Source organism: Anser brachyrhynchus (assembly GCF_964034855.1).
Source record: "Anser brachyrhynchus genome assembly, chromosome: 3".
NCBI classification, from domain to species: Eukaryota; Metazoa; Chordata; class Aves; order Anseriformes; family Anatidae; genus Anser; species Anser brachyrhynchus.
Genome location: NC_137696.1, coordinates 107,167,670 through 107,302,970, shown reverse-complemented (window position 1 = coordinate 107,302,970; position 135,301 = coordinate 107,167,670). Strand labels below are relative to the sequence as shown.

General features: G+C 38.8%; 1 long non-coding RNA gene across 1 annotated transcript; it reads left to right on the top strand.

The window, feature by feature from the left end:
* Window positions 1-14,288: 14,288 nt before the first annotated feature.
* On the top strand, window positions 14,289-112,959 carry LOC308193274. The gene is made up of 11 exons (XR_013949507.1): window positions 14,289-37,379; window positions 42,135-42,267; window positions 44,142-44,277; window positions 44,810-44,916; window positions 68,583-68,751; window positions 86,594-86,739; window positions 87,664-87,754; window positions 91,522-91,763; window positions 92,587-92,722; window positions 100,421-100,562; window positions 107,531-112,959. It is a non-coding gene; the product is annotated as an uncharacterized lncRNA (long non-coding RNA).
* Window positions 112,960-135,301: the final 22,342 nt, after the last annotated feature.

The window sequence follows — 135,301 nt, the reverse complement described above, 5'->3', positions numbered from 1 at the left end:
GGGAGGTTTTACTAATACTGTAGTTAGTGTCACAGACTGCACGCTTAACATGAATGAAACAAGAGGGCATGGTCTGATCTTCAACAAAGCCTGAGTTTAACACGACTCTTCTCTTGTCCTTGTTCAAACTGATTGATGTGTTATTCTGGTTGGACAAAGTTTAAAATGACACCTATTTTGTGGTGTTTTTTTTTCTTCTCTTTGGAATGCTTTGGGGCCTGTTAATCATGGTATTCTGCATATAGAATCTGTTTTGTCTTCCACAACTGCAGTGTCTGTACACGTAATATGATTAATTTTATTTGCATAATATTCAACTGTAACAAAGAAAAAGCAGGATAAGTTGGTTTAAGTGATTTTCTCAGTTAAATCAAACTGTGGATGTTTCTGAAGAGATACCCCAAGGGTTTGAGGATTCTGCTCAGTTGCTAGGTCATCCTTTTTACCACTATAGAAACATTACATCCTGCTGCTACTTACTAATAGCATGATGATTCAGGGGAAACACCTGTTGGTATACTTTATGTTATATCAATTTATACCTGGAAGAGAAGAGTTAGATGGCACTGTTAATTTTAAACGTCTCAGACAGTTTGGCATCCAAGATCATGTCAGCAAGAAGATCCTACCCAGAGCAAGCAGGTCTAGTTAATCGTTGGACATTAGTGCAAGAGAAAGCAGAGGTGGAAGCAAGCACTGAAGCTGTCTTGTGTGCACCATAGCTGGTTGTAGAGCTGACTGCCATGCTCTGAATACGACCACGGTCGCATCAGTTTTTCTTTCACCCTTGGGGAATCACGACGATCAACTAAAATGAACAGAAGAGCTGTGTGTTGTGAGAATAAAGCCTCTGCACTGTAATTCAGAACTAAATAGCCTTCCATGATCTGCTCCTGCAATATATGGTCAGTTACTGCTCTGCTGTGATGACATGTGATCTTAAGTGTTTGGAAGGGAGTTTAATTAAAAAGAAAAAATACTTCAGTGCATCTGGCAATGGAAAAAAAAATTAATTTTGTTTAATTTTTAATCAGACAGCCTGAGACAACCACTGAGCACTACTTGACAATTAGAATACTAATGAACTACACACTGGGTTAGCCTGTTTTTAAAGGACAGCAAGCAGTGCGCTCAGAGGTGAGGGATTCAATTTTGTTCCAGTCAAGTCTTCATGTGTTTACCTTCTCACTTGGTAAGAATTCAGGAAATGTTTGTCTTTTTTTTTTTAAATCCCATCCCACAACTAATTATTTTTCAAATGCAAAAAGCACAGTGTGTGGTAAGTGGCTTTCTTGAAAGCATTCTTGAAAGAGATATAAACAACATAAAACATTAATCTTCACTGTTTAGGGCACCATCAGTGTCTTAAGCATTTTCTTTTTGTTTGTTTGTTTTCATTCTTCTGCTAGCATATTTTCAACACTCTACCATTCTGCAACAGTTTGAAGTCTTCGGTTTTCATGCTTTCTGGAAATTAGATACTGCACTTGTTACTCTAGAACACAGTTTCACAAAAATTAGGCAGGGTGAAGAAAGAAATAAATTGCCCATGCCTAAAGTGTTTATTTCTTATAACATTTATAAGCAGCTATCTATAGCAAGGCTGAATATAGCAAGGAATGCTTAATGAATTCCGATGAGTTCTGAAACATAAATTAAGTAGCCTAACCATCCATAGTGGCCATGTCATACTGGCCTCCCTGTGAAATGGATATTTTATTGCCCCCTCTATGTCACATTGTCAAATGGAGTGATATAATTACACCCTAGCTGATAGGAAGGATTTCCGCTAGCACTTATTACATGCTCTCTTCCGGCCTTAAACATTAGCAGAGGCTGTAGCTGCCTGTACTCAGCCTCAATCCTTTCATTTGCTGTCACAGCAAGTGGCTACTGAATTCTGAGCTCTGGCACTTTAGAGCAGCCCGGACCCAAGGCCTGGCGCGGGCAGACGTGGTTGAGAGGCAGCTGTCTGCTGAGGGTGGCAAAACAGCTTAGGGCTGCTGGCACCTTTGTGTAGTCCCGGGCCCCCAAAAGCCAGGCCTGCTTCACTTCTTCGTGGAGTAGAAGCTGGGTTGGGGCAAGGCCATTTTCACTAAGAGGAGGGAGGCAGATGTTATCAAAAGTGGAGACGTTGCCTGTACCCTTCGCATCTGTCCAGCATCCAGAGCAACAAGCCTGACCCAAGGGCCCTCTGTCTCTTTTCAATTAGCTCCTCATTTTCCCACCTCTCCTCACAGCAATAACCAGCACCTCGGACTTGGGAGTCAAAATTCAGTTCTTTCTACACTGCTAAACTCTGCAGATTCCTGATGTACTCTGACCATGTGCCTACTGCCCTGCATGTGCAATATCAGCTTGGTCCCACTTGAGCCCAGTCTCCTCCAGCTCTGAAGGTGTTGCTGTGGGATGCAGAGCTGTACCTACAGCTGGGAACACCATTTCCCCAGCTGATTAAAAAGGACACCAGTTAGGGATGGAAACAAAACAAGCTGACATGTCTCACCTTACAAAAGTTTACAGCTTTTAAGAAAAAAGGCATGCCTGAAGTTTCAACAATGTGAGTAAACTTTGCTTCCAACACCTAGCAAACAAAAGGAACCCCAAAGAATCCAGATCAAAGTGGGATATACCAAGCCACTGTCAGCCTTTAAGGAGATGTTTGCCCACCGGTTGTGAATGTGCTTATGATTCCATGGATAGGGAAGTTTTCTTTTTTGTTTGTTTTAAATACTTAAAATTGATTCCTTTTGCAAGATTGTTTCATTCTTGTCTGAACTTTGCAAAAAGAGAATGTCAGAAAAATCTGACCCATATCACCATTTGGACATTTTTTCCGTTATACAGTGCTGAACCAAAAAAAAAAAAAAAGCTAACTACACAGGAGAGACAGAATATTATCTAAATATAATGAGCAGTCTTTCAACATATAGAATCATTTGACGATATATTGTAAATCAAACTCTGCCCCACTTTTACTGCCAGCACCAGCAAATGAAGACCAGTGTTCTAAGAAGTATTTAGTATGTAGTTCTAGGGAGCTATGATGTCTGAGTGAGAAATATTTGACTCCATCAAGAAAGATGTTTTCCTAATGGTTACCACATTTTCTTTTAAGTGCAAGAGTTTCTAGATTTGGTTTGGTTTTAATATGATAAACTGAGCACAAGGAATTAAATCATCCATAAAGATGGTGACTATTGGTATTTAATATTTGCAATGTATTTCATTCAGCTGCTATAGACATCATTAATTGTTGACAAATAATCATAGATGTTATACAGAAGTCTATATTATAGCGTGCTTTGTAAAATTGAAGCCATGTTGTTGATCAGCAATAATATGGTTTAAACCTTTTGAAGATCTTGCCTGGGATGTGAACAATCCAGTGGTGAAGGTAGGAGGTGAGGAATAAAGAAGTAGTAGTTCTGGAGAATATCTAGTACTCCAAAGAAGGTGTGGGAATTCGTGGACAATTGTAGAGGTTTCATTCAACTAAATAATAAAAGCTTATAAACGCAAACTCACTGAGATAAGAACTTCACTGTTCTCTTCAGTACCTTGGTTTTGTTCCTGCAAAAGTCAATATGTGTAAAAGCCAGTATGTGACAAAGATGGAACCAGTGCATAAAAGGTGGAAAAGGAAGAGGTGTGGTGTCATGTAGGAGCTAATTTCTCACATAAAGGCCATGTCCTATTAGAAAGTGCATCAATTCTGTGTAGCAGTTCTGGATGATCTTCCTTAGTGCTACCGGTCTAAGCAGGCACTCTGGCTTCATTTATTTTTAATGAAGGTGTTATAGCATATTGAGATACAGTGCTGGAAAAGCAAGACAAAAGAAGTAACACTTCTTTGTTTAGCAAGCCAAGTCGGTCTCCACATTGGTAATAGAGTCTTTCCCTCTCTTCCTCCCTCCAATCTCTGCTTCCTTGGCCATCAAAAGTTACAGTGAAAATAACTATGTGTTTGTTACTGATCTGAGCACTGATCTGCTGCTCTAAAATGTATTTGTACAGTTCTACCATTGTAATCTATTTTTCAGCGTTGGTTCACTATATGTATAGGAAAGGATGATACTGATCAGTGTTAGCAATTCTTTGTTCATGTACTCAAATCTTTTAGCAACACATTTGGCTAAATACTATAGTTTTTAATAGCAATGTGTGTATCTGCTGTGCTCATCAGAAGACATTAAGTAGAGAACTTTTTATGTCTTAAAAATTCTTAATCAGGATGGAATAAGATACTGTTTTTGTGCTCAGCATTTTGTGCTAATGGCAAATAGCATTAATCAAAGGTCAAATTCAGTTGCCCAGCTGTAGTTATGAGACAGTCCTCTGAATGTGATTCCCTTTCTTGGAAAAAAGGGATTTTAGTGCCTTGTATGCTATTAGTTTCAGGCTGGTGCTTAACAGAAATCTGCAGTATTCACAAAAAAAACAAACCCACAACATTAGAAGAGTTTACTCAAAGTTCTGTCCTACTTTGAAGGTGATCACCATTGTTAAATGTCTCCAATTCTACTGTCTTCTACATAACATGACTATGATGTGTTACATTAGCCTCCGGAAATGCTTGTGGCAATCCATCAGAAAAGAATGCAGTAAATACAGTAGTGGAAAGTTTTCATACATGTACTGATGTACAAAATTTACTTGTGTTTAAGTTACTACTTATTTCGTGTAAGTGATACTTTGCTTCTTTGGGGTTCTTAAATTAGCGTGTAAAGTAGTTCTATCCCCTCCGGAAGGGTTACCTGTTATTGGTGCAAATATATAAAAATTGGCCTATGATGAAATGCTTAATGTCAGTTGGAATACAGTTCTTTCAAGTAAATAATATGTTGCAAGATGTTAACAGCAGAAAAAATCCAGTATCTTTAGTCAAAATTGAACAGGCTTCTTTTGCTTAGCAAATTTAATTGTGTTTATAATGACAAGCTTAACTAAAGCAAATTTATATGTAGAAGTAAAGGTTTCTCAAGAAGTCTGAACAGACCTTGACTGGAATATGACTGATTTCCTCATTTTGTTCATTTTCATTTGGATAAAGGGGGGCATTCTTATAACCATGCCTCATAACATTGAGGCATCAATAAGTTTATTTTCTAAGCTAAACAAACTTGCCCTACTGAGCAGCAGAATACACTCAAAAGTTCGTTCAAATATGTTAAACTAACAAAGTTACATAGTATGATAAGTCATATAAATACGTACATAAGATCACATCTCCTAATCACACAGTAGCTTGAAGACTGAGCCAGCATTCTTTTGATATTGTGCTGGTTTAAGTTACTTGGCTTATTCCACTGATATATTTTAACATGCAGATTAGGAGTGACTATTTTAGGAGAATGTTGAATGTGTATAAATAACTAACATCTGGAAAATGCACTTAAATGCCCATGTCATGAGCCCATAAAAATAATGGGCTAGATGTAAAGGACCTGATGAGCAAATTCAAAACATTCACCAGCTTCTTTTGAGAAAAGTTCTGTGATGTTATTGGTAAATAAGAGAGGGTGATTCTTCATTGTTCAGAAAAATGAGCCAAGTCTGTTGAGCAAGAAGAGTGAAACTGCAAGTTTCAGGTAAGTCGAGCACGTTTTCAGTGCAATCAGGTCTTGCATCCACAGATCCGTGCACAGAAATATAGCTGTTATCTTTACTGTGACCGAGGCAGCAATGTTAGTAGCTTCCAAGCACAGACAAGCACTATCTTTAAAAAAAAAAAAAAAAAAAAGGCACAGTAATTGGTAACAATTAGGAAGATGTACACAGAATACAAACTGGGTTGAATAGTTGGTCTGGTTGTGCTGTTTGATCAGTTTAATATTGTTTGTGACACTTGGAGAGAGAGAAGAAAGCCCAGCAAAATCCCTCCGTCTGAGCCGCCTGGGAGCTAGAACCATGTTGGCTGACATCTGTATTTTACTGTCTCCTGACCCTAAATGTGGTGGAATATCGGAGGGAGTAAACATGGGGAGATTTTCAAGCTGGCTCCTCTCCTGTTATCCTGCTTGTGAATATATAACATTTTTCCCTCTTGGCCCCGTTTGACATAGGACATAGCTTGGCTGGGAACTGAGGTTACCTCTGTTCTATGATCAGAATCCAGTTAATCAACTGAACTTTAAAATAAGATGTCCATTTCTTGGTCTCAGAGGGAAGCTCAGAGAAGACCTGTGTTGATTTCAGTTTTAGGAATTTCCATTGACAGCATCTAAGCCCAAAACTAAATTTAAATAGGAGATGGGGCACATAGAAAAATCTCTAGTTCTGTAAATAAGCATTCTTAATGAACAAAAGCTGTTATGGGAAGGTTGTATATATTTTGGGATTACTCAGCATTTCAAAGTACACTTCTTGTTCAAAAAGGTACCATACTGCACCATTTCTAGACTTGTTCTTCTTGTTCTTTGTGTGTTTAGGCTTACTCTTGTTTAGCTTAATAGCTAATGTTTTCACCATTTTCAGTTGCTCTAGGTTAATATGGCAGTGGGAAAGTGCTGGACTCTTTCTAGTGTATATTTCTGTTTCCTTACAGTCCTGGTAGCAGCTAAATGGCAATTTTACTCTGGAAAATGGCTATGAGAAACGGTTTTCTGGTAATTTATTAACAGCTTTATAAACCAGTCTATGATCACATCATCTTTGTTGTTCCTAATGCATCTGTATCAAACGCTAATTTCCAGCTTACTTTGTGGGGCTAGGGATAATTGAGGAAAAAAAGAACTTGTAGTGTGATAACATAGCCTGCTGGATGAGGAAGTAATGAATTTAGGATGTCTGTGATGCAATTTTTTGCATTTATTCTCTAGAGTGGAATTGTATCTTAAGAGTCTTTGGGATTTTCAGTGATACAAAACATTTACTGAAGTTGACAGTGATTGAGAATGAAAGCTTTTTTGGGACCAAAGATGGATTATAACCACTTCTCTATTTAAGTAAGTTCAATAAGAGTCTTTTTTTAGTGATGGCTTTTGCCGTGTATGAAAACCCAGTTGTCCTCTTTTTAAAGATAATAAAACAACAGAATTCATTCATCAGAAGCAAAACATAAAGCAAAAAAAAATGTGCTTATTGAATACAATTTTTGGAAGGCAGCTTGCCGCTCAGACCAGAGGTGGCAGCTAAAAATAGCATGGGAATATCAGTGCTTTTGCAGCAGAGCATGTTCTGGTCTGATACTTAAGAAAAATGTCGAGTAGCGATTCTTTTACCTTAGGACTCCTGTGCTCTTGAGCAGGCGCATTTGAAGATGGGTGAATGATAGAATGTAATTATTTTGGGAGTCTCTGGAGGTTAGATCCTGCCTGTCATGTCTTCTGTGTAACTCATTTTTCCCTACCTTTCTACTTTTATCTCACAATATTTTGAGAGATATAGAATACTGCTTGCTTGTGATGTACTCTTTGGTTGCTGCAATACAAAATAGCGTGCCAGACCTCCATCGAATTAATCAAATTGGACATCTACCATGAACTTTGGGGAAAGAAGTCTTGAGGCTTAATAAGGAATAGTATTGTACCTCCCTGATTCTTGGAAATGATTTCAGAACAATTTTAATGAAATAAGGAAGCTTTGCTGAAGCATCTGTCTCTGTCTAGAAACTCCATTGGCTTTGGTACATTCCAAGGGTTGAAGTTAAGAGTTTCTGTATTGTCTGGTCAGGTCTTAGTTTGTATTTTTGCTTGTATTTATAAGCTAAGCTACCATGGCTTTGAGCAAACAGTGCAGTTAATTAAAACATTGGGCAGAGCAGGTTTATTTGACTCCAATTCATCAGCACCCAGAGGTTGTGAACCTCAGCCTATTAGGTGCGCATTAATGATGTGAGTAATGGCACTTACTCTTGCCAGTTTTGCTCTGGAGGTTGACTTCCACAGCAACAGGTCATCATCAGGGAAAATTCTAGGGTAAAGTCTGTTAATGATTCCTGTTTCAAAACTAGAAATTCTGAGTCATGCAGAGATTCACCAGAACCAGACTAGAAAACACATTATTAGAAAGGGAAAAATAGATGGGGCATAAGTTTCATTAATCTAAAAGAGCAAAACTCAAATGTATGTCTTTTCTCTGTATATGTTTGTTTGTTTGTTGTTTTTCCTACTTTTGTTTTCAAAGATGCAAAAAGTGTTTGCTGGTGTTTGGGACTACCACATCCCTAAACCCACTCTTTTAGAACCAAAATTGTTGAATCTGTGTCCAATCTACAACAGGCAGATGGGAAGAGGAAATTTTTCAGAGGAAGTGTACATAGGTGGCATGATGACCTTATAACAGGAGACAGTAGTTTATTGTCTTGGAAAACTGTCTTGAGAGAGACATGGAGAAGCCATCCTTGTGCCAAAAGTAGGATTGATCAGAATGACATTTCTGTTTTATAGAACTGTGCTGGACCTATATCCTCCCTTGACAATCTATTCAAGCATTTCATCATTTTTCTCAATGTAATGTTTTTCCTAAAGTTTATCCGGTATCTTTCTGGCTGTTGTTTGAACCCATTATTACTCATTCTGTCCATCACTGATGTGCAGAAGAGATTATTTTCATCTTTTTTTTTCTTTTTGTATTTTGTGGCTTAGGTTTTCAAGCTGTTTGATGAGTCTAGTAAGGGGTCAGTACCGAAAGGGGACCTACAGGAAAGCTGGGGAGGGATTCCTTGTGAGGGAATGCAGTGATGGGACAAGAAGTAATGGTTTTAAACTAAAAAAAAAATGTAGATTTAGATTAGATATAAGGAAGAAAATCTTTACTCTGGTGGTGGTGAACAACTGGCACAGGTTGCCCAGAGAAGCTGTGAATGCCCCATCCCTGGAAGTGCCAAGGCCAGGTTGGATGGGGCTTTGAGCAACCTGGTCTGGTGGGAGGTGCCCCTGCCCATGGCAGGGGGGAGGGTGAGGGGTGTGTGTATTAAATGGTCTTTAAGGTCCCTTCCAACTCAAAACCATTCTGTGATTCTATGTTCCAAAATGATTGTGCTGTGTCAAGCATGTCATTCATAGATTAGCAATAGCCCTCATTTAACCCTTCCCCAACTCCCCTCCTTGTTTTTTTTCTTTTTTTTTTATAGAACCATTCCTAACTAGCTCCTCCTTATCTTATATTTATAAATGAGAAATCACTGTTTCCCCACCTTGTCAAAACCTGTTGGAATCCTTCTCCAGTGCTCCAACGCATTTCAAATCCAAATTACTGTCAGGAATATTTTCTTCTATCTTTCATACAGGTTGTTAAGAGGGACTCTGAAAAGGATTGGACCCTCAACAGACCCTTTGAAACACCACTCAATACATCTTTGTATTTGACAGTAAAACATTGGCTCTTGGGTACAATTATCTTATTTCTGTTTTCAAATTTCGTCATGATTTACTGAAGTCGAGTTGTATTACAACTACTCTTCTACTAATAAGGCTTATTAGCCGTACATAGGAAGAAATTGGATTGTTGTGTTAGTTTATTCTCAGCAAATCTATATTGATTGCTGCTTACATCTATGTTATTGTATAGCTGTTTGCTGTAGTATTGCTTTTTCCAGAATTTTTCTCAAATACAAAGTTTGGCTTAAGTTGTCTGATTTCTCAGCTTCTTTTTCCTCCTGTTCCAAGCAGGGACAATACATTTGTCCTTTCACCCATCTGCCATAAGATATCAGTGAAGCACTATCAATTCTATTATTTCAACTGTTTTTCTTTATATAACTTCGTTGATATTTGTCAGGCCAACTAAATTTGAAAAATGTAATTAATAATCCCTATTCTCAGTTGAGCTCTGACTACTGTTGGTGGTACTAAATTTGCTTGACACCAATAAATTTCCTTCATGAAGACTGCACAAAAGTCATTAAATACTTTTAGTTTTCTTTGTATCCATCTATATTCCCTCTGAATGGTTTGTTAATGTCTTCCTTCTAGTTGTAAAAGCTGATATCTTCTTTATTTATTTGTTTGCATCTTATTGCATAGATACTTTGTTCTGTTTAATAGCTTGTATGAGTCCCTTTTTCTGGCTTCTTGTATTTAGAATCATACGGAAATCTCTGGGGAGGGAGATTGCTGTTTCCCGAGTGCATAATCGAGAGGACACATTTCTGGAAGGTAGACTGTAGCAGCGAGGTTTTGAAATAGCGCAAACATGGAGACAGAGACTTACAAGACAGGAAGGGAACAGGCAGACAGCAAGGTCTCAGAGGTAACAGGGGCCAGGAGGAGGCTGTGTTATTCAGCCAACTAGAAAGGCCGTAATGGCTGCTGGATTAGAACACAACTGAAGAGGAAAAACCTACTCTGTATGGACATGGTAGGAAGAAAGGAGCTTTATTTTCAAAGCTTTTTATTTCTTTCTTACTTGACCAATCTGAGACTTTGCTCTACTTCATGTTTAGAGATTGCAAGCACTTTGTTGTTCTGGAGTGTTTGCTTTAAGGGCAAGTTATGGGCAATTGCACTTCGTAAGTGTGTCTGACCTGGTCTCATGCTCAGCAATGATCATAGGGTTCCTTTGTTTCTTATGGTCATGTTTTCTGTCTTGACCTTTCCTCTTGTGCTGCAGCTGCTTGTGCCTTTCTTTTATGTTCCTCTTTAGTGACCTGACCTAGTTGGTAAGCTTTTTTCCTGTGTTTGAGGTCAATGAGGAACTCATTATTAAGCGAGGCTAGTCTCTTAAAACACTTCTGTCCTTTTACATAGAGATGAATAGAATTTGTCCTTAGTATTACTTCTCTGCTATGCTATTTTTTTCTTCTTTTCTCCACATTGACAACAGCAGCTATGCCTGATTTCAAGGATGAAGAGTCAGATGCTTCCATAGCGTTCAATCCCAGCCTTCTCTAGGGTACTTGCTGTTGATCTCCTGGCATCTGGTTGTAATATTATGTGGCCTTCAGATGATCCTAGCAACCAGGTTGTTCCCTGTGCAATTGCCAGGTTATTCTTTACTACTGGCGGCAGCTCCCCCCAGGCCCCCTGCTCCTGCGTGGGCTCCTCTCCACGGGCTGCAGCTCCGGCCCGGGGCCTGCTCCTGCGGGGGCTCTCCATGGGCCGCAGCCTCCTCCAGGCCACATCCACCTGCTCCACCGGGGGCTCCTCCACGGGCTGCAGCGTGGAGATCTGCTCCATGTGGGACCCGTGGGCTGCAGGGGGACAGCCTGCTCCACCAGGGGCCTCTCCACAGGCCGCAGGGGAACTTGTGCTGCGTGCCTGGAGCACCTCCTGCCCTCCTTCTGCACTGACCTTGGGGGCTGCAGGGCTGGTTCTCTTACATTTCTCACTCCTCTCTCCCAGCTGCAGTGGCTGTTGTTGTGCTGTTGTTATTGTTTTTTTTTTTTTTTTTTTTTTTGGGGGGGGGGGTGTTGTTTTTTGTTTGTTTGTTTGTTTTGCCCTTCTTCAATTTGCTCTCCCATAGGCCCCCCCAGCACCACTCCCTGGCTCGGCTCTGGCCAGCAGCGGGTCCCTTTTGTACTCAGCTGGAGCTGGCTCTGATCTGACATGGGGCAGCTGCTGGGCTCTGCTCACAGAGGACACCCCTGCAGCCCCCCTGCTACCAAAACCTTGCCACATAAACCTGATACATGGCCTTTGTATCCTGTTATCACCATGAGCACGGATCTCTCTCTGATCTTATCTTTTTAGCTCTCATTCTGTCTTCCAAAAAGACTATACCAGCAGGCATCATTGAATCGGACATCTTCACTGGAAGACAAATGTAGGTGTTTCTTCTTTCAAGTACAGTTCAAGGCTATGCCAAGGTATTCAGATTCCTAACTGGGCAAGGCTCACAGCTGCAGGTAGACATAGAACAAATGGCTATGGTGGTACTGTATGTCCTCATTGATTTTTTGTATATTATAACCTTTATTGACTGTTCTTTGTATCCCCTGAGGAATTTCTTCTGTTTGTTGTTCAAATGAATCAGGATATGGAAAGTAGTAGTAAGTCTGTGTTGCAAACTAGTGAAATTTCCCATTTTTTCCACCTCCAAGTATTTTGAACATACAGTCCTTTTATACTGAGTCCTAGCTGTTTGTATTCTCAAAAAGAAACTGGGATAGAAGATAAGATCCAACTGTATCAGTGAAGAAGGACGTAGAAGAGAAGGCTCCTACTTAAAGCAATCTATAATTAGACTATTAAGTTTTGAATCTGTATGTATAATCTTGAAAGAGAGCTGCCAACCACAGAAGAACATATTTAGACCTAGAAATGGATTATGTGATAAGGAACTTCAGCTCAATTATATATACAAGAGACTCAAATAATACTTAAAAGGCTTTTACTGTGCAAATTTTTTGTATTGAAAACAGTTTGACTTCACTGTGATGAAGTACAAGATTGTCTGGTACCTTACCAAAGATTTTAAGAGTACTCTTGATAAACTGAGGCAAAATTTGAAAAATGAGATTAAAGCAGCACAGCAGTAGAATCTTTTAAGAAATATAGTGTGTTAGCAGTAGAGCTCATTCCAGGAAGACATTACAGCAGAGGTCAAAAGAGAATTACACTTGTAGGAATAATGGGAATGTTGACATTGGATAAATCCTTTTCTTGTGTCAGGACACAATGATTGAATGAATTTAGGAAAAAGCATCTGTACAATCTATGGTTTTGTGTCCTCCTCTGAATATCTGATACCAGCTGATGTCCAAGACAGAATATTTAGTTAGATGAACCTTGGTTGATATCTGGAATTACAATCTGTATTAGATATATATTTGATATTTCCACAAATTCACTGAGGAATTGGAAACTACATGTTTTGTCCCAGTGTAAAATTTTGCACAAATTTTAGTTTTCTGTTTTTTTTTTTTTTTTCCTTTCATAAAAGATAGCTGTTCATATAAAATCTAAAGAAAGAAATCAGCAGGAGTGAACATAAGTTGGCAAAGCTGAACATTTCCATGGTAAATTTTCATGTGGCTATGAAAATGATGGATTTCATGGATTATTTTCTTTAGTGTAAGAACTGTACTAATTGTAGCTTGCCATCAGTGTTAAACTAGGATTTTGAATTTAGCCTGTGGCAGTATAACAGGAATTTATGCCAACTTGTAGTGCTGTGCAGCTGCTGAAAATCTCCACTCTAGCAAGAACCTTGAAAATGCATGAATTCAGAGCTTCAGCTCTGTCGATCTTTTTTGAAAAACATCGGAGCATATTCTGCTCCAATGTATGCCAATATAAACCTAGAATTGCTTCAGTGGTGACTGTGGGACAGTTTTCATCAATGCAAGTGAAATAGTGTTTTTGTTCATTCCAACAGGCATGGATTTATGGGGAAGGAAAGGACTAAGAAAGCTAAACTGTCCAATTTGCATCAGGCAGCCTGGCACATCCCCTTTAAATTGTGTCTGCATCTGTCCCTGAGTGACAGTGACCAGTGCAGTAAAACTGAAGATTATAAAAAGATTATAAAGCAGAGATTATAACTATACCAAAATAAGCTCTTTCACTGAGGATGGTAGATGGAGACATTTGAGCAGTACACCCACGTTGCCTTTGTCCAAGTAGATGACATCAGTCAGCATTCCATTGTCAACTGATGCATTCACTCCATCATAGAAGTGACTGCATCAGTTGACAAGGGAAGACCTACTGATGTCATCTACTTGGACTTCTGTAAGGCTTTTGACACGGTCCCACACAACATCCTAATCTCTAAATTGGAAAGATATGGATTTGAAGGGTGGACCACTCAGTGAATAAGGAATTGGCTTGATAGCTGCACCCAGAGAGTAGTGGTCAGTGGCTCTGTGTACAGGTGGAGGTGGGTGATGAGTGGTGTCCCTCAGGGGTCTGTCTTGGGACCGGTGCTTTTCAATATATTCATCAATGACATAGACAATGGGATCAAGTACACCCTGAACAAGTTTGCAGATGACACCAAGCTGAGCAGTGCGGTTGGTACAACAGAAGGAAGAGATGGCATTCAAAGGGACCTGGACAGGCTGGAGAAGCAGGCCCATCTGAACATAATGAGCTTCAACAAGTCCAAGTGCAAGGTGCTGCACCTGGGCCTGGGCAATCCCAGATGGGAGTACAGACTGGGAGAACTCACTGAGAGCAACCCTGCAGAGAAGGACTTGGGAGTTCTGGTAGACGAAAGGCTCAACATGAGCCAGCAGGGAGCTTGGACAACCTGATCTAGTGGGTAGCATCCCTGTCTATGGCAGAGGCATTGGAACTAGATGATCTTTAAAGTCTCTTCCAACCCAAGCCATTCTATGACTCTGCGATTTTTCAAAAGCATCAAGTTAAATTAAAAAACAAGTCTAAGGTGTTTTGTTTTGTTTTAGTGGAACTTCGGCCTATAAATTGCATTAGGAGAGTTTTTGAAGTCCATTCTAAGTTACTGTAATTCAGTTTTCCATTAATTCATTAAGATAAATTTCAGTAGTAAAATAGTTCATAAGCATAATGCACCAAAAGTATCCCTGGCTGTATTTCCATGGAGGAAAACTTAATGAAGAACAACAACTAATAGTCTTAGGAGATTTTAAGCATGCATTCGGGGTTGCCTCTGCTTGTACCATTGGTGAATTTAACCCTGAAAATTATTTTCAGGGCACACAAGGAAGATGTATATATTATAGTTATGAACAGTTTGGCCATATAATGAACTCATTTTTAACACTTCAAGAATTATACCCACCACAACCATGTTTATTCCTTATGAGTAACAAAGAAGCTAGATATGGCTCTTAAGTGGGTCTTATGTTTTACTGCCACCTTTAGAGTTGTGTAAATGGGATGGCTAGAGAACCTTATTCTAGTGAAGAGTTTCTAGTTCCTCCCTTGTCAGTACCAAGTGGGATTTCTGTCATCGAATTGAATCTTTCTAAAAAAAGAGATTTCTAGACTGAAGTAGCCATTTCTACCTTCTGTAGATCAGATTGCAAGGGAAAAAGTCATCACATCTGCCTTAGGATGTTGATGAATTGCCCTGTGAAAGTACTTGTTTCTCTCCAGTGATACTAGAGGAAATTTAAGCAACTATCTATTAAAAAATAGAAATGTTAATTTAAAATGGATGTAAAGAATCTTTTTGTATTGGGAAGCTGTTAGGAATCAAGAAATTAGTGTCTGACTTATATGCAGGAGTGCACTGATTCTGGTATTTCTATGCTTATTTCTTTTATCCTTATTCAAAAGGATGTGTATTTCCAGACGTAAAAGTAATGCTTTTTATGTATTATTGTAACTAGAAAAACTTCTTTGTTTTGAGACCTCAGTATTTGGTGCCTGTTTTGAAGATATGCTCCCCAGAAGGGATTTCCAGAGGTCGTCCAGCCTAACCTCCTGCCCCAAGCAGGACTGGCTTCAAAGTTAGATGGGGTTGCTCAGGCTTTCAGTTGAGTTCTGAACATCTTTGAAATGACCCAGAAAAGTTGCCATCTGTGGGGGATGTTGAAGTCAGTGATCCCAGTCTTCACTTTTTCTCATCCTTTTCTTTCAATTCTGCGACAGTAAATCAGCTTCTGTGGATTTCCCATTTTGGAATTACTCTGAGGTGAGTGCAAATTCCCAAAGGATACAATTCTAGTAGTCTAATCAGGCACACTTTTGGGACATCACATTTAAAGGCTGCCATCCACTGACACTGCAATCCAAGCACATTTTTCTTTCTTGGGAAACACTGCTTTTCATTATGTGTTTTCATTCTATTTTCAGTTTAAACATGTCTGTAAAATATGTGAAGGTACAGATCTGTAGATTTTCTGTGTTTAGTTTCTGTTTCCAAGCAAGGTGGCTATCTTGGAGGCTCATGACAGACACTTGAAGAAGGCCAAAAGCAATACTTCAAGTTTGTCCATAAGACACATGTCAATAGCACAGAACTTAGATTTGTAGTATATTCCTTCAACCTATTATATCTTAGTCTTTAAAAAGTAATACTGCAGTTTCAGATACTCAACTAAATCTGAGGAGACATATACTGTACTTCCTCTGCAAAGCTGACAAAATACACATTCTGGGAACATTTTTTTTGGTCATTTCCAGATGAGGGAGAAAGGTTATTTACTGATATGCAGTCTTATGATTTGCAGGTACTACCAGAAGTACAAAATTGGCATTCTGTGATTTGGCTTGTAATTTCAGCAATTTGATTCATGGAGACTTTGTTGTCTGAGCTTTATATATTGGTTTCAGACCCGAAGTTTAGATTTTTCGATAGTAGCAGAATTCAGCCTGTTTTTGAGAACTGCTGCTTCTCAGGCATTTTGACAGATTTTGCTGAGGGTCCTACTCTGCATTTCTCAGGATCAAATTTTGCAAAGGTGTCTGCTGTGATTTTTCCTTGATATTAAGGTTACCCTATTCTGCCTGTGCTGCTGCACATTATAAATTTCTTTCATATAACCTGTGTTCCTACTGTGAGGTACAGATACTTTGGATCCAGGAACAGCTCTGTGGAGATGAAGCTTTCCTAAGAATTTTTATTTCTATTAAAGCTTACAATGTTAATATTTTTAGTAAGGCCTTTCATCTTATGTTACAGAAGGTATGCTTTCCTGAGTAGATGAGGCATGTTATCTCTCTGTGGGAATCCGTTTCGTGTCATAGCCAAAAATGGGAGTTTTAAATCTTCTATTTGGACTTCATTACGTTAGGCAGAACCTTGCAGTGCAAAAAGCCAGATGTTTTAAAGCATAAAAAATACACTCTGTTGCGTACACCTAGCCAAATTAATTGTTTAGTAAAATGTTTGTGGTGAAGCAGCAGTTAATAGAAGAGTGGCAGATGTCATACACAGAAGTGTCCATTTCACTGTGTTGCTTTATGGTCTGTTGTGACAGCTAAATGAAGCAGCTCAACAGCTGTCAGCATGTTAATGTTTTGGATTAAAAAAACACACTTGGAAGAACTTTTCTCCGATTTTTAAGATGTAATGGCTTTGCAAGCACCCTCATTTATTTGCAGATTGTTTAAAGCATCTTGTAAATGATGCACAGATGAAATAGGGGTTGACATTGGACTGTATGATAGACCAGCATGTTTTAGTTTTTTCAGAGCCATGCAACTCTGATCCTTAATTGGCCTTAGAAATTCTTATTCAGTTTAAACACCAGAAACAGGGTAGACTTAGTCGTTGTAGTAAGATAGATATTCTTTCTTCATTTTATAGTCTTTAATAAGCACAGGTCTAAGAAAAGTGTAAGACAGCCTGCTCAGCCTCAGTGATTTGCACGACATTGAAAAATCAGCTGGAGTTAATGGTAAAGATACATTAGCAAGAAATTTACTAATCTAACACTGAGGGACATCACTACAATTTCTAAAAGGAATTCAGTGCATGTTATCTTTCTCAGTTATATTAAGAATAGAGTCAGATCAACACAGGATACTTTGACAGAATAGTCAGATAACAAGTGGTGTGGTATTTATTTATTTATTAGCAAGTTTAGACACTCAGAGCCATAAGTGAAGGTAAAATATGTGGAGTACTGCAACATCTAAAAATCAGGTCCTTATTATGTTGTCTGAATTTGTCAAGGCTTCCGAACCATTTTTGATGCCACAATAGTGGCATGTACGACGAGTACATGGCTTTAGTTACCTTTCGCCTTGGAAATAGCTATGACCACAGTAATTTTTCACTAGCTTCTCTTTCATGCTCTTCCTTAATTTCCAGTTAAAGCAAGAGCCTGGCATGTGGATATTTTAACGTATATTTTTGAAACCTCCAAAAATCTGTTACTTTCAGCTTTTTTTTTTTTGATGCAGTAAGCAGGTTTCCCCTGGCAAATATTTTCTCTCACCCTTACTTTTCAGTCAAATGACAAATAAATGAGCTTTAATTACTGTTTTTGCAGGGATTGTGTCTTTCAGGTTTTGATTTCTAATTTTAAATATGGTAAATAAAATAAATGTGATGTCTATGTCAATATAAGGCAAAGGAAGATTAGAAAGTAAGGATCTACTTTTATAGCTTTGCAACAGTAGAATAAAAAGTGGAATAATGAACTGTAAATGCATCTAATTACATAAATAATGCATTTGTGTAATTGTCTAGTAGGGGTGTGCTAATGAATCAATTATTTTTAATTGTAGCATGCTTGATTGTTTCAGAAATATAATTGATTGTAATCAAGAATCAATTAAATGTTGGTAGTAATTGTATTTATCAAATTTAATATATTATTATAGTTTAGAAAGGTGCTTAGAAAAGGAAGTATCAAAGGGCTAAACTAGTGTTACGTGTGCATACCACTGGGCTGATGGAGATGGCAGTTAGTGTAAGATAAAAAAAAAAAAAAGAAACATTTGTTTTCTTCTGGTCTTAGTTTCCAATCTCATCAGATCTGTGAGGATAAATAAGGCTTTAGCCCTACTCAATATTCATAACTCTTAGCTAGCTGTATGAAACAAGGTCTGATAAAAAAATTAAATTAAAAAAAAAAATACTCCCATGTGAGACCCTTTCAAAGGGGTGAAACTTGCAGTGAAAACAGTACACCTTGCAGCAGGATAGTGGTCTAAGAAGAATTCATACCAGTTTCAGTTCATCTGCCTTCCCCAAATTCCCTGGCAAATAGTTAGCCACTTACACAGTTTATATTCTAAACTATTTTTTGCAGTAGTGTGCCATGTGGAACTGTTAGCTTTTGCCCCCAAACTAGTTATTGTTCTTCTTGCAAATAAAACTTTAATAAGTTTAATTCTAAGGAACTTTGTGTATGAGATGTACAAAAGCCATAAGGTTAGAGGGCTCTGTATGATGAAAACTTTCAAATGTTGACAAACTTCTGCTATAGGAAAATGGACACCTGTCTCACTGTAATATTTCCACAAGCGTTAAAAGCAAATTTCACATACTTAATAAAGATTAATAAATGTAACGAGAATTTGGCTTACAGAAAAGGAGTTCAGTCTGCCTTACATGACTGTCCTGGCCATACAAATGTGAAGGACAAGCACTTAAATGAAACTGATACTGTTCAAAGTGGATAGTGCATTGACCTGGTAAGTGAAAAGAATTTTGGTATCACATGCAGATATTTTGTCAATGCTGAAAACTTTGTTGGCCTTTGTAGAAAGGACAAATTTAGATGCTTATTATATAGTGGGTAGGAGAATGGATTATCTACTAATTGCATAAAGTACAAACCATATGTACAGTTCATGTTTCCATAGGCTTATGTGCTCTGATCAACATATTTGACCAGCTTGGGTACCCAGGGAAAACAGAAATCTGCACTAAGCAGTAGGCAAAACACAGAGCTTCTCACTACGAGATGCTATTTAAGGACATGGAATCTACTACGGTAGTTCCATAAAAAGAAGTATTTTTTCTCATAAGTGTGTAAAATATGTACATAGTAAATATAAAGAGTGCCATCTACTGACATGTAAGGGGAGAATATATATGTAGCATTGTCCACAAATGTGCCGACTCAATAAAGTTGTTGTTATCCTCCAAATGGCTTCAGGTGCCAGCCTGAGTCTAGACTAGCCAGGGCTTGCCTTTTCACGGCAGTGCTGTAGGGAGAGCAGAAAAGATACCTGAATTTGTGTAAAATAAAGCACCAGACTGATGTATTGAATTTCAACGGAAAGGGTTTTTTTATTATTATTATTATTATTATTATTATTATTATTTGGAAGCATCTGAAGTGTTTATTTTTTTCTGAAGCTTTTTAGTCTGGTGTCACTGGAAACCTGGTATAACCTGTGCCATACCTCTAGGTCTTCTCCTAGATGGGTCTTTTCCTTCTCCATGGGAGAAGTGTTACCTGCCCCCTTTTTGTCCTCAGGAAATTGAGTGTTGAATTCTCATTTTACTACAGAAAAGTGCTCTATCAGAATGTATCTGACTATTGCTATGAATTGTTTTCCACTTTCACAAAGAGAAATGATCAGTTCTGTGGTGGCTAATCATTTGACTAGTAAGTTTATGAACTTGAGGATGAAGAGAGTAATTGACTGCCTTCTGGAAATAAAGGTGTATATGGAAAAGAAATTACAGGAAAGACAGAAAAAATTTCAGGCTTAAAATCTTTTTTTTTTTTTCCTTTTTCTTTTGAAAACATCAGCTTACTGCTTGGAAAAGGTTAAAAAGACAAACGAAATGTTAAGAAATATTAAGCTAGGAGTGAAGAGCAAAACAAAAAACTCATTAATCCACTCTAGCACAATGTGTCTGGAATGCTGCATGCAATTTTAGTCTCCCTGCTTCAAAAAAAGATGTTACACAAAGGAAAGAAAGGTAACAAAGATGATCAGAAGCTAAGGCGCTGCTACTGTACTTGAGAGGATCCTACAAAAAACACAGAAGGAAGGAAATGGTTGTTTACCACAACTTACAGTAGAAGAATTGGTAGGCAAACAAATTAAAAAAAAAAAAAAGTTAAGGTGTACAGATGAAATGGTGGAACTTGATGCCATAGGATGATCTGGGAGCCAAAATAACGGTCTCCAAAACAGACTAAAAAAATGTGAAGAATACTTTGCCTGTCAAATTTACCATATCACAACCTTTGACTCAGAAAGCCCTTTCCTTTCTAACTTGGGGCATCCAACTGTGTGGGTCCAGGAAAGGTTGCTTTATTCTTATTCCATTTCTTTTATTTTCCTCTAGTTATGGCCTACTGGAGCTAACAGGAAACAGATTATTCAACTAGGCGAACTTTTAGTCTAACCCAAAGCAGAAGGAACCAGAAGATGTGGCCTTGCCTCTTACCCTGTGTCTGAGACTCATGCTGTTTTCTCTCTCTGCTCTGTTTGTAGCCGAGAGCTGAATAATTTATTTATTTATTTATTTATTTATTGTTACCTCAGCACAGCTGCCACTGGGTGCCATTTGGGATTTCTACCCACAGACTCTGCTTAGGGTATCCCTCAGGAAGAAGGGAGGTGTGCCCAGAACAAGATCCATGGCTCCAATTTGTTGCACAGGTACCTAAAATAACTAGGGATTATAGGGCCAGTCTTTCAGGTTCCTAAAACATTTATTGGATCTATCCCTCAATTATGACCCAAAGACAATATTTGGCAGTTCAGCTGTAAATTTCTCTTGAGGCTATTTGTTAAGTTTGAAAACCCAGAGGAAATTCTCTTAAGTGAGGTATTTTGCTTGTAAGATAATATAACACAAATATCATTGTTCGTTTGACTATATTTCTATGCAAATATGTTACATTATTTCTATTAGATATTTGAAGTAGAAAATTATGTACAAAAATTGCAGACTTTTGCAATTAGAGCTCCTCTAGCTGTCCTCACTTTCCTCCTGGGTACCTGTCTACCTTTCAAACATGGTATGCCAGCTCCTGCATTTCTATAAAAGCTTTGGTCGTCAAAGTAATTTTCCTTGTTTATAATTTTTGCTATATAATTTGCCTCCCATTAAATGTCACCATTGGCCCATGTCAACAAATAGCCTTCAAAGCACTAAGTAGCTCTTTCCATCTCCACTGTTTCTTTCTTCAGTAATTCTTTACTATTTAGGATGTACTGAAGGACCCTGATTGAGGAACAATGTATATGTGCAGTCTTCAAGCATAGAAAAAAAAAAGCCAAACAAAAATAGAAAAAGGTCTTTTTTCCAGTCAGTCAACAAAGCTAGCAACATGCCAGTTTCCTAAATTGCTTGCCAGTTATGTACTACAATCTTTTTGCTTCCTATAATATAAATATGTTTGTCCCTAACCTTGTTAGTAGGGTTCCTCCTGTGTTCTATAACCTGAGTTTGATTTCTGGAACTTTTTTTTTTTAATCCTGCTTGCATACATGCTAGTGTCACAATATCAATTGAGGATGGCTTAACTGAATGACACTGTCTGGAAAGCTATTAATGTCCTGATGCAGCTGAGTCTTGTGCAATTGCACCTGGAGATGAGAAGCAAGCAACATGGGAATGCTGCCCTGATATCCCCCCTTTCTTTTTTCTTCTCATTAAGTGGTGGCGCATGTCTAGTGTGAAGAAATGTTCTTAAGCAATGTTAATTCTATGAGAATGAAATCATTTGCTTGAGAAGAGCAGCTGAATGAGAAATATCAGTCCTTGCAGTGCCACAGTGCTACGCCACTAGACTGGCAGGTCACACTTTGGCAAACACAGAGCTCATGCATTTCTCTCAGTGATAATACTGTCAACTCCAATTTAGAGCAGCCTGTTTTAATGCAGGGTTTACCAATAATTTGTAGTGATCAGAAGATCAATAAGATTCAGCGTTCACATTCAGAATGAACAAGTAAGGTGGCCTCCTGGGGGCTCCTTTCTCTTCTTTGGCTGCGACAGCTCTGAGTCCTCAAAGTTGAATTGATGTAATTTTAATTTTAGGATGTAAAAATCTGAGCACTTGCTGTTTTTAAAGTCAGCAACTCATGAAAGTAAAATCAGGGTGCTGTGTCAGTGATTGAATTTTATCTCCTTGTTTTTCAGCCTTACAAATGCAAGCAAACCCTGGCTAATGGTTCCAACTGGTAGCAGTGGCATGCTCTGCCCTGCCACAGCAGGGCAGCTGTGTAGCAGTTTCTCCAGAGCTTGGTTTCCCCTGTGGGGTGACCTCTTTCCTATCTCACTGAGATAAATTCTCCAGGATTCTTGACCTGATCTGATGGAGGTGGCAACCAGGCTGCAGTTTTTAAATCAGTAGTCTCCACACGAGCACACCGTCTAGCACTTATTGTGCCTTTAAAAATGAAATAAACCACACCCCTGAAATCCAGCCGTGGCTTTGGTCTCTTCTGGCATAGTGGCATTTCATGCAACCTGTTGAATTAAAGAGATTTTTTTTCCCTCACCTTATCTAATTTTTATGTATACAACACTCAACTTGTCCATAAATACACTCTCAAAGAAGCAAGGTATTAAGAATAAATTGCTGAGAGCTCCAGTGAGAAGTGTGTCGTGTGAAATCATGGAGGAAAAAGAGTCAGCAGCTGTTGCCGTGTTACTAGGAGAAAAACCCTTTCACACTGAAACATAAAGATAACAAAGAGGAAAACACATTTTAGCCCTCCCAATCTCTAGAATTCCTTATTTATTTATTTTAAATGAATAAACCATGTCTGCTTCTCTTAGGTTGTCATTCTTTGGTCTATTGCATCCCTCCTAAAAAGAAAGCATTGAGATGAGATCCACACTTGATACAAAGCTAGTACTGATTTAAAGAAAATGATAATAAATGGTATTAGAGAGAAAATAAGTTTGCCTGACAAGACATGTTAATTACTTGTAATAGTTGTCACTAATTTTAGTCCCATAGACTGGTTGGTGTATATAAGATTCCTCCAGTAAATCACAAAGTCACTCAGGTTTTTGGTGTATTTGCAAATATTTATGATGTTTATCTTTCATGCACATGAAATACACGTATGTAAATATATGTGTGTTTAAAAGAAATAACACACCAACTGCAGCTTGTGGTGTATCAGTGATACAAAGACATTCTTAAACTTTTGTACTTCTGGATAGTCAAGGAAGCCAAAATAACTTCACATTAGCAATTTTCTAAGACCTAGGCATTTGTGAACAATTTGGAAGATTATTTTTGCCTTACGTGAATGATAGTAGGTACAGATTGTGGTAAATTTGGTGTGTTACTGCTGAGATTCCAGTGTTTCATAAACCCTAATGCATACAGACTCTGGATATGTGAATTTTATTAATATTCCTCAATTGACTCCTATAGGCATGAATTATTTGAGGTGGCATTGCAAATTTTCCCTAGCTACTTAATAGCTGCTCAGGAAAAACTATTCAGATTCTGCTCTTGCCGAGGGAGGAAGCAGACACATTAATCCACTTTGCTTACTTTGCAGTTATTTAAACTTATTATTTTGGAGATGATTTTTTCAGAACTTTGGCCTCGAATTGCTAAAAGTGCACTTCTGGAGGAGCTTTTATCATTGTTTCAGATGTACAGGAAATGATATTACAAAGAATTCTGTTGCTTGCACATCTCAGTTTTTAAGATTCAGGTAAAAGCCTGCCTGAGCAGAGCAGGATTGACTCAATGTGGCCAGAATACATAGCTTGCCTATTGAGGGCTCTCTGTGTTCAATATTTCTGAGTCTTTTCCTGTCCCTGCCATTTGTTGTGCTGACTGTTTTCAAGTGCATAACTGCTCCCAGTAGCCTGTAATTGCAAGGTCAGTTTAAGGTGAAGCTGTGCCTTGTTTAGGAAAAGACATGAACAGTCTGTTTAGGCCATATGTTGTTGCCTTGTCCTTTTCTTGAAACCTTTGGGTATCTCAGCATGTTACGTACAATGATTAGGAGCACCAAAATCTTTCAGAGTACATGATTGAGGCCAGCTTAGCTTCAGTGTAATTGGCAGCTTCGTGGTGTCTGTTCCAGCTTGAGTCTTAGGTGGCATAGTAAGAAAGTAATTGTGATCTGGTATTTGATTTTGAAGGTGAACTCCTCCACATTCCCTCATTTTTTTCTTGCTACCTTGTGCACTTTTATTGCAGAGAATAAAACCCACCAGGTATTTATTTTTCTGTTTATTTACGAAAGCATCACTTTTTCCATAGCTGTGGACTTGGCTTCACTACATCAGCCAACAGCTAGTGTCTGAAGGATATTTTTTTCTTTAAGAATCAAGGCTTTCTTTGTCATGAATGCAAAAACCAGGAAAGGGCCAAGCTATGTAAGGATCCTGCTTTGACAACCAGGTTGCTTACAGTCTTCCAGTGATGTTCAGTCTAGACGTTCCCTCTAACTATTAATTTGGTTAGAAACACTTAGGGACAGGGATCTATTATTTCCTTGCTGAAAAAAAATCACAAGCTAAAGCTTTGTTTTAAAACCGATTAGGGTTGCTAAGTAACAGTCTTCCCTAAATTGAGTGTCTTCCTCAACAACTAATTCCAAAGTCTTAAAAAGTGAGAAATTAAAAGCAAGATAAATCTTCCTCTGTCCATGTGATTAACAGATATTTGGCGTTAAACTTTGGTCCCACTGTTGTCAATGGAAAAAATTCCACTGGCTCAATGACATGAGTAGTTCTCCACTGATTCTCATTCAGTGTAGAGAAATGTGTAACATAACTTACCTATTTGGCAAATTCTGTTCTTTTCAATGAACTAATTATTAGAATTTCACAGGTTTCTTCTGAATTCTTATTTCTGTGGTGATTTTGTTTGTTTGTTTTTGTTTTCTTTGTTTGCAGAGAGATCTTGACAAATGAGAGGTCTGGGCAGTCGCTATCATATGAAATGTAACAGGAGCAGGTGTTGGATACTGCCCCTGGGAAGGGGCGTCCCTTGGCTATATGTACAAACTGGGGGCCGAGAGGCTGGAGAATAGATAGATGTGGTAGGGACCCCACGTGGAGCAGGGGCAGAGAGTGACTGTGAAGGAGCGGTGGAGATGAAGCATTAGGGACTGACCGCAGCCCCTATTCCTCTGTGCTGCTTGGTGTGGTGGTTTTACTCAGGTGGGCAGCCAAGCTACACCACAGCCACGCTCTCACTCCCCCTCCTCCAAGGGGAAAGGGGAGAAAATATGATGCAGAGGGCTCAAGGGTTGAGATAAGGATGGGGAGGTCGCTCAACAATTATCGGGACGGGCAAAACAGACTCAGGGTAGGGAGAGAGTAAAATTTATTGCCTATTACTAACAAGCTAGGGAAGTGAGAAACAAAGGAAAGAAACAGAAAATGCCTTTCCCCCATCCACCCTCTTCCACCTTTTCCTCCTGAGCGGCGCAGGGGAATGGGGGCTGTGGTCAGTCCCTGACGGTTCGTCTCCGCCACTCCTTCACGGTCACTCTCTGCCCCTGCTCCACGTGGGGTCCCTCCCACGGGATGCCGTCCTTCCCGAACTGATCTTGCAGGGGCTGCCCGTAGGCAGCAGCTCTTCAAGAACTGCTCCCACATGGCTCCAAACCATGGGGTCCATCCGTCAGGAGCAAACTGCTCCAGCACGGGTCCCCCACGGGCGGCAGCTCCCCCCAGACCCCCTGCTCCTGCGTGGGCTCCTCTCCACGGGCTGCAGCTCCGGCCCGGGGCCTGCTCCTGCGGGGGCTCTCCATGGGCCGCAGCCTCCTCCAGGCCACATCCACCTGCTCCACCGGGGGCTCCTCCACGGGCTGCAGCGTGGAGATCTGCTCCGTGTGGGACCCATGGGCTGCAGGGGGACAGCCTGCTCCACCAGGGGCCTCTCCACAGGCCGCAGGGGAACTTGTGCTGCGTGCCTGGAGCACCTCCTGCCCTCCTGCTGCATTGACCCTGGGGGCTGCAGGGCTGCTTCTCTTGCATTTCTCACTCCTCTCTCACAGCTGCTGTGTAGCAGGGTTTTTTTTGTTTGTTTTTTTTTTTTTTTTTTTCTTCCCTATCTTAAATATGCTCTCATAGAGGCACAAACAACATCACTTTTTGGCCCAGCTCTGGCCAGCAACAGTGCCCTTATCTAACATGGGGTAGCTTCTGGATTCTTCTCGCAGAAGCCACCCCTATAGCCCCCTGCTACCAAAACCTTGCCACATAAACCCACTACACTCAGGGAAGGGGGTGGGAAGGAGATAGAAAAGGGTGGATGGGGGGAGGGTGGTTTTAGTTTGATTTTAGTTTTTTACTGTTCTGGTCTGTTAGTAATAGGCAATAAATTACATTAATCTCCCTATGCTGACTCAGTTTTGCCTGTGACAATAATTGTTGAGTTACAGTCCTTATCTCAACCCTTGAACCCCTTTCCATCATATTTTTCCCCTTTACTTTGAGGAGGGGGAGTGAGAGAGCAGTTATGGTGGAGTTCAGCTACGCATAAGGGTGAAACCTCCACACTCATTCAACTGCATTGTGACGCAGAAGTTGTTAAATTATCATTTTCTCCCTTCAGATTTAAGTCACTGAATGTTGTTTCATCTCTAAATGTAAATTCCGTATAGGCAGCTCATTTTTAAAATGAGGCAAAAAAAGCACTGTAAATCTAGATCCTCTGTCTTCTGCTCAGTAAAAGTAGCAAACTGAGAGAAACCTCTCTTGTGAGTGCAAACTGTATTGTTGCTTCATAGAGGTATTTTTTGTGTTAGGATCTATTAGACGCGTTTTCTAATGTTACGGCCGTTTATCCGAGTGATTCAGATTGTATCAGTAACCAGCTCCCTCATTACTCACTGTTCCATGAATCTTTGTCAACTAAAACACTTAACCACTAAGGATTTTCTGTTCTCATTCATCAGAAATATCCCCAGATCATCAATTAAAAATATTGATGAGAATTAGACCAAAAATGATCTTTGAGGAACCTCACTACTTAGTTGCCTAATTAATTAATGTTTTCCCAGTCACTTGTTTTTCAGATGTGCAGGTAAAGTAGTTTTGAATATTTATAGTGTGTGTTGATGCTTCTGTGTACTGCCATTTTTAAAACAGTAAGATTACCAAATCAAGATGTCATAGTACCAAGTCAGATTTATTTACTTATTTATTTTAAAATCCAAGTACTTCATCAAAAGAAATGTTTTTAATATCCAAACTCATATACTGTCAAAAAATGCTAATAGTTCATTTTACAAGATCTGGCTAATGTGGAACTTGTTGACAAAAGTTGTTCTAATTTTTAGCATCTATTTCTTAGTTGATGGTCTCTATTGTTGAATGATCTATTTAGATATTTTAGGAGCCATATCAAAGAAGTTAGACTCTAAGTACTTATCAATGACACTTTTTTTTTCTTTTTTTTTCTTTTATATTTGTGCAATCTCAACTGTGGATCCAAATTTACATTTCTGTAATTGGGTAGAAATCATCTAGTTTTTCAAATTATGTATTAATAATTTCCAAATTATTTGAGAAAGTCATGTCTACAACATTCTCTGTTGTGGGGCACCTAGTAATTTATATGTGACTTGTTATCAGTTTTCACTAATACTTCTCTAATTTTTGTATTCCCAATATACACTTATTGTAATAACTGCTTAAATTTTTCAAAAACTGGCTCACTGAAACGTTCTTATCACATTCTTTATTGTTTGGTGCGCCATATACTGGTCAAGCAACATAAAGAATCATAGAATCATAGAATATCCCGAGTTGGAAGGGACCCATAAGGATCATCAAGTCCAACTCCTGGCACCGCACAGGTCTGCCCAAAAGTTTAGACCGTGTGACTAAGTGCACAGTCCAATCTCTTCTTAAATTCAGACAGGCTTGGTGCAGTGACTGCTTCACTGGGGAGCCTGTTCCAGTGTGCGACCACCCTCTTGGTGAAGAACCTCTTCCTGATGTCCAGCCTAAACTTCCCCTGCCTCAGCTTAACACCGTTCCCGCGGGTCCTGTCACTGGTGATAACAGAGAATAGGTCACCTGCCTCCCCACTCCCCCTCGCGAGGAAGTTGTAGACTGCGATGAGGTCCCCCCTCAGCCTCCTCTTCTCCAGGCTGAACAGGCCCAGTGACCTCAGCCGCTCCTCATACGTCTTCCCCTCTAGGCCCTTCACCATCTTCGTCGCGCTCCTCTGGACACTCTCCAACAGTTTAATGTCCTTTTTGTACTGTGGTGCCCAGAACTGCACGCAGTACTGGAGGTGAGGCCGCACCAGCGCAGAGTAGAGCGGGACAATCACTTCCCTCGACCGACTAGCAATGCCGTGCTTGATGCATCCCAGGATACGGTTGGCCCTCCTGGCTGCCAGGGCACACTGCTGGCTCATATGCAACTTGCTGTCAACCACAACCCCCAGATCCCTCTCTGCGGGGCTGCTCTCCAGCGTCTCATTGCCCAGTCTGTATGTATAGCCAGGGTTGCCCCGTCCCAGGTGCAGGACCCAGCACTTGCTCTTGTTAAACTTCATGTGGTTGGTGATCGCCCAGCTCTCCAATCTGTCCAGATCTCTCTGCAAGACCTTTCCACCCTCATCCGAGTCCACAAACTCCTCCAAGTTTGGTGTCGTTGGCAAATTTGCTCAAAACACCTTCTAGTCCTACATCCAAATCATTTATAAAGACATTGAAGAGGACTTGCCCTAAAATGGAGCCCTGAGGGACCCCATTAGTGACCATCAGCCAGCCAGGTGTGGCCCCATTTACCACAACCTTTGAGCCCTGCCCGTCAGCCAATTGCTCACTCATCGTATGTTGTTTTTGTTTAGCTGTATGCTGGACATTTTGTCCAGTAGGATCCTATGAGAAACCGTGTCAAAAGCTTTGCTGAAGTCCAAAAAGATCACATCAGCTGGTTTCCCTTGATCAACTAGATGGGTGATTTATCATAAAAGGAAATCAAATTTGTTAGGCAGGACCTACCCCTCATGAACCCATGTTGGCTGGAACCAATGACTGCATTGTCCCCCAGGTGCGCTTCAATAACTTCAAGGATCATCTTCTCCATAATTTTACCAGGCACTGACGTGAGACTGACAGGTCTGTAGTTGCTAGGGTCTTCTTTCTTACCCTTCTTGAAAATTGGCACGACATTTGCCAGCTTCCAGTTGAATGGGACCTCACCAGATTCCCAAGGTCTTTGAAAAATAATTGAGAGAGGTCCCACAATGACGTCAGCCAGCTCTTTAAGCACCCTGGGATGAATCCCATCCGGACCCATGGACTTGTATGGATCAAGGTGGAGCAGCAAATCCCGCACACGTTCAGGGTCAGTTGGGAGTTTGTCATTCCCACCGTCATGGTCCTCCAGCTCAGGGTACCCTGGGTCCCGAAGCCCATCATCAGCATTGAAGACAGAGGCGAAGAAGGCATTAAACGTCTCTGCTTTGCCTATGTCATTGTCTGTGAGGAGACCCTCCCCATCTAGTAGCGGACCTATGTTTTCCTTGGTTCTCCATAAATGCAATGTAATACCTCTTTTTTCAAGTCAGACGCTACAGTTAAAAGACAGTGATTAACTCTTCTTTGGTGTGTGAGGCTCAGGATTGAGTTACCTCTTTTGGATGCTGAGCATGCTCACTAAAGAAATTATTGTGTACTATTTTTGAAAGCTATAAATATTGAATGTTTTCCAGATTGTTGTTAGGTATACAAGTGCATTTTTTGACGCTCTTGCACATCGTTGACAGCTATTAAAGGAAATTTTTGCCTGTTTTCTAGTGATAGTTTCTATTTGGAAGAAGTGGAGTGGATGTCCTCCCCTATCCCATCTTTGGTTTTGTGAGTCAAACTTCTCATATTCTAAATTATCTGCTGAAAAGTTAATGTAGACACAGTGATGTACCATGTCACCGATAATCTTCAATTTGATTGAGCTTCAAAAGATTCAATTATGATCCATTCCACTGGGCTTCAGTAGTGTTTCCCATACTTTATTTATTTTTTCTCTGTACATGAATAATTTCAATTCCTCTGGCCCATTATGTAGGTAGATAGTGTTAATGGATGGGCATTTTTTTTTTAATTTTTATTTTTTAAAGTATGTTCCTTCATAGGTTCAGTATGACTGGTTTTATGTTGTTTGAGACCAACGTAACACAGTGTTTATGCCATAACTATTCTACTGAATGAACAACCTTCTGGTTACCTGACCATGTTTATTCCCTCAGAGAGTGAGGTTTTACAAAGACAGAGGACAACTGAAGCAAAACCTACCTCTTGGTACCCCACCAACATTTTAGCTCAACCACAGATTGCCTTACAGATTTAGCAAATTCCTTCCTTTTGAGGGAAAAGGAGCATATATGATATGACTTTCCAGATAATAATTTCCTTAAATAACCCTAAGTTCTTCCAGGATCAGTGAAATGCAGGTTGATAGGACATTAGAGGTGCCGACAGAGGCTCATTGCCAGAGGAATTGCTCTTTCTCACCTTTACACTTTCATTTCTGGAAGGCAGAAAACTCTCCTGCTTGTTCATTAGCACAGTGAACATTATCTCCACAAGAATACTTTCATAATCTCATTGTGTGTCTGTGCAATTTGAACTGGCCAGTAGATGAGTTCTTTCCTCCAGCTGCTTGTTGCTTCTCTTCAGATGCCTCATTCAGCACATTATTGCTTAGGTCCATCTGTGAAGACATACTTTCAGTCCTCCTCCTTGGTGTATTAATGACAACTTGCAAATTGACATTGTGATTGGGTACATTAATGAAATAAATAACTTTAAGATGCATCTTCAGTCTTTTGCAAACTACAAGTGCAATACATTGTCACCAACAATATGATCATTAGAACACCTTGACCTATTTCAAAATTGTGGAAATAAGAAATACGTTCATTATTTTTCCAAACACATTTCTGACAAATGAATGATTTGTCTGGAGAAATTAAATTGCACTTATTTCTGCATGATTTCCAGAATTACTCTGTGAACATATAATTTCTTAAGATATACAAGAAGTAAAAACTTTACAAGAAATAAATCATCCATCAGATATCAATTATACGGTATTTTATTATCTAGATAATAGCAAGTCTAAGGTGTCTTGTGAATTTAAAACAAACTATTAAGTAATTTCAGTAGGGGCTTCCCCATTATTTTCTCAGATTTGTGCTTTCTCTTGTACTAGCACTGACCTTTAAACATCCACTTTTTATGTTTTGACCAAAACCAAAAAGATCATTGCTTTTATACGAAAAGAACTTGTAAAACATGAATCTCTCTTCTCTTATTATGATGTGTTTATTTGTGATCTACTGTAGTAATTTACAAGTGTGCTTATGAGAGGACCTGCACTCACGGGCATAAAACTAGCTAGGCAGAAAATCCTGGTAATGTGAGAAAAGAACTTTCTTCCACTTAATTTAAATGCAATGTTGAAATGAAACATTAGTACAAAGAGATTTAAAAGTATCGTATTTTCGAGATTGAGTTATTGTCATATTGTGGTAATAATACACCGTTTTCATAGGTCATCAAACTCATAATGAAAAGGATTGATTAATTTTGGGAACCTATACAGAAAATTAAGGCTATTTAAAGTATTCATGACACAGACCCCTGAAATAACAAGTGCCTTATTAAGAAGAAGTTCTGTTGCTAGGAGACAGTAACCACAGTGTCAGAATAACATGTTTTTATTTCATATAAGAAATGCTTTTTAATGCACATAGTTAGATAATGAGCAAGGAGAGCTATGTGATATAAAAGATTGGGCGAGCGCTTAATTTGTGAGATGGAAAGCCAATAAAAAGTGCAAGTCTTTATACCTGAATAGTGTCGTGCGCCACAAGAGCAGACTGGTGTAGATCTGTTTGAAGTTTGACTAGGAGTAGGTAGACAGCCTGCTCCAGAGTACTCAGCTGAAGTAATTCCAGTTCATAAATCAAATAGGAATAAATAAAGATAATACACAACTTTAAAGGATGAGGTGTTTATACAGCTGTTTAATCTTGCTGATACATAATCAAGTTAAGCATTGGAAAGAACGGTGTGAGTCATTATGCCATGTAATAAACTGTCTAAAAACAAAGTCTGTGAAAACAGAGAGACAAGAAGGATCATCACTAGAAGGAATATGATACTGCATTATAGGAGATACATAGAAAGCTTTGGGATGACCACAACTAAAGAAATACCAAAATAACAGGTGCTTTGTAGAAACAATGTCTTGACTAATATCCACAAGTTGCCTTAACTAGAGAATTCTGGGAAAAATAAATAAATAAAAATCTAAATACATGGATTGAAAGAATTTGACACAGAAAGTGTGATCCACCTCTCTAATGTATAGTCATAAAAGTGTGGCAGAGGTGCTGGCTTGTTGAACTGTGCCATGGCAGCATCCTAAATCTCACCCCATGCTTTGATTGTGTACATATTCTCCATGGTGGTCCAACTTCCCCAGTTTTGCTAGTTTTTGGGACTCCTAAAAGCAATGCTGACAGCTCTCAGCTGTATGCCAAGCAGACACGGACTTGTGCCTTTAATTCTGGTACAGGTGGTAAGTACACAGGCTTTGGTATATGAGTTGTTCATACAGGAGGAGATATTTTTTAACAGAAGCATCTTGTCACTCTCCCAAACCTGTGTTCTATATCTTTCCATTGAAAGCAGCCTGTAAGCTGGATGGGCACAGAACTGGCTAGATAGCAACCCCCAGGTTGTTGGTTCAGGCACACTGAACTGCTCTTTAGTGGTTCTTTCTTAAATTCATTCAAATTTTATACTGATTAAAACAAAATATTTATTTTAAAAAGTGAATCTACATTTTGAGAAGTATGCCCTTGCTAAGTCATTACTTTAATTATTTAACTAGTGCTGATTGCATATTGTATCAAAACTTCCCAAGATTTTTGTGACAAGCTGTGCTTGGCTGCTATCAGTAGCTGACACAATGGGGCTCTGCCCTCTTACCAATAAGAGAGTGTGGGTGAATAGCATAAAAATGATTTAAAATATTTACTTCTGTTCCAAGTTTGTATATTGTCCCCACCACCACCATCTACTTTGTACATCTTCCTTTTTGCAAAAGGCTTTACTGATAGAATTTTTTGTAGAAAGACCAAATGTTAAACACATGTAAGTCAGAATTTCAGCTCTTACAAATGTAAAAGTGTTCTATTAAGGTTAACCTTTCAAGCAACAGAAAAAGAAATACAGCCTGATATTTGCAGCCAATGAAAAGTAATAAAAGTGCACATTTTGTATGTAAACACTTTTTTTTTTTTTTTTTTTTTACTTCCCCAGGATAAAACTATATAGGCTAAAGGCTGATTTATAGAAATTGCTCAGTGAATAATGAATACATTTGTGATTTATATGAAATCATAAAAACTGTACGCTGCTTCTGGTTAATTCACAAAGGGCAGAAACCAACAAAATACAAAGCATAATTAATTTGAATAATTTATTCCTCTGTAAAGTCAGCCATTCAAGTTGAAACACATTTCCATCCCACTCCCAGAGGCTTTATGCCCAAATTAAGGAGCAGCCAGAGGGGACGTGCATTTTGCACATGATCAGAACATCACTTGAAAATAGACTTGGGACAAATTCTAGTTGGACTGGATTCCCAGCTAAGGGCCATGCTGAAAATATCCTGCACTTTTTCTCTGCCGGTGCTAATGGCAAAAACTGAGGAACTCCCCTATTCATTGTTCAGTGAAGCCTTTGGAAACCTTTCTGTTTGATTCAGATGATGCCTGAGAATGGATTCCTGCTACCGGATCATATATTTTGTTTAGATTTATCTGCCTTTGGTCTAAGCTCAGGTACTTTCTAGAGCTGTTTATAGGCTCACCATTAGCAGATAACTGTTAGTGGGTAAGAAGAATGCCCTTCACTATTTAACATGTTTCTACAGAAGCTGTTGTCCATCCAGAAGCCAATCACAAAATTCCCAATCCTTCATCAAATTCCGATATAATATATATAAACTAATACCAAAGCAAGGAAATAATTACAAGTTGTAAATTCAGGTGTTTTACATTGATCTGAAATCATGCTGCAATACTATTGCCTTGTCCTGTTCCCATTAAGAGCAGCAATGATTGTACAAAGTTAGCTGTGTCTTTTCAGTCCAGTTTACAATGAATACATGGAATTTCCTGAGCAGAGCAGGAAATAAATAAATAAATAAACAAACAAACAAATAAATAAATAATCCTATTTCAGAAAAGTCGAGTCATCTTTGCTTCCAGTCCTGAGCTCATGGGCATTCTTCTTTTCTGATGCCCCCTGGTAAATCTCCACGTTTGCTGCTTCCATGCTCAAACTGCTGCAACCTGCTCTCCATTTGCAGGCTGTTTTCATGGTCACATAGCATAGCTTCTGCTCAGACCTCGCCGTGCTTGTCTGTACCCAAACCATCGGTTCGTGTTCATGTTCATCTCTGGCTTGTCATGAAAAACTAAGTGGGAAGATTTGTTCTCTCCAAAGTTTCAACTATCACTGCATATGAGGGAGTGTGGTTGCTACCCCTCGCTGATACTCTTGATGACTGAATTCAGTCAGGTGTGTTTCAGAAATGTCCATTAACATCGTTAGCATCAGGACAGGAATTGCACGGAAGCCTCTATTCTCTAACACGTAGGTGGGACTTTCAATCAGGATTCAGATTATGCTGTACTGAAAGAGCAGCTGTACTTGGCAAATAATTTAAGTCAGGTTTGGGAAATAAGCCCTCTGAGGGCTCATAAGAACAGCATGTTTTTATTTCACAGTTTTTTTATTTTTTATTTTTTATTTTTTTTAATCAAAATGTCTATGTCTATAATGCAGAACTGAAAATGAATGAATTAGCAGAGCAGAAACATTATATCTATGTAGAATAGATAAGCGACGGAAGGGTATTTTGAAAAGAAACAACTCACTGAGCAAGTCATGTAGGTGCTGCTGTTTTTAAAAAATGGTTTCTTTATTATAAATAATTTGTATTATTTTTTGTAGTCAGTGTTACTTCATTTAGGCATATAGCTATGAAAAGCAAAAAATAAAATTAAAAAAAAGTGTCCTAAATATGTTGCCTTATGTTTCTCTTTTCTGCTGAGGTCAAGTTCATTATTGAAGCTTGGTGACTGTTTTTTCATAGTGCCACTGCCAAATGACATTAAAATTACAAATACAGAGCTAGATTAAAAGAACATGATTAAGATTGCAAAGTCAGGAAAAATCATAATTAAGGTTGCCTGTGCAATTTTAACTCAGTTCCTGTGTGCATATCCATCCTGATAAGAGTGTTTAATTACATAGCCATGGTCATTTTTTTTTTCCATGGGGCGCTTTCCCAGTCAGTGAGCAGCACCAGTCCTGAAGGAAAGTAGCTATTCAGAACTGATTTTTCTCCCTGTTTTAGTTGTTATATATCTCCAGGCCTCTCTCACTGCTGGCTAGTCAAGTCTTGTTAAGGAGAAGGAATTACTAACTTCATTGGGTCTCTTCAGCAGTGTTTATCACTGTTGTATTTCATGAGTCTTTCAAACAAGAATGTATTCATTTTCACATGTGAGAAGCTGGTGTTATTACGTTTTTATAAAGGGGAATAGAGATACATTTTTGTGATTGAAGTTTTTTGCTATTTTTTATTCAATTTGAGGTATTTACAACTTGGTATTTGGGTCAAATGTGATGCTACTAAAACTTAGTGACTTCTGTGCATCTCTTCCATCACATAGCTTCTCCTGGATGTCTGGGGTTAGTAATGAGGATGCAGAGTCAAGGTCGCTGCTTTCTGACCTGGACTTGAGATGTCCCATACTGGCCCAGAACTGTGAGTACTGGGGAAACCTAAGGCCAAAATAGATATTTGAAACTCTGAGTCTTGAATTCTCTCCTGAAAGTGTAGGTAGTGTAGAAGCTTTCAGAAGTTGATGGTCAGAAGGTGATGGATACCATCTTTCAAACAGGAGAGGAATAGCTGTATCTTTTCTGTCTAGTATGCTATCAGTCACTTCTCACCTAGACTGACATATGGGCTCCTATTTCTCTTCTTCCTGGGGGTATGCAAACCTCTTTGATACCATAAGGAAGTGCTCTATCAGAAGATTATGTTGCAGACAGAACATCTTACTGACTCTTCTTAAAACGGTTACAATTTTATGCATAAGATTTTTTTTACTTATTGTTGTCCTGGGTTAGAGGACAAAATAGAGGAAGTAATAAGATTATTTCACGTAAAGATCAGGATTATTCCTATTTCACTGTATTGTAACTGCCGTATAAAAGAAGTTCCTTAACTGTAACAAAATACCTGACTAATGCTTTTGACTGAACTACCCTTGTTCCGTCTCCCCCAGCCCCTCAGAAGAACTCAAATTCAAGACCAAATACCCAAGTATGGGCAAATAAATGCAGCCTGAGGCAGAAATATAAATGAAATGGTTTTACTAAAGCCACAAACTCTTGAAAATACAAATTTCTGATGGAAATTTTTAGCAATAGTTTGGTTGTCTCTTGTTTCAGCCTAGCCTTTTTTTTTAAACAGCTACAGTAGAATTGAAAATAAAGTTTCTGAATATTTGTTTTCCTTACTGGAATTATTTAAATTACTTCATTATAAGAACGGTGACATTTTTAGTGTTGCTTTTCTTTGTGTATTATGAGTTGGGTCCCACTCATTTTTCCTTCCTTATACAAGAAATCTTTGCAGAAGTTCACAAAAGATGGTAACAAGTTTACATATAAGGAATTGATTTTATTTTAAATATAGTATTTTTTGGAAAATAGCTGCTTGATTCTATTTTTTTTTTATTTTGCAAAATTAAGAAATTATAATTTAAATTGATTGTGAGAACTGTAATAACAGATAAAATTAGAAAGGACTTAACCAGAAAGAAAGGAAAATAGAAAATACATTTATCTTCTGTCCTGTTGGGATTGGGTTGGTACCAGCTTGGTATTCACCAGTTATAATTTTTGTAAATCTTTCATTGACCTTACTGACAAGAACGTTTTGAAGTTCAGTGAAGACAACTGTGAACTTTCCTGTACCTGGAAAGGAAGAACACCTTGAAACAGCACAGGCTGCGGACTGCTGGCTGGGGAACAGCTCCAGTAAAAGAGACCTGAGGGTCTTGGTGGGCCACAAGCTGAACAAATAAGGTCAGTGGCATCCTGGTCTGTATTAACAGGACCATAGCCATTAGGATAGACAGAAGTGATTAACTTTCTTTACTTGGCACTCATTAGATCACATCTAGAATATTGTATCCAGCTTTTGTGCCCCCAGAACAGTAAAATAAGGATGAAATAGATTTAGTTTAACACAGCACCCATGTAGTTAGGGAGCTACGGGACGGGTATGCTTGTCCTGTAAGGACAGGATGAGGGAAGTGGACTTGTGTAGCCCAGAGAAAGGAAAGGCTTGAGGATACCTGATAGCAGCCTTCCAATATCTTTGAGATTCCAAGAAGTAGGAGCCAAGTTCTTCATCATGGTGCATGGCAGGAGCATGACATACAGTGGTGTGATGGATGCACACATGCATGTACCACGTACACCCCATTTCGTGCTAGCAGTAGTCTGCTTCAGGCATTGCTGGTAATCAGGCCTAATTGGAGACACGGATATTGTAAACTGTATTGCCTAAGGACATGAGTCGCTGTGCAGAACTGGTATATTTGGGACACTAGTGATAAGAGAAAGAGAGAAAAACAGCACTTTCTGCATGACTATAAAAGGAAATTTGACTACAAGTCAACAACTTTATGCTGTAAATACTTGAAGCCACCAGAGCCCTTTGAGCTCTCCTGTATGGCATTGGGCTGCAATGCAGCGATCTCCCCTTGAGCAGGGACACCTCTCAAGGTTAATCCTGCAGGTTGAGAGATCCCTTACCCAGCATCTGATGTTCACAGCAAGGTAAGTCACATTTCTATTTGCATGCAGCATTTCTTTATATTGAGCTTAAGTGACATTTTATATACATTGAGCTAGCTTAATTATTAGCATGTAGTAAGTAGTAGAGGGTTTGACTGATGTTTAACTATAACAGAGTGCTTGACTGCCATCTCTGCTTAATCATTGATTCAGTTCAATAAATTTATTTTGGTTAACTTCATGATGAGAACTTGTTTATCCCACTCACCTGCAACAAATGGGCATGTGTTAAAAAAAGTAGTATATGACTGGGAGTAAGACAAAATGTTTTTCCCCATGAGGACAGTTCAGCACTGGAACAGGTTGTCCAGAGAGACTGGTAGAGACAGAGTCTCTGTCTGGAGATATTCAGCACTGGGAGAACCTAGCATGATCTTATAGATGACCCTGCTTTGAGCAGTACATTGGAGAGACCCCTGAGGTCCCTTCCAACTAGAATTAGTCTATCATTCTATCACCTTGAATGAAAGTATAGTTGCAGTGTTCATTCCCTTGGCATTGCTGTACCAGTAAAAGTTTAACACACCTGTATATCTGGCAGGATATATGACTTAAAGGTCCCGTAGTGAAAGAAACATGCGAAGAAAGTCCTAGTGGATGACCACTTTTGGAAAACATGGCCTACAAGCTTTGTATAAAGCCTTCTGCAGCTTTGGTGATTGAAACTTTAGCCTGGACTTACATACAGTTCTCTGAACTGACAAAAGAACAGATTCCTGTCGGATAGCCAGAATGTTTGATCATGTTTTTTCAGGTATCACGTCTTAGAGCATGTCTTTTGAAATGAAGCAGTTTTCAGACTGTTGAACTCTTAAAATGTCTGAATCAGAAGAATTGTCAGTAAAAATATTTCAGAGTGAGAATTCAGTTCTAGGGTTTTGTGTAGGTTAAATCAGTATCTGGCTGTCATGTCCTGATAAAATAGTAACTGAGTATTTAATTTCTCTAGCCTTGCTCAGTCATGTTGGTTTTATTCTTGGAAATGATATTTTGGAAGAAACTACCACTGAAAAAGGGAAGGTTTCTACAAAAGATTTTCTGGTCTTAGTATAATGTGGTACTGACTGTTAGCCTGACATTTTCTGTATCGTGCTGGTTTGTATGGGGCCAGGAAGTTGCATGTACAAGGGCTGTTTCTAGTAGTCTATATCTATCTGCAGAGCTGTACCTGCAATTACCATATCTGACAAAGAATAAGCTGTCATTATAATAAAACTGACATAGGAGGTCTTAATATAAGCTTTCTTCTTGGTAATTGGCAGGAGAAGCTGAATGACTTTAGCATAGTGCACCAAAATGTATTTCTGAATTGGTTTCACCTTTATTTCAGAGAAACCAGAAGGAAAATCATTTAATAATTTCATAAAAGTGTTATCAAGATCTAGAGAAGAATGTGGTTCATTTGTATTTGGAAGCGAATCCAAGTGACTGCTTTGCATCGCTAAACTTCAGAGTGCTCTAGTAATTCGTCATGCTCGACAGCAAGAAAACCAAGTTGAGGGAAGTGCATGTGTAGTGCTCTTAGAACAGTTTTGGATTTAGCTGAACTTTACTCTTCAGTTCACTGACTTGTGTGACATTAAGAACACAAGAAAGGTCAGTCAAATGGCAACATCAAAAAGTTTTTTAAATTATAAGATGGCTCTTGCCTCTTGACTGTGGCCAGTCTGGTGAATCCTTAGCTAATTATCATGGTATAACCAACAGACATGCACTCTGCTCTAGATGTAAAAATATGTTCTATCAAAAACCAAATTATATGCAATGGTAGAGCAACTTTCCCAAATTTCCACCACAATCAAATGGAAAATATGTTCTGAAAACGTGTTACTTAACACTTTCAATAGGTTCAAAAAGATGGAGACAAAGGCTTTGATTTGTGTAAAACTGTTTATGGTACTATTTAAGATTTGACCTCTACCTTGGTGCTATAATTAATATTTCTTCCTGGCAATAGGGTCAGAATGTCGGTGGTCGCTCAGGGAAGTAAAATGCTATATAGAGCTCCCATGCAAAGTAGAAGCTCTAGTATTTGAGATTCTGCTTGTACCAAGTGGGGTTACAGATTGGTGGATAAGAGAGCTGTAATCAACAACTTGAAAGTGCAGAAACAAACGACCCTTTTTTTTTTTTTTTTTTTAACACAATGGATCTCCTGCACAGATTGTAGCCAGTTAGGCATACATTTATTCTCTACACCCAATTCTTCATCATGTGAATGGTGTTGAAAATTCTAGCGAGGCTGGCAAAATTCCAGGGTTAGCAAAATGATGTAGAAGCACCTTCACTTGTTGAAGAGCAAACAGTAAAGAATAAATGAATTTTTCTCAAATGTCCACTGATGGAAATTAACCCTGATCATTTATGGATGGTTGTTAGCAGAATAGTGGCATAAATTAAAAATACCAATAAAATACCATTCAAGTGATTTAATCAAAGGTATCAAGGCCAACTAGTTCAAGAACGAAAATGAAAAGGAATAATTCTATAGATGACTGCTGATTTAACCTGTTGCAATTAATACACTTCAGTGCCCTTGACATGCCTCCAGTTGATGAATGCAGTGGTAATGACTACTGAATCCATCAAAAATAAACAAATTGTGGCTGGCTTTTGAATTTAGAACAAACCTTACCAGAAAGTTAAACCATTGGACTAATTTAAGGCATCTCGCCACTGCAGTAGATAGTGTTTTCATTTCTTGCATAATGTACACTTGTATGCAGTTAGCAAAAGGAAGTTGAACTGAATGGAGAAGACCTAAAGAGATTATGATAAAAACCAGCACTTAACAGAGTATTTTCCCCAAGTCCCTAAAAGATACTTATGCATCAGTTCATTTTATACACTAAACTCATTGAAGATGGATTTTGCAAGTGTAAGTCTATCATGTGACCGCTGAGATAGACTTTTCTGTGCATTGATATGGATTGATTGATTCTAAACAGTGCACCACAAGAATTACATTTGTTCTCCCAAGATAAAAAACAAACAAACAAAACAACAACAAAATCCAAACCCCAAAACAAGTTACTACTTGGAACTACTTTTTGGATTCTGTTAAGCAGCAGTTTCCTCTGCATTGTAGCAATTTAAACAGGTGAGAAGCTGAATGGACAGATCGCGACAAAACTGGTTAGTGCTTTTTCGTTTTTTTTTGTGTGAATGCTAGGCTTCATTTTTGTCATGCAGTATAACCTTCAATGTCTGGAAATCAGCCATGAATAAATGCTATAGCGGAAGCAAACTGTATCTTAAAGCTGACATTCCAGTACTCCAGGTACTGAACCAATAGCAGCTTTATCACTGACATCAACTGCGATATAAATACATAATGATAATAAGAGTATTAAAACAACTGTTATGATGAAAATGAAAAAAAAAAAAAAAAGGAAAGAAGCTTGATATTCAATACAGAAGTCCATAGGAATCTCTTATAGGTAATTGCTCCAAAGAATTGAATCCTAATAATGTAGTTCCATTTTCTAAAAAAAGACTCTATAAAATATAATTTTTTAACTATTTCACTGTTGTCAGTAGTTAAAACAGAGTCACTGGTTTTTATTTGCTGTGAAGGATATTTATGTGTTTATTTTTTATTTTTGGGGGGTGAGGGGGTGGGACTCCCCTTTTTGTCGATGTCAATCAAACCATCTTAATTTTAAGTTATAATGGACAAATTCCCAGCTTTCTGGTATTCTCTCTTAGAAGCCATTCCCAAGCCTGTCATTGTGATGGTAAGGAACAGAGTCTTTGGAGAGCCAGCATCTCATTTGCAGTGAATTCCTGGATGGCTTTTCTTAAATTGGCTCTTCCCCAGGAGTAGCTTAAATGTGGTTATTCATTTAAATAGTTTACTACTGGGAAAACAAAGCTCTATAAAGTACAAGATCTCATTTGCAAAGGGGGTCCTGGGGACTGAAAGTGGATATACATGTGTCATGTGTTGTAGTCTCCATCTTCTGCTTTTCCTGTTAGGAAATAATTTGAAAATTACCTAAAATAGGAACAGTAGACTCAATGGCTGAACAAAAGGCTCAGATCTGTCTCCACAGCAGAACCCAGAGTGCTGGCCTTCAACGGTAGTTCCTGTAGTCCTGAGAAGAGAAGGGTGAGTTATTGAGAGGAACAGCACAGCTTTCTACCAGGAGAGATGTCACAGACCCAAGGGAGATCTTGGCTGTGGTGTGCGGGAACCTCTGGCCACGTGTCTGGTAGGAAAATGGACATGCCTGGAACTGCTCTTTGGTGCTGTGAGCATCAGGCTTATCATATCTCACACGTCTATGTCCATGTTGATTAAAAAAAAAAAAAAAGGAAGAAAGAAAGAAAAAAAGAAAAGCTCTCATGCTCAGAAACAGAGGCTGCTTCAAAAATGTCTTTGGAAATTTTCTTAGCTGATCCTAAGTCTTAAGTCATGCCTCTGCACAAAGCATGTCAAGGATCAGTCTAACAGTTTAGCAATTGACTTCCAGTGCAAATTTTCTTTTAGAGATCCCTTGGAATTATACAATGAAAGATTGTCCTCACCTAATTTATGGACGGAATAAACTAAATCCTTGGGTCATTCATACTTATCAAAAAGCCCAAAGTATGGGTGATAAAACCTCTATGAAAACTTTTTTTTTTCGTGTGTAACGTTTCTTTACTTGGAGTGATTTTGTGGATGATAGTATAGAGAACATCTTTCAGAAAACACACGTAAAATAGTTCACAACAATAATTAATTGCCCTGAAAATATTACCCACTTTACTAATAACACTTCAACACCATCCGTTTTCATCTAATGCTTGCTTGAAACATTATAAAAACACGTTAAACAGTATCAGAAAGTCGCATGCTGTGATTATGTTTGTAGGAACAGAACCCAATATCATCCCTAAACCAAGTATTGTTGTCCAACAAAATTAAAAATAAAGAAGTCTCAGAAATGCTTTTTTTTTTTTTGCCAGTTTTACCTAAAGCTCTCAGTCAGGCCCTTGTTTGGTTGAATTCTCTTTGGAGAGTCTAAAAGACTTCAGAGGCACTTCTAAAAGTGTTTAGGTTAATTACAGAGTGTAGAAAAGAAAAAGGGGTATCTTTGATTTTGATTCTTTTTTGATCTGTACTGTAAAATCAATAGATTGGAAACTGGCTTTAACAGTTAATGGTAAATGGTTTTCTCAGCATACTATTACAGTAAAAATTTAATATTTAAATATAATAATTTTAATATCATATAAGGGATCATCTGTGCTACTATACATTAATGAAGAAGACAAAATTCCTTTTCAGGTAAAATACATAACTTCAAAATATGCATATTTCTTAAATACATTCCTCATATTGTCTGCCATCTATTTTATCATAAATACAGAAATTAGTTACTGTCCCCAAAGTAAGGAATTAAATTTGAGAATGCAGAGAACACTCATAGGTTCCTGATATTCTATGAAAAACTGTAATTTAGATTTTCTAAATGGAATCACAGTTATTATATTCAAGACATGATTTTTATTTATTTTAAGGTGGTAACTAGGAGAGGTGAGCTGAAGTTTCATGTTCTTTATAAAAACAGTATTTTATCATGTTGATATTTGTCTTCTCTGAAAAACAGTTTCTATTAGTGTCTTGTACAATTATGTTTTATTATTAATGGTTTCATAAAGTATTGTTTTTACCTTATTTTCTATTTTGTTGTTCGTTCTGTCTGAGAAGGAGATTTCTCCCTGAAAAGGCAAAGAGCCCAGTTGCCTGAATGTAATTGTATTCTCAGTTTACCATAAGCAGAGATTTTGTTGGTTGAAGGATTTTTTCCTTTCTGTAATCCAAGTGAATAGAAGCTGGGCTTTCCCATTTTTTCCCTGACTTCATTACTTAATTGTTACTTCCCGTTACAAAGTATATATCATTATTATTATTGTTGTGATTATTATTATGATTTTGCATCAGGCTGCCTTTCTCTTACACTTGTTCTAATGGTAATAAAACCCTTAATGCCACAGTGACCAATGGAAAATCATAGTGTCTGACACCAGGAGAGAGAAGAAGCAGGAGGGATCTGTGAAAAATGCCAGCAAGAAACGAAGCACGGTGTGGATGGAGATAATTCACGTCTCTGCAGTGATTCTTTAGTAAAAGGTAGCAGAGCAGAACCAAAGACCGTTTTCACTCATCTTGAATTCATTTCGCCTGATCTCTAAAGTATTTCCTTGCTACTCACTGGAGCTTTGAAATGAGCTGCATGTCCGAGTACAGCATTTTATTTTTTTTTTAATTCCAAAAAAAGTGAGAGTAAAAAAGGCAGCTAACAGAGGGAGAAGCTGCAGGCAAGTAATACAGAAAAGGAACCCATTTGGCCATCTGTCCATCCATCCATTTAAACTTTCACAGATTTTTTTGTGAACTGATTTAGATTAAAAAGTTTGTCAAAAGCACATAATGATCTTAAGATCCTGAATCACTTACATGCTTTTGAAAATGTTGCTAGACACTGATGCATCCATATTTGAACAAAGAAACAAGTCTTAACAAAGCTACTGGTAATCTTCTGTCTATTTCTATGTCTATTTTATTTGCTTTCTTGAAAAAAATGAACTTTTTTTTGGTCTTCTGCAAGTATTTCAATGATTGTTTGATTTAGTAACTTAGGGCTATCTTACTTCTCTTCAAGTCTGTGAAAATCTGCTGGTGGCTTTCAATGGAGAAGAATCAAACCTGTTGGCCTTCATCTTGGAAAGCTGTATGCACTTGCTTTTGCAATCCGCTCACAGACTCAAGGTAAGTAAGCCTGCACAGATAAAAATGGCTGAGATACATGGCACAGATAAAAATGGCTGCACAGATAAAAATTGGGCTGAGAGAGGCCTTCTGGATTGTCATGTTCCCTTCTTGTACAACCAACCATGACTGTCTTATGAGTTCGTTTTCCTTTGTTTTAAACCAGTGATGTGTCTTGCCTTGTTAGAATTTCTGAAAAGATGCTCTAAATTTTCCTGCCCTTGTGGTTGAAACCTTTTCTGGCATTCCAACTATGCCTGCAGGAGAAGAGAGTTGGGATCCACATCCAGTTGCTTTCTGATTGTTGACTTTTTTTCAGCTTGAGCTGAAGTCAAAGGTTTTGCCACTATTGAGGTATTGAACCAGGATCCCTCACAATTTAAGTTTAATTTTCATGTCATTGGGGAGTAGATTACCTTGTTAAATTCTGTGGCAAAAGCAAATGCATTTTTTCTAGCTGCTGAAGCTCCATAGGTGTTACCTGGAGTATAACAGCAGACTTTCAATAGTTCAGCCAGGCCTCTTCTGTTCTTTATGGGAGCTGTTTGTTGCTGCTCACTTTCATGACTGAATTTTAGACCTTTCTAGAAAATGAATTCTTATAAAACTTCTAGCCATGTAATGCCATTGTTACCACGTAACTTTTATTATATGATTTAGGATAAGTACGCTGTTGAAAGCTTAAAAGGGAGCCGCTAGGGCCAGTGGATCTGAAGCTTTGCTAAAGAAGCGGTAATTTACTACCCTAAAAGTGACAGACAATTAGGGCTGGCAATTGTAATGCCATAGGAAAGTAATGAATGGCCCATTTCTTGTTGTACAAATAGGACATAATCTTTTTATGCTAACTACTCGGCTTGCGGACACATACAAGAGCCCCTGTACTTGCATGTTAGAAGAATAAACCTACATATGTAACACTTATTATGCTCCTTGATGCTATGTATTGTAAGGTCTTTACTGTAGAACTGTTTTTGCCTTGCCAGGGTTAGACAAATACCACGTTAACCTTTTTTGTTTTGCTACCACTGATCTTCCAGCTCTGAGTAGCTAATAAAGTAGTTAGTACAAGCTGTGCGCTCCCCTAGTGAGGCTGGTGTGGTGAGGGGGTTTTGTATACCCATCCCAGGTCCACCTGGCAGCTGCAGATGTCCTTGCCCCCAGGCAGCCCCTTGCAGTCTTCCCTTTGCAGAGTCTGCCTCTCTCATCATAGGCCTGCTGCCAAGCTGCTGGTTTAATTGCTTCCAAAACCACCTCTGCCAAAATGAGCCAAATCACCTTAAGAAGTGGAAATAATAAATACCTGCTAACTTGGTTCATTCTGACTCAGAAGCAGTTAGACAAGCTGTTTTGCCAGCAGACTGGCATAGCAGGTACAGAGGGACATAGAGGTGGGGCTGGGATCAGTAACCCACACCACCAGCACAGCTGCCTCTGGAAGGGGATCTGCAGATGGTGACTAATCTTCTGATGGCTCCAAACCCATTCCCAAAGCTAAATCAGGGTAAAAAGTCACACAAATAGCCTTACTCATCATCCTTTTTTGTTGTTATGGCTGTCAACTATTAACTAATGGTTCTGGCTTAACTATTAAGACGAAACCTTGGTCCCATTACAAGAGTAACTAAATAAACTTTGCCTTCTGTGAAATCAGAGGTTACGTCTTAAATTGTGGGTGAGTTTATAACTCTTCGATCTAAAACAGTGCAGAAATGCTCAGTGAATATAAACGTTTGTTCTGGATCAGCCCAATGAACACTAACACCTGACCAAAGAGCATGGGATGGGTTGTAGGAACTTCTGTCCGCTGCCAGACCTGCAGCCAGGATGTAGGTGCCAGACCTGGGTATAAAAGGGCTGCACACCCAGTAATTTTGACAAGCACTGAACTCACTGGTAAATATTTAAATGGAGAGGATGCAAGAGAGCTAGAGGATTTCTTTTGACATAAGCAATGTTTCTCAGGTTGTAGTGTTGCCCTGCTAAATCTCATGTGGTAGTCATGGGATAAGCTCAGGTTTCAGGAGCGGGTACCAGCCCACGGAGGAACAGGTGTGGCCCCAAGGTTTTCATTTCTGGAGCCACTTTCTCAGCATGGGCAGTGGGTAATAGCAGTGCAACGGAAGTTGTCACCTTTTGGCCCCTGCACCTCTAAACTTCAAATAATGACCCAAGTGTGAAGTCATTCAAATTAAAAGTTTTACATCTGTCAGGCTATAAATACATAAAAGAGCAGGTCTGTTATGTTATACAGTCTTGTTAAAAAGAATCTGAAGAGCCTCTGAATTGGAGCATGGTTGCCGTTAGATAAGAATACGTTTTTAAAGAGCATACCCTTATTTTACTAAAATACCCACTTTAATCTTCGTTTTAGCCTGTCTCTTATTATTCAAAGAGCAGCAGATGCTAATTCCACTAAAACCAACCCACTCTTACAATGCTGTGTTACACAAACCTGTCTCTTCAGATCTGATCACATGTAGACAAGCTAGTTGCGTCTAATGATCTGCTTTATCACCTGGATCCCATATTTCAGGGTTTAATTTTATTTATGTATTTATTGACACTAACTAACAATGTGAGCATGAAATGTTTCCTTTTGGGCATCTCTTCTCTGTGACGGCCTTGGGCTGCAGCTGACCCATCTTCAGAGGTGTAGGGGGTGAGGGCAGCTGTGTGGGGTTGCACAGAGCTGCCTGTATTTCTACGAGGAGCATCAATCCAAACCAGAATGGTGCTGTTGAGCTAATGAGTCCTGCAAAGAGCCATGTACCTCTGTGGTGTCAAATACCCCATATAGGTCCAAAAAAGTGAACTAGGGTATTTCTGCACAGCATTTTATTCATGCAGTGGGAACAATTCATGGAGTATTTGTTTGAATTGAAACTGTTGTCCTCTGAATGAATTACTTGGGATAGGTTCAGCAACCCCACCCCTCCTCAGGCAACTAGTTAACTTTCAAAATTTTGTGTAAAGGCTTGGACAGACACAGCTATTCTGGTTGCAGCAGGATCCAAAAGTTACTATCCCTTGCCTGCCCTTTGCTGCTCATTTCTTCTCCTGATACCAAAGGTAATGGTCACGGCTCTGTGGGCTTTACTGTTTGTTTGAGTGGTTTCCAAGCAGGGTGAGAGATGATCCTACTTTAAAAACCCTTAAGCTAGGGATTGTGGACAGAAGCCGGGAAAGGAGCAGAATCTGAGTTATAGCAGGAGCTGATGATTCTCTCAAGATGAGCATTTGCCAAAATTTGAAGATGTTGTTGTGTCAATGTACTTTCTGAAGAAGTGTTGTAGGACAATACCATCTGTCCAGGATATGTGAAGTTCTTTATTGATTTATTAAAGTCAGCATTATTAAGGTTTTATTTTTGAGTATTTATAGTTATTTAATAATGTATCTACTTGTGAGTGTTCACAATGTTGTATGTTTGTTTATTTCTGTTTACTATGACTAGATAAAAGTGTGGACCAACACTTACCCAAGCTGATATATAGCATAGTGTTATTTTAGCACAAATGCTTATTGTTCAGCACCTGCATAAAATCAGCCATGACAGCTGATGGTTTAAAATTTATGATGCTTCACGTTGCCAATATGATTTCAGCTCCAGAAACGTACAAGCTCTACAAGCTTTTAGTCTCCTTGTCTTTGCACATATAATTTTAAGTAAACCGAGAAGAACTTTAGGCTCATCTGACAACTTTATATCTTATTGCATCATACAATGTGGATTATATACAGCAGAGACAGTTGAAAAGTACAGTTTCCCTGCAGACTCTACCCTGACAGATTTGTAATCTGCTGAATCCTGCAGAGAATAGAGGATATGCATTACAATGCATTGTCTCCTGCAGGATGCCATGAACTTTCAAGTTGTTTTCACTATGTAATTGCTACGGTTTTTAAAGTCATGTAATAGCAGTGAAAGACTAAGTGATATGTACAAAAAATTCAATTTATGAGCAGTGTTTTCACATTTAGAGTGATACACACAATAAATCAGATCATTGTCTAGTTTGCTAATACATGGCACATTGCACTGTGGTGTAAAACTAGAGCAGAGCACTTACCACATCTGGAGTGCTATTACTTAATTGAATGCATATCACAAGCCAAAAAAAAAAAAAAAAAAAGAAAAAAAGAAAGGCAGACATAATATATATAAGGACAAAAGTGGAACAGGATGACGTTATGGAGAAAAGCACAGTGCTTTTCACTTTGACATCAGATGATGAAGTGGCCACAACCAATATATTTCAGCTCTTGTCATTCACCTTTTTCATGCCAGTAATGGTATTTATTAATTTATCTTCAGCGTTAAAAAGATTAATATTATAAATTACAAATGATATAGCCATATACAAGGTTATATATTCAAAATCAGAGGTGGGTTTATCACAACACTCTACTAAAGAAATTATGGCCTTGAGGTTTAAAACCAAAATTAGTAGTGAAGTAAAGAAATTGTTAGTTGGTGTGCTGGTGTTGGATTTGTCAGGAGAAAGCCAAGCATTTTTCTAACTGTAACCCCTCCCACACTAACATTACCTAGGTTAACAGCTAGTAATTTGATATTGGCTATTTAATGAGCTAGGGTTTAAGCAAATATGAGGTTTGCCACAGACATTTATTTCCATGTTTATTATCAGTATATTGTAAACTGATGTATTATGCAAATGATACCATCTTTGGTAAGCCCACCAGTTTCCTTCATCTACACTGATTGTCTGTTCATTCCCATGTTAATACCTTCATTTTCAACATCTCTCTAATCCTTTATTTATTGTTTTATAGCTTTCTCATCAAGAAAACACTTCCTTTGAGCTTCTTTCTTTTCTGTTTGGAGCAAGATGTTGGTAAAAAGCAGCCCCTTCCTGAGGCATCTCCAGACTTGCTGGGGCTCACAGTTGGCTCCGCATATGAGCAAAGGACTCGCTCTTGCTCACCTTCTCAAAAAACTCTGTGCTATGAAAGAAAATCAGGTTTTAAATAAACTCACTTTGATTTGAATTTCAGCCAAACCATCCCTGTCACATGGAGTGACAAAGCTAAGCAAATTTCCATATGATGTAAAACAACAAGTGTGGTAAAGGGACAAAAGTGCTAGTGATGACTAGAGCATGCTCCTGGAAAATGAAAACATCTAAACAAAATATGAGGAAGCAAGAGCATTTGAGACCCCTTCAAAATTGCATGGTGTGATTGCTGTAAGCCAATAGCTTGACTTCCCACCTGCCAACCCTCACTGTTTTTTTTCATACTGTTGTATGAAATCTGGGCAAGAGCTTTTCATTTGTATATCTCTTTATAAAAGCTCTAACACAATTTTAGGAAATGGGAAAAATAATACAGTAATAGTAAGATAGTATAAATGCTAGTGCTTGTATCACTCTTTCTTCAGAAGCAGGCACTGCTTATGCTTATTTTCTTATCTGAAAAAGAGAATATAATAATAGAAAAGTAAAAAGTCAGAGCTTCTTCCTGAGCGGTCCTCACTCAGAAAGCTTCTGGAAAGCAAATGCAAATGTCCATTAAACACATACACAACAGAGAGGGTGGGCCTAAATTATTAATCTGTTGTGATCAGTGGGAGGGGGATAAGCAAAGCATAGCCAGTGGTTCCTGATGGTGCTGAGCTTGTCACGCTGGCCCTGGTGTGAAGAAATAACACTTGGAGGGGTTGCAGGCAAGCCTGTGCATGAGGGTCGAGGACGATGTATTTACTGTGAATGTTTATAATTTCTCTGATAATAGATTGTCATGTTCAGTGCAGAGAACAAAGAGAAACTCTCACCTCTCCTTCCCTTGAATATCAAGTCACCTCATCCTGTGATGTACAGGGCAAAGTAATTGCATCTCAACTGTGTGGTGCGTTTTTGTTTAGAAGGTTAGTGCAAAATTGATTTATGAAACAATTTTCCCTGTTTATGTCAGAGAGGCCATTTTCTGGTAAATAATTAGATGTGGGTTTCTCCTCTGTGGTGACATATGCTTCTGTGAAGCTAGGTGCAGTTGCTGCTTTTCATTACATAAAACTCAAAGGAAATCCTCTGTAGTTCTGCACGAGATTTTTTTTTCCTCTGACATCATTTTAAAGATTAATTCTATTTGATTTTTCAACAGTAATTTTTTGAATTGTGTTTACACGTGCTTACTGTGAAGTGCAGTAAACAAGGATCTTGTGCTGTTCTGGAGGTTGCTTCCCCTTTTTCATCTCAAAATCAATTGTTCATCTGAGATCAGTGCATTTGAGGACACCTGTACTGCACTTGACATGGAAAAAATTAGTCTTTCTGGTCCTCAAACTGCCACCTGGGCTTTCAGTTTGGTAGTGGACAGCTCGGGGCAAAGAATTTCTTCTGACCTAGTGCCTTTATTTTATCACAGTCATCTATCAGAAATAGCCAAAGTTGATGCATGCCATTTGTTTTTTATTGTTGTTGTTTTTCTCCCTTCTTTTACGTAGACCTTTAGGTAATTTTTCAGACTTTGGTAGTTAAACTTATGTGCATAAATTATTACTAATTTTGGTCTAGGTATCCATTTTAATCTTGTACATACTGGATTAGATTCAGATGTCCAGTTGATTTAATCTCCTAAATTTGAAATGTTGCTCTGCTTTTTATTAGACTTAGACTTAAACAGATATTTTTTAGGAAAGTTATTAGGTTTTCAGTGAATTTCCTTAAAGCATAATTCAAATCTCCTCAAGTTTACACAAGAAAAGCTGAACATTAAATGAACATTTTTTTATAGGCGTATATTTATTTTGGTAATACAGCAGACAAAAACTTCTAGAATATATTTGGTATGTTATTGAAATATCAACTCTGGTTTTTTAGAAGTATATTTATGAATTTATTATTAGACGAACTGGATCTCTTTTAGATGCGCTACGTTGAAAGGGAGCTGCAATTCATTGAATAAGATGATACTGGGAGAAGTCAGACAAATTTTTTAAGGAGCTGTGGTGTTTAAACAAATCGAGAATCATTGTTTCAAAGATGTTTAATTTTATCTTCTTACATTTCTTTAACTTTACTTTCCCTTTCCATGCTTTGGATGAAAAATGAGCATTTTTTTCAGGGAAAATGATACTCCATTCCTGACTCAATTTGAACTCTGATTTCAGAATTATTGGAAATATTATTATTATTTCATATTATTGGAAGTAATTTTGGCAGTACTTTAACAGAACTGAAACTCATTTTATCTATGATGATTTATTTACTAGTTGTTGGAACAACAATGAAAACACTTTTTTCTTCCTACTTAGAAGTTCTAGAAGTTCTAGAAGAAAACTTCTCAATTGCCACCTATTAGGCAAAAACGTATACTGGAATTATGAAAAATGTAGGGTTTTTTTGAAAGTATAGAGAGGATGGAAATATGTCAAATATGTATATGCTATATGTATATGAGTATGTATACTCAGTATATGCTGAGTATTCAGAGAATATCAACAAAAATTTCCACCACCAAACATGAGGGTTTCTGTAAATCCAGAACACACCTGGAATAATGCAGTTCTCTAACAGGATAAGCAGACAGTCTAAAACTCCTCAGGCAGATGATTTCTGACAAGGTGGTCCAGAATTTAAACTGCCGCGACCTTCTCCCAAACCTTAGATAACAAAGGCAGATTAGAAATAGTACTAACGGTAGTCATAAAAATCATTCACCCAGACTGAAATCTTCCTTAAAATAGAAGTTACAGCCTTCCTGGGAGGATCATTCCTAAAGATTAACAGAGCATTCACTACTTGCGGGGAAAAAAATGGGCCTAAAATTGGAAGGCATCATTTTATAAAGCAGACATGCCCGGACAGAGACAGTGAGTCATGAAGGATGGAAGCAAGGCCACCCTCAGCATCTCAGAGGAAGTAATTAAGAGGAACTTAGTGTGGGGGAAAAAATCACCCTCTTGACATCAACATTACTAAGAGACCAGCAGGTCCCCATGCTGGCTGGCTCTGGCGAGTGGAGGCTAGACAGGAGCACAAATCTGATTGTATTGATCTGGGTAATAAAAAATTTAAAAAGAGTAAGAAAAAGATCTTTTTTGAAAGAGCAGAAATGAGCTAGAAAACTGATTGCACCATAGACTGGTAACTTATTGATCACTGTTCAGGGCAGCTGGAAATGGTACAAAAGATATAGGCAGGGGAAGGCCAGCAGCCACCCTGCAAACAAATAGATGAGCTCTGGGTAGCATATGGGAGAACTGGAATCCAGATGAATACCCTCCTGATCTACTATGTGGCAGAAATTTACATGAGAAGCAGAGATGAGTAAATAGAAGAGACTTACTGCTTTGTGAAGCTTGTAGTTGTGCACATTCCAGGATGGTCTTTCATTACGAGTTTTTTCTCACTCTCTAAAGTGGTTGGCCAGCCATTATCAACCACAGTTTTTTAAACACATGTTGACATGGAAAACTATGTTGGTAAGTAGATGGTTAAGATTAATATGTTTGTGGTGCTATTAACAGGCACATATTATAGCATACAAAGGATTATTCAAAAACAGAGTAGTTCCCAATTGACCAGATGTTTTATAGCCTACATGAAAAATAGGCTCAGCAAGATCAAAATATAAATGTTCTAACTCACGTGTGATGGTTTTGAGACAGGAGTATATATAAGTTATAAGGAAGTTATATATATAACTTCCTCATGTATTTGTTTATTAAAAAGTAAATTTCTATAATAAAAGAAATATCAGCAATGATGTGCTGTCCTCAGTTTAGGTGTTATTAATAAACTGGTAGGCATAGCAGCAGATTGACTTTAGTTGGCTGTGCTCTAGAGGATGTTTTAGATGCTTTTGTGTCCTGATTTACTCTGCTAGAGGATCTAAGTATGTAGTCCACTCCATTACACAACTTGCCACTACCAAGTATGTGTTTCTGATATTTCTTAGAAACTTGTGTTGAAAATGTAACAATTTGATAACGTACTAACCTGCAGTATTGCTCACACGCCAGGAATATCTTACATGTTACTTAGCTAAATTGCTGCTTCTACCATTTTGTTCCTAAATAATAGCAGCACAGTGAATGGCAACTTCTACAACCAATGCAGAAGTGACTTGATTTAATATTCCCAAAATGTAATACCACTTCACATATGATTTAAAATATAGAGAAAAGATTGCTATCTTTTCATATACAAGAAAACAAATCTCAGCTTTGCAAGTACTCCGAGCTTGCTATAGAACCACTGTAATAAAAGAGGTGACCACCTCTTAATGATTTTAGACTGGTGGTGACATACAATACTCCAAAATAAGAGTAATCCATCTTTTAAGAATCTAAGAAAGTATGAATTATTTCCAGTTGTCTGTAACTATATAAATATATGAGAAAAATCTTGACATATTAAATGTTAGTGATGAATAATAATCTGTCTTTATCTGTAATGCAGTAGCTTTAGTGGTATCAGCTCTTTATGCCTTCTATGAAGCACATGGTTCAACACTGGCTCAACTTGTATTTTCAGTCCCTCTATTCTAGTTTCAACCTGTCTAGTTTAATTTTTGTACAAGTGTTTGGACCAAGATATATTCAAACTCATTACAAATGTGTTGCCGCATCCATTTGCCCATCTTCATAGGGTTCTGCTACACCCTTAATGAAAGAAAGATGCTAAAATCTTACTAACAGATTTTTCCCAACACTATTTGCCATATTGACTTAATATACTACAGATTTTTTTGAGGACTATAAGGAGATTTAGAAGAAATTTCAGAAGTCTTCCATGTCCTTCTACTGAAAGATAAACAAATCATAGAGGAGGAATAAGTTCTGGAGTTGTGATTTTAAGTTCTGCGTTTCATCCTCGGTCATATCCAAGGGCTGTTGGGACATTGTCCTAGGCAACTGTCTCTCTGTGTCCCTTCATTGGTTGGTCCAGATGACCTCCAGATGTCCCTTCCAAACACAAGCAGTCTATGACTCTGTGACTGATGAAAGAAATTAAGATGTTTATGGATATGTATCTCACAAGAACACTGTCTTATTTTCACTCATCAAGTACAGTTATTTGAGATTTTCATCACTGGGTACAATCAGCCAGAGAAACATGGATTTTCTTCTAACATGCATACCAGGCTTAACTTTGTACTTTTTCTGAGCTTTCAGCTATAGCCACATATTGAAAGTGTATGTTTTATTAGAGCTGACGTTCTTATGGATTTCTGTACTCACAGGATACCATTTTTTGACCTCTTTTTCTACAGCTTGACTTGTTGGATATCTCACATGTCACTCCATCCTTGACAAAAATAAATAAATAAATATATATATATATGTATTTCAGAACTCAGTTCAGTTGTTGTTGCCTTCCTTATAGCTTCCATCTTAGTTTCAGCCATCTGCAGCCTTGAATATTGAAATGTTTGTGACCCTTTCTTGTCATGCTTTGCGAGTGGTATTTGAATTCCTTGAAGGGAGGCAAGTTTAGCCACAGATTTCCATAGGACTGGCTTTTTGCTTCCTCTCCCAATACTACTCAATTGCTCTAATGTTATCTGTGAATTCAATATACTAATAACACAGAAGAATTGTTCTTAATTCTGCAAAGCAAGAGTAATACTTTAAAGAATCCAGTTCAAAAATCTTTTACTCATTGTCATCTTCAAGGTTTTCAGGGATAAATGTGTAAAATCAAAATATGAAAAGCCCAGAGTGTCTACGAACTTTTCATAGGTTTCCATACCTAAGTTCTAGTTTTTGATTAAAACAGTAATATCATGCATGACTTATTACAACCCCGTTCTGTCCCCCCCCAATTTGCTCAAAAATATTGTATCTGCAAGGAACACCTAAAATTTCTGTATTTAGAAAATAAATATTTTCCTATTTGTCTGAGCCTAGAAACAGCATTCTTTGGTTAACCTGCTGCTTGTTTCCCCTTACACATTCAGTTGGACCACAGTTACCCCTAGTGCTAGACCATAGCAAAGAAAGTTAACTATATACCCCTGTGAGTTTATGGCTTGAGTTAAGAGTTTTTCTTTTTTTTTTTTTCTTTTTTTTTTTTCTTTTTTTTTTCCTTTTTTTTTTTTTCTTGTTCTTTCAGGGAATAGAACTCTTAACATATGTCAGAGTACAGTTTACAAAAGCTTTTGTACAAAGTTTCATATATGAAACAGTGAGTGAAGGAAAGCACTTTTTTTTTCTCCAATCTTCATACTTAAATCTAGACTTATCTGCATAGAAATATATATAACATTTTCTATAATTGCTTTCCTAACACAGGAGATGAGTTGTCAGCAGATATTAATATACTTAGCACTTAAATAATTCTTTCTTGCATACTATTAGAAAGCATTTTACAAATACAGTCCCAATAATCACCACTATGCATATAGAGAAAGAACAGGAATATTAATTGATTGGTTAAGAGGCAAGCAATGGATAAAAGCATGATCAAACACAGAACCCTAGGATGAAATTCTAATGTCCTTTATGCCAACAGGTAGATGTTCATTTTCATGGAGCAAGGATTTTAACCCAGAAAGTCTCTTTCTTACTTATCTGTTTGATAGCATAGACTATCTATTTTAAGAGGTAACTCTTAAAATAATACCTTGATTTGAATTTTTGTCCTAGTGTGGACTACTGTGCTCGTAGTTGGGATCCCTCTCACTTCGACCATTTGCAATTAGGCATTTAGTCTTTAGCTAGTTTTCTGAGCTTCCTTTGTTGTCAGTGAAGAAAAGAAATGCAACTCCAGTATACGTTCTCCACCTATCTGAAGACAAAGATAAATCATCAGTTTAAGCTGGCCCTGCTTAAGAAGAAGCAGTCCTGGAGGCTTCCCCCTTCTCCTGTTCATCACAAGGTGTGAAGTGCACTGAGTGGTTGAGTGGATATCAGTTAAAACTAACTTGGAGAAAAATGACTAGTTTTCAGCCAGATCAGTTCACAGAAACAACTTACCATATAGTTGTGCAAATGTTGGTATCAATGCAAGGTACAGATCTGAGCAGGATATGAATAAAATACAGTGAGTAACAGCAGCATAGGACTGCTTTCTTTTCCTGGTAACACTGGGTTAAAGTAGCTATTAACTCTAGCCTTAGCCACCTACCATGTGAAGCAAGATTAAACTCACCTAGAGTTTATGTGCCATTAATGCTATCTGTCATTAACCTTATCAACTGAAGTTTAGTGTGATATCAGTACAGCAAGGAGGCTTTCTTAAGCTCCACGTCCATGTGGGAATCTGACAAGATTAAATAACAGTTAGAGAAATGTTGTTATTGGAAGTTGGAATGCTGAATTCTCTGTTTGTAATATGCTAAGGGGTTTTTCACTTCCAGACACGAATTATTAAAATTTCAAGAAATACAAAATTTAAAAACACTGAACAAGTGCACCCCATCCTCTGATTTTATATTTGATCTGGTTAAAATTCTTTTAGATATTTATTTTAGTGAGACAGCAAACCCAAAAGGATTAAACCTTGTCTGCAGCTTTGTTTTTGTGCAAAAGTCAATTATGGCTGTCTAAATATCCCTGAGGTAAACATGTGTGAGGTTGATAATGTGGTTAGAATAGCAACGGCAGTTGTAAAGGAGACACTGGTGTTCATGGAGTTAACACATTCCATATTGCTATCATGCAAAAAACTACAGGCACTTCCAGTCAGGGACCATCAATCAATTTTTGTTAACTTTCAGGATTTTTTTTTTTCTGATGGAGCTAATATTACATCTAAATATTATGTGTACTGCATCTGTAAATTTCATTCCATTTGCTTAAGGAATCCTTCTATATGAAAGATGTGATTTAGAAAACTATGTTATTTACATGGTGCAGCTGGATTGATTGTAGGATGGGTCAAATTCTACTGTCCTTAATGAGGAAAATATTGACTAATGGCTTAAGTAAATATTATCTGAATTCGATGAATGTTTAAGTTGTATTAAGCATACAAGGCAGCAGAAACTGGTTCACAGCTCTTCCTCCTATGAGCGCACTTAACCATTCATGCTCACCCTTACTATATCATTCTATATTTTACCAGTCAAAATGATGCAGCTTCAACAGTGCTACATGCATCACACATTATGACATTCTGCATCTTTTTCATTAAGAAATTCACCTGGAACTGCAAGTTCCTCACAACTAAAGAAAGGAACTAAAAGTATGTTTGCACAGGCTAGCTGCATGCTTTATCCACTGATATTGGACAAAGGGAGGCAGGATCTGCAGTACAAATGTCTTCCAACTGTATTTTGGGAAAAAGGCTGAGCTAACCCCAGGAGAAGGTCAAGAGAGAGAAAAAAATAAATAGCATTCCTTCATTCCTAGAGAGATGGGGCTCAGCACACCTCTTTAGCATTAGCTAGCTCGAACTAACTCCTGACTAAGTTGTTTACCCTCCAAATCCCAAAGTGGGATTGCAGACACTTTCCATGCATTGTTTAGGAGACTAATGCGTAACCTTGGTCTATGACTTTCCATGAACGGTAGGGTACCTGATGCCTTTGCTCCTCTAGTGTGTCAGTGTGTTTTGGTGCCTGGTCTGTAAAATAGAAATGGTTTTATGTGTTGGGATGTTGAGAATAGCAGACTGAAAGACACAATCCTTGTGTCCATGCCCACGGCAGGGGGGTTGGAACTAGATGATCTTTAAGGTCCCTTCCAACCCAGACCATTCTGTGATTCTATGTGAGCCATGAACAAAATAACCAAACATTGACACATAGCAAAAAGGTGAAGAAGAAACTTGAGTTTTAGAATATTCTTGGGTGTAGTATACACAATTTTGTTGAGATGGACAGCCAGAAAAGTGTCCAGAAAAATTGAAATGGATGGATATTTTTTACATTTACTATTTTTATCTCTTTGCGATCTATGAAATGCCACTCTTCAAGAAAGAAACTGATTGCTACAAAGGATGAGAAGATTCAATCCCTTTGTGTTCTTAACATATTGTATTTATTGTATTTGTATTTATTTACCAAACTTTTTTTTTTTTGTGTCGTCAGTGGCATCTTTCCTTCTCTTTCTGCTTAGTTTTCTCCTCCTCTGCCCTTCCAAAAAGATTATGGTAATCAAAAACAAAATTTGTGACTGATACAAAAAGGTATTTGGCCACAGATTTTGATCCCAGTGCATAAGGCAAATAGTGTGTTCACCCTCAAATGTGCTCATAATGTCTACCAGTCTGCATCACTGGTCATTCAAAAACAAAATGCAAAATAGGAAAAAAAAAAAGTAAGCACAGATCTTTAAGATATTTTAAGTTGTTAAAACCCACTGATTTCAATGAGAAGTAGGTACTAACATGGTTTTGAGGATCTAGGCTTTACAGTTTAATTTTCTACTAAATTACTCTATTGTACTTCTATTGGCATTCATATATTTTACCTTTTTAATGGAGTATAAAAGCCCAGTTTATCAATTTTTCTCTGGGTTTGCATTATTTGTATTATGAAGAAATGTATTTACACATATTGATTCAAAGCTCTTTCTTTTCCATGACCAAAACATGATGAGCCCAGCATAAAGAATATTAAAGTAATCTCAACTCATTTTGAGATGTACAGCATAAAGACTTCCTGTGAAGAGCTGAAATCCCCATCAGTGGACGAAAGTTGATTGTGTTGGACTATCAATGCAATTATAATGGTGGAATAAAAACAATGATATAACATGATGAAAGATTACATTTGGATAACTTCAAGGCTGCAAAAATCAAGAATACAAATGTTGGGAAATGTTAGTAGGTTTGTCTTTGCAATCTTAATATGGCCACTTTCAGTGTATGTAATGTGAAATGTTTTAATTTACAAGATCTCATATAACTTTTTTCACAGTCCCTGCCTAATTTAATACTCTGAATGGCTAGTACCTGCAAAATGAGTAGTGATCTGATGTTTACTTTACTTTTCTTTAGTTGAGACTGGGCTCTCTCATTTGTTTCTTTTGCAAAACTCAAACCTAATCCTGAATGTAGAAATACTACTGTTGTCATTATCTTTTCTATGGTACTCTTGCCATCTGTTATAGATGTTTATTAATTTAACTTCAGTATATCCCTATGTTAGAAAATGTCATTATATCTGTTTTGCAGATTGAAGAACTAAAGTAACAGATTAACTATTGTCGTCCCAAACAGTGCTTAAGTCAAGGTATTTTGAGGTGTTTTTAGTGTTTAGTGAGTGTTTTAGTTTTAGTGAGTGTGATGTGTGTAGTATACTAAAAAGATCATACCTTGATTGTTTCATTTAAGTACTCTAAATATGAATCTCTAAATGAAAAGGTCATCAAAATGGAAAGAATTCCAATATCTTGTCTTTTCCTTTTTTTACTCTAATTATGTTGATTATGAAATTGAACCTCTTTTGTAAGAACCTTTTCTTGTTAGTGAAAAAAATGCACCTTTTCCATTTTGGCAAATGTTTGTTAAGGCTGTACAGAATGATCTGTGCATAGTTTAACCCCTTTTAAGGACATTATTTGAATGGCTATAAAAACATCTTGCATCCTCTGCCCTATTATGTTAGAAGAAACGATAACAGCTGATAAATATGCAGTTATTAAACCTTTAATGGAATTAAAACATTTCTGTTAGAAGCACAAAGGAAAGACTTGTATTTTTCATGCAAGTAAATATAATAAGGATGTCTTTTTTTTTCCATCCCCAAATGTCTGTGCCTTTGACATGCCATAAGGGATGAACTGCTGTTTTAACGACCTAGGGGGTTGCTTCTAGAAGCGTTTGCCCTTGGTGAAGAATATATTTGCAAAGGATCTGAATGACCTTGTACTTTTGAGCCAGACGGGTGCTATTAGTATGTGATTTTGCTGAAAAACTCCTGAAGAGGCAGTTGTATTGTCTGTCACTGCAAGTACAACAGCACTATAGGAATATCAAAAGATGGACATTGCATAAAAATAATGCAAGTGTTCTTTGCAATATTATTGCATCAAACATGCAGAGATTGACATTTTATTGATATCATAAAGTTTCAAACACACAAGCATTTTTATCTTTTTTTAAATCTCTCTCATTTGAAATCGGAGCACATGTGTGAATGCTGAGCTACACTCATAACAGGTGTTCCAGATCTCCTTGAAAACACAAAGAACTGGTGTCCCTCCTTTTTCAGCTTGTGATTGTCTTAAATCCCTGGCCTTTTATCTATATGATTTAAGCTAAAGCTTAAGAAGTAGGACGTCCAACTCAGTTTTCAGAAAAAAAAAATAGTGGATGAATGTCATGAATGAATGTCATCTCTGAAATGTGGAACATTTCTTGAGATCCTGAAGTTTCTTGAGATCCTGAAGATTTCTTGAGATCCTGAACAAGCAGTTAAAAAACAGGATCACCCCAGCAGCAGGGAAGAGAAACCTCCAGGCTTTTTTTTTTTTTTTTTTCTGCCAAGGGGCAGCAAATGTCATTTTTCACCCACACATACTAATGGTAGGTTCATGATCAGTCATTACTTGTCAGGCATTAGAAGCTGCAGTGACCTAAAGACTGAAGGCTTTCAGAAAATAAGAGAGCTTGGGTAATGCACTTCTCAGACAGGAGTTTTAGGCACAATGGAGCTGGAGCTAGAGTTTTATTTTTACTTGCTTCCACATTAAAAAGGAAAGTGATAAAACCACCAAATCCTAAATAACTACAAAGATTTGAATATGATAGTTGTAAATTTTGTTAAGGACAGGCTGTGAAAGACATATGAAATCTTATTCTGTAAAATAAAAATTTGGAATTGTCCTTCTTTCTGCAACACATCCGATACTGAGAGGAGCAGGAGCCCTGAGTAGAGGTGACTATTTTCTGATCAAATAGGAAAACTATGTAATGCTTCAAGCAGCCATTGGCATTTTAAGGCAGTGATACCAGACACTGGACTTGTTGATCATTGTGGGTCCCTTCCAACTCACGATATTCTATATTCTAATTTGTGTATATCACATTAAATAAAAATAATAATAATAAAAAGTACTAAAAATCCATACATCTAAGTTAAACAAATAGGCATTCATTCTGCCTATTCTCAGGGAAGAGCTCTCATGATGGCTGAATTCCTGCTGTAGTTAACTTTGATGTGTACCTGCATAGCTGGTCAACCTTGTACCCATCCAAACAATATTTGAATGCCCTTCTGAGATTGCAGTAGGAATTTCTTCTTTCTTCTTATCAAATGCATCTTGGGATTCCAGGACTTCTGCATTATCAAAGCCTACGAAACATGATCCTACAGGGTGCTGCTACTTTAGTCTTGATCTACCGATGCACTTAAGCATATTGGTGGGATCTGTTCACATACTTATATACCAATGCACTACGCTTTCTGTGATTATGAGCTGTAATTGACTGGGAAACAAAGCAATCTGAACAAGCAGTTAAAAAACAGGATCACCCCAGCAGCAGGGAAGAGAAACCTCCTTTTTTTTTTTTTTTTTTTTTTTTCAACCTGAGGGTTGTTTTGAAGGTTGCACTACAATGCAATACAATAACTGAAATGATGAGGAATAGGACTAGTGAAGGAAAATAAATATTTAAGTGGAATTTACCTGTTTTTCAGTGTTACTGGCTTTCAATGTTCAATTTCAATTGTAGACTGCTTTTCTGAGTTGGATCAAGTGCTTTACAAAGGAAGGTATTGTCCTTATTTTACATAGTCACGAAAAACTTCGGTGACTTGACCAATCTCATTTAACAGATCACAGCATAGCCAAGCTTTGAATTCTAAAGAAGGCAAATGAATAACAGTTCTTGTGTGACAAACATCCTATAAAAGAAAAGCGTGTTTGGTGATGAGTGTTACAGAGTACTCAAACTAATGAGGGTTTGTCAAATGACACTGCCGATAGAGTTCTTGAACAGAACATAGGTACCTGGGTAAACTTAATGTTTTAAGAGACGTATGTGTTATAGAATCATTTAGGTTGGAAAAGACCTCTAAGATCATCTAGTCCAACCTTTATCCTAGTACTGAAGTCCACCACTAAACCATGTTACTAAGTCCTACATCTACATGTTTCTGAAGAGCCCCAGGGATGGTGACCCAACTACTTCCCCGGGCAGTCTATTCCAATGCTGCACAATCCTTTCAGTAAAAAAAAATCTCCTAATATCCAACCTAAACCTCCCCTGGTGCAACTTGAGGCCATTTCCCTTCGTGTTATCACTTGGTGCTTGGGAGAGGAGCTCAATCCCCACTTCACTGGCCTCCTTTAAGGTAATTGTAGAGAGTAATAAGGTCTCCCCTGAGTCTTCTCTTCTTTAGGCTAAACAACCCCAGCTCCCTCAGCCGCTCCTTATAAGACATGTTTTCTAGACCCTTCACCAGCTTGGCCTTCTCTGGACACACTCCAGGGCCTTGATGTCCTTCTTGTAGTGAGGGGCCCAAAACTGAACACAGTATTGGATGTGGAGCTTCACCAGAGCCGAGTACAGAGGGACAATCACTTCCCTAGTTCTGCTGACCACACTATTTCTGATACAAGTCAGGATGCTGTTGGCCTTCTTGGCCACCTGAGCACGCTGCAGGCTCTTATTCAGCCAGCTATTGACCAATATCCCCAGGTCCCTTTCTGCCAAGCAGCTTTCCAGCCACCCTTCCCTCAGCCTGTAGCACTGCATGGGGTTGTTGTGCCCCAGGTGCAGGACCCGGTACTTGGCCTTGTTGAACTCCATACAGTTGGCCTCAGCCCGTAAGTCCAGCCTATCCAGATCCCTCTGTGGAACCCTTTTACTCCCGAGCAGATCAACACACTCCTATCTTGGTGTTGTCTGGAAACGTACTGAGGACACACTCTATCCCCTTGTCCAGATTAATGTTAAAGATATTGAAGAGAAGTGGCCCCAGTACTGAGCCCTGAGGGACTCCACTAGTGACCAGCCTCCCAGTGGATTTATCTCTATTTACCATGACTCTTTGGGCCCGGCCACCCAGACAGCTTTTAATCCAATGAAGCATATACCTGTCCAGGCCTTGAGTAGGCAGCTTCTTCAGGAGAATGCTGTGGGAAACGGTGTCAAAAGCCTTACTGAAGTCAAGGTAGACCACATCCACAGCCTTTCCCTCATCCACTGAGTGTGTCACTGTCATAAAAGGAGATTGGGTTTGTCAAGCAGGACCTGCCTTTGATAACCCATGATGACTGGGCCTGATCTCCTGGTTGTTCTGTATGTGCTGTGTGATGGCACTCAATATAATCTGCTCCATGAGCTTCCCTGGCACCGAGGTCAGACTGACAGGCCTGTAGTTTCCTGGATCCTCTTTCCAGTCCTTCTTGTAGATGGGCATCACATTTGTTAGTTCCCAGTTGACTGGGACCTCCACTGACAGCCAGGACTGTTGACAAAGGTGGAAAGTGGCTTGGTGAGCACTTCTGCCAGATCCCTCAGTACCCTCGGGTGGATCTCACCTGGCCTCATGGACTTGTGTACATCTAAGTGGAGTAGCAGGTTGCTAAACGTTTCCTCATGGATTATGAGAGCTTCAATCTGCTCCCTGTCCCCATCTACCAGCTGAGGGGTCTGAGTACATGGAGAACAACTGGTCTTGCTGCTGAAGACTGAGACAAAGAAAGCATTAAGGACCTCAGCCTTTTCCTCGTCTCCTGTCATTATGTCCCCCCATATCCAATAAAGGATGGAGATTCTCCTTAGTCCTCCTTTTTTTGTTTATGTATTTATAATAACATTTTTATTGCCTTTAACAGCAATAGCCAGATGGAGCTCCATTTGGGCTTTGGCCTTTCTAATTTTGTCCCTGCATAGCCTCATGATATCTTCGTAGTCCTCCTGAGTGGCCTGCCCCTTCTTCCAAAGATCATGTACCCTCTTTTTGTTCCTGAGCTCAAGCCACAGCTCTCTGTTCAGCCAGGCCGGTCTTCTTCTACACTGCCTCATTTTTTGGCATGGGGGGATGGCCTGCTTCTGTGCCTTTAGGATTTCTTTCTTGAAGAGTCCCCAGCCTTCCTGGACTACTTTGCCCTTCAGGACTGCCTCCCAAGGGACTCCACCAACCAGTCTCCTAAACAGGATAAAATCTGCCCTCTGTAAGTCCTGCTAACCCCCCTCCTTTCTTTTTCCAATAATCAAAAACTGCATTTTTGGAGTTTTCGTGATCGCTGTGCCCAAGACAGCCTCCAACCTTCACATCACCAACAAGTCCTTCTCTATTTACAAGCAAAAGCTCCAGTGGGGCACTCTCCCTAGTTGGCTCACTCAACAAATGTTACAAATATAGATACTTATATATTACTATACCTAGTGATAGTGATATATATATATATAACAATACTATATATATAATAATTCAGACTTAATTAAGTCTGAGTTAATTAAGTATGCTAGAAAAGTTTACCAACTACCAGTAAAACAATCATTTAAATTTAGCTAAATACTTCTGATATCAAAAATGATACAATATTGTTTGGAAACTGTTTGACACTTTATAATTGGCAGGTATACTTAATTCTCCAATTACAGCATCCAGTCCCAGAGGATTTTCAGGGCAAAAAAAAACATTGGGAGAAAGAGAGGAGAAGTAAAAATGGCACCACAAAAAGGAAGGCAACTGTTAACTTCAGTGTGAGACAAAGCAAAACAGCATGAACAGTGAGGCAAAGATGGCAGAGGAATATTATAGAACTTTATTGAAGGATGAGATTTTTTCTGCCTCATCAGTGCACTGTGGTCCTCTATGTCTTCCTCCTCGCTTTTTTGTTATATGTTTATTTCCTTTTACATTTTCATTATGATGTGGCAACTAGAGAAAAATCTTTCTATACTAGTTTACTTGCTTTGCACCTTTAGCACAAGAAAAGCTCCTATATCTTCTCCCAGTTAACTTGGTACATCAATTAGTACTTGTTCAAAGGTTCTCAAGTCCATGCTTGTTGATTTGTGGTTATGTGCTCTCAGACCCTAACATCTAACAAGAAGCAAGGACAGGGACTGAAGCAACTTTATTTTTGATTTACCTGTCATTTGTGGATTCAACTCTTAGCATTTATGTTCCACTAGTATTGTAGTTTCTGGACGGAATGAATATGAAATCTAATCTGTCCTCTCCAGAGAAATCACTGTAACACTTGAACATGTTACTGTTGAAGGGATTTGGGTCAAATATTGATTTTTCTGGTATGCCAGTATCAATCAGTGTATTTTAATTTAATTCAAAATACAAGGAGCTGAGAGTTCATAGAAACTAGAGTTATACTGAGATAGACTTCGTTTTCTCAGGTCTGCTATCTCTGAGTTTACTGACAGTGAATAACAGAGATAATTCGGTATTTTAAGAAACAGCAAGGCTGCTGGATTGAGATAGTTCATATTTATACCCATTCTGATAAAACCGAGAAGCAATCTGTTAACTGAAGATGTTCCAGAGGAGCCTGAGCAAGTAAGCCTTCATTGAGTAGTGTTGCAACCAGAGGGACTGGGTGGGTGTGGAAGAACTAATGGAGGGAAACTGATTTAGTAATTTAGCATTGTGGTTCATAGTAAAAAAAGGGCATATGTCTGAGATGTCTAATCTAGAATATCTCTAGTAGTGAACCTTAGAAAATAGACTGACCATGGCAAACTGTAGTTTTAAGAGGCAATGAAAACAAACAGTGTTGCTGGATGTTATACCCAGACATTTCATACTCAAGTGGAACTACTAGGTTCACAGAAGTGATGGACTGCTCTGGACATAAAGTAGAATTCCAGATGATTTTTGCATATTTACCATTGACATTTCTGGATAGTACAAGGAGAATGTTAGAGAGATGTGAGAGTGGATTTCATTGATTAGTTTATTGGGAAGACATTAGGAAATATGTCCCAAAACTGTAGATACCCAACTCCGAAAGTTTTGAGCCATTATCTAGGATATGATGGTTTGGTCTGAGAGAGGTGAAAGAAACCTCTGTGTTGGTTCACAGACCTCCTGTGAACCTGCATATATATACTTCCTGTAGCAGATTTTCTAGGGTCTAATGTTGTGCTGTATCCTCACCATGGGGATTTTAATAACTTTGGCAGTAGATTGATTTTGAGTAAGTAGAATTCAGATTATGAAATCTGTTCTCTCTCTAACAAACACCTGTTCTTGCAGACAGGTTCATTGAGACTAGTGGAATGACTTGAGAGAGTGCTGACTAATTTCAGTGAGACCTTCAGTCTTGATCCACTTTGGGAAGCTGGATTTAATTGTGTGTGAAAAGGAATGGAGCCAAAACAGAGTATGGAGGGAAGAAATCTCAGTGGTTTTTGTGGATATGCCTTCATAGTAGGTGAAATCCACATTCTTATCTGAGGTTTACCTCAAATCCCCCCCGGATATTCACATCCCCTTAAATCCTAGCATGCCTGCCCATTGAATAGTGATGTATTTGCTCAGATGGAGCTATAGGATATAGTCTGTGTTGTGCTTAAAGAACAATTTGAGCTTATCTACTTTGCAGTGAGCACACAAGTAAAATTCACCTTGTTTCCCCAGTTCTATTCTATATATGAAATTTTCTGACCTTTTTCCTTCCTTGTGCACCAGCAACTACATGTGTATATGACTCTGCATGCTTGCCACTTAAATCCTCATTTCAGATCCACTACCTCATATCTGTCCTGCTTTACTCAGCTCAGAAATACCAAAAAATACCTGTTTGATGTTGGTGCTTACTGACCAGAGCACTGTTAAGTCAGACATGGTGATACTCATAAACAGAGAATGTGAATGAGTACTAGACTTTATGCACCTCTACAAGAAAGACAAAAATCCGTCCCTGCCCTAGGCACACACAAGCTCATCTTGGAGTATTTTATCTGTACCATCTAATTTAGAAATATGAATTTGAAACCTCAGTTAAAAGAACATCCAGAAGGAAATGTACAGAAAATCGTCTGGGGTGGGGATGGAGGGTGGGATGAAAGGTAGGAGGACAGTAGGAAAAAACTTCAAGAGTAAAGGTAATTGTGGCCATTTATTCCCACAAAGTATTCCATACAGAAGTATTCTGAGTTGTCCTCTGGAGTCTTCCCTGACTCTGTAGAGGAGGTCAAAATTCCTAATTTAGGCGATATAGGGACTCTGGCAGAATTTGCTGGTGTGCATCTCTCAAGACATCTCTGAAGTGGCCAGCACACTTTTTAGTAGCAAACCCTTATCTGTTGAGTCATGACCCTGACATGCTTCTTGCAGCACAAATTAATCTGCCACTCCAGTGAAAGGACAAACAGCTTTCAATCTCCAGCTCAGAAGAAGAGCCATATAACACGCGTCTCTTTCCTCCCTACCTACTTCCTACTGGTCACTGACTCTCATGGTCTGCTGTCTTCTAATAGTATAAACTAGAGAAAAATGCCCTTTCAGTCAGTGCGTGCACTCAGCTCTGGAGTAATTGCATGATTCACTGCAACTGCATATACAACTGTCTTTCTTCCTTTTCCTGGCATCTTTGCTTTATCCATTTGTACTCTTAATGTAAAGCCTAGTGTCAATGCACTATTTAGTGCAAGCATGCAAGTGTATGTGGGTTGTAAATGAGCTTTGGTTTATTTCAGGACAAAAGAAATCTGGATTGGCGTAAAAGTCTGAGAACCACATCAGTGGGCAAGTCTGGCAAATGACTGTGTAATCTGTCCTGTTCATGTACCCTTATCCACAAAATTTGGGGTTGCCCTCTCTTTCAGATGAAGATTTAGGGCCAATATTGGCAAGCCCCATAGCAGGAGGAGGAAGGAAGAAGGAACAGACCTGACATGAGCTACTGAGCTGGAAGCTATGCTAGACCAGACACTAAGGATCTGCTGGTGATGAATCTATGTGTCTAAGAAGCAGCAGAGTCAAAGTCATAGACTGGTAAATACCTGCCACTATCTTTCTATCTGTTACTGAAGAGATGACATCAATTATGGGAACATGTCCCAGATAGCAGTCAACATAATAAATGCTATAAAAACTATTGCACTGTAATATTGTGGCTCACCTTTGGTGGAATTGTTGGGAGATGCTAGGGACCTTTCCTTTGACTTCCATTCTTCCTCTGTGTTCTATGATCCCAGACAGATTTACATGTGTGAAAGATTTGAGTGTGGAAGTAACATTTTACTCCAGCTACATCTGAACTGATTGTGAAGCTTATGATCTCTTTCCCTTGCATTTTTCTGTTCATAAGTGTTTATGCTTTTATGCTGGCATTACCATTACAGCTCTGTCCAAGACAACGCCCAGATCCCAAATACTGTACTGCAATATGGCTGAGAGAGGGAGATTTATTCTCTTGCTTGCAATTTCTCTTCTGTAATTCAGCACCCTGTTAATCTATGTGCAATTTTTGGCTATTGGTGCTTGATACTATGTTATTTTATTTTATTTAGAAGGAACTGAAAACAAACAAGGCCTTAGCTGAAAGAAGTTTCCAGCCATGGAAACTACCAGTCTTGCTCATTTGGTGGCAAGCTGCCAAGTCAGCAAATCATGAAATCTCTCTCCCACATAGATAACTAGTTTTCTAATGGGTGTTTGTAAAAATCACCCTTAATTCAGACCTTATTTGATTTTTTTCCTGCTGCGCCATCTTTTTCTCTGCCTTCTTCAATTCACTCCCAATATTTTTTCCCTGGAGTTTTATTGTATTAGCTTTGTGAGATATGGACCAGTCTCAGAATCTTTCAGTGTACCTTTTCCATCTGTCAGATACTCTTTTGTAAGTTTTAACAGGCTGCTCCTTATTTGCAGGGTACTCAAGGCAATTCCTACATAATGTCTGATAAAGTTCTTGCGCTGTTGCTGTATGGTTTTGTGTTAACTGTTTAGTCACATCATATCTCACAATTCAAGAATAGGTGAGTCAATTTTGTATTTCTGGTCATTTCACATTGCCCACCATCTGAACGATGCAGAAGGTCCTTCTACTTTAGGTACAGATGAGCAGATATTTTGGTATAGGCACCATGTATTTTATTCACAGAATTAGGAATCTAAGCTGCCAAAGAATCATCAAAGCCTCCAGAGCAACCAAGGAGCAGAAGGAGGGAGAAAGTGATGAGAGCAATGAGTTGGAAAAAGGGAAGGGTGGGGATGGAGAGGAAGATTAGTTGACACATAGTCCTAAACAGTGCTCCACACTGAAGAGTCTGCATTGCCTCTGAGTGCTTGACTGACGATTCAGTGAAAGCAGGCTTCTATACCAACAGTTAGCTTAGATGCATGAGGTTGATGTGCATACCTGTTCGCTTCCCCTCTGCCCCTTGCGCCCCTTTAATAAGGAGAAAATTGATTCCCAGTTTCTGAACAAAAGTCTGTAGCTAAGAGAAGGCATGGTCTCCCTGGCTGAGTAACAGCTGGGGAAAAATGAATAGACCATATGTCGGAGAGCAGCCGCCAGAACACTGGGACAAAGCTGTGGACCACTGCCAAGCTCACAGCAAAAGCCATGGCAGTCAGGGCAAGGGGTGGAGGGAGACTGCTCAGAAACGCAGTCAGGGACCCTGCACTGGTGTGCTTTTTAGGGGTTGCAATATATAAATTCCGAACAAAAGAAGGAAAAATGACTTGTTTTCAGAAGGTTCCATGGGAAAGAAAGTCATTCACCCAAATGGCTCTGAATATCCTTGTTAAAACCTGCCTAGTTCCCTTACGCTTACCTTTTTTCAACTGATCATCTCTGGGAAAGTCTAAAGAGTTACAGAATTTTATCTGTGGGAGTCATTGGCTACTGATTTCTTTAATTTAGCTTTTCTACCCTTAGTCTTCTTTCTCCACAATCCAGTTCATCGCTGTTTCTTCTGTGACCTGGACTCAATGGCAGAATGTGGTCTTCTCAGGTGACCATCATGAACAGCTATAACAATTCTGCAGCCTCTGGAAGAGGAGCTCGGTTTGTAAAGACTTTTATGCGACAGGAATCAGTTTGCAATATGTTCAGTTTGAAACTTTCTTTTGCCTCCTACCTATAAACTGATTATCTGTACCAGTCTGTTCCAGACCCATGTAGGAGGTCCTTGGTGGTGATGTATAGCTTTATTAGAGATGTCATGGAGAGCTGAAGCTTGGTGAGCTCAGAGAGGGAGATTAGGAAGGAGCAGCAGCCCTGAGACCTGGACTCGCAACGTAACCCCACAAGATGTGGGACACAGCCATTTTTTTCACATGAGATAACACTATGAGCTGGGGTGGTGGAGAACCACAGATCCAATTCTACGCTTTGTGCTAAGCCTCCATTGAAGGGTACAGACCCCATTGGTCTCACTCTGTTAATAAGTGAGGATAAGTGATAGTAACTTGATAAGTGAGGAAACAAAATAGAATCTTTGCAAAGTTTTTGTTTAAAAAAAAAATCAAGGTTTTAAAGTAGGGAAATTCTTTATAGAAAGAATATATGGATGTTATTATAAAAACACACTTCAGATTTCTAGTGAGACTCACATTCATCTTACTCCTAATTGCATTTCTTTAATCAGACAGGTCTCTTCTGAAACTTTGTACTTTTAGACAGAGTACCTGCTTGGAGACACTTAAGCAAAAATTGTATAACAGTTCACATTAATCGATTGTGACTGATGTAAGTGAGAACTAATTGCCTACATTGCTGATACTTATTTGTCTAACAAACCTAAATGAAAGCAACTGGAAAAAAAAAAAGCCTTATGCAGTGTTTTACATGTTGTTGGTTATTCCTCTCTAATTACTCATTTTAGATTCTAGATATCCAGTCCACTGTAACTTGTCATATATTGGCTTATAATGGTTAAAGGGAAAAATAAATGAGAATATACTTCTGGAATGGCAGTGATATCTACCAAATGTCCTTTTAAATATGCACAACAAAATGGATTGTTAAAAATAATCCCCTGAGGATGGTGCTTCTTTTGTCAGTTTTCTACCAGAGCGCACCCTGCACTTTGACAGAAAATTGCTCATTAATCTCAAAGGAATGACCAGTTTTTCAAAATAGTCACTCAGCTATGCTGCCAATGTTAATTTTTTAAGCATTATGGGTGCCATTAATTGATTTCTGTGGTTGGAAACAACACTAATCCTTTTCTGAATGGGACATTAACTCCAAAACAAGTCATTAGCTTTTGTCCACATACTGTAATTAACAATTACCTTCCAGAAGGTAAGCATCATGCCTTCACAGAAAGTGCAAAGGCCACCGTGTCACTGGAGATTTGGGGTCTTCCTCTGTAGTATTTATATCTAGTCTCAAGACATTAAAGTGGGGTGCTTTTCTGGCTAAGCATTACCAATTGCATTTGGAGTTGCAGACATAGTAAAGGTAAGGTGATCTGATCTTCACTTTCAGCCCGCGAAGAGTTTTCTCTTTTTTTTTCCTTCCAGCTTTTTTTGCCTTCTAAGATAAGGGAAAGTGTATGGGCGCCTCATGTTGCTTCCTCTCAGGTGTGTGAGATAGCACCATGTTTGGTTAAAAGGGAACGTTGAGTTGACTGTACAAGGGAGGTTGAGAATTGTTTGGAGTGAAAAAGGCAAGAAAGAATATGTTTCTATCTCATCCACCTCATACTTTGCCCTTGCAACCTCTGCTCATGTCTGCTACGACTCATTCCCAATGGGTGATGGAGTGGGAGGTGAAAAAAGAGAGAAGAGCTGAGCTTCATGGATTGGAAAAACCTGCCATAACTGCTGCTGCTTAGATGTAAACTTTGTTAAGAAAAGTCATGTCCTTTTATTAGCTTTATGAGAGAGGTGAAGGGATTGGTTTCCTATGTCTGTTCCTCACTGATACTTTTCTTGGTAAAAAGTGCAGAATTAAGGGGCAGCTGTGCATGTATGTAATAGGGAGCTTGAAATCTCATCACTGGAGTCAGTTTTCCCCCCAGGCTAGTTTTATATGGCTCTAATGTCAGCAAAGTGACTTCTAATTCTTATGGTATTACTTTAGACTCAAATCATCTGGCTTTGCTGTCTGGGAGCAAACCCATTGTATTGAAGTATGCATACATAGGCAGAAAGATGGGAGAACATGAAATATATTTACTTTTATATTTAAGAAAACCTTTTTTTTTTTTTATCTCTGTGCTTCAAAAAAATAAATCTAACCTGCAAAATAAGCCTCCTGTAAGTGTATTAGTTGAAATTTTTAAAAGTACTGCATGATTTAGGGATACATGGTCCCCCTGAAAACCTAAGAAGTTTGTGCTTCTAGGCTGCTAAAACATATTTGATATGCATGTTTATATTGGATTCTTTATATTGGATTCACTGGTAGCATAGCTCGAATTGAAGCAGAGCTTTGGTATATCATTCCTCCAGGACTGAAATGTCAGCTCCCGACACAGTCTTGAATGTTTTCTCTTTCTGGAATGTGTCTTTTCAGAACATTGCTCAGTGGTAGCAAAGGGCACTTCCCAGTGGCAGTTTCTGCTGGTTGAGAAATTAGTAACCTGGAGATGCTCATAAGTCTTGCCTACTTTGCTCAGAGATAGTAAACATTCAAGCAAAATTACACACAAGTAATACTCCCTGCAGACACCCCAAGGAAGACACTGGAATTTCCTAGCCCTGCAGCAAATATACAGCTTACTTCAACAAATCTTTCTTATCTAACTATTCTTTATCTAGTTGTTCCCATATTCTGGCCAACAGGCCTTACATCCCTGTGCACAGTTTGCCTACATATACCATGAAGTTTGTAGCAAAGTCAGGTATTAAGGCTCACTTCAAGTGCTTTAGCCATAAGATCATTTGTGTAGTATTCTTTGGGTGATGCTGTTGTCTAGCAATACTTGATATTCTCTGTACACTTGGAAGTATTACAGAATTTCCAGTCCTCTTTTCTAATACATTTTACTTATTCCAGGTTTTGGGCATCTTGCATTATTTTCACCATCTGTTTTCTAAGATTTTTTTTTTTTTCATCTGGGACCATATTCTTATGCTTTGTTTATTTATTTTTATTTTTAATATATTGAATCATAAAAATGACAGAGGTAAAGTCAATACATCTGCCTAAAGTTAAAAAGAGGAAGTGTTTTCCACTTAAACCAGAAGGATTTTAGACTTTGGCCTTAATTTATCTTTTTTTTTTTAGGGATTTTGACTGCTGATGCCTTTCTCTGTAATAGCTATTCTGACAAAGATATATGTACAATGAAGTATAAATTATAGAGGGAAAGAGTTAAACCATATATATTTAGAAGTATACAAACAAATGTAATAAGGTCTATTAAAAGCCTGTATTAAGTGCTTGGCTGGCCCAGGAAGACTACTTTCATGTGTTAATAATACAGTATTGATAATTGTTATCAAATATTAGGGAAGAGTTAAGGCTGTTGACTATAAAATCAATATAAAGATTAAAATTGTCTAGAAACACCTTTGAAATTAACAGTCATTTGTCTGCATCTGTCCTTTTTTTTTTTTTTTTTTTTTTTTAGGGCAGTAATCAGCTCTCTAAATAAAATCATTATGGGATTATTTTCAGATTATTTGAATAGAACTCATGAAAAGGTGCTTTTTTACTTTATGGATTTGTATGCAATTTCTTTAAAATAATCTTTTCATAATTGGCCAGTAAATCATATTAAACCACAGGAGCAATATTAGTTTTTTTTTTCACTTCACTTATTCTGGAAGAGATTTAAGTATAATTATTCATCATTGGTGTAAACAAAGTTATGTGTTTTCAGGAAGTCTGATAAGGGAAAATGTGTGCTTTAAAGGAGTCAAAAACTGCCACATGGGAACATGCAAGAGTAAAGAGAAACAATCTCACAATATACTGTCTTTCAGAAATCTGGATTCGGGATCTGAACCCCACAGAGTAATGAGTGACATATAAGTTTGTATTTTGTGGTTTTAAAAAGTGAGAGAAATTTAATAAAATTTTAGCTTTTCTTTTCCAGAAAAGAAATAGTACTAAATATGTTGAAGCAAAAAACAAACAAACAAACAAAAAAAACCCACAACAAACTGTAGATGGGAATTATTTTTCATCAGAAAATGTATTTGACACAATGTAGGTTCAATTATCTCCAAAATGCTAATAGAGCTAACCTAATTCTTGAAGAAATTCATAATGCAGCTCTGTCCTCCTCTTAACCCACTTCAGTTACAGATTTAATCCATGATACAGAAAAAACCAAAAACCTTGATCAGTTCTTGTTTTTTTTTTTTCTTTTTTTTTTTTTTTCCTGAAGGAAGCTGAACCTCATTTCTCAAAACATAAAAGCTGTGGGGTGAGAGGAAGGCTGCTTCTTTCTCTCTGGATCGTTTATTTAGGTATATAATGAGAGGAAGGGATACCTTTCCCACTTCTGCCTGGAAGGCACATCAGCAGAATATATTTTTTTTAAGAAATTAATTTATGATAAAAATCTGGCTTTATGTCTGTAAAATACCTGCTATAGAACTATTTACTAAATGGTCCTTTTGCAAGTCTTCCAGATTACCTGGAAGTAGTACAGTTTTAAATTTGCAAGTCCTGAGTCTTGAAAGAGTGAAGGGGTTGTGGTTTCATTTGTTAATGAAGAAGGGATAGATTGGTCCAGTGCTCTCTTTGGCATTGGTTAGGTAGAGGTCTACTAAGAGATGAGAAATCTGTTAGGATCTACTGAAAAGCAAAAGGAGCTGATTGTATCATGGGGCTAAAATAGCTGTAATCTGCAGATGGATTTTGTTAACAGTTCCCCTCCCCTTCTTCCCCAGAAACTCAACTTTGCTGGAAAAGAGTAAAGGATGAGCATGTTATGCTGACATTTCGAAAAAGGCTAGGACGTTGACCTGTGTTCAACATATCCATCATAAATAAATACTCACCCTGAAGTGGTGCTCCCTCTTGAAAGTAATGGAATGAAGTGTCCCAGGGCCAAGAGAATTCCTTCTTGTATTGAAGGAAGAGAGTGACCTCATCCAAAAAATTTGGAATCCTTGAAACATTCTGGTACCTCTTAGAAAGAGCTGATGCACATTAAGGCTGCCTTGGAGAAGTGGTTGTGCTGGCAGTGTAACAGAGGGCAACAATCATCACATTTTGTGCAAAATATTGATGGTTTTAATCTTCAGAAATCTGTAGTGTTTGATAAGATATCCACTTTATTTATTTTTTTAGAAATGTTTTTTAGAAAGTATTGCAGCTGAAGTGCCTCTATACCAATGCATGTAGCATGGAAAACAAACAGGGGGAGTTGGAAGCCACGGTGCAATTAGAAAACTATGATCCAATTGCTATCACAGAAACATGGTGGGACAAATCACACAGCTGGAACATTGGAATAGAGGGCTACAAGCTTTACAGGATATACAGGCAGGGAAGGAAGGGTGGGGGTGTTGCCTTCCATGTTAAGAAATGGATAGATTGTGAAGAGTTCCCTCTAAGAAACAACCATGAGCAAGTTGAGAACCTGTGGGTAAAAATTAAGGACTGGACCAACAAAGGACATCTTGTGATTGGGGTCTACTACAGGCTGCCCAATCAAGAGGAGCCTATGGATGAGGCCTTCTTGCTCCAGCTACAGGAAGCATCATGCTCACAGGCTCTCATCCTCCTGGGGGAATTCAACCCCCTCTTGTGAGGCCTCACCTGGAGTACTGCATCTGGCTTTGGGGCCCCCAGCACAAGAAAGATGTGGTTCTGTTATAGTGAGTCCAGAGGAGGACTATAAAGATTATCAGAGGACTGGAGCACCTCTCCTGTGAAGAAAGGCTGGGGGAGCTGGGGATGTTCAGCCTGGAAAAGAGAAAGCTGTAGGGAGACCTTATCGTGGCCTTTCAATACTTAAAGGGGTCTTACAAAAAGGATGGAGAAGGACTCTACTCGGGTAGATAATGATAGGACAAGGGGGAATGGTCTTAAACTAAAAGAGGATAGATATAGACTAGACATTAGGAGGAGTTTCTTCACTGTAAGGGTAGTGAGGCACTGGAACAGGTTGCTCAGAGAAGTTGTGGATGCCCCATCCCTGGAGATGTTCAAGGCTAGGTTCAATAGGGTCCTGGGCAACCTGGTCTAGTGGGTGTCATCCCCGCCTATGGCAGGGGGTTGGAGTTAGATGATCTTTAAGGTCCCTTCCAACCCAAGCCACTCTATGATACTATGACTCTATGACTATCAGTTTCTCTGTGTATCCCAATTGTAAAGGCATCCACGTTTGCAAAGCTATTCTGAACATATTTGGATAGCCACATCTTACAAAAATAATAGTATTTGAGATGGCTACAACAGGACAAGAAAAGAAAATGACCAAAGCTTAAGGACGATCTACCATCACAATTTCCATTAATAATACTGGTTTGTGTCAAACTGGAAGAGGCAACATCACGAATGGCTGTACCCTCACTTACCCTGGTTGCCTGGCTCCCATGTCATCAGTATTAGAGAAGTTGAGGAAGTTTTAAGATAATCATTCAAATTTTTCTTCTCAGCTCTAAGGAGCTCTTACATTTAGCAACACCCTTAGGGTTCTTTTTCTAGTACCTAGGGTACTTATTCTTTGAGGGAGCAGATAACACAGATGACCTATGTTTTAACTTGGGAATTGAGGTGATTTTTTTTTTTTTTTAAGCGCAACAGCAGTGACAGCACAAGGATCATCAATCTGTGTGGAACAACTTGTGATGGGATGGTTACAGAGTCCTTATAATTCAAGATTTCAGAAGCATGAACTCCAAGTCTACTGAGACCCTACTATTCCAAGTCCATGAGGAAGAGAAAATGGGACAGCAAGGATTTTAGTAGTTTGGCAGAACGTAGCCTGTGGCGAGAGGCCAGAGGGAATAGTCTTCTTCATTAGGTCAGCTTGATTAGATAAATTGTATCAGGAGTATTCATGCTGCCATAGAAAAGCTGAATAAGCAGAATAAATACAATTTTCTGTAGAAATGGGGGTGTGGGATAAGAGGGACATGGATTTGGATTTGACAGGAGAGCAGGGATTGTTGCATAGTGCTCCCTGTAAATCTGTATCTGTAGGGTCTGAATGTCCCACTGAACCTTGTGGGAGTTCAAAACCTGTGTCACTTTTCAGGATTTGTTTTGCACCAATGTGGCTGCAATTGCTGATGTGTGAGAACATGAGTTCAGTGCTGTAAACAATGTTCCCAAGTCTGTCTTAATGCAACAAAATGCCTGGCTCTTCAATGGATTCTAGGAGATTCGAATTCAGGTTTAAAATTGAACTTGTGCTTATTGCTGGAGAGGAATGAACTTCAGTGTTTGCTGAGTTGGAGCCCAGAAAGTGACTCTTGTACTTTTTTTTTTTTTACTTTTTTTTTTCTTTTTTAGTTTTGTTCTTCTAAAATTCCCTATTCCTGCAGGGTGTGTAACCACCATTCACTTTCATTATGAGAGAAGGGATAGTAGTTCAGTAACCATACTGCATACTTTCAGCCCCTTGAATCAAATGCTGAACTGAAATGCTGAAATGAGCAAGGGTATAGCTTACCCTTTCCTAACCTCTGACTGCATTATTAGGGTGATAATATTATTTAAGCCTAATGTATCAGAAGGAAATGGTTTCATTGTTATCCAGTGGAGATCCCATAACAATGCCACAGTGAAAGAGGCTATAATGAGGAACTCTAAGATTTCAATGGCAAAAGGGATTCATTGCTAGTCCATGACCTCATGATGAAATCATTACAATGCAGTCAGGGATACAAAGTTATTATGGGAAAACTATTTCACAGCAAGTCTATAAGGACCTCTTTGATGGTGCCATTATGAAACCATTACAATGTAAGGTTATGATGGCAAAATGGTTTCAATGAAACCCTATTATGGTTTAAAAACAGTTTAAATGGTGTCAGCGGAAGTTATTCTTCCTTTCAAAAACTAAAGGAATTAAACAGACCTCTCTGTAAAACAAAACAATGACAAATTAGAAGTTTGGCTGACACTTGATCAGAAGCAGAGAGGTTATGAGCTCTTATGAACAGCCAACTAAAATTTCCTCTAGAGTTACCTAGCTGGAAAATAATGGCCATTGAGTTTCTAGGATCTTCTTTAATTAAGTAAATCAAAATGAAATATCATCCTCACATAAAAGTTTACAACAAATAGCATTCTTCTGAATCCTCCTTGCTCTATTATAAGTGAGTGTATTGCAGTTTCTTGTTTTTCTTATGGTTGTGTTTCTGACTTTCATTTGCTCTGGTAAGGATAGCTGTGGCATACCTCAAAAATAAATTAAAATTCCACTGCCACTCCCAGTCTAGTATTTTGAGTGACAACCGAGACTGACTGTCAAACTAAATAGTATATTTCAAAACTGAGGAAAAATCCCCCTACCTAAGACTGACATCTCGTCGGTAATATGGTTACTATTTATCTGATTTAAAACCTAGCCTAATCTGATCACCTGCTCCATCACTGGTGCTGGACAGGAATAAAAAGTATATTTAAAAGTTGTTTTGGATGATGGTACCCTGCTATAGGATAATTAGAATGGTATACCCACTAAGAGGGATGTACCTCTGAAGTAATTCAGAGTTTTCCAGAATATCCAAATCTTTCTTGTTGGTGCTGTTTTATTTTCAGTGAATAACTACATATTTGTTTAAAAAAAATCAGCTAGAACTGGGACTTGGTGGAGGTTGTGTTTGGGAGCTCACTAGCCACCTAGGAGAGGGTGTCCTGCACCATAAGTACAGAAAGTCTGTCCTAAGACCAAGAACACCTTTATTGGAATGAAAGATTTCAGCAAAATGTTCCAGGTTTGACAAATGTGCCTTTTCCCCTCTACATTTAGGAAAAAAAAAAAAAAAAAACTTGAAAATCTTTCCATTGATCTCAGGTAACGCTTGCATTGAATGTGCTGGAATATTTTTATGGGTTATAAAACCTACAGTCTTATAGGAGAGTTTCAAAACCAGTCATTTAGGTGGGGGTCTCACTATATCCTCCTCACTCAGTATGTGTGTAAAATGATCTGGAAGGCTGTCATGGAGGGACATTAATTTTATTAATAAGCCACAGTGTGAGGTGTGAAACCTTGTGGGTAGTAGTTGGTGTGCCCTTATTAATCTAGCATCTACATGTTCTAAGACAGCTTGAAGTATAATCTTTTTTTTTTTTTTCTTTTTTTCTTGTATCTGCCACTGAAGAGGCATTTTTAGGGAGAAAGACCAGGGTTCTGTTTAGCTCCTGAAGAATCCCATCTCTTTGCAAAAATTAGAGTAGAAAGCAAAGCCTTGAACAACATGAGTTTTCCTCTTGAAAAACAATCTAATTTACACTAGTTTGATTTGCACCTTCTGCATCTCCTTTGCAGACTCCATTGTGTGGATGCTCACTTTTCTTTTCTGGAACACATGCCATTTCTGTACAGAGACAGCAACAGAAAGTTATATTAATAAATGACGAATGAGCTCTATATTTCCCATTTGAGATATACTAGAAATTATAGATTTTTAAAATGATTTTGGTATTAAAAACTATGACCTAGCTATCAGTTCATCAGTCAAATAAATATCATCTAATATGGTAAAGGATGGATTTTGACTTCTCATGTGTTGTATACACAGAATAAACAAATTCTCCCACACTTGGTAAGGAAAGCCTCCGTGCAACACTATAGAAATGCATAATATCCCAGCATTAAGAGTCCCAAATAATTCTGCCATCTTTTCAGCATCTTAATAAGTTCAAAACCTATTTGACATCCTTGGAACAATACCATCAATCTCTGTTATCTCTGGTAATGAGGAAGTTATTCTGGAAAATGTTATAAGTTGGATATCACAGTTACTGTGAAGCATGTTGCAGGGAGAGATCTAGAGATCTCTGAGTATGCCTATATACTGCCAGCTTAGGTCAGCCATTGATAGAATTGAGATGGAGATGATAATTCTTCCTGGACTCAATGATTACTTGGATACCTGTATCACAGTCCCACTGAGATGGATGCTGGGAAGGTGTACTGCCTCAGGCACTGTTCAGCACAGAGTCTGCTTGTATACGTGTATGTCATACAACATCCAAGATAATGTGAAAGGATTATCTTGTTATGTGCAGCAAAACATAGGACAGACTGGCCTCATCACATCTTCAGGTCACGCTGCTATTCACAGGTCATAGTCCTTGCCTGAGAAGAGACGCTTTTCAGATATTTTGTCTAAGAGTAGTAGCCTTATAGTTACAGCACTTTCCAGGGAAGAGGAGTCTTCATTTCAGTTTTAATTTAGTTCAAAGAGTTCAAATCCCATATGTCTTCCTGTCTCTGTAGAGTACCATGTAGCACAGTGTGGTGTCTCTACACACTTACACTGGGCTACCACAGCCATTTTGCATCTGGCAGGGCTGTGGGACAAGAGGGCATGTCTAAGACATCAGGCTTTAGACATCATCTGTTTTTAGACTGTGAATGACAGAGGTGCATTGTCTGGTGGTTTATACTTCTGTGATCAGTCCATATATCACTACCCTGTTTAATTAACTGAATATTCCGTTCAGTTAATGGGCTAATGGTTATGTGTGTGTGTGAAAGTACAAAAAAAAAAAAAAAAAAAAGAGCTGTTAGTGTTTTAAATTTCATTCTCTCTTTTTTTTTTTTTTATTATTGTTATTTCACAGTCACCCATCACACGTTGTCCTCTTCTGTTTTGATGGTGACTGTTATCTTTGTTTAATCAGCAAATTTCATCCTCCTTTTATCCCCTCTGGAAGTCATTAATGAAGTTCCTAGATAGGATCTGTCATATTAAATAAATGTACCCTTAATAGGTTTTGCTAGTTGTCTCTCTTTAGCTTGGTAACATCCCTTTCAAACAAACCTGGAAGAAAATGCAGATGAAGTGAACTCTCTGTTGATTGGTTTGTGACCAACTTTACAGACTTCCCAGGAACCAATTCATATGCCAGTTTTAAGAATAATTTCCCACATGATACTGAAATCCACACAGGTTAGATGACTGCCTCTTCTTTGCTTGAAAACAAGAACATGGTAATTATTTTGGAGAATAATAGGTTACATTCTGTTCATCATTACTTTCCTATCTATTTCTTTGTTGGTGACTTAATGGAATGTTGTCTGATACCCAGTCTGACCATTGCAATTTGACTATTGTTTTTTATTACAAATAGGATAAACTAGAGATTTCTGTAAAAAGAGAAAGGTTGAGTAGAGTGGGGAGAGAGAGATTGTTACATAATGTGAAAAACCACTAACAAAAGTGTTGGGTTATTACAGTTTAAGACATGTTTTAGCCATATGAATAGAAAGTTTAAAGACATCTAATATAAGTTGTACATTATGAATTCTCTTTATACTCTTCTCACTTGCTTTGCTATAATGTTAGCAAATGAATAACTTGATCAATGATAGCTGATGTTTGAAGCTACCATTTAGGACTCATCTGAACACAATTATAGTTTTTCTGCTTTCACTTCTCAAGTAGCAACTGCCAGAGGAAATGTAAAAGTGAAAAAAATAAAAAAATAAAAAAAGGTTGTAGCCAAAAAAAACCATGTGGAGCATCTAATCTTTACAAACATGGAAAGAACCTTCAACTGGCAATTGGTTAATGAAAAGTCAAAATCTTTGGTGAACACAAGTCTTAAGCATTTTGAAAAGCATCAAGAGACTGGAGAAGGAATACCATTTTTTTTTTTTAATGTTATTGGTAGCTTTGGAGGAAGAAAAATAAGATACTCTGTATTGTTTACATCTTGTTAGAGTCGCATCCTGATCTGACATGAATCAAATATTTTCTTACATATTTTCCTGACCACATTGCACTGTTTTACAGGATTGATTCTAAACACATTTGCAATTTAAAATAGCAAGGACAGCAAAAAGTCTTTTGGTTATATGCACCTCCCCAGGGCTTTTTATTTTCAGTATGTCAATGATTCAGAAACACACCTTTTTAACACTAAATTTACGTTGAAAAAAAAAAGTCCTTAAATACATAAACATTTAGTCTTAGTTCATCATGGCAATGCTACAGTTTACTTTAGCTAATTATTTTCTGAATATTTGTTTGTGTAGAGGACATCTGGATTATAAAGATGTTTCAGAAAATCCTTATTTCATAGCACTGTTGTATATGGATATTTCTTTTTTTTCAGTTTCCCAGTACTCTTCCTCTTCCCAAAGGATCAAGACTGAGTCCCCTAGGAAACCAGGGCATCAAATATCCTGTTGAAGAATGGGGCTCTGCACAAACTCATTCACAGAATCTGTCATATAGAAAATGCAGGAACCACAACTGCGAATCATATCCAGAAGAACTTGGTTTAGTTAATAAAAATGAGCAATGCAAACTAGATAGGTTTAAATATGTATTGAACAAAGCCAAAACCAGACAAATTACTGAAACAATTTCAAGAGGTGCCTACCAGAGATGTAGAGGTGTAAGTAAGTAGAGTTCTTATAAACCTTTCTCTGTGTTGTTGTTACTTCTACTACTACTACTACTACTACTACTACTATTACTGTTAATACTACCACTACTATTATCAGTCGCCATGCAAGATAGTGCTTTATCTGTCTAGTACACACAAAGATAAGTTCTGTCCTGGAAAGCTTATACTTTGAAGTATAACTACTCTTTTGAAGAACATAGAGAAATGTCTAGAGGTTAAATTGTTGCTTATGTTCATAATGGGAGATAGCAGCGTAGTAGAGGGGAGGTATCAGCAAGAGCATGAGAGAAGGAAGGCATATGTTTGGGCAGCTTGGAAAGTGAAGATAGGCTCTCAAAACCACCATTGCCCAGGAAGCTCTGTGTATGTGTTTACAATGGACTGAGGTCTATTGTATCAACAAGGGCAGAATTACAAAGAATTGTAACAAAGAGTTTTAGAGTATGACCTCTTATAGGAGGAAACTATCTCAGTATTTATATGCGGGAAGACTGCTAATGTTCTGTGTAGGCTGGCAGGGATAATGAGGGTGCCAGAAATATCAGAGGGGGAGGAGTTCCAAACACTGTTCATGGACTGGGGTTGAGTCTGACTAGGAAGAGAAGGAATAATATGGTTTGGACATTGATTTTATGAAAGATCCAGAGGAAAGGAAAATGAAAATCTTATCAGGGACAGGGAACTGAGGAAGAGGAATGAAGAATAAGCTCCAGGTTAAACTGATAGGTGTCAGACATTAGCAAGGATCCTTGGGAAACTAAAAGAGAGAAGCTGAAGGGCAAAATAGGGAACAGGATGCAGAAGTGGACTGTGACTCAGCAGCACACAATGACCACAGCAGTACGTGAGAAGGGATGAAACAGCCAGTGGAAATCAGTAGTCTGACGTAAGGACCATTTTCAGTAGAATGGGGTCAATGGACTAGAACATGTTTATGGGGGCTAAAGCATAGGTTTTGCAAAGTGTCATTATAGCATTTCGGCAGGGCCCAATCCAAACAAATACTGAACTTTCTTTGGTTTTGTAAGTGCAGGTCTTACCATTAATTAAGAGTCTTTTTATATTCGAAGGGGATAAGATACATATATATTCCTTTTGTGTCCTCACACATAAACCTAAATCCACAGGTGTGAATCATCAGTACATTTGTCCCTAAATGATAAAGGTTTGATTTTTTTTTTTATGAAAATATCCCTTCTCATTTCTATCATGTCTCTTCACTTTATTTTATATATCTTATTATCTCTGTATAACTTTTGATAGTATTATTTCTTCCATGTAGTGCAAATGCACTTAATCCTCAGAAGAATTTTAGATTAGCCAGGTAATTTGTTTTCTTCATGAAGAAGCAAAATGATGTTTGTATAAAAGTCCATGGACAGAGTGAGTGCTGTATTTCTAAACACAGAAAGTGGGTATTTCGTATGGAATTCAGCAAATAGTTTCACCTCAGTTCTTTTAGGCATATAGTGATTCTTGTGTTGCATAAATGATGGAATTATTGGCTTCCCTGCTATGCCTTAGCTAGTGTCCTGTGGTTCGTCTGGTTTGATTCATGCTAGGAATCTGCAAATATAATCACAGTGTCCAGGTTTCAGACAAAACAGGTAATTTTTTGTTTTCCAGTTAGAGCACTTTGCCTGGCTATTATGGAATGGAAAAAAAAAAAAAAAAGGAATAAAAAAAACTACAACACTTGTGTACACTGCTGGGTTAGAAATACTATGAGAGGCTGTTGCTGTCTGGGACAAGAACTCTCAAATCAATATATTCCCTTAGTTATGCATGGAAATTTGTTAAATGAAACATGATGAATGTTAAAATAGCTTTAAAATACATGTTAATGAAATTCTTTGTCTCACTGTGAGGTTTCTAGAATAGCAAACTATAGCTAGGAATTTTCTTTGCTTTACTGAAGTCCTGCAGTAAAACCTTGTGTCAGGAGCAACTACCTGAAGATGCATCTTATACTTATTCTCACTCTTGAAAATCTAAAAAGATTCCAATCTCTATGGACGGTAACTAGGAGAAGTAAAAAAAAAATGAAGAACTATGGTAACTGAAGAGGTGTTTCTCACTCCTACATTTGCATTCTTCCCCTTTCAAATTGTTTTGATATATTTCTATCACATCATTCCTTCCTCATCTCTCTTACAAGCTGAAGTATCTTATTTAAAATGTCCTCCTATGAAAGACTTGCTATATGGTAATCTTTCTGTTGCCCTACACTCTTCTTTTACAGGTCCCACCATATCTTTCTTGGGATGACAAGCACTGAGTGCAGTGATCAAAATGTGGGCACACCATGTATTAAGACAGTGCCATTATGATGTTTCCTGTTTTGCTAGCTACACCATTTCAATTAATTCCCTTTCCTAATAATAGTTTATCCATTTGACAGCTGCTGGCCACTGAGCTGTCTTTTTCAGAGAACTGCCCTTATAAAGCGTTCATAAAATGTATGATTTCATTGAGAAACTTTTACTGCCTTTTTTATGCTTCTCTCTAAACTTATGCTATTGGTCTCGGTCAGACAGAGTATGAGGCTAGATGGACCTGACTCAGAATGGCCATTCTAATGTTATGTTCCCACATAGCAGCAGTATTTAATATATAGACCATCAATATCTTACTTTTGTTTTTCCCATGCTTATGATTGTGCATTTATCAGTCTTGCAGTTCAGCTGGCAGTCCACTTGCTGAAGACTGGAGACCTTTTGAAAGTCTCTGTCATAGATCTCTGGGAGACTACCTTAATAAGATTCATCTGATGTGTAGCTGGCCTTTTATTCTTGGTCATTTACCCTGTCATTACTACTGCAGAGTAGTTTCTTTAAGTCTCTGCAAATGAATGTCTTCAGACCCTTTTGTATCATACTGCTCCACCTTCTTTTTGCTCCTTCAGAGAACTTTAATCTATTTGTGAGACATGACTCCTAAAAAAGTGTAAAAGTCAAACTGACACCTACCTGGACAGGCTGGAGAAGTGGGCCACACAAACCACATGAGGTTCAAGAAGTCCAAGTGCAAGGTGCTGCACTTGGGTCAGGGCAATCCCAGACAAGAGTACAGACTGGGAGAAGAACTCATTGAGAGCAGCCCTGCAGAGAAGGACTTATCCAGGACTACACCAAAATTATTGTCTTTTTTTAGCAAGTATTGGCCAGAATTTCAGTCAATGCCGGCATCTGGTAGGGTGGCTGGTGCTAACAGTCTGTTTTGGAGAGCAAAGGACTTCTGGGCTTGTTCATTGTCTAAACAACAGCTGCACAAGGAGTGACTGTGTTGTGGTATGTAGTTGGCCTGGTCATGTGAAAATGAGTTGGAAGATGATGTCTGTCCTAACAGCTGCAACTAACTTATTTTCTCCCTCAGCTGTGGTCTGATATTCTTCAGTAGCTCCCATGACAGCCCTGCATGTGATGTAGCACAAGAACATGATGCGTATGATGAATAGTGAAGATACATGTACAAGCTGCATGTAGTTCAAGAACTGTAAGCTACTCATCCTCATTTTAGAGGTAAGGCTTTTTGTACTTGGGGTCTGCAAACTCAGTACTTCAGGATATGGCCATTGATGAAATGTAGTTCTTTATTCCTACTGGCCAGCAGTGGTTTTTAACCCTTTGAAATGTGGAGGATATTGTGACTCTTTTACTCATAGGTCTGGTCTTGGATTGTCCCCTGGCTTAGATTATTCCCTTATAGATAAAAAGTATAATTTTTTTTTATAATACTGTGAGTTTCCTATATCAGGGAATATCTTCTCTGAATAATTGGACATCACTTAATAAGCATCATCTCAAGTACACTAATAGTATAACACCCTCTACTCCATCCCTTTGACCTCACCTGCATCATGTATATTTATTCTTTCCACTGATAAAAGCATTAACCTCTTATCTTGCATTAAGTTCACATATTAATTCCCTATTTGAGAAAAGAGAGAGGGAGGAAAGAGGGAGGGATGGAGGAAGAGAAGGGCTTTTAGCATTCTGTAGCTGAGCTGCCTGATGTAATGCGTTAGAGGATATAGGTGCCAGTAATGTGCAAAGAGCTTGAAAAATGACCAGACAGTGCCAAGCCCACAGTGCATGTTGTCAGGCGGGCTAACAGTATAATAAATCAACCTTTCTAGTGTCAAGGGTCAGGTAGTTTGATGTTCAAAGCTGTTTGGCCAGCCTGATCCAGCTAGGCATATGCTATTCATTTCTGAGCTGTTAGCACTATTACAATAGTAGGATCACCATAAAATAATGCCAGTCCTGTGGTTCTTTGGTCTTTCAGTCAATATCCCAAAGGGGAAAATTTTCTGGGAGAAGAGAGTGATATGCTGCTTAGTTTCAGGTCTTACGCTTTCCCTACACTTATTATTTTCTCTAAGCAGCACTGAGAAGAGCATGGAAAACCACATCAGATGGATTTTTCCTATGCTTTCCATATAGGACAGTGATGCTTAACCTTTCCCAGCTGAGCGAGCCATATGGGCATATAGTGGCAGGTGGGAACAACAGGCTCTGCCCCTCTTCTGTTCATGTAAGTACTTGAAAACCTCATATTTTGAGTAAGTGGAGGATACCAAGCAGAGTATGATTAAGCAATCCACTCCAGTCTACTGTATCTTCCTTCTGTGATGTTTAGAGGGGCTGGAAGGAGAAGACCCTGCTGCTGGCCCTGCCAAGCTAGAAGGAGGGTCTTCCCATATGTCTTCTCTTACCCTGGTGTTTGAAGGACTGAATGAGTATAAGGATCCTGCAGTAGGCATTGCAGACCAGTCTGAAGCTTCTTGTGTTCAGGAGCTTTAATTAGCTTCAGTGGTTGGGAATATGCAGGGCAAAAGGTTAAGGCAGCAAATCAGGCTAATTACAGGCTGGAGGTCCCAGGAGTTCAGATCAAGTGATCTTCCCTGGTCCTAATCTCTGAGATGGAAGCAGTTAATACTATGCTCTCTGTGAGTGCCGCAGGGCTGCTGGCTTTCCAGCCACTCACGATGAATTCACCCAGGCTTTTCTGCCCGCGGGGCAGATTACTGCCACAGACCCAGGTGAGCTGAGTCACAAATTACAATTCCCCCTCAGTGCCTTTAGGCTGTGAGAGTTGTAGATCTGAGGCTTCCTCCAGAGCACCACAGATCTGCAATCTATAAAATCAGGGGCTCTACAGGCTCCTATACTGTACCCCATCTTCTCTCTAAGCAATTTCCTTTGTAATAGCTTCTTCCCATGTGAAAGATCTCCTGTACCTTTCCCCCCTCTCTGGCTGTTGTTTGTAGCAGGCTGTATCATCAGCATACTGCTATTTCTAGTATTATGTAAATTAGTGCCCAAAATATTGGAATTAATGTGTCATGGGTGAAGTTGCACTAAAGCAAGCAGCTGCAGCACCAAAACATCCAACTGTCATAAACCATCCCCCAAATCTATAAAACAATTAGGTTTAAACAGTGTCTAGAGGGAAGATTCAATGTGAGAGGCATGACTTGTAGTTTTCCGGGAATTTGATCAGTTTGTTTCCAGAATTTTTCTCAGAGATTCGTAAACTCCTATGTGGGAGAGGTTATTTTGTTTAGAGGTACACCTGTGGGTAAAATGTAAGTCATAACTGTATGTGTTTTGTTTTATCATTTTATAGGTCGTGTGTGGACATAATTTCCACTGGGGCATTTCAGTGATTAGTTTTTTATCCAGAAAATGACTCCTCTCACCAAGCTTCCACAGATACACTAGTTATGTTTTCTCAGGTTGGAGTAAGTCACAGCAATTCAGTTTTTCTTGACCCAAATCCTATGAAGGACTTTTAAAAATGAAGGTCAACATTTGTTTAAGTACTAAACTGGCAGCAGCACTGGAGTCTCCTACTTGGGCAATGTGCAGCAAAGTTGGCTTTTACCAGCTCCTTTCCCCATCTGCAAAGAGCATGATAATGCTTGAAGCATTTTTAAATGGCTTTGAGAAATGTAAAAGTCATTTAAATAAGCAAATCATTATCAGCAGAGTGCCTAGCCAGTGGATCACAGTGCAAGACAAAAGACAAAAAACAGATTTGATCATTTCATGGCCATATGTACATAGCTAAGATATACAATATTTACATTTTTTTCCCCAAATTATGATGCCATAGGTACTGTCACTGTTAACTGCTTCTGAAAATCTCACCTACGTATTTCAGTAGGAAAGCTTGTAAAGACGAAGTATCAGACCAAGGAATAAGAACAAGGAATTAGAACAAATAACTTTGTCTGCAGTAGTTTTAGGCAATGCAATAATAAAAATAGAATAATAGATTGTAAAACCAGAGTAAAGCAACAAACAGTGAAGGCAGAGGGCAGAAAGGACCACTTGATATAAAACCAAAACATATTCTTTGGCCATAGCACTTATAGTGATAGCAGAGTTGGACTATGTGTTATCAAGGCAAACCTGGCCAGTGAGCAAGAGTGTCACCTGAGACTGAAGGGGAAAACTGTGACTTAGAAGGGGTGGGGGGTGGGGGGAAGCAAATACAAGGGAAGAAAATGTTAAAAGTGTGAGAAAGTGTTTCTGCCAGAGAGTTAACTGAGGAGACATCTTTTAAGGTTTTTGCCCTTTCTGTGGTAGTACTTTTATGGTTTGAAATTTGAGATTGTCACTACATGATATGTTGTCTTTGGCAGCAAAGTCGGCTAGAAAGTTCCCAAGATCCACAACCAATTTACTGCCACCTCAGAAGTGTTAGTAAATGCTCATGGATCTGCTGCCCACAGGGTCATTCAGATGGTCTGGAGTCAAAATAACCATCTACCCAGTCCAAAAAAAAAAAAAACAAAAAACAAAGGTTTTCTGACCTGAACCAATTTGGAAGATGAGATAATGTTGTAGGCTACAAGACACGAACCTTGCCACTGAAACTCAGTGTAGTATCTAGCAACAGCATGAGATTTGTGTGATCTTCCACTCATTCAGTTGTGTCTCCAGTCTTTGGGATGACATACCACGCATCCTGATGTTAAGGGAATTATTCCCACAGTGTTGGAAGAACGCTTGTTTGTATACAGGCAAATATATTGACTATAAGCAATTTATACTTGATGGGTAGGGAATTGCCTGCAATAAAAAAGGTTTCTTCAAGATTCACCTCATGTCAGGGTGATGTTAGTTTCATGGAATCAGAATGATTTGCTGTTTCTTTTCTATATGCATGCAGCAAGAAAATATCTAACAGATGTTTGCTTTTTCACTAACTTTATTATTTATTTCTTTATTTTTACAATACAAAGTGCATGTTCCACCCGGTACAGAATGATATTTAAATGCTGTGAGATAAAGGAGATTTTAGTTTCCAAAATGTTCTGGACTATTATTATAGTTAATCTAATATTCCAGTATTTTGAATAAACCTAATACAGCTGTCACCCCATACAATTTGTGTTTGTTTAAGCCATGCTTGCTCAAAGTATCATAAAATAAAATACAAATTCTTGTTAATTAAGAGTTGCACATTAACATTGGCAGTTATGTTTCATAATGTAGTAGATGTAGATAGTGTTTTCTGAACCTATAAGAAGGCAGTGATTGACATTAAGCAACCTAAAACTAAGTATGGGCTCTACAGCACCTTGTATCCAGTCAGGCAGAAAGACACAAGGATTTTCAGGACTGTGCAACATCTGAGATAAAGTAAAAAATAAAGCCACAGCAAGAATTTCTAAAAATGCATTTGAGCTATTTACCTGCAATATTTTAATGGTCTTATGGATTTATTTTTTTTTTATAATTTTGTTTAAATATTTTAGTGCAATTTGTTTTAGTTTGTTTTTCATGCTCCTAATCCTTTGAAGATCAGGTGCTGAGCAATGGGGATAATTGGAGATTAGTGGCAGACTGCTAGTGTTAATGCACAGAGTTATAATGAGACATCTGCAATATTTTTCCAGGATGTAACAACCAGTTGACCCTGAAGACTGTGGATAACACAGAGCAGAACTGTGCATTTGGTGGCCATCAGCAGCTATATGGGGGTGGCATGTTACCTAGCTCATATAAAGTTACAATATTTTTCCAATCCTCCGCATATTTGTTTCACCAAATTATTCAGACAGCTGTTTGCCCAAGCAGCCTGTTGCTGTGCATTGTGTGACACACTCCAAACGGCAATTATTTATGTGATTTAAACTGAAGTACAGGTATTTTTGTTACTGAGAAAAGCTACAATTTAGTGCAGTGAAACAGAAAAGCAGTATGCTTTCTACCCAGCTTGGGAAAGTGAAGGAATGGTGATTATGGGGTTTTCCTGCCCTTTTCCCAACATGCCGTTGTTTTTCACAGGAAAGTGACCCACCACGTTGGAATAGAGGACATTTGTATCATCACGTGCCTCAACAGTATGAGCTGGTCTGGGGAAGCAGTCAGCTCTGCCCTTCAAACTGCGATTGCATCCATGTGTGCTGCACAGGTTTTTTGTTCACTGGGTGATCTTGAACTGGCCTTGCTAAAAGCTTCCCTGACATTTCCAAAGGAGATAAATCTACCTAAAACCCTGGGAAGCAGAAGTGCTCCTCTGTTTGAAGGTGAGCACTTGACCTGAAGATCTCTGAGGTCTCTTGAAACAGATGGTGCTGAGTTTCCCGAGACGGAGTGGCACTTCTTGAAACATTGCAGTGCTGTGAATCCTGGCATCCTATGGTGCCCAGCCCCAGCACACAGATACACTAGGTCCATATTTTGGTGTACAGGGATGGAGGTTTGCTTCGCAGGGTGATAACAGGCTCACCAAGCCAGGCTCTATCAAAGAGCAGCAGAAGCAGAAACGTGTGTGGAGCCCCACTTGTCCACAGCTCAGGGAAATGAGTCACAGCTAGACCCCTCTTCTAGAGGCAAGAGCCCATTACTTCTCTTTGACAGAATTTGGCTGGGCATACTCTTGCATTTAGGAAACAGAGAAACCTGTAAGAATAAATGCTAAAGGGTGATGATGGCAAATATTAAAATTTGTTAGAAATTTAGACAGATTAAATGTTACTGTATGCTAACTTGTTCACTTGGAATATGTTATAGGAAAGATATTGATTAATTTTCTTTTTTTTTTTCTTTTTCTTTTTTTTTAAAGGAATTTTAAAAATGGAAGAGTCTTATTTAAAAGAAAAAAAACATTTTGAACCCTTGATTAAGCAGTTACAATCCTCTGGAATATCAAAAATGTATTTAAAATGTATAAATACTGGTACACGTTGACTGCATAATTTTCCTCTAGACCTTAATTTCTCGAAAATATTATAGGTTGAATCTTCATCTTTTCTCTGAGTAGGAATTATTTTTTTCAGGGATGGAAAGTGTCTTTTTCCTGAATCTCTCATCACAAAGCATGTGTTCCTGTTGGTTGCCATTTCCTAGGCAGTGAATGACCAGCAGTGAACTGCCAGTTGCCATGTCAGAGCCCCTTGCCACTGCAGCCGCCAGCTTCTGAGCCCTGATAACCTTCATGTGATGCTCTGCGGAGGAGGATCGCACCGGTGATGTGATGATGCAGGTACAGCTTTTCTGAGCATCCTTTATGGAGGACAGTAATTCTCTTTCATGGCTGCTTTTGTGGTGTCAACATTGTTTTTAGTTGGCATGGGAACAAAACCAGAACCTTTTAAGTGATTTTCTGAAATTATTGGTTTGTGATGAAAAATCATGGGTTTTCAAACTGGGCTGCACGCTTTCTCTGTCTCCCCCATGAGAAGTGACCAATAGCCTTGTGTCTTGAATACCTCCCTGATTAAAACTTCACCTAAACGGATGTGTTTTCCACAAAATGCTTTGGCTCTGACAGGGCAGCATATTTTGATGAGATTTCATTTCATGGAAATGATCTGACCAGCTCCAGATGTATACTTTAGATATGCATAGGTAGTTTCGATTGCCTAGAAAGAACCACCTAGTAGGCAGAGAGGATTTGCCAAAAGCAATTATATTTTATCTCAGTTCAGTTTCAAACCAGTCGTGAGGATCCAAGATCACGCTTTGGTAAAACAAACAGTTGTGGTCCAAACAGTGGCAAGAAGCTAAACTGTAAAAGACAAATACATCTATAAGTTGTTTGTGTTGCAGTGAAAATTAATATTATGCTGCTAGAGAATTCTGTCCACATCTGTAACAAATAAAAAAAGAGAGAGAATTATAGGATATTATATTCTGAGGAGCAATGTGACCAGTGAGGCAGAACTTGATCCACAATTGCCAAGTTACAACCTGATAATACGCTATCAATTCTGCACGATAGTGATCCAGGACAGTGCTTCATAACCTGAGCAATTACTTCAAACGATTCAGCAGAGCTCTAAGATCTACTGTATCGAAAGCAGCAGAAAGATCCATCAGAAGGAGTACTGTAATTTAACTTGAATCAGCAGCTGGTGATAAATCATTTGTGACCTTAAGTAAAGCAATCCCAGGACTGTGGTACTCCCTGAAGCCAGACTGAAACCTCTCATATAATCCATTCCCAGACAAAATTGCTGGTAGTAAAAGGGCAGCCACTTGCTGCAGTGTTTCCTTTCCTCACATCCCAAAAAAGAGAGCTAGGCCAGTTATCACCAGGTAGAACAGAAACCCGTAATGTAAGATAGGGAAAGCTCTCACCATTTCTCCTAACAAAGAATATCTGCAAATTTCAGCAGATCAAGAGACTTGCAGAAAGCAAAGAGTCATTAACCATGTTAGCTATAAATGAAGCAAAGCACTGAAAGACTGTCCATGAGCAGCCATATGGGCCAAGAGTCAAAACTAGGAGTAATGGAGCATGATTGCTTTCCCAACTGTGTGATCTCAGCAAGAAGCAAATACAAATGTATAACACTTGCAGATACAGGCTATGGTAGCATAATTACCAGCCGTAGCGCTGAACAGTCGCAGCTGATTAGAAATTCACTCTGTACTTGCTGAATTCCTCACAGGAGGCAGCTGAAAGATTGTGCACAAGGAGTGATTTGTCGTTCAAAATGTGATCAATAGCACAAAATAAGGCTTCAGGTCTGTTTTTCCTCATTAATAACAGGACAAGAAAAAGTAGACCTGGCTGGATCAAAAGCAATGTGCTAAGACTCTACATCAGCTTGGTGCTTCAGGAGACTAACTTCTGGACTAAACAGTCTTTGAAATGATTTCACATCACGAGCTGTTGTCCCCACCTTAGTCAAGTCCTGTGATTACCAAGGTAGACAAAGACAAGCACAGAAAACTGAGGAGAAATCAGGAGCTTCACAGACTGATGTGATTTTTAAATGGAAGGAAACAAGAAGAGAAAAAAAACAACACAATTTGTACAAGATGGTGAGACGGATAAATTTTATGAGAGTAATAAAATAAAATTTGGTTCTCATTTATTATAATTGTCTAAGAAGATCTAGGAGAGGCAAACATGAGGGATGCAAGACAGATTATAAACTTTTCATTCCTATCACATGAGTTGTCACATTACAGACAACACGGGACTAACTTGATTCTGCCTCTAATGCAGGTCATCTTCTACAAGTCTCATTATACTACATTTCTTTAGGTTGGGTGGCCTGAATAGTTTCAGTAGCTCACTGTCACACTTAAACTAGTGTTGAAGCAAAAGCCCACTTATGCTAAATATAGTGGAAAAGCAGCAAAGAAACAGAAAATAAAAGAAAATACCACCACTCCCAAAGAATCACTGATTTTATACTGACTGCATCTAGACTATAACTTTTAATGATCTGGGTCCAGGACTCCATTAGTGTTTAATAAATAATGATGATGATACCCTACCTGCACAATGCACGCAAAGCTTCCATTGATGTTGATGTGAGTTCTCGGTGCAGACTGATGGCAGGATACTCCTGTGACAGAGATGAATTTTCCATTAGAACAAAATGAGGAAGACCTGTCTCAGTCAGCAGAATTCACAGCAACAATAAGCATTCCTCAGGGGCTCAGTGAAAGATGTCCATCCTGGGAGGTTGAAAGCAAATTGGGTGGGAAGCAGTGAGGCATACTTGGACAGCTGCAAAACCAATTTGGGCTGATGTGAAATTTCCCCAACATTACCCCCCCCCCCCCCAAAAACAAAATAAAACAAACACATACACAAAAAAAAAGACCACCATGCAATTATAGTGATATTTTATTTGTGTCATCCGGAAACCATGACTTTCTTTTTCATCACACCATAGGGGAAATTGTTATTCCTTTTTATATGAATGCAAAAGATGAATTTAATACTGGAGGAGGCGAGAAAATGTGGATGTGTTGTACTATGTCTTGATAACCAGCTTTTATTCAGAGTAGATAAAGGAAAAATGAAACACCATTATAGTAAACAATGGAAAACCATTACCCATACAGAAATTTGGACAATGACCCAAAGCATTCAGTTGAATGTTTTTCTTCAAGGATTTTGTTAAAAATACAGAGACGAGTTGGTGTGAAGCCAGCTTTGCATGTGACAGAGAAACGGCTAAGCACAACAGGGGCACAGAGAGAAACCACTTAGTCTGTTTCATAAAAAAAATAAAATAGGAAAGGAAAGATTTTGGCAAGGGATTGACTGAAAAGACCTGAATCTGGAAGCCAAGAAAAAGTCTCCTGGCTATTTAGCATTGGTTTTCTTGTGGAAAAGGGATGTAGTCTCTCTAAATAATGAACGATACCTGATTTTGTTGTCAGTTTCTTCTCGTGGAAGATTGCATATTTTGCTTGGCCATTTGGGTCAAGAGACACAACACTTTCTACAGTTTTCCAAGGTGATCACTGAAGGAAAAAGGTAAAAGGGAAAAGATAAGAAAACACAAGCAATTATATTACATTTTTGATAGATGTTTAATAAAAATTGATATTTGCTAAATGAACAAGTATATTTTCAGAACCAAAAATCTAAGTATCAGAACACATCTCGGAAAAGCAGGTTGAAAGGATGAATTTGGTTAGGGGAATAACTTTGCTCTTGTCTTTATGTTATATTAATGATCTCAACAAAAAATGTCTTAGAAAAAGTGATTAAAAGGGTGAAGAAAACCAGCATCTAAGTGAAAAATCAAAAGCAAAAATAGTTTTAAGTAAGAGGGATAGCAAATTTCACCTATCAATGGAGTAAATAAAATACACCAGAAAATATCTTTTTTTTTTTTTTTTTCTACATTAAATTTTTATATACAGGTAATGCATGATATAGGATAAGGATTATTAGGTGTTCCCATTATTTTGTAATAACTATTTTTGGATTTGCAGAGCTGAGGTATACACTCTAAGTGTGCATTTTTAAAATGCAAGACTGACAATTCATGTCTAGTGAATGTAGTAGTAGTGCAAATTAGGCACACAGAATGCAGAGTGACTTTTCAGAATTTTGGCTTGACTATCTGTTAGTGCCACTAGAAAAATGTACTTTTTATTCTGTAACATTGACAGCTTTTATTGCTCTAAATAGTGATCCCAACAGTTTCTTTTATTTTCATTATGGCTTTTATATGGCCTAGTGCAAAGAATGTAAATATTGTTTGAGCTACTTATGGTGCAAATGGAAATGTGAAAATATTTATTGCTGAAACATAAGTACAATCTGTATTGCTTAATTATGATAATCCAGGGAAATTATTCTTCCATGATGCCATATAAAGTAGCAAGACAACAAATAGCTAGCTGTTCTTTTCTGTTGCTTGCTTGAAATAGGTTCAGGTAAGACGTTTGTAAACTTGTATTTCATGTTGAAAGTCTTTTTTAAGCTATAAGTTGAAAAAGTGTAGTCCTGTATTTACAATCACTACTGCTTGCAAAGTGCTGGGAGAAGTTACAGATTTCAGTGAAATATCATTTAAACTAATCTCTGAGCCTATAGGGATTTTTATTTATTTATTTATAGTTATTTAACCCTTTTTGACTTCAGGGTCTTGAAGCTGTTTTATAGAGTTTAAGAAAGTTTTAAACAGAACTTAAGTTATTTCTAGTCCTGGCAGTGAAGTTATCTTCTTAATATAAATAATTGCTGCAACTAAGTTTATGGAGCATGTAACCCTTCGGGCTGTGGAACTCATTACGTTTTCTGTAAATACGTATAGATTAGTCTTGCCTAATGTGAAATTTTGAAATATATGCATTTAATGTCAATTCTTACTTTGGAATAACCAACTGGAGAAAATAAATTATAATGGCTTATAGAATTTGCAAAGCATTTTGTCAGGCTTACATGGCAGAAAGGACTGTCAGCACCAAGGTTTTAAAGCGTTTTCTGTGACACCACCACCACCACCACCACCACCAAAAACACAACAAAAAACAGCACCATTTATTAATAGCAAAAAATATGCGGTGTGGCTTTCCATGGTGCTCTGCTCAGTTTTTTCCTTGTTGGATAACTAACAGGAGAGGCAAGCACTAAACTTTCTGGAGGCTGGAACATTCCTAAGGACTTTTTCTCATTGCTGCTCATAGGTGTCCAAATGACTCCTCAGCCCCTGCCAGTCCCAGTTTTGGGGACTCAGACTGGAGTTTCTGTCCTCCACCTGATCATGCACTTTCATGATACATGGAGGAACCCAATATCTTCAGTACCTCTAACACTGAAAATGATTCACAAGTTACTGAGGGGAAGAGGAACACCACAGGCAGACAACATAAGCTTTATTTCCGTAGGAGACCAGTTGAAATCAAGTACTTCTTCAATCCCAGACAAAAAGTGGTGATGGTTTCTAAGGCTGAATATGAGCTGCCTAAGGAAAACTGACACCTCCTCTTTCCAGTTTAAATGCTGTGCTGGTGCTGTCTCACAGTCATTTCAAGCTGAGATGAAACCATGCTGCTCCTTTTTCCCCCCTGCTGCTTTCCCTGCATTGGGTCTGCATATGTTTCTTTTGGTGGCTGCTCTCGCTGAGAACTGCACATGCCAATCATCAGACTGCAGAGTGAGAATGAACTGATGATGGCTTCCTGCTCTGCAAACTATTTTGCTTTGTTTTAAAAATTTGTGAGTTTGCTATTATTTTGAAGACAGCTGTTTTGTGGGACTATATTTTTAACTTCATCAAGAATAAAGATCTTCAGTTTGACACTGAAGGAAGGAAGGCAGCTGAGTGAGTTACCTTATTTGTGGTTTCAGAAAGGGCTACAGGCCTAAATTTATCTCCTCTGAACACAGTGGAAGTGTCCAAAAGACTACTGTATTGAAAGGCCACTGACTTCAATGGAAGCTGGATTGTGTGCTAAATGATTATAGACTCTTCGGGCAAAATTCTGATTTCTGTTGCATAGCTATAAATTTAAGAACATCCCCATTTCTTTCAGTAATTTCTCTGGTGGTAGAAGTGAAAGGCTGGAAAAAGATAAGGGAGTCTCTGGTACCCTGTATTTCACTGAACACTGAAACAACTGGCTGGTCTGGTGATGCCTCTCCCCAGGTCCTCACTCTTCCTTCCCCTGAGAGTAAGCAAGTAGCATCAGAGTGAATTTTGGTGTATTCTACCCATAATACAGCCTAAATACAGCCCTTCTACTGTTTCCTGGATAATTCATTTTGTCTTCTGGTAGGTATTTATCCATGAGGCAATGTTGTCTGAGGAAGATCACAGGATTTGCTTGGTTTTGCTGTGTGGATGTGTGACTTGGATACAGTCTGTGCTTAAAATTCCAGTACTGTATCATCATTGTGATTTTACATCAGGACAACCAGTGTGCCTTCATTACATGAGATGAAACCAATGCTGGTTCAGTGAAGACAAGTCCAGAGTTGTGTGACCTTTCCAGCATTGTTTGTCTAGAAAGTTCATGTCATCCCAAGATGTTTGCTACCTGATTTTGTGTCTGCAGCTGCTGAGCAGAAGAGAAAGATGATTCAGCTTTGCTTATTTTATGCTAAATAAAAGGGTTAGGCTTAGGAAAAAGGCTTTTCTACCACCTTCCACTGTTTTAGTTCTTCAGCCTTTGATTTTGTTCCACTGACTGTCTTTTCTTACCTGCTCTTTTATCCTGTCATTTCTTCTTGCTCTCCTTCTTTCTGAATTCTCTCTCAGTTCTTTCAGTGACAATTCCCTGGTGTAAAAGGAGGCAGCCACGGGGTTGCCCTGTAAGGGTTTGTTTGCAGTCCCAGTTTCAGATGTGTGCCAGATGCTCTAAGGAGAAGGCAACGAGGACATCGGTGGGGGTGTTGCAGCTGCAGAGTTGCAGGTGGTATTCCCATCTCTGCAGTATCAGGCTGGAGCACGTCCTGATTTCCCTGGGCTTCACCCTTCTCCCGAGAGATCTGCATGGGGAGGCCTCTCCTGAAACTGTGAGATAATTGTCATTTCTCCGAAAGGAAACAAACTGTCATTATCTTCTGTTTGGACCACCTATGTGTGGACTGCAATGAAACATTTTAAGAGCCAGGGCACAAAACTATAAATACATTTGCAATTTCTTTTTCTTCATTTGCATTTAAGAAACATATTTATTACATAAACTCCTGCTAGTTTCTAGTAGCAACTCTACAGCTAGATTTGCAGTAGCAGCTCCCCTGTTACATTACTGCAATTATAATAAATTATTGAAGTGTAATCCTAAGTATATACCTAGCTTACTCTTTCAATTTTAATTCCAATTTAAATATTTTATATAGTTTTCCTATAGATTCTTTGTTGATGGCTAGTAATTGCACCATCACAGCAAATACAGTTTTGTTTTGAAAGGTGCTTTTGGAAATTGTACCTGGGTTTTTAATTATTCAAGTCAAAGAAACTAGTTAGGATTGTCTGCCTTCAATATGTCAACAGGATAAAAGAGAAACAGTGTTTGTATCAAGGAGGTTATGCTAAGCCCAGTCATAAATCTGATAATGTAAAGAGGGAAAAGGTAGATGCATGTCTGAGACACATTATGAAAATCTGGTCTTAAATGTGGAGGTGAACTCGTGTGGTTAGGCCTATTTTATTGACTGGCTGAACTCTAAATTGGAATAGCGACACAAAAATAATTGGTGTTACCTGTGTTTCCAGACTTACCTGCCAACTTGCCCAGTTTTCTGATGAGATCATATTTCTGCTTTGCTTTGATATGCTTTGTCTTTTGCTATACTTTTATGATAACATTAGTAACTGTTATCATTTACTAATTATTTGGTGAAGAATGGTGATGGTGATGTGCCAGAAGATTATGTAAATAAAAAAATATTTTTGTGTTGATCTGGTGTTTTTTATTTTTAATTATTATTATTATTATTTTACTTTTTATTTTTCATTTGTTCTGTTTTTAGAACCTGTACCTACTGAGTGATACATTTCATTAGTGGTTATCCAGCACAGGGGGTCAATTTCCATCATTGGCTTGAAATGGGAAGCAGCAGGTCTCCGCTTGCCTCGTCTCCCCCAACTTCTTTTGTTCTACTAGAACTCCAGGTAACTATAAAATAGAAAAATAATCTATTTTTGAGAGTTCCTTTGTACTGAACTATATAACTATACATTACATGAAAACAATAGTTAAAACTTATAATGCAAAATCAAATTTCTTTGAAGACATGAAATCTGAAAGTTGTCATGGATTTTTTAGACAATCTAATGGAGAAAAAAGAATAATTTTGTTTAAATTTTGATATCTATCACAAGTCATACTCATCTCAATAATATGAGTTTTCTTTTAAATTAGGTAATGTTTGTTGTATACATTAAAGTTGGGCAAATAGCAAGCATAATTATAATATCTGTCTTCATAGAAAACTAGTTTCAACAGTTAGGTGCATATTTAAATATGAATGGCCATGATACATCATTATCTGACAACTAAATTGTTGTTTTAATATGTGGTTACTATTTCATAAAGACAACTATTTTTGGTTTAACTCCTTGTTGGTCTCATGACTCTTCATTTTACAAAGCTTTCTTTACAAAATGATAAAGAAGTGATAGGACAGCAGGGGAAACAGCTTTTCAATTTGGTGAAACTTCAAAACATTTCTTATTCTACAAGATAAAACAAATACTTTTTAAAGATCTGAGAGAGGATACAGGATTACAGTGCTACAGCAGGGAATCTGGACTGCAAGAGAACCAGACTCCTAACCTGGGTCTCTTTAAGGGACTTGGATTTCCATGGCTGTTATAACCACTAGGCTATTCTCTTTTCTGTCTTCTCTCTCATTTTGATCAGAAATTCTGTCCTGGAGCAAAAAAACCCTTACTCAATGAAAGTTTCATCTGAACTAGTACACTCCTATGAAAAGTTATAATTTCAATATATTGGCATTTTTTGCAGAGTTGACTAGTGCTACCCATGATTACACATATACCAGTATAAGTACCAAGTGCAGTAAGTAGCTGAGTAATCACATAGTTGTTAGCTAAGACTTTATTTTATTATATTTTGATGTATTACTTCTTAATAAATTTGAACTTATATGTGATGTATTGCTTAATAAAACTCATATCTGAAATTCAACACATTTATGGGAAACAGGCTATGGGTAATCCTCAAGCTAAAGCTACTTAAATGTACTGGATCTGCCTTATTTTGCAAAAGGAAACAGTCACTCTCCCCCCACTTCTGTTGTATCAGAGGTGAGTTAGAGAAGAAAAAAATCAATGACCAACTATGACAACACTGTTATGTTAGTATAAGTTTTGTTTCTTTTCCATTAGCATTCTGTATATATTTTTCTTTTAATGTTCAGTTCCAAAACTGGATAGTACATTTCCTGGGAGGATTTTTCTGCTCATTAATTGTAATGTTGACCTGAACAACTGAAGGTGTCCAGTCATTTGTTTATAGACAAATTTACAGAGGTATTACAATGCTTAACTGTGAATGCTAAATCTCAGCAAGTGTGATACGTAAAACCCAAGATAAAGTGGTTAATATGACACTAAGAAAAGGCTTTGATGGAATCAAAGGGAAGTCTTTTTACCTCATTTGGGTAGGTGCTTTTGTTGAAATTATGATGGCAGAATCAAACTATATCTTTTGTTCATTAGTAGTGTTATTTGCAATAAACCCTTTAATCCTGGAAAATAGCTTTTTGAATTATTGCGATGAGGGATGATATGAAAACTAAGCAGATGCTGCTCTTTCTCTACATGTTATACATATCCCAGTTCAGAGGATGCTCAGGCCAATACTGCAGGAGGCTTTTTGAAAAATAGATGCTCAGAGACTCAATCTGGTTGCAGTCTTATGCCAAAAGGGAATGTAATATACTCCATTTTTGATTTAACCCTTCTCTTTGTTTTTTTTTTTTGTTTTGTTTTGTTTTTCTCTATAAAATGTCAGTCTTACACAAGTCAGTTACATAGGGAACTCTTGTACCAATACAATCTGCTTAAAGACATACTGCATATTACCTTAAAAAGTATGTGCAGTTGGAGTCAACTTTTTGAAATAAAGTGCTTTTCCTCTCATTGCACATTGATTTCAGCATTACTGTGATTCTGGTGCAAGTATTGTATCCGCAAGAGCTGCATCTTTATATAAAAGTGTGGTTTTGTTTGTTTGTTTGTTGTTTTTTAGTTCATTAAAGAGATGCGAAAAAAAAAGAGATCACTGTGAAAAGAATAAATGAATGTTTAAGTAGAAATTCATGGATCCTAAAAGTCCTCCCTAATACAATGACCTTTGTCTAATAATTTCATATTTGGATAGTTTGTTTAATCTTTTAAGTGCATTGTAACAAATAGACCCATACTCTGCAGCCACAAGCATAGTAAGTATGAACAGCAAAAACTCATTTCTCACAACTTTTCCTAAAGTACCATTCTCTTTATTTATGTCAGATAAAATAAAAAATAAAAAAAAAAGCAGTCACCCAGCTCTACTAATTCCCTCACAGAAGCTGTCAAATGAGAGTCCTGGCTGCCAACTCTGCTAAAAGTTTCCTGGTGCCCCAGTTGCAACGGGTGATAGTCCTCCACAGGCTTCCAAGTGAAATGTGATCATTTCTTGCCCATCCTTGTGTTCTCAGCACCATCCAATTAATGGTGGCCCCCGACCAGCAAGGATCTCCAGCAGTGAATATTATTGCTAACCTAACTGAGCACCTGCTGGTAAGGTCTCCCAGTTTCTCTCTGCACTCTAAATGCTCTCATTGTTTATTCATAGAGTCAAAGATTAAAGCCAGAAAGGACCACTGTGATCATCTAACCTCTAATCAGAAACCTTTCCAATTTTGTCAGCCTTCTCATTCACTTGCTGTCATTAGCTGTGGATGCAGAACGCAGTTTACAGAGACCCCATTTATTTTTCAACAGACTTCAGTCTTGTTCAGGTAATCTGGTTTCTTGTTCATCTACCTCTGTAACAGATTTTGCAGGACTGGTCTCTGCCTTCCATCCCAGTTTTGAGCTCTGCCTCAGATACCTGTCTCAACTCTGTCTCAAAGGTCCCAGTGTTTAAGAAGTGTAGAGATCCTGGGATCTGAAAACTTGATCCCAGCAAGTACTGGTAAATGGGACTGCCTTGATCTAGAAAGCAGCTCTGTGGACACGTGCTATGTTATGTCACTTGGCCTTGGTGCCAGAGAATGGTTTGTTACCTGTTTTCTTTAGCGGTAGACACGTAAGTGTTTCTGCCTCCTTAGACTGTGTTGTCCCCAAGGAAGAGGCCTGCTGGTCCTGAATCCCAGGCAGACAGATAGACACTAACTAGAATGGTGAGTCAGACTAAGCTCTGAAAAATGAGAGATCCATTAAACTCTTGTGGTCAGACTTTCCTTCTGAAAGACTTCTGGTCAGATTTCCTTCTCCCCATCCATGTGTGAGTTTTTCTACTTGATGTTTCTGATCTGCTTTCACTTCCTTACTGGCCAAACAGGAAAGCTAAGTGTGTAACTCCAGTTACCTGAATCATCTTTCTGGACAAAGTGTCTTTCTAATTGGAATTATTTAATCTCAGCTTTGCCTCTAGCCTTTGTGTTTCTCTGTCTAACATCTGTAATATGAAGGTAATAGCACTTCTTACCTCAGACCATAAGTGCATTCAAGTCTGTGATGCATACAGGACCTTGAATAAAATGTTTCATGATAAATATCACCATCTGGCAAAAGCTCACTCTGCTATTATTGACAATGATTTATCAGATACTTATTTTCTTTCTCCTTCCATTTCTTCCTTTCCTTAGTTTTATTCTTGTGGTGGTTTTACTCGGGTGGGTGGCTGAGTTCCACCACAACTGCTCTCTCACTCCCTCTCCTCAAAGAGGAATGGGGAGAAAATACGTTGAAAAGGGCTCAAGGGTTGAGATAAGGACAGGGAGATCGCACAGTAATTATCATGATGGGCAAAACAGACTCAGCGTAGGGAGATAGGAAGATTTATTGCCTATTACTAACAAGCTAGAGAAGCGAGAAACAAAGGAAAGAAATCAAAAGCACCTTCCCCCCCATCCACCCTCTTCCACCTCCTCCCCCTGAGCGCCGCAGGGGAACGGGGAAATGGGGGTTGTGGTCAGTCTATAGCGCTTCTTCTCCGCCGCTCCTTCTCGGTCACTCTTGTCCCCTGTGCTGTGGGGTCCCTCCCACGGGATGCAGTCCTTGCTGAACTGATCCGGCGTGGGCTGCCCACAGGCAGCAGCTCTTCAAGAACTGCTCCAGATATGGGTCCATACCACGGGGTCCGTCCCTAAGGAGCAAACTGCTCCAGCCTGGATCCCCCACGGGCAGCAGCTCCTGCCAGGTCACCTGCTCCTGTGTGGTCTCCTCTCCACGGGCTACAGGTCCGGCCCGGAATCTGCTCCGGGCAGGGGTCTTCCACAGGCCGCAGCCTCCGTCGGTGCAGGTCCACCTGCTCCACTGTGGTCTCCTCCACGGGCTGCAGCGTGGAACCCTGCTCCACCGTGGTACTCCATGGGCTGCAGGGGGACAACCTGCTTCACCATGGTCCTCACCACAGGCCGCAGGGGACTTCTGCTCCGGCGTCTGGAGCACCTCTCCCCCTCCTTCTTCACTGACCTTGGCGCCTGCAAGGCTGTTCCTCACTCCTCTCATTCTCCCAGCTGCTGTGTGGCGCAGCGTATTTTATTTTATTTTATTTTATTTTATTTTATTTTATTTTATTTTATTTTATTTTATTTTATTTTATTTTATTTTATTTTATTTTATTTTATTTTATTTTATTTTATTTTATTTTATTTTATTTTTATTATTATTATTATTTTTTTTATTTTATTATTTCCCTGTCTTAAATATGCTCTCACAGAGGCGCAAAACATCACTTATTGGCTCAGCTCTGGTCAGCAGTGGGGCCCTTACCAAACATGGGGCAGCTTCTAGATCCTTCTCACAGAAGCCACCCCTATGGCCCGCTGTTACCAAAACCTTGCCATGTAAACCCACTACAATTCTCAATGTTTTATTCTCAATTGCCAGCACTTCTGTTTTTGTCTTTTGCTTTTACATCAGTTCCAGATGTTTCTCTAGTTTTCTTCTCTCTCTTTTTCATGAATGAGAGCTAACTATTGCTACTACGATAAGACTATAAGATTCCCCAGTCTGCCTTCCATCTAGCAAAATGCTGCCTCTCCTTTGAGACCACTCATAGTATGTGAACCACAGCATGACAACTTTGACGTTGGTAACTGTGATTAAGTTGAGTTGAATGATTTGTCCATGAAATTAGTCTTTTCTTCTTTCTGTTTACAGAATATGCTTAAGGATATTGTTGCTTCTTTGATAATTAGCAGAGATTATTCAGACGAGTCACTCAATATTTTTGTGGTTTTGATGAATTGCACTCATGAAGAATCCCAGTGTTAAGGAAAATATCTTTTTCTGTGTGTACTTACACATGTACATTTCAGTTGTTTTTTTTTTTTCTTTTTTTTTCTTTTTTCAGGTATATCTAAACCAGTAAAATTCAAAAATAGATGGTTCCTGAAAGTGAAAGTGGATAGAACACAGGGTTAGCAAAATTTCTTTTTTTTTAAACAAAGTAAACTGTACTGTTAATCCATGCTTGGGGGAGTTTAAACTTTTTTTCTGTCTTTAGAATTTAAATGTTGTCTTTGGCAGAAGATTTTAAGCCTCAATCAAACGAGCTGGTATTGACTGATTATGATGTGATTGGTGTGTGATATTTACATTTAGAAACTTATGTAGTCCAGAAAGCTCTCTATGGATTTAGGAATGCTGATACACCAAAAGGGTGTTTTGAACGTAAGTATAGTGACATTAACAAAGTTGTATTTGATTCTGAAGTGGCAAAGCAGTCTTCCTTTACCAAAACATACCAATAGTCTAGTTTCACTTCTCTATTTAAGACTAGAGGTCCAGGTGGTACAGCTTCAGGGATGTAACTCTGATTGACACAACAATGCCATAGAAGTCTGGCCTTAGGAAGTGACACTGATTCTCTGAATCTCCTGGCAGAAGTTTGCCTAGTGATTAGCATACATAACTGAGAGTCAGGTTACCTAGGGCCTTTTTTTCTAGCTAGGTCATTGGCTTGCTGGGTGACCTTTTGTGAGACTTCTCATGTTGTTTTGCCTCTTTGCTGTACAATAGAAAAAAAAAAACAAAACTCAGTAAGAATGTGAAACTTAATTCATTAGTATTTGTAATGCATTTGCTGATTTGTAGAATAAAGGCATTCTAGCAATGAATAATTCTTATTCTTGCCTTTATAATAAAAGTGGAGATAAAATACTACACAGGTGACAGTGGAAAGTAGTTTGGGTCTTACCCAACAACATATATGCAATGTGTGCAAGTCTACTGAAAAAATGAGAAACCATAAGAGAATTGAAAGATGAGGATACTACTTTTCTTCCTCTCATGATTTTCTAACTTTTTTAACACTATAATATTTAGGGATTCTATTGAATATCCTACCATATCTTATAAAAAAATAAATAAATGTTTTAAAGCTAATTGAAGCATATTAACAATCTATGAAAGTATCAAATATGAGGATTCCCTGTATCAACTGCTCTCTTAGAATATTCGAGCAGAATTTTTATTTCAGCAACTGTATGATAAGATATGTTTTCTGTTTTCCACTGTGTTCCATTGTATAGATATTTTATTTGTTGCCTTTGTAGTTTCACTGAGACTATATAGCTATGTCTATTATGCTTTCAAATATTTCTAAAAACAAAGTTTGACTGGGAAGCAGGTGAACATTCTAATGATGTCCTATTTGGAAGCTCAAACAGTTTTAAATCCTTTCTCACACTCAAACATTTTTTGCTTTTTGTGTTGAGGCATTTGAGGTTTAACCCAAGTTTGCTACCCTCCTGCCACCGTAGAGTCAGAGGCTGAATCCATCTAGTCTAGGGTTGCTTCTCTCCTTCAGCAAGTCCTAAAGAATGACTTACGTGCAAAAATGTTTTTCCCCACCATCATTTATTCTAGTGAGAATGCCATTTATTTTCTCTCTGCAGACCTCATCTGGTTTGGTATGTAGTGGAGCTTTTCATCATCAAGAGATAGATGGCAAATGAAGTAAGAAAGCTATCTCCCATGGAAAATATTTGCAGAATTAAACTCTTAAATTAAGAGTATCAGGTACCTTTGATTAGTTGTAAAGAGAAAGTAGTAAAGGGGTAAATAAAGAGATTTACTTCATACATCCTGTTTCTGTTTCCTGGAATGATAAATAGAAAAATTAATATATTAGCACTTAAATACTTCTGCAAGTCAGAAAAAAAAGCTCATTTTTATGTACTCATGGATAACCAGTGAGCAATGTACTGTGGCACAACTGTGCAGAACTTCAGAGGGAGAAGGTAGGATCTTGGAAAAATGTTAGAAAATTCTTTTTACATGAGCTGGAAATCCACAAGCTTTATTCAAAATTTGTGTAGTAAAATATGCAGGTACATGTTCATCTATTTGGCAAAACCCTCTGACTGCCAAGTTGCATCAGTATTTAATTTGAAACTGTCATTATAACACTAGTAAAAGAAGTTTGTAAAGCCAAAGAAGAGACTTGAGTAAATAGACTGCCTTTCTGTCTATGCTTTTCTAGTCTGAGTTTCTTGTGGTGCATTTATATTCATGTCTATCACATTGTTAATGAGTTTTCTTCTGTAAATTGACCCTGACTGTTACTCTAAAATATATCTTAAATGAAGTGTGGCTTTGAGACCAGGCAGATTATTAAAATATTAAAGTATATACATTGAATCATATAAAGATCTTTCTTGTTGATATTTCAAGCCTAAATTATTTTTTTGAAAAATGACCTTTAATGAACAGACTTATGGTCCAAGTTGTCCTCATACAAAGCTCCCTCTGGATCTTTTAGTCATTTACATGTCTGCAAAATGGATTTAAAATAACACCACTTAACCTAGTAGCATTTGACAGTCACTTTACTTAAATACGAATGAGTGTTTAAGGTGCAAAACAGATGAAAACTGTGTCCATTGTCTTCTCTGTGAAATACGAACCCTAGATGGTAGCAGAAATTAGTTTATTCTGGGTGTGACCAACAAGCTCAATTCTTAGTAGGAAAAAATTATAAAAGCAAAACAGGCTCTTTATATAATTAGAGGGAAATATGTGTCTGGCTAAGTGGTTGTGTGCTCAGAAACACACACATGTACATTGGAGATTCTTGCAAAAACATTCATATGCCTGATTCTAGTTGGTTAAAATGCCTTTATTAGGATTTTATCTTAAGTTCTTATGTTTTTGACTGCTGATCAACTCTCCAGTGCAAAACCTGTAAATTAATACACAAATCTATATGGACATAAACTCAGTGTCACTTGTATGTATTTCTGTTGATAAAATAAAATTCTTAATTATTTTTGGATACATACCTGCACACATATATACATGCATGCTATTTTTTACCCTCCGAGTTTCAGTAAACTACTCAGCTACTAAGTACCATATAAGTTGCTTGAGATATTGTGACCAGATGGTTCACAGGGCTAGTAATGGATTATAGTGCTTTCTAGCTCCAGATTGCCAGTTCAAATCTGGGTCAGGTTGACACTGTCTGAAAATTATTACTGTTTGGTGGCTTATGTGAAATGAGTTGGAGACCTCAATATAGTTCCTAAAGGCTGGGTTAATATAACACAAATGTCACCAGATGATTGTCGGTTTCAGGGCTCAGGCTGAAGCACACTGAAGTCAGTGGAAAAACTTCCATTGATTTCAGTGGGTATTGAATTAGGTCTTAATTATGGAGAATGAATCCTTTGTGGTCTTGGAAGTGCTTATTTACAGGAGGTGAAGGACGCCCATGAACTGCTCCTGGGAGATGTGTACTGCTGCCAGCTAGGATAAAATAGACAGAGTTGTTTAGCTGTCCTTGTACTTCACTGAGTATGAGAATATCAGGATGGACCAATTCTTGAAAAAAACACAGAAATCTTCCTGAATTTTGGTAAGAATGGGTTTATACTGGCAGAGTGGTTGAGTGTCAAAATCTCTGAGTGTTTGCAATAACATTCTTTGTTTCTGGTCAGCAGGTCAGATTAATGGCTCCTAAGTTTATCACAAATCGTGTGCTCTCACAGAATATTTATCCTTTCATTTTAACAGCAGGCCTACTTTGAACTCCATAGATGATGATGTGGCTTCTGTCTGAGGTGTGTTTTACCACCATCTTGGCTCCATTAGTACAGCAATGAATGATAAGTGATTTGATCGTTGAGGATAAGGGCCATCATAGAGTAGAAATATTAGATATTAAAGACTCTTTAGTTTAACTGACTGGAAATTTAAACTAGACATGTTAAAGTGGGAAATGAGGCACAGTATTATCACCATATTTGATTAACCAGTGGAACAAACCAGTAGCAAAAATGGAGGAATTGCCATTTCTATTTTCACATCAAATTCAGATACACATCTAGAAGATATGTGTTAATCAGATCTTCCACTGGGCTGTGTCCAATGACACTGTTTGCACTGTTATATTAATGTAGTATTATTGCCAAGGGACCCCAAAAAGAGATAAAACTGAACGGCTTGTCTAGCGAACTGCAAGTATTTACCCCTGCTTTCTCCTATCTTTCTAGCTTAGTTCTTAGTCCTGCTAAAGATGCACTTGTGTACAACTGGAGTCACATATTCTCTGTACTCCATGTTAAATTAATTCAAATTTTAAATCTGCTGCAAAACTGTAAGAATGTCTTTAAACAAACAGCTCTTGGCTGCATACCTGAGAACTCAATAAAACTATTATTTAATCCCTTTTGTTTTTATCATAAAAAAACATTTATGGGTTTATATTAAATGATGGTGACTTGAGCATTTTACTTTCTGTGTACATACTCTAAACAAAAGTGCAGATTTGCTGTTGAATTGCAGTATTTTAGAATCCTTCATTTGTTTCTTTGTATACCATTTAGCAGAAAGGAAAATAATTATAGTGATCTTTTTTTTTGTTGTTGTTGTTGTTGTTGATAACCAGTAATCACTGATATTTAAAAATTCTCCTCTCTAGTGGGAAAAATAATAAACCAGATTTTGGCACTTGGGCATGAATAGAGACAGAGAGTAGAAAAGAGACATATATATTTTCAAAGTAGAAAAAGTCACTATGGGATTTTGAATTAGTCTTTTGATCAAGAGCAAGATAGCCTACAAAGAGAGTTTGTAGTTTCACAAGGCAACCCACAAGCTTCAGAAGAAGACCTGGGTGCTCACCAGAAATCTGAAGACCAGCCCAAGAGCTTCACATATGAATGGAAAAAAAAACAGAAGGAAATGAATGAAAGTTTATGATTTTGTCCAGGCCTTCACTCTTGTATACGAAAGTTAGGAGTGTTTAATAGTCAGACTTTATTTATATTTATTATGTCTTATGTGCATAAAGAGCTAAAATCACCAAACAGAAAAGTCACCTCTTCATTGGGATGCTGTCAATCAGGTGAAGTTGTGTGAGAGGCTGTTCCAATTTCAGCTCCAACCATTTGTGTAAAGGATGACGTTTCTATTACCAGAAGACATATCAACCAACAGATCTGCACCTGAGCTGTGACATAAAATTAGATATGGTTTAAAACCTTCTTGCCTTTTTGAATTTATTTGTATTTATTTAGCAATTGATTACTGTTGATGCTGTTTAATGATAAGATTGTCATGTTTTTTATATTAAACATAAATTTAGATTTAATGAAAACATAATTAAGAACACCTGCTGTTTTTGTTACATGTTTATAAACATGGTGTTGCCCCCTTAAAAAGTTTAATATGGCTGAAACTTGTTTAAAAGGAATTTGTAAGGGAAGTTCAGACTTCTACATTAGCCTAGAGAAGAGTGTGGTTCAGATTCCTAAAATATTTCTGTATCATGTATTTAATTTCAGATGCACATGTATTACACTTGTGAGCATTTATCTACAATATTCAATGTGAAAAGGTATTTTCTTTGGGAAGCAATTACCTCCTCATTTAATGATAAAATTTAGAACAGATTTACAGAAAAAAAATAATCAAATATGATATTGTTTTCTCAAATCCCACAAAAAAAACTTTTCCTTTTACATTAATTATCTTTTCTATGTTACTTTCCCCCCACTCTCCTTCAACTGTCTCACTAACTTTTAAGTTCATTTAATTGGCAGGTGTGATGGGGGAGAACACAGAATCTGTATGGAACAATCACAAATCCTGGATACTTCACTCACAGCTATACCTTTTTCCATATAACTGTCTCATTTGTCATTGTATGATCAACAGTTGCCAAAGATTTAATTGCTTATTGAGAGACACCAAAAATTCTTGGTGACTGCACAGATTTGTACTGTTTTTCAGAATTTGCTTGGCACAAAAAGGAACAGAAGAAGAGATTTCATAATGTCATCTTCTCAAAGGTGAACCTGTACTGAACAGGAATTATTTCCATTAGAAAACTGTGTAATGTATTGTATGGACTGAGAAAAGCTCTATAGCTGACTGTTAAGGATAATGTTACGCTGTGATAGATATTTTTGCTATATAATTAGAAATACAGAATATTTCAAGAATTTACATATTTTTGAAAATGTACTCAGTTAATGAGTTTTGTGTCTGTTTATTGATCCACCTTATCTGGCCTTATGTCTTCTTCAATTACCTGTGTGATTGTCCATTTATTTTTTATGATGATGTCCATTGCTTTTTGTGGGATATCTCTGAATATGGAACCATGGGTAAACCTATGTGAAATAGCCATATATGTGGGTAATTTAAAGCAGGAAGATCATGTGAATTAAAGAATAACCTACCTTGACCATACATTTTAGCTGTGTTCAAGTACATCCATTCAGACAGACAAAATCTGATCATGTATTAACTTCCACCAAAGTCAAAATGAAACCTCTTTGAGCATCAAGTAAGCATAAGCACAACCGAAACGACAAGATAATCTGAGCCAGTAGCAGTATGATGCAGGGTCAATACTTGAGCTGGTGGAAGGGGATGGGGAGCAGGATGTGGCCTTCGCTATCCATGAGGAAATGGTTGGCGACCTGCTACGGAGCTTGGATGTGAGCAAGTCGATGGGGCCGGATGGGATGCACCCGAGGGTACTGAAAGAACTGGCGGAGGAGCTGGCCGAGCCGCTTTCCATCATTTATCGGCAGTCCTGGCTATCGGGGGAGGTCCCAGTTGACTGGCGGCTAGCCAATGTGACGCCCATCTATAAGAAGGGCCGGAGGGCAGACCCGGGGAACTATAGGCCTGTCAGTTTGACCTCAGTGCCAGGAAAGCTCATGGAGCAGATTATCTTGAGGGTCATCACGCGGCACTTGCAGGGCAAGCAGGCGATCGGGCCCAGTCAGCATGGGTTTATGAAAGGCAGGTCCTGCTTGACGAACCTGATCTCCTTCTATGACAAAGTGACGCGCTTGGTGGATGAGGGAAAGGCTGTGGATGTGGTTTACCTTGACCTCAGTAAAGCTTTTGACACAGTTCCCCACAACATTCTCCTCAAGAAACTGGCTGCTCGGGGCTTGGACTGGCATACGCTTCGCTGGGTTAGAAACTGGCTGGATAGCCGGGCCCAGAGAGTTGTGGTGAATGGAGTCAAATCTGGTTGGAGGCCGGTCACTACTGGTGTCCCCCAGGGCTCGGTACTGGGGCTGGTCCTCTTTAATATCTTTATCGATGATCTGGATGAGTGCGTCCAGTGCACCCTCAGTAAGTTTGCAGATGACACCAAGCTAAGTGTGTGTGTCGATCTGCTCGAGGGCAGGAAGGCTCTGCAGGAGGATCTGGATAGGCTGGACCGATGGGCTGAGGTCAACTGTATGAAGTTCAACAAGGCCAAGTGCCGGGTCCTGCACCTGGGGCACAACAACCCCAAGCAGCACTACAGGCTGGGAGATGAGTGGCTGGAAAGCTGCCTGGCCGAGAAGGACCTGGGAGTATTGGTTGATAGTCGGCTGAATATGAGCCAGCGGTGTGCCCAGGTGGCCAAGAAGGCCAACAGCATCCTGGCCTGTATAAGAAGCAGTGTGGCCAGCAGGTCTAGGGAAGTGATTGTGCCCCTGTACTCGGCTCTGGTGAGGCCGCACCTTGAGTACTGTGTTCAGTTTTGGGCCCCTCGTTACAGGAAGGACATGGACGTGCTCGAGCGAGTCCAGAGAAGGGCATCCAAGCTGGTGAGGGGTCTGGAGAACAAGTCTTACGAGGAGCGGCTGAGGGAGCTGGGCTTGTTCAGCCTGGAGAAGAGGAGGCTCAGGGGCGACCTTATCGCTCTCTACAGTTACCTTAAAGGAGGCTGTAGAGAGGTGGGGGTTGGTCTGTTCTCCTACGTGCCTGGTGACAGGACGAGGGGGAATGGGCGAAAGTTGCGACAGGGGAGTTTTAGGTTGGATGTTAGGAAGTACTTCTTTACCGAAAGGGTTATTAAGCATTGGAACGGGCTGCCCAGGGAGGTGGTGGAGTCACCATCCCTGGAGGTCTTTAAAAGACGTTTAGATGTAGAGCTTAGCGATATGGTTTAGTGGAGTACTTAGTGTTAGGTCGAAGGTTGGACTCGATGATCTTGAGGTCTCTTCCAACCTAGAAATCTGTGATACTGTGATACTTCTAATGAAGTGAAAACTTGTTCTCCATTCTTGATAGCAGCTAACATCTTTACTCAAAGTGTGTACAAAACAAAAGATTTTTTTTTCAGATTTTTTTTTTCTTTTTCTTCATGAAAATCACAGAATCACAGAATTACAGACTTGTAGGGGTTGGAAGGGACCTCAAGAGATCACCGGGTCCAACCCCCCCGCCAAAGAGGTTCCCTAGAGCAGGTTGCCCAGGTAGGCATCCAGACGGGCCTTGAATATCTCCAGAGAAGGAGACTCCACAACCTCCCTGGGCAGCCTGTTCCAGTGCTCTGTCACCCTCACCGTGAAGAAGTTCTTTTGCATGTTGGTGCGGAACTTCCTGTGATCCATTTTGCGGCCATTGCCCCTTGTCCTGTCCCCACAAACCACTGAAAAGAGGTTGGCCAAATCCCTCTGTCTCCCACACTTAAGATATTAGTAAACATTGATAAGATCCCCCCTCGTTCTTCTCTTCTCAAGGCTGAATAGACCCAGAATTCTTTCCAGGAGATTCCTGTCTTTTTATACCAGGGAGCCCAGAAGCAGACACAGGACAACAGGTGAGGCCTGACCAGGGCAGAGTAGAGGGGGAGGATCACCTCCCTTGACCTGCTGGCCATGTTCCTTTTTATGCATGCCAGGATCCCATTGGCCTTCTTGGCCACCAGGGCACACTGCTGGCTCATGGTCAACCTGTCGTCCACCAGGACCCCCAGGTCCTTCTCCTCAGAGCTCCTCACCAGCAGGTCATCCCCTAGCCTGTACTGATACATGCGGTTGTTCCTTCCCAGGTGCAGGACTCTACACTTGCTCTTGTTAAACCTCATTTGGTTACTTCCTGCCCAGCTCTCCAGCCTGTCCAGGTCTTGCTGAATGGCAGCACAGCCTTCTGGCACGTCAGCCACTCCTCCCAGCTTTGTATCATTGGCATAGTTGCTGAGGGTGGACACTTCCCTCATCAAGGTCGTTGATGAAGATGTTGAACAAGACTGGACCCAGCACTGACCCCTGGGGAACACCTCTAGTCACAGGTCTCCAGCCAGACTCTGCACTGCCGATCACCACCCTAAGACAAAAAGAAAGCCAGTGCCTCATTAATATCTCCATGAAGACTGAACAACTTCTGAGAACTATAGTACACCCAGTCAAAGCTTTCTGCTTCAATGCTAGATACCAGCCTATAGTGGAATTGAATTATATTTCAGGTGCAAGGTCAATATTATATTTCAAGTGCAAAGTCCTGCACCTGGGTCAAGGAAATCCCAAGCACAAATACAGGCTGGGTGGAGAATGGATTGAGAGCAGCCCTGAGGAGAAGGACCTGGGGGTGCTGGTTGACAAGAAGCTCGACATGAGCCAGCAATGTGCGCTTGCAGCCCAGAAAGCCAACCTTATCCTGGGCTGATCGAAAGCAGTGTGGCCAGAAGGGTGAGGAAGGTGATTCTCCTCCTCTACTCTGCTCTCATGAGACCATGCCTGGAGTCCTGTGTTCATCTCTGCGGCCCACAGCACAAGAATGACATGGATGTATAAGAATGAGTCCAGTGATATATAAGAATGGGTCCAGAGAAGGACCATGAAGATGATCAAGGGCTAGAGCACCTCTCCTATGAAGAAGGGCAGAGGGAGTTGGGTTTGTTCAGCCTGAAGAAGAGAAGGCTCAGGGGAGACCTTACAGTGGCCTGACGGTACCTAAAGAGGGCTACAGGAAAGCTGGGGAGGGACTCTTTGTGAGGGAGTGTAGTGACTGCACAAGCAGTAATAGTTTTAAACAAATAGAGGAGACTTAGATTAGATATTTGGAAGAAATTCTTTACTCAGAGGGTGGTGAGGCACTGACACAGGTTGTGCAGAGAAGCTGTGAATGCCCCATCCCTGGAGGTGTTCAAGGCCAGGTTGGATGGGGCTTTGAGCAGCCCGGTCTATTGTGAGGTGTCTCTGCCCATGGTAAGAAGGTTGGAACTAGGTGATCTTTAAGGTCGCTTCCAACCCAAACCGTTCTATGATTCTACAAAAGTTTTTGTTTAAGGTTATATTTCACAATTTTGTGTGAAAAATTGACTGTATGCTTGTTTTGACATTCCAGAACAGATCAGAAATATTCAAAATTTCATGTATTCTAAATTCAGGCAAATACAATGTAATAACAAAATCTTATTCTTTGTGGGGAATTAACCAGCAAAGCATTTAACTTCCAGGCACAACAGCACTGTTTGACATCAAGTGTAAAATTCTGGTTATGGGACCACCCCCAAAATCCTTTTCTTCCCTTTGTCTCATGTTCTGGCTACTCCAAATCCAAAAGCAGAGTCTCCAGTGATGTTAGGTTATCACACATGATTTGGAAAACACTCTCAGAACCTGCAGAATTCAAGGTGACTGTATAAGCCTGAAAGCATTGTGAAAGGGAGAAAGTCATGCTTTTGAAGATCTGTCACAGAACTAAAACATCTCGCACCACAGATGCATACACTGCACACCGTAGCTTGTGTTTCAAGTTGGTCATTTTTTGCAGATGGTTTAACAACCCCCAGGGTGTTAATAATTCCACCCTAGCACTCAAAGAATTGGGGTGAGATTTAATATTCTGCCTTGCTCATTTAAAATTGGTGCCCTGCTATTTCCTAGATTTGGTTGCATTTTTTTTCCTCCTTAACCCTAACAATCCCTTATTGTTACGTTAGGACTTGAAACACAGTAGTTAAATGACCCGCTTTGCAGCAGATCCACTGGGTTATTTTAGGCATTTTGTTTTTCTCAGTACTGCAGTTCCATCCCTGTAAAACAAGGATTGAAATATTGATCTTACCCATGCAGGGGTGCATAAAGTCTCAGAGATGCTCACATCCTGGGGTGACAGGAGAGAAAATAGGATTGGTCTTGGAATAGTCAATAAAAGTGAAAGTGGTTATAGTTTTAATATGCCATCTCCACTCTGCCTAACTTCAGCAACCTTATTTAGACACCCAAGCTAGGAACTGGCAACCCTAGATGTAGCCAATGGAGAAGAAATCTGCCTCCAAGCGGTAGTTCAGAACAAAGCCTGAATGAAGCTCACACCCTGAATTGCCAGCAGAAGTTGTTATTTATACATAAAAACTGTTAAAACCACCTCCTAAATTGTGAACATTTTGCATTATATATCTCAGTCAAGGTATATAAAGGCTACAAGTTAATCAACCAAATGTTTTCCTACAGTGTGGCTACTACATCATTCTTCCTTCTTCCCCAGTGACCGCCTTATATTTGGTACTTACAAGAGACTTGAAAGACTGCAAAAAACAGGTACATGTTCAACCTACAGTTTTCATTTTGATAAGTCAATACATTTTACATTGCAATATAAATATTAGGAAAACCCAAGAAACTGGATAAAATGTTTTTAGCACAGGAGCATTTGAGCGCTCTCTGAGTTCTATTATGTATTTTCAAAAGCATGGTATATAAATTTCTTGCACTTGTTCGGTGCTTTCAGGAGGCTCTTGCTGATACATGAGGGATTTCTGTGCATAGCTAACATGAACACTGAAGGAAGAATAGAGCCCTTTAGTTCTCTCCTGTCTGTGTAAATCTTCAGATGTTCTGAGCTGTCTTTTGATACTCTTCAGAAGCATAGCTGGAGCCTGGTCGAGAATTTAAGTGTGATAATCCCATGTTGCTAGTAATATTATAAGTAATATTAAATGTCAGAAGATAACAAAAGACTGTCTTTTTTTTTTCTTCTTCTTTTTTTTTTTCCCAGCCAAAGAAATAGTTATTCAAATTATCCCAAGCAGCAGCATATTTCACAAATCGTGGTAGAAATCTTACTAACATCAGTGTTTTTCTTTTTTCTTTTTTATTCTCTTTCTTTCTTTCTTTCTTTCTTTCTTTCTTTCTTTCTTTCTTTCTTTCTCTTTCTTTCTTTCTTTCTTTCTTTCTTTCTTTCTTTCTTTCTTTCTTTCTTTCTTTCTTTATCTTTCTATGCAGTCAGAATTAGGTGATTTCTACTTATTTTATACATATGCCTGGGCAACCATAAGAAATAAGTGCTAACCAATCTTATAACATGTCCCCTGACAGAAAATATTATAGGTCACAAAATCCAAAGCTACTGACCACCCACTGTGTTGCATTTATTATTAGGAAAACTCATAGGAAAGCTACCTCTCTCACCAAGACTTTGCACAGAGACCCAGTAGTAGCTGTCACTCTCTGAGAAGTCAATTTGTATTGTAATTACAGAAAATACAAATAACAAACTTCCGGGCTACCAAATAATGGCCTATTTAGAGTACTTTCTAAACTGTTTTTCTCTACACTGAGTTTGTGCAAAATTCTGTGATGTGACAAAATGCGCCATGTGGGGCTTTTATTTATTTATTAATTATTATTATTATTAGTTTTTAATGAATGCAGTCTTATTTGGGCTGGTAGTGGGTGAGAAGTTCGGAATTAGAGTTAATGCCAGCCAACTAGGTATCAGCAAGGAGGCTGAGCAATGACGGCTGGAGTTATGGCTGGGCTGAGCTTTGCACTTTTGGAAGGCATTCAACCTCCTCCTGAATTAAAAGTCTAGTAAATGTAGTCAGAGAATAGACAAGGAACTGGGTAAGAGATGAAGCTGATGAACTAAAGATCAGACCTTATTTATGTTATGTCTAGAAATGAGTTCTCACTTCAGTGTTTTCTTATTTTCTGGTCCACTTTGATATGTAATAAAACCCACGTCTTTTCAGAATATTGCTAAAAACATCCTGGCATAGTTTCCTGGTGGATGTTTTTTTCAAGGCTCTGTAAGCCTTCAGTTTGGATACAAATATCGAAGGCCTGACAAGCACTAAAAGTACTAAAAGTACTAAAGTACTTCTACTGAAGTAGAACTAAGCATCCCTCTTCTGCTGAAAAGCTCATTGACCAGAAAATCATTTCAGGATGACCCAAAATATTTATGAATTCTATTGGATTTGGCCAAACATTTTGAATAAACCAAACAACAAAACAGGAAAACTTTTCGGAAAAATCTGCTTAATTTCAGTTTCTTCAAAAGGAAACATCGTAGTATTGCCAAATAACAGATTTGAAAAATGTCATTTGAAACAGATTTTTGGAAAAGGTTTTTTGAAACCTCACACAAAACAAAATGTTGTGGCTGACCCACAGTGATTCTTCCCCCTCCCCCCTTTGGTCCCGAACAAACTGACAATGTTTATTTCAAATTAACCTGATTTTACATTTTGCAACTTTTTAGTTTTGAATAGTGATAAATCAACTCAGATATATGTAGCTCTGCACTTAGTTGTAGCATTTTCTCACCATTTTATAATGGTTTTCCTGTTTCAGTGATAACCCTTTGCAGCCTGCAATAACAGGGTCAATTCTTTAGTTCAGGGCAATAGAGGACTCGTGTGACATGATTCCAGCTTTAATCTCATATATCAAGGAGATCCAGGTGGACAACATCACATTTGTCTAGACTAGATGACAAGATGAAAGCTGCAGATATCTAGAGCACTGTACCAGGTCTGTCTGGGATGGAGTTAACTTTCCCTGCAGCAGCCCATACAGTGCCATGATCTGCACTTGTAGCTAAAACAGCCCTGTTATCACACTACTGTTGTGTCTATTGCTGCACAATACTGGCACCGCATCAGGACTCCCTCCAAATCCCCTAAAGCCAGTAGGCTGGGGGTGGGCAAGGGGTGGGGAGGGGACATCACCAGGGCAGCTGACCTAAACCGATCAAAGGGATATTCCATGCCATATGATGTCAAACAGCAATAAAAGGTGGGAAAGGAGAAGAAGAGGGGGACTCTTGTTATGAAGATGTCTGTCCTCCCAAAAAGACACTACATGTATTGAGGTTGTGCTTCCCGGGATGTGGCTGAGCATAGTGCATTGGCAGGAAATAGAGAATAATTGTGTCTGGTTTTGTTTTCCTCTTTGCTTCCATGTGGCCTTTGCTTGTTCCGCACCCCCCCCCCCTTCTTTACCCTTTAATTAAATTATTCTTATCTCAATCTGTGACCCTTTTTCTTTCCATTACACTTTCTTCTCCCCCTCTTTTGAGGCGGAGGGGTGAAGAGTGGTAGTGGTGGAGTACAGCTGCCCAGCAGGGTAAAACCACCACAAGAACAATTATACTGTTATTAAGACCCTAAACCAAATCCTGCAGCAGTGCACTTTTCTTCACTTACACCCCACTTTTCGTTATTTGTCTCCAATATTTTCTAAGTTCTTATTTCCTGTTTTTAACTGCTCTATCTTGTCACCTTAAGTGGTTGCAGAGATTCACTTTTCCATTTGAGACAAAGGCCTGGTGTTTTAAACAAATTTCATATACCCTTTTAGGCTTAATGAAGTGGAGCAATCACTGTTGGCTTTGCTTGCTGAGCTTGTGGGTGTCAGGATTGTGGAAACAGGCTGGCTAGCAGGGACTTTGAGACTGGGAGTAACAGGGATGCTGGTGAAGTATTCATGCTTGAGGCTGGTGTCAAGAACTGTTCAGAGCTGCATAGGGACTGGAAGGGAAAAATAGGATCAAAGTAATGAATTAGTATAGGAGCAACAGAAATCACAACATAATGTGACAGCCTTGGCTACCTGAGCCAGAGAAACTCTTACTTTCTGTTTGACTATATCCCTTTATTATTTTGGGAGGGCTTTGACAGTCTTGTTAACCTGATGTGAAGGTTCCCTTCCAAGTTATTAGACCAGCTGGCAAATCCTTCCAGGGAAACTGAGGTGCAATGGCTAAAACACTGTATTGTGCCAAGAGAAGTTACACTGCAGGTCATAAAACGTACTTTTGGGTGGTTGAGCTGGTGTGGATTGTGGGTTGTTTTTTGCTAGAGGTTTCCAACAATGTGTCAAAAGTGATTAATCCAATAAACACAGTATACATTCAGTTTGTATTGACAAACTCTCTCTCTCTTGAGCTGTGGTGATCTAAACATAAGCAGTATTAAACACTTACCTTCCTTATGTAAGAAGTATGTTTCAAAATGTTTATCTGTAGTAGTAGGACAGTACATAAAGGGATTTACTAGGATATAAAGTTAAATTTCTGAATCATATCACTGGGGTCTTTGTGCTGACATATTAGGAATTTGGCTTTTGCCTCACACCATGAGTGTGCATAGGAACAGAGCTCAAACAGAGGTACAGTATCTTGTATTATATTTACACGTGTGATTAGCAGAACAGCCATTAAGAATGTTATCAACATTGTTTGGATGCTAATAAGAAAGTGTAGGGATACAAAATTCTCTAGTTATGTTCTAGATGTCACTTGATCCACCCAACTTAGCTTGTTCTCTTTAGGCTTCTTCCCTAAGTTCATGGGATTCAGCCTTTTCTGACTGCCTCCTCTGTCTGTCCCGCATCTCACAGATGGTACGACTGTAAAAAATTCTGCTGCACTGTAGAGGTGCCAAGAGAACTTCCTGGCTCTATGACGCCATCAGTAGACTTCTGTGCATGGAATGTCGTCATCTGTGGAGCTAGCATAGGTGTCCTTGAACTGTGTTGAGGATTGTTAGTCATGACCATGAAGCAGTAATCAAGATTTAGCACTCCTATCTATTGCTTGCCAGTATTGAATTTGAGTGTCCAAAGATATTCACCTCTCTTGGTATGGTCAAAAATGTAAGCAGGATGTTTATTAAGAATATTAAATACATAGTGATAGAAATGCCAAAAAGATGGCCTATGTAATATCCTCCCACACCACTAATACTACACATCTCATACAATATATCTGGCCTTCTGCTGTTCTCTTTAAGCTATGAATACCTTGCATTTCTAAAAATAAATAAAATAAAGTAGAATAGAATAAAATAAAATAAAATAAAGTAAAATAAAGTAAAATAAAATAAAATAAATGAAATGAAATGAAATGAAATGAAATAAATAAAATAAAATAAAATAAAATAAAATAAAATAAAATAAAATAAAATAAAATAAAATAAAATAAAATAAAATAAAATAAAATAAAATAAAATAAAATAAAATAAAATAAAATAAAATAAAATAAAAAGTCCCTGGTCAACACTGCAGTGTCTTTTGTTTACTAAGAAAATCTTTATCCTGTAAGTCATCAAGCTCCAGCTGTCCCTGGAGTTCACTGTTGTGTTAGGAAGGAATTACTTTAACACTTCCATAAAGAAATATTTACTCAAACAGACTGTTTAGTTTTGACTGTTGTTCAAGGGTCGTTTTCCCTTTACCACTACTTGCTGTTTCTCTGCCTCTTAAGCCATCCACTTTTCTGCCCACCATGAGCCATCCTTTCCCTGCCGATGGTATTGTGTGTAATTTTTGCATTCAGTACCATGACTGCCAGAGTTAGACCATACCCTCATGACCCATTTAAAATCTGTTATCATTTTTTTCTTGCTATGGAATATGAATTATTAACAGACCTTAAGCCTTTGTTACACCAACTATTTAAAGTCATGAAGATTTTTCTTTAAACAGTAGAAGCAAAGACACTACATCAATTATTTTTATTCTGTAGCATAAGTGGATTAGATTTATCACTGTTGGTTCAGGTCCCACAGTAAAGTAGGTTTATTTATTGTTAGCTTGGGTTAACAAAGGGAAGGGGGGTGTCCAAAACCCTTCCACATACATCTGTTAGATTTGAACATGGGAGCCCTTACTTTTACTTGTTTGCCTGCTTCACTGCTTGCAGCTCGGAGAGTCAGAACAGTGTTGGTTGGAGAGTACAACCAGTCCTGACAGAGTGAATTGTGTTGAATGAGTGCACAACTGAATGTGCAGTTGTGTTCTAACACTCAAATAAATGTAGGTGTAGATGCTACAGAGACATTTGCCAAAGACTTTTTTTTTTTTTTATGGTGATATGCAAACGTTCATGTCCTGTTCCACCTACGAATTAGCAAATGTTTTAGATTCTTAAACAGTATAATTAAATTGTATTTTTTTTTCTTTTATGGCTTGGGCACCTGATGCCAGAGAAAAAGAAGTAGGGGGACACATCAAGCACGGATGCTGGGTGTGCATCCCAAGTGTGGTGCTGCACTGTTTATTCCAGAATCACACTTGCTGTCCCTGGTGCTGACAAGCAGCTTGGGGTAATAATTGCAGTTGTTTCTCTTCCTTCTCCTCCTCTTTGTAGCAATAGCATGTGCCCTTATCCCTCCTCAGAAGCACCAGTGCAGGCTTTGCAGGGGTATTGCCCAGGCAGCGGAGACAGGAGAGCCTCAGGGTCTTCTGCTGCCCCAGCAGCTCCCTATGCATTGAGCCTGTTCTGATAAATGGTGAATTATTTGCCTAGCTGAAAGGGAGTTGGATGGTTGCTCATGGGTTCAGAAAGACTGGGGGATGGCAGCTGGAAGCAGTCAGATGAGCTATTTCTACCTCTGTGCTACAGTGTGCTCTCTTGATGGGATCCCACAAAGGCAATGCAGGTCTTAGGGACTAGCAGCTGCACGGATCCTATAGGAGCTGAATGTCTGTATTTTAGTTTCTTAATCAAACTTTTTTGTTTGTTTGTTTGTTTGTTTCTTTCTTTCTTTCTTTCTTTCTTTTTCCAAAGAAATCAGTTTTTTGCTGAAAGCCATATCAAAGCTCTTTTGAGTGATGTATTTATATTATATTTAACTAGTTAGTCTTAGCAATCTCATAGGTTATACTTTTAATTTTATGTCCAAAATCTTTTTTACGATGTTGTGACGTTCTTAAACAGCAAATATTTTCTACAACAGAAGATACACTGGTGCTTCTACAATGAATGTACACCTGATTTGCAAAGTACCTTGAGATCCTCCACATTTCTCATAGGAAATATTGTCTCTGGCTTGCATTTCTCTGAAGTTGGCAAATTCATTAAAAATCCCAGGAAGTTCTAAATAATGATTTTGTAGCAATGGCTGCTGTTTTCAATAACTTTTTAGTATGTCTGTTAATTCTTGCCTCATGACAGGTCAGTTCTTTCTAAAGAGTTCTTCATCATTGGCTTGACATCCAAGCATTGACAGTTTGCTATTTAAAAGAAAACAGTGTCTAAGACACCATACACAGTTGTTTTCAAACTCAAACAGTCATTTTCCTGCAATCAAGAAATCTTTCAAATTTTACCTAATATAAGGGAAAGAAATAAAGTTCAGGACTCATTGGTTAGGAATATTATACAAAATTTCTTTTTTTTTTTCATAATATTTTTTTTTAGTTTGTTTGTTTTTGTAACTGGAAAAGAAAAAAAAGAAGAAAGAAACAAAAACAAACAAACAAAATCCATCTCCAGTTATCAAGTTAACATCAGTTAAAAAGTAATCCCTTTCACCTGTGACTAAAATTCATAGATCAAAAAGAACATAATGTTATGGCAAAGTATTGAAAAGCATTGTATATACTCTGTTGGTTGTATTTAACACTAGAGCTGAAGTTTTTAAATCTGGAAGAAAAACTTGACATTTTACAACTATTTTCCGTATACAGCAATTTATCCCTTCTGTATGAAGCACTTTCATCTTGAGCTCACCAAACACAAACAGCTAGGGTTCACATCAATTTCACTGGGTGAGGTTGCAGAGGCACACCATGGAGGCATATCCAAATTAAAACCTGGATTATCAGAAAGTCTGTAGCAAAGCTAAGAACTGAGTCACAGGCTCCTGATTCTCCATAGTCAACGTGAAAAACTGGACTTCAGTCAGTTTTACTGCCTTCAGTATGCATTCCACATCCTCAGGACGGCATGGCATCTCTGATGCGAGAGCTTAAATCTTCGAAGCAAATATTTATGTATGAAACATTAGCAATTTAACCGTGATACTGAGAGAAATCGTAGTTTGGTTTTCTACTTCCTTAGAAAAAGACCAAGGACCAAACTCTTACCAGATTAAACAAAGCCCTACTTTCTTCTTTGGATTTGTGCTGTTGTCTGGGAAGAATACATAGAGGGAGTGTGCCTGTTTTCTGAATCATGAGCTTCTTTGAGGTTTATACACTGCTCCTATTCCACCCTCCCTCAAGTAAACGGAGACTTGATTTCCATGATGCCTTTCATCTTCCTGAACAAATAGCAGCCTCTTCTGTTGTCCTCTGTATTTTTCCCACCTGATTTCTTTCTGTCTTGAGCTGCTGAGGAAACTAGATATGCCATTTCTGATTCAGTAGGGGTCTCTTTTATACTGTGTTCACCCATTTCCCTTGGTTGTTTCATAAACATAAGACTTCCTTTGGCCTATCTTCATTTCTGGCTATCTTTATTAAAGACTATTTTTTTTCTTTTATATACTACAGCACATGCTTGCTATGCTTCACAGGACAATATTGTCTTTTAATCTGAAAGAGCTCGTATTCTCCATATCTGTGGTAATTTCAGAGTTTCTGCAATGCCTGGAGACATGTTCAATGCAAATTTTGTAGCTAGTACATTCCTTTACTGTACTGCTTTTTAAATTCCTATTTTCTCCTGGGAGACACAGAGGCCTCTTTCTGCTGTCACCTTATTCTCACACCCTTCTTTCTGTGACTTTGCAGCAAAATATTCCGTTTATTCTTCTGGGATAGCAGAGTCTTTACCACAATGGAGACAGTGGAGGTTGCTTTTTCAGCCCCAAACTCAGAAACACAGAACCACGAGAAAAGAGATTTGGTTTATGTCTATGTCAAACAAATACCTTGCTTGAAGATGCAAATAATGAAACATGGTATTGAAGTGCATGCAGGCTTACAGAGGTGGATGTTTGCTAGTGCTAAAGACTGGCCAGTCTAGACTGCAGGTTTGCTCCTGCAGGGTTTTGTTCTTGGAGTACCATGAGCTTGGCACTCAAGTTGAATGCACTCAAAGGGCCAGCATTAGTGTCTGTGGGGTTATCTGCCCTGCTTTGGGGAAATAAAGATTCCTCATTAGTTTAGCCTTTCTTAGCTAAACCCAATCCCAAAACTCCAAAATCCCAAACCAGATGTGTCGGAAAACTCATGGGATATTTGCTCCGTTTGTGATACTTGCTCTGCCTTGTGAGTTCTGCCCTCTTCTCCTTCCTCTGCACATTGCCAGGATTTAGAAAACTGACTTCTCAGGGGAGAGGCAATCCATTCGTAATAATGGTGCCCAGAAGAGTGGGAAAAGGAGAGGAAAAAGAGGGAAAAAGAGAGTCCTCACCTTATCTGTTCCTTTGACACCACCAAAACAATAGCAGTTTTTATGTCACTCCTTGACCATGGAAGATTCCAAGGATGGAACGTAACAGTGTTTTTTTTTTTTTTTTTTAAAGATCTCATCATCATAAAATTATTACAAATTCTCATTTCCCTATTAGTTTATTGGGTTTATTGATAGAGTTCAATTTTAACCTAGTATAGCTTCTTTCACCTTTTGCGGGTCCCCGCGCTCTGCAAACAACATATGAGATTTACTTAGCTCTGTGCAGAGTTACAGTCATCTCCAGACTGAAATACAGTGATGATTTAGCATTACTGTATAAATTTTTAGAGAGAACATTATGAACAATGTCATTTGCAGTAGAACTGCAAGAGTGACTTTGGTCTGCAGGATGTAAATTTCCAGTTGGAGCCTGATGAGGATAACTGAGCAAACAGCCTTGTAAAGTAACAGTGTGGGACTGTCAGTGTTTCTGATCTCATTGCATCTTGTCCAGCAGCACTGTCCTCCAGCATCATACTGCTGTGTCTGTTCAGCTCTGACTCAGAAAGGAGAATGTCACCTACTGAGTCACCGATGTCCTCCGTCATCTTGGGTTTCACTGGAATTTTTTAATGCATGTGTAGAGACCAGAATCAACCCCAGCTGTTTTGTGAATGAGCCTAATGCAAGGCCAAAGCAGGGCCACGTGGCATCCACAACGCTCCCTTGCCCCAAAAGACCTCTGCAGCCTGAGCCATCCTTCTCTCACCACCCAGTTACCTTTTCTCTCATGGATCTGTTTTGTCTGACCTGAGCTACTTGCATTAATTTAGGCAGTGTGGAATATGTCGCTGCTCAGAAATTCACTGAAGGCTGTGATCTGCTATCATTATTTCATTTCAGTGCCTCATCAGCTCCTGATGTGCTGTTTGATACATTAGTAATGTTTTTTTTGCATGCATTTATCACTCTCAGGTGTCATACAAATGTTATGGGGACCACAGCTGGCTTGCAAACCAGGCAGCAGTGCTGAGGCTAAACTTCTCAACCAGAGACTAGAGCAAGGTAGGACAGGTAGGATTTAATCTTAGCCAGAGGTTGCAACTGTAAGTATTAGGTTAGATAACAAAAAGGTCAGTACATTTGAGACTGAGCCTATAGCCAAATGGCAAATCAAGGAATATGTGCAGTGAGGGACCCTAGGGAATTTACGGATTTGTATACATTGGCTGCTTAAACCTGAGGCCACTATTGATTGTTAATGTAAATTCATTTGTATTAGAGCTTTGCACAGGAAGTATTATTTTCTAAAATACTAAATTCTAGTCATTTGGCCTAAAATCTCTCTCACTGTCAATGAATGCTAGATTCGGTGGATAATTACGCTAATTTATTTTCAATAAATTTCAAATTAAAATGATATACTGTGGAGAGACCTGATTGAAAATCTTGCTGTTCTGTTCCTCATTTGAAAACTTGTTTGCAATTAGTCAAGCTGTCAGATACCCAGGGAATGTGTTTATTTATTTATTTTTACTGAAGGAAGGGGGTGGGGGGGGAAGCAATTTCTGCTGCAAGCATGCAGGAAAGCTTCTGGTAATCCTTTTTGTGCAGAAGAGATTTCAGAATAGAGGAATCGTAGCTCATCAGGAGACAGCTCTTATGTTTTGCTTTAGTATGTTGTTTTTCAGAGGTACTGGTGTAAATCATGGGTTATTTCATAGGTGCAAGTCCTAACAGAATAAATTGGATGCCTGAAAATAGGTGTGGTGTGTAGTCTTTAAATACTTGCTCCCCTCCTTCCCTTCCCAGATGGTGTACACAATGGATGGAGAGATTGAGGGGCCTCTGAGTGGCATGTAGAACACCTGACATGCTGCTGTCTGCATGCTTAGCAGTTGCTTGCAGCAGTCCAAGAGGGAACACCAAGTCTGTGAGTGTGCCTCAACAGGCAGAAAGCACTGCCATCATCTTCTCAGCGCTCTCAGCTCCTGCTGACACTGAGCAGAGGTTTTGTGTAGTACGGTGGCCAGAGAAGCAGGGCAAGGTACTGCAATGCACTCCTTGCAAATAGCGTCTTGCCCATTTATGCAGGAAGTTAGAAATTGAGAAACACCCATTTTTTACCCAGAGGGTGTTTCTCTGGGAAGGAAGCATTGTTCTTTTGTACTAGGCTGCACCTGAGAGCATGCACTGCAAGGGTGAACAAGACTTTCACCTCATTGGCAAGAAACTCACTCAGGAGGCAGAAGGGGTCTCACTGCCTTTTGTTCCCTGTTGATACATAACTTCTAAAATCCTTACTTTCATGCAAAAGTACAGAAGTAGTTCTGGGCAGAACATGGTGTTCCCTTCCTCTTACAAGTCACCTAACCACAGAGTTACTTAATTGTTTCTTCTCTTTTCTTTTTTTTTCTTTTTTTTTTTTTTTCCCTCTGGTCTTTCTCACATTATATCATACCTGGCCTTTCAGATGGATCACTCTATATAAAGCTTTTGCATAGCAATCTTGAGAAAAATTTAATATATTTTCAGAACAAAAAGGGATGTTTTAGGCTGTGGTTAAAAATAATAAAATAAAATAAAATAAAATAAAATAAAATAAAATAAAATAAAATAAAATAAAATAAAATAAAATAAAATAAAATAAAATTAAAATAAAATAAAATAAAATACTGGCCTGCTGGTTGAAATGTTATCGCTCTGTGCTATCTGCTGCTGCCCTTAAAGTTACAGAAGACAGTGAATAGTTTGCAGTGGTTTCCAATCCATTTCAAGCCAGCAGGGTTAACTCAGATCAGCAATGTAGACACATAGATGCCTCCTCCTGTCAAGACTCCCTCCCAGAGCACCAGGTCCTATACCCCGCTATGGTAAAAGATACTACTTGATACAAGCAGCTTCTGTTCAGGAGATGAGATGAAAACATGTAAATGAACCACGCATACAAGTGAAAAGAAGGGAGGGAGAAGATGGACTGACAAACTGCAGAGCTGTTAGGTACCACAACATAGAGACAAGCAAATAGAAGAAAAGCCACAGGCTTCGTTGTTCTAATGGCATTAATGAGAAAATGTTGAGATACCAATTGTAATTATTTTAAATTTGTGACAGTGTGGCCAAAAATTATCTAAGATTTAACAAGGAGACTATGTAAGCTTGCTTAATCTTAGTACTAGAAATTATTTTTTCCTACTGCATACTAACAGAAAAGGAGCTATAGATATGTTCCCTGGGAAAATCACTCCTCTGAAGGCAAGATATCCTTGTGAATTGCAGAATGAGCTCCTTAAAGCAAATGGGCCATTAGTGATTGAATTCAATCATCCAGACGATAGCTCTAGCTGGCATCGGGGCGAGTGGAGGATGACAGATTTCACTCTGTGTTATGGGCAGTCATCAAGAGCTCTCCAGAGACAGAGTAAAAAGAAGGTATTTGCTGGGTGAGCCTGAGGGATGGCTGCATCTTGCATAGGTACATGCGAAGCAGCTTGTACGCTAGCAGTTGTAATGCTGCAGCAAGTGTGCTGGCTTTTCTGCACAACACAGCAGCCACGTGGGACCTATATAAAAGCTGGCAGAAGGAAAGAGAGGAAGAAACAGCTTCCAGATTACCGTGTTTTTGCTGATTTTGCTGTTTTCTGAGCCCACTTGGAGCAGGTCACCTGTGTATGGGAAGAGACTGACCGCTGGTGTCACAGAGACCCGAGCTCTTCTTTCATGTCCTTGGTGCTTGGTCGATGTGTGCCTACAGCATCGCCTACAGCAGCCTAACCCAGCTGCTGCTGCTACACCCTGCAGCAGGAGATGGCTGCCGTCGTATTTCTATCTGCTGTTTTCCTTTTTTGTTTTGTTTTGGTTTGGTTTTGTCTACATAGTCTGGATTAATTGACACAGGTGAAAAATATCCTGTATGGTTTATTTTGATTTTAAGCCAGACCACCTAGCTTGCAGGGTTGAAAGGACAGAAGGTAATGCGAGAGCAGTGGCAACTGGTGGGATGCGTAGGGAAACAAAGCAGCTCCAGGCAGTGCCCTCCTACCTCCAGGTTATTTCATTGGCTCTGGATCAGTGACAGCCAGGTTATTTCATCTACCTGGAGACGTGGATTGATGTGTTTTGGGGGATGTGCCGCAGGAGGTGAGAAACTTGATATTACTTACCTCTGTGACTGTTTCTGTGATAACCTGCTGCAGAATCAGGGTGGTGACTGATTAAAAAACATGATAATTTGAGAGATCTGCTGGACATCTGCAAAAATTCACATGGTTATCTGTGTCATAAGAGGGGAAGCTAATGTTACAAGGAGAGCATTAAATTAAAAACTGCTAGGAACCAAACCCACCCACTACCTACACAGCAGACACACAGACACACGCAGACACTTGTTCTGCCTAAAGGGTAAACACAAGGCTCTCGTCTCTTGAAGGTGTGAATCTTAAAAGCAGTAACTGAGTGGAGGAGGTGCTGGGAAACCAACATATAGCCAGTACTGGCGGTACTAAATTCACGGTTTATAGCTGTGATGCTAACGTTGACATAGGTGGGCTATAAACATATTCCAAGCCTACCTTATCATATTGGTAACAGCTACATGTTATCTGTTTTCTTCAGTTTGAATACACAAGCCAGCTGGCCTTCCTAGTCCACTCCCATGTCTTTTCTAATTTGACAGGGAGATGGTTCAATTAATTAAAAATATGATTTGCTGTGAAACATATAATTTTATCTCTATTGCTTGAGAATGTCCATTTAAATAGCCATAGGCATTCAGGTCCAGCAGATTTGCATAGGAAGCTCATGCAGGAAAAAGAATGAGCTGATCATAAAAGATACCATTTCACCACAAAAAAACCTTCAGGTTTTATTTTCAGACAACAAATTGCTCTATGTGGACAATAACTGTCCCACGGATGTTGCTCTCCATTGTTCCTCACAGGCAGCCTCCCTTCCTAGCTATGATTGCAGAATGACAGTCATCAAGAAAGACCGACTTGGGCTTCCATGTCTTTGATTAGAAAGATCTTAAACGATTGAGCTGGATCAATAGAGTCAGTTTTAATTAGGATGCAACAGTGAGTGACAAAACTGCCAGATTCTGGCTCAAGCAGAATAAGAAAGGATCAGGACCCAGTCTCAAAGGTGAGCAAAACAGTGAATCTTTAGAAAACAGGGGTTTTGAGGGAAGTGGGAATGTCACCAGTAAGGCTTCGGAAAAGTCAAACAGCAGGAAAGCAGGCAGCACACAAACTGGGATCTGGACACAAAAATGACAATAAAAGTGTTTCCCAATTTGTGCTTTAGATGCTGAGTGTGTTACCAGTGCAATCAGTTGCACCTCAGTCTGGAGCCTTTTCTTGGTGTAGAGTGACTGCCTTCAGGTTATATTCATCTAAGGAGACAGAAACATTAGATAGTGCCAAAACATGAACTGAATTTTGATAAGCATTTGCTTTTAAAAGGTTACACAGATTTTGATTGCAATCAGCAGCTCAGGGTATACTATTCATTTTCAGACACCTTCCATATGCTTTGATATTTGGCTGTAGGTACATGCACAGTCAGAATTTTAGTAAGTAATTTAGATGCTCGTACACAACTTTTCAGAGCCTGATTTCAGTCCATCTCCTTGATTTAAGCCCACGTATTTCACTATTCATTAACTCAATATTATAGGAATGCCAAAGCTTTGCCTTTTGGCATATTTCTCTGGCTACCATGTGGCTTTTCTGATAGAAAATTCTTCCAACCCTTTGTAAAATATATGTTGAAATATTAACTCATGTTTCATTTTTGTCATGTTGAATCAGAATCTGTCACATGTGCACTTGGAATATTATTTCTTTTAACAAATAGTTTCATTTCTTTTAATGATAAAGCTATTATTCTACATGGCAGTATTGGGGTCTTATTTACTTAATATTCTGTATCCCTTAAACTTCTGCCAAAATAAAGCTACACCTTTATTTGCCATTATAACTAAGTATTTGAAAAATAGATCAGAGTTTGGGTGCTTGCCCCGATAAGAAAATAAATGGGTGATTATTGTAATTAAGCAAAAGGCAAATACCTTCAAAGGGTTGGAAATGTTGTTATCTTACTTTACAAAACGGTTAGAGAAATCAAGCAGCCTGATGGGCTCCCAGCCAAATGGTTATCGTATTATAACTGCATGGGTCAAATTGTTTGCCTAATCATTTTATATTCAAACACACACAGAATAAAAATTTTCCAGTTTTGTGGAAAATATAGTATCTTAAGTGTCTCAGAATAGTCAATATTTATGCTTTTCAATGGAATGGGTGTTACATTAAATATTTTGATATTTGGCTATGTGCATATATCTTTTTCCAGCTGCAGCTGTGATGCCTTAAAGAAGCTCCTACCCTTTAGCTTATTCTCAACTACTTATCACTGCCACTGTTTCGGAGATGGCAGCCTCAGACCTGCTGGTGGAGCTACTTGTGCAAATCTGTCCATTTCAGTCAAAGTAAACTGGGCTAACAAAGAAAGACCTAATATTTAAACAGAGACAAGTCTAGTGAGCCAGGTCATCTTGACAGAAAGAAGCAAGGCAACTGTATTGCAACTATATATTTGTTCTCATCTTGCCAAAAATTTCTGAACTAGAGTTGACAGAGAGCCTGAAGATTCAAGCTTTGTGCATTTTTGTGGCTAGATATCAATTAATTTTAACCTTTTTTTCTTTTTTTTTTTTTTATATATTTTTTTCCCTGTTCATAAGGGAGAAAAGAATTTAAGAATAAGAAGCTTAACAGCATATTTAAGTGAAATAGGAAGAACCTTTTAGGATGGGGGAAAAAAAGGTAGTGAACCAAGTTGTGGAAGAACAGCAAATGGAAAAGGCTCATCATAAGCTTTATTCAATCAAATTACTCTCTGGTGCTAATAGTGAACAAGAGACAGCAGTAACAGGTATAAGTACAAGGTTATCTCAGGAATCTCAGTACCTGAGAAACAGGAGGGAGAGAAGGGGAATTAGCACCCATTCTTGCAAAAGATAGGTTTTTATCTCTGGAAAAAAAAAAGTCAAATGAAAAATCTATAGAAGGAAAAGTAGCATCAGTAAGAGTGCTTGAAGCCAGAGATATATTCAGGAAGTTAACAATGTGCAATGCCTGATATCACCTGCTTAAACTTTACAGAGAGACTGCAGAAGCCTGCCTATGGGAGCTCACCACTGCTCAAGGCCCTGGGGTTCTTTTCAGCAATAATATGCTCTGAGTTTTTCCTCTAATTTTTCAAACAATAAGTATAGAGGGCAAAAAGGCAGCAAACAACTGTTGTAGCATGGCAGGTGATAGATCTATTTTTCAGATTCTGAATGATAATGGCAAAAGGCTAAATCCTGCTCTTGTTTACACTGGTGTGTATGTCCCATCACAGTCACTTTAGCATTATGAATAAAATGTAATTCTTCTCTTCCAAGTTAGCAAAATTTATTTTGTTTTGTTGACAAAACAGAATAGAGGTCAGCTGGGTTTAGGAAAGTGAGGGAAGAGGAGGCTGGGAAACAATAGCGTGGGGTGTTGTTGAGTTTTAAAAGCAAAGCTATGAAAGAAGAATTGAAATCTGGGGTCTTTATCCTCCCTTCACCCGCTGTTGCGCTGTTGCATTATCTTGGAAGAAATTCCATTCACTGCCCACCCTGTCACCATCTTCAGTGTCCAGCCAGCTCCAACTCTCACTAAAGTATTGAAAAGGCACAGATCTGTGTTCACTCATGCTTTAGAATGGAAAAAGGGTGGGCTGTGCCTAATAAAACCTCCTGAGATATTGCAAGTCTAGCAGAATTTCTTTGAATTTCTCATTACAGTATCACAGATTTCTAGGTTGGAAGAGACCTCAAGATCATCGAGTCTAACCTCCGACCTAACACTAAGTACTCCACTAAACCATATCGCTAAGCTCTACATCTAAACGTCTTTTAAAGACCTCCAGGGATGGTGACTCCACCACCTCCCTGGGCAGCCCGTTCCAATGCTTAATAACCCTTTCGGTAAAGAAGTACTTCCTAACATCCAACCTAAAACTCCCCTGTCGCAACTTTCGCCCATTCCCCCTCGTCCTGTCACCATGCACGTGGGAGAACAGACCAACCCCCACCTCTTTACAGCCTCCTTTAAGGTAACTGTAGAGAGCGATAAGGTCGCCCCTGAGCCTCCTCTTCTCCAGGCTGAACAAGCCCAGCTCCCTCAGCCGCTCCTCATAAGACTTGTTCTCCAGACCCCTCATCAGCTTGGTTGCCCTTCTCTGGACTCGCTCAAGCACGTCCATGTCCTTCCTGTAGCGAGTGGCCCAAAACTGAACACAGTACTCAAGGTGCGGCCTCACCAGAGCCGAGTACAGGGGGACAATCACTTCCCTAGACCTGCTGGCCACACTGCTTCTTATACAGGCCAGGATGCTGTTGGCCTTCTTGGCCACCTGAGCACACTGCTGGCTCATATTCAGCCGACTATCAACCAATACTCCCAGGTCCTTCTCGGCCAGGCAGCTTTCCAGCCACTCATCTCCCAGCCTGTACCTCTGCTTGGGGTTGTTGTGCCCCAGGTGCAGGACCCGGCACTTGGCCTTGTTGAACTTCATGCAGTTGACCTCAGCCCATCGGTCCAGCCTATCCAGATCCTCCTGCAGAGCCTTCCTGCCCTCGAGCAGATCGACACACACACTTAGCTTGGTGTCATCTGCAAACTTACTGAGGGTGCACTGGACGCCCTCATCCAGATGATCGATAAAGATATTAAAGAGGACCAGCCCCAGTACCGAGCCCTGGGGGACACCACTAGTGACCAGCCTCCAACCAGATTTGACTCCATTCACCACAACTCTCTGGGCCCGGCTATCCAGCCAGTTTCTAACCCAGCGAAGCGTACGCCAGTCCAAGCCCCGAGCAGCCAGTTTCTTGAGGAGAATGTTGTGGGGAACTGTGTCAAAAGCCTTACTGAGGTCAAGGTAAACCACATCCACAGCCTTTCCCTCATCCACCAAGCGCGTCACTTTGTCATAGAAGGAGATCAGGTTCGTCAAGCAGGACCTGCCTTTCA